The following is a 144,179-nucleotide window of genomic DNA, read 5'->3' as shown; positions in this document are numbered from 1 at the left end:
GCATAATGCTATTCTCTAATATTATAATATGAAAATGTGTCAACTTATTGTTGTGTATTAATGTAGTTTTACAAGCTAATGTTGAAGTAAATCAATAAATTAGGCTAGATATTGCTTTTATATTAGTTTTACAAGCTAATGTTGAAGTAAATTAATAAAACAGGCTAGACATAGTTTTTTACATTAGTTTTACAAGCTAATGTTGAAGTAAATCAATAAATTCGGCTAGATATTAGTTTTAACTTAGTTTTACAAGCTAATGTTGAGTTATATTAAATGAGAAAACCAAAAAGTCTTCTTGTATAAATTTATTCATACTTCTCTATAATAATTTGATGTTTAAAAAGTCATACAGATAACTATATCATTCTCCATGTTTAAAGGCAACACAATATTTTTAATTAATTTCTTTCTTATGTTCCTGGCCTCCCCCAGGCCATTCAGCGTGTCCCCAGGTGGCGATAGGGGAACGCCCTACAGATATGAAGGGTACCTCCATAGGAGGCACGGACCAAGGGGGAACCTTGTCCCTTGGGGTCCATAATAGAAACTGGGCTACCCTCGCCCGGGTCATAAATACAGGCGGAGGAGGATAAAGGCCCCTCAAATGTAAACTCAAAAGGGCCCACTGGTTTGCCCACAAGTCCCATGAGTTACAAACCTTCTCCGAGCAATGGGTGAAATTGCATGGTGATGCAGAACACCATCGCGGGAGGATCCTCTATAGGAGGACAACTGCGGCAGGGTGTAAGATCCAGATCTATGGACAACGGCCTCTGCAAATGGCTGCCTCTACCCTTTCGGGGTACCTGCAAGACTGGGGACCTTGCGATCAACTCTATTCCCACTTGAGGAGTGACGTCCCTCAAGGAAAGTATAGCCCAGTAAACGACAAAGCATTCGCATGGGATTCTGACTAATGGACAATTCTTCTGGGCTTGGTATGTTTTGAAGGGCGTCTTCGGGCTGAAAAACCTCTTCCTAGCTAATTTATCTATTATGGGCTGCCTCCCCGTAGTAGCAAAATATTTGTAGGCATGAATATATAATGAGTCGGATGATAATCTTGAGATTGTCTGTGCAGGATTTCGACTCTTGTTGATAGAAGAGCATCGCCAAGTAATGAAAACCATGTTGTGACCAAGAAGGGCCCAGGATTGCACAAAGCCTCCACTCATGGAGGTCCCAGGGACTTCTTGCTTTTCGGTTCTAAGCCGGCTTAAGCACTTCGATGTATACTTGAGAAGACATGTGATCCGCGTCCCGCACTGGTATCCGGGATCGTTGCTTTTCTTGAGGCGAAAATAATTTCAATGATTTAAAGAACATGAAAATTGGAAATTGGAATGTTAAAACGTTAAAAAATGACTATCGTATCGACATTTTGACTGACGAATTCAGATGATTCAAACTGGACTAATTAGGAGTTTCAGAAACTCATATCCCAGGGGTAGGAAGCAAGACATTAGGTGATATAGAATTTGTTTACTCAGGCAGGAAGGCTGGGGTACATAGACAAGGAGTAGGGGTCATGATGAATAAGGAAGCTGCTAAGTCTTGTTTGGGCTGGGAAGGTATTAATAATAGAATACTAATTGCTCATTTTGTGACTAAAAAATTCAGGATATCAGTTATAGTAGTATACGCCCCTGTAGTACCGATTGACGGAGATACTAGTGACTCAGATGAATTTTACTTACAGTTACAGAAGCAATTAGACAGGGTCCCAGGTAGAAATATGATGTTTTTACTTGGAGATTTTAACGCCCAGGTTGGTAGAAATAGGGATAGATGGTATCCTAGCCTTGGTAAATTTGGTGTAGGAAAAGAAAACAGTAACTGATACAGACTTTTGCAATTTTGTAGTTATAACAGTCTAGTTATGACCACTACGGTGTTTGGTTATAAAATGGCTCATAAGTTAACATGGTATTCACGTGATGGTAAGACAGCAAACCTTATTGATTATGTTATAGAAAACCCAAGACTAGCAGGATCAGTGCAAGATACTAGGGTATATAGGAGTGCCGTTATTGATGTTAAAAGTAAAGATCACCATCTAGTAGTGTCAAAGGTCAATATAAAGCTGAAATATCGGAAGGGTAACTGCCTCCTGGGAAGTTATGATGTTGGTAGACTCCAGGATGAGAGAAACTTTGCAGGAACAGTTGGATACCGAACTTGAGAGTTTAAAATTTGATAGTATGGAAGATGGATGAAATAATTTTAGAAAAATTATTTGTGAAGTTGCTGAAGGTGTCTTAGGGAAGAAAGCTAGAACTGCACCTAATAATAACAGTGAAAAAGATTTATGTTGAATAGAGAGGAGAAAGGACTTGTACAATAATTATCTGAGTGATAGATCATATGAAAATAAAAGGAATGTTAAGAAAGTGGAGAAAGCATTAAAATATGAACTAAGGAGATGTAAAGTGGAGACCATGGATAAAATTGCCGAGGATCTGGAAGATGCAGCTAGACAGCATAATAGTAAAATATTGTACTGGCATGTTAACAAATTAAGAGGGAGTAGTCAATCTGGACTTGGCCCAGTTAAAGATAGGAATGGGGCCGCAATTAGCGATAAGGAAAAAACTAAGGAGTTTGAGAATTTGCTGAACTGAGAGAGTTGCAGGGAAAGATATAGAAGAAAATGAAAAAGTTTGTGATACCTTGTATGTGAAGAAGATTATTTTGTAAGGAGGAATTAGCGACAGTACTAAAAGGTTTAAAAAATAATAAGGCTCCAGGAGCTGATAGGGTGGTAAATGAGTTTCTTAAATATGGTGGCTCTGAGGTTAGAAGTAAGTTACTGAAGATTATGAATATGATTTTTGAAAGAAGGGAAGTACCTAACGATTTTAGGAAAACGTTAATTAAGCCAATTTATAAGAAAGGTGATAAAAGTGAGTGTAGTAATTATCGAGGCATTAGTCTGGTCCCTATAGGTTTAAATTACTTAGTAATATGATACTTTTTAGACTGAGGGATGCCGTAGACAATGTTTAATAGAAGAACAGTGCGGTTTCAGAAAAGGTAGAGGATGTGTCAACCAAATTTTCAATCTTAGGCTAATAATTGAGAAGTGCCTGAGTTTTCAAACACCTTTGGTCCTCAGTTTTATAGATTATGAGCAAGCGTTCGATTCTGTTGATAGAAGAGCTTTAGTAAAGGTTTCATCCTTGTATGGTATACCAGACAAATACATTAAAGTGAATAGTGCTATGTACGAGAACAACACTGCTGCGGTTAAGGTAGGAAATGAGGTTAGCAGCTGGTTTTGTATTAAATCAGGAGTTAAGCAGGGTTGTGTTCTATTCCCCTTTATATGGTTATTTTGATGGACTGTGTTTTAAGGAGCACAAGAAAGGCAATGGGAGGCCATCGAATCAAATGGGGATGAAAAAGTCTTCTGGACTTACATTATGCTGATGATTTAAGCATCCTAGATGAAAGTGTGAGCAAAATGAATGAAGTTTTTGAAGTTTTGCGAGTTCAGGGTGCTAGAATAGGTTTGAAAATTAATGTTACGAAGATCAAGTCACGAAGGCTAGGAATAAATAAAGGTGTAAAGATGACATTGGGTAACGAAAACATTTATAGGTGGGCAGCTTCACTTACCTTGGTAGTATTATTAGTAAAGATGGTGGGAGCAGTGAAGATGTTAACAGTAGAATAGCCAAGGCTCAGGATGTTTTTTCAAGTTAAAAAAAAAGTTTGGAAGAATAGGAAGATAAATCTGCAAACCAAGAGTAGAATATTAGAAGCTACAGTGATGACAGTGGTCATATATGGTTCTGAAGCATGGACGCACCGAAAAGCGGATGAAGATTTGCTAGATGTTTTCCAGAGAAATTGCATAAGGATTGTTCTGGGTATCCGGCTGACTGACCGTATTTCAAAGAATAGGCTATACGAAAAATAAGGTTCAATACCGCTCTCTGGGGCTATAAAGAAAAAAAGAAAGGTTAAGGTGGCTAAGGGAGGTTGTGCGGATGAAGGATGACAGAATGCCGAAGATTGTTCTTTTCTGCCAACCGTCTAGGGTTAAGCGAAAAGCGGGTCGTTCTCGTCTGGGATGGCAGGACGTCATAAAGAAAAATTTAAAGGAAATGAGAACTTCGTGGGCGGGTGTAAATAGGGAGGCTTTGAATAGATGGAGGAAGAGCGTGCGTAGCTGTGTTGGCCTCAGGTGGCTTGGTGCTGCAGTGAGTCGTTAGTAGTAGTAGTAGCAATGCAGTTAAATATGGGAAGCCTTGGCACTTCAACCCACTTTATTTTGGTTAGTTGTACATGTCAAGAAGAAGATGAAAAGCGAAAAAATACTCTTAATCGAAAAAAAGTATTATATGGACTACAGGTGCTGATTTTCAGAGGAAGAAGAAATTCTTTTTTCATAAACATAACAGTAGGCTATTGAACCAGTTGAACATTGTAAAATTTAACTATTAAGACTGTTGCAAAAATTAGGTGTGATAAGTACTTAGGAGGCAATACTGTGGTAGTTAAAACAAAGTGATTAAATCTATTATCTGTCACTTGTAAAGGATCCCCTAGTCTCGGCCTAGCTGTGGTAATTATCTTTAAAAGATACATTATTTAGTTTTTTCTATTAAAAGGTGATGTTTGAAATAAGTAACGTTTTTTTTTAATAAACAATACACTGACATTTGTTATGAAAATACCCTCCATCCAAAGACTATGAAGACGTTATTAAAATTAGGTAGTTGAGATTATTTTTAAGGGACTTCAGTGTCTTCTTATAATCTAATAGTTTATACAGTTCTTCCACTACCCATACATTTCCAGAACGTCCTCTGCATTTCCCTGGTCTCCCTGAAATCACCTAAAGGTTGATTGGCCAGCTCTTGCCCAACATCTACAACTTCTTTTACAAATGTGTGTATGCACCTCGGTTGTGCCTAAAAGTTTTTTTGTGCGGAACAGTTACCTCAATTTTGAAAAGAGGAAAAATTGCTATTGAGCGTGCATCTTACAGGCTAATAACGGTTTCCTGCAATATAAGTAAAATTTCGAGTATCTTCCCCTCCCTTCAGTTAACTCTTCCACAAATTTTGGTGAAAACTAGATTGGTTTTTCAGCTGGGCTAGGCAGGGGCGCCAGTTGGGGGGGGGGGTCATTGTCCACCCTAATTTTTCAGGGGGGCCCAAGTTGTCTCCCAAAAAGGCCTTTTTTTTTACAAAATATACAGGAACAAAATTACAATTAGCAATTAGTCAAAATTTTGAAACTGCTACATGTATATGTAGATTAACTTAGATAATACGGATATTAATAGGACAACTGGGTCGTGCAAAGGGTTGCCAACTGGATATATTTTATTTCCAAAGGAGATATTTCTATGTGCCTGGACATAATGACATAATAGGGCAAAAATGGACACATTTTAGACATTTGGGACATAAAGTGGACACATTTTCCAAAATTATTACGTAAAACAGATTACTTTCATAAAAAAATGTCAATACGGCCACTATACGTCCCACGAATACCAGAACGACCTAATTTCAGTTATCGGATCTAGGCTTCGGTCTACAATAGTGCAAGAAGTTAAGCGTGCCAAATACTTTGCTGTTCTTGTCGACGAGACAAAAGATAATTCGAAGAAAGAGCAGCTCGCCATTCTTCTGAGGTACTTCGACGAGGAAAAGTACGAGAAAGACCAATAGAATGCTAACCATATGAAAAGCCTGGATGCTGAGAGTTTAGCCAACTTCATTCACGACACAGTGACGAAACTTGGTCTCGACTGGAACTATTGTGCTGCTCAGTGCTACGACGGAGCAAGTTTGATGAGTGGGCCTTTCTCTGGTGTTCAAATGCGACTGAGAGCAAAAGTGCCACAAATAATATAAATTCATTGCCATGTGTATAGACTTAATTTGGTCATTGCAAATTGCGTTCAAGGTCTTTGGACTGTTGGCTCATTTTTTTCGTTAGTTCAAAATCTGTACACGTTCATTTCCAACAACAACACCAGACATCAGCTTTTTGTCGAGTCCCAAAAGGCTACTCAAATTCCAGTCCTGGAATTAGAAAGGAGTCCTGTGACAAGATGGTCATACTGGTATCGATTAATATCGAAGATAAGACTCCGATATGAATGTGTTCTGGCTGTATTGTCTGCAGTCAGCAACGGAGCTGATAGTGAAGCTCAAGCAGAAGCAGCTGGGCTCCAGAGGAAAATGGATTCTTTCACAGTTATATTCCAGTTGCTCTATATGGAAGCAATTCTGAGGACGACAAACTCCCTTTCTGAGCAGCTTCAGGCAGTTGATCTGGTAATATCTAGGTCCCGCACCTTGATTCAAGCAACAAGGAAAGAAATAGCTGAACTGCGCTCTGACACTTCATTTGCATTGCTTTTGGAGAAGGCAAAAGAGTTTGCTGAAGGTCTTGAAATTGAAGTACCTGACGTGAATGGACCCGCGACCGGATCCTCCTCTGCGGGTCAGATGAGACGAACTAGAAGAACCCAAAAAATTATCAAACACCTGAATGAATTCATGACCACTTCGACATTAGGAAAACACTTTGTTGAATCCGACAATAGAGCTCCAAGTCTAGCGGAAGAACTGAATAGAGAATACCTGGAGACTGTAGATCGTCTGATTGGGGAATTCGACAGACGGTTTAGAGATAACCTTACAGTGCTCAGTACACTCGAAGCTCTGGACCCCAGCTCTAACAAGTTCATGGATGCAGGGCTCCTCAAGCAATTCTCTGAACTTTATTCTAAAATGAACATTGACCAGATTCTTCTTGAGGCTCAAGCTGGTATTGCAAAGCGGTTTTTGCTCGAGGAGGAGGCAAAGCCGAAGAACTTCATGGACGTCATCGATAATATCGAGACACTTCCAGTGGCCTATTCAGAAATTATCAAAGTTCTTCATATTGCTGCCACACTTCCTGTCACGGTAGCCAACAATGAACGCTTGTTTTCTGGGCTGGAAATAGTGAAGAACTATCTGCGCTCGACAACAGGAGACGATCATCTTAGTCACCTGCTTTTGATCTTGGCAGAGAAGGATTTAGTTAAAAACTTGGATTTCGACCAGCTTGTTGAGGACTTTGCGAAGATGAAACCATGACGGTTCCCCTTGTTGCCTTGAGTGTTCACTGATGTGTTTCAAAATTTTGTTGTATTTTTTGATTTTGTAAATATATTTGATCGAGCAAAGTTTTGCATCGTCATAGTCGGAGCGTGACTCCGACTTGGACTAAAGTATTTACTGTAAGCAGCGAGCTGAAGAATTCGGCTACAGAATATACTTTAGTCAAAGCGTGAGTTTCTACAGAGGTTTGGCTTTCGTCAAGTTATAGGTTCGGAAAAGTGGAAGATTCCCAAACAGCTGTTTTTTTAACATCGCACATACCGTTCCCGCTTTCTTCAGATATCTGGCCTTTTCCGAACCTATGAAATATGAGCAAAAGAAGGAAAGGGAAAGCAATTGAGACAATATCCTTAATTTTTACGGTAACTCCCATGGAAGGCAGTTTTTTTTGGATAAAGCTAGAGGCAATTTTTTTTTTATACAAGCCTGCTTCGGGGCCCATGTCGATTGCTTGCCTACCCTAAGGTTTGGCTGAAATAGCGCCTCTGGGGCTAGGTTGCCAGCAAGCACATCGAGTTTTGGCGATTATTCTTACTGAGCCGACAAAAAATGGATTCGACTTACATTTATGCGCCTTGGATCTCTCCAAGGCCTTTGACACCGTTACCCATTCCCAAGCTATATTTTCCCTTTTAGTCACGGTATTAACATGTCGGTAATTTTCTTCTTAGATATTGGGATTCAAATTCTTTTTTGCAGATTAAAACGGACATGAGTGTTTCCAAAAGCAAAATTCCAGTGCGGCGTGGGGTCCGGCAGGGCGCCATCCTTTCTCCTTCTATTTTAAAATTACGTATATTATCTGTTCTTTCTTCTATCCCATCCACTTGCATTCTTAATTTCGTTAACATCTCTTATCTTGCTTATGCAGATGATATCCTTTTGATCAGCAGGACTAAAAAGGAGCTTTCCGTCTATTTCAACAATAGCATCTAAACTTCATACCATTGGACTTTCTCTTAATCTTTCAAAGTGTGAATATCTCTCATTTAATAGTAATAATACGACCCTTCTAGTTTGCAGATCTTTTTCTCTCCCGTCGGTTCCTTCTTTCCGGTGGCTAGGTATCAACATTAGTAAAACATTAAAATCTTTCCAAACACTCATCATCACTGATTGCAAGAAGAAAATTCAGTTAAGTTATTTTAAAATTGTTGCAAATCGAGGTAGATACAATAGAAAGTCTCTTGCTAAATTATATTCGGTTTTTACAGATCACTCGGTTTGTTTTTGTCTGGAATTTACCCTATTTTCCACAAAAAAGACATCAGATCAGTTCATTCACATTATTTCCGGTTCTCCCGCTTTCTATTGTATCTACCTCCATGGTATAGAAATCGGAATCTCATATCTCTTTACGGTCTTCTGGATATTGGGTCAAAACTTACGGAACTTGCCGGCAAACAACCCCAGTCTACATATAAGTATCTGCCAGCCCATGGTGGCCTTACTCGTTTGCTGTAGTTTCTTCTTTTTTTTCTCGTGTTTTGTATCTTGAATGTTTTTCTTTTCTTTGATTACTCTGCTCCTGTGAAGTTTTTAAGTTTTATGTACTCATATATGTAGTGTATTATCTACATTTTTTTTCGTTATACTCCACAATTATCATTTTTGTAAATGACGTGGGAAAAAATAAATTATTATTATTATTATTATAGCCTACCTGTGTTTGTCTGGTGCTAATTTTCTCATTTTTGAAATTAGATTTGAAATATTTGCCTGTACTTTGACAAAGTCCTATGAGAAAGGGCTCAATATTGTCAATAGCGTCATTTTAGCATAGATTGGAACAGTGCTTCTATTGGTTCGACAAATTTATGATTTATGGAACAAAACTTTTTTTTTCTGGAAACCAGCACCTGGGGTCCAGATCCGACTTCTTGCAGCTTCCAAGAAATTTTTGAAGTTATTTCTCTGCTTTTCATCTTCGTCTTGCCGGATACAATTAACACATTAAAGTGGGCCTTAGTATGGGGAATGGCCATCCTTAACTGTACTAATACATCCCATTAAGTTAATACTCTCAAAAGAACAATCTTCTGCCATTTTTTGCAGCTGGTGAAGCCCTTCGACAATTACCGAATTTTCACGAATGTCTGCAAATTACTCCACAGTTACCTGAAAGAAAATTAGTCTCCGAAAAACCCTGAAAATCTCCCCAAAGAACAAAAAAATCCAAAAAATCAAGAATTCACATGAAATTTCATCAACTTCTTTTGGGGTGGTAAAAAAAATTGTGTTCGTTTCGACAATTTTGACAAAAAGCTGCCCAATTCTGTAGTAAATATATGACAATAATACTACTACTACTACTAACAACTCACCGCAGCACCAAGCCGGCTGAGGCCAACACAGCTACGCACGCTCCTCCTCCATCCCAAACATCCCAAACAAAACATACCAATAATAGGGCTGGCTGTCTTTGTCTGATGTTCTTTTCCTTTTTGGGATTAAACTGAAAACCATTAATTCATCAGCACCTCCACCAAATTCTGCAGAAAAGGTTTGATGGGGTGTGTGGATCTGATAATATTCAAAATCCAGAAAAAAATAGGAATACTGTTTCTCTTGAATTTCTACTGCTTGATTTTCGAAAGAAAATATCTACTTCGTCATCTAAAACCAGCACCAGAAGCCCAAATCCAATTTCTTTGGATCCAAAGAATTTTTGAAGTAATTTCTTGCCTATCATCTTCATTTTGCCTGGCACAATTAAATAAATTGAGGTGAGTCTCAGCGTTAGGATTGATCATATAGAATTGTATTATTGAAACTTTATTCAACAACTACTAGCAACACTGATATTTGTATCAGGCATACTCTCAAAAAAAACTATTACTTTAAACAATATTCCTACCACAGTTAGTCCTAGTAAAACTATGAAATTTGAAAGCGGCTATAAAATAATTTGATGGTCGTTAGTTTATCACATGTTATGAAAGAAGGATAACTGTAGCATTCCAACTAGCCAAAATATTGAATACCACAGCTAACGAATGCTTCAAAAAGTCACTCTCACCATGAATACTTCAACATTAAACTATCCCTTTGTCAGAAAATCCATTAGTTAGTACACTTAAAGTTCATAATAAACGAATCTCTTTTTTGAAGAAAAATTTATATCAGGTATATAAATATGTGACCTCCAAACAGGGAAGATGGAAGAACTTTCTTCCCCACACTGGTCTGGAGGGTCATGAAATTTTCTTTCTAGAATAAGAAGCTTGGAGCTGGTTTAGAATATAATTAAAATTCAGAATATTTTTGAAAAAATAACTAGGGTAGGGTAGGAATAGGGTGGTAAGAAAAAGAGAGAAAGATTAGACAATGAAACTAATTTTATAGGTAGTTTAACGGAATCTAATTAATTTTCTTCTTAAATAGTGACTTATTTAGGGTACTTACGCACAAAGGTCATTCAGTAATTCTGCAGGAAGGCTTGGAGTAATCATTTTGTCTTCAAGGGATTATTTCTGCAAGAAGAACCTCAATGAGAAAGGTTAGTTAAATCCAGCATTTTAATATTAAATGGGCTACAGGATAAGTAAGATTACCATGCCCATAATAAAAATTGTTTATTTTTTATTAGTTACAATAACTATCATATTTTATTATATTTTAAACTTTTTATACTGTATTAATTATATTTTATTGTTTATTAGAATTTTATTTATTATTTTTTTCACTATATTTTTCCATATTATGTTTATTATAGTTTGCTATGTTTTTTATTATATTATATCATTATTATATATTATTACAATTGTTGATTTTATCAGATTTCATTATTTATAAACAATATTCCAATATACTATTATTATGTATTTGATTTTATTAGATTTCATGATTTATAAATACATTTCCACGAAATTAGTTTTACAAAGAAAAGTAAAGAGCTATATTAAAACAAAATAAGCAGAAATAAAGCCAAATAATTTTCCAAGTGTAAACTACCGAAAAATAACCCTCAATAAATAAATGAAAGCCAAAACGACCAGAAATCATAGGCAACGCACTAGCGCTGCCTAAGTAAAGAACGATGTGGGCACAATGTGTATTTTTTTTTCTTTTGGTTTTTCCTCCATACCTGGGCACTTCGTATCGAAGGAGTTGTCGTAGAAACTTCGAAAAGGACACATTCGATTGGAAACTGGAATGGCTACTGCTCTTTTTAATAGTCATAAATGATTGGAGGACAACTAGCCCACCCCTCCCACGCCCATCATTAACCCAAAAACATCCAATCAAAATTTTGAGATAGCCATTTTGTTCAGCGTAAATGATTTCCAGATAGAAAATATGTTTTTGAGGAGGAAACTCCCCCACAACCCTCAGGGCAAAGGTTTTAAGTTATTCCCTGGGGGTATATAAGGTTTTTATAGAAGACGTTGTCGTAAAAACTTCAAAACAGGCTCATTCTATTGGAAATTGAAAGGGCTAGTACTCTTTTTAATAGTCGAAAGTGATTGGAGGGCAACTAGCCCCCCCCCCCCACGACTATCATTCCCCCAAACACATCCAATCAAAATTTTGAGATAGCCGGTTTGTTCAGCGTAGTTGATTTCATGATAGAAAATATGTTTTTGAGGACGACACTCCCCCACAACCCTCAGAGCAAGGGATTTAAGTTATGCCCTGGATGCATATAAGGTTTTTATAAAAGGCGTTGTCGTAGAAAATTCAAAAAATGCTCATTCGATTGGAAATTCAAAGAGCTAGTGCCCTTTTTAATAGTCGAAAGCGATTTGAGGGCAACTAGCCGCCCCCCCCCCGCCCATCGTTTTCCCAAACACATCCAATCAAAATTTTGAGATAGCCATTTTGTTCAGCGTAGTTGATTTCCAGATAGAAAATATGTTTTTGAGGAGGACACTCCCCCACAGCCCTCAGGGCAAGGGTTTTAAGTTATGCCCTGGAGGCATATAAGGTTTTTAAAGAAGGTGTTGTCGTAGAAAGTTCAAATAAAGCTCATTCGATTGGAAATTCAAAGGGCTAGTGCCCTTTTTAATAGTCGAAAGTGATTGGAGGGCAACTAGCCCCCCCCACACCCATCATTTCCCCAAACACATCCAATACAAATATTGAGATATCCATTTTGTTCAGCGTAGTTGATTTCCAGGTATAAAACATATTTTTGAGAAGGACACACCTCCACAACCCTCAAGGCAAGATTATAAATTATGCCCTGGGGGCATATAAAGTTTTTATTGAAATCTTTTTGGTATAAACTTGAAAAAGGGCTCATTCGATTGGAAATTCAAAGGGCTATTACCCTTTTTAATAGTCGAAATTTATTTGAGGGAAACTAACCCCCCTGTCAAGCCCACCTTTTCCCCAAACACATCCAATCAAAGTTTTTAGATAGCCATTTTATTCAACAAAGTTCAAAGTTTTGGAAATTAGGTCTTTAAGGATGACAACCCCACAGCCGTCAGGGCAAGGGTTGTAAATTATGCCCTGGGGGCATATAAAGTTTTTATTGAAAGCGTTGTCGTAGAAACTTCAAAAGGGCTCATTCGATTGGATATTCAAAGAGCTAATGCCTTTTTTAATAGTCGAAAGTGATTGGATAGCGACTAACGCCCCTCTCACGCCCACCATTTTCCCAAACACATCTAATCAAAATTTTGAGATATCCATTTTGTTCAACGTAGTTGAAAGTTCTGGAAATTAGGTCTTTTAGGATGATAGCCCCCTCAGAGCCCTCAGTGCAAGGGTTGTAAGTTATGCCTAGGGTCATATAAAGTTGTTATTGAAAGCGCTGTCGTAGAAACTTCAAAAGGGCTCATTCAATTAGAAATTGAGACGATAGAGACGACAACCATACAGATAATACACATAGATACACATAGGGATAAAGTTTTTACTGAAATCTTTGTCGTAGAAACTTAAAAAAGGGCTCATTCGATTTGAAATTCAAAGGGATAGTACCCTTTATAATAGCCGAAGGTGATTTGAGGGCAACTAACCCCCATCTCTCGCCCACCTTTTCCCCAGGCATTCCCCCACAACCGTCAGTGCAAGGATTATAAGTTATGCCCTGGGGGTATATAAGGTTTTTTATTGAAATCTTTGTCGTAGAAACTTGAAAAAGGGCTCATTCGATTTGAAATTCAAAGGCCTAGTACCCTTCAAAATAGTCCAAAGTGATTTGAGGGCAACTCCCGTGGCCCCCCCCCGCTCAAGCCCACCTTTTCCCCAAACACATCCAATCACAATTTTTAGATAACCATTTTATTCAACGTAGTTGAAAGTTTTGGAAATTAGGTCTTTAAGGATGACAACCCCTCCCCCCACAGCCCTCAAAGCATGGGTCGTAAGTTATGCTCTGGGTGCATATAAAGTTTTATTGAAAGCGTTGTCATAGAAACTTCAAAAGGGCTCATTCAATTCGAAATTGAAAGGGCTAGCGTATTTTATAATAGTTGAAAGTGATTGGATAGTGACTAACGCCCCTCTCACGCCCACCATTTCCCCAAACACATCCAATCAAAATTTTGAGATATCCTTGCTGTTCAACGCCGTTGAAAGTTCTGGAAATTAGGTCTTTTAGGATGATAACCCCCTCAGAGCCCTCAGTCTAAGGGTTGTAAGTTATGCCCTGGGGGCATTAAAGTTTATATCGAAAGTTGTTATAGAAATTTCAAAAAGGGCTCATTTGATTGGAAATTGAAATTGCACTTTTTAATAAACGAAAGTGAGTGGAGAGTAATTAACCCCCTCTTACGCCCACCATTTCCCCAAAAACATTCAATCAAAGTTTAGAGATAGCCATTTTGTTCAACATAGTTGAAAGTTCTGGAAATTATGTATTTAAGAAAGACTAACCCCCGAGAGCCCCAAGGGCAAAGGCTGTAGTTTATGCCCTGGGGACATATAAGATTTTACAGATAGAGTTGTTGTAAAACTCAAAAGGGGCTCATTCAATTTGAAATTGAGAGGGCTAGTGCCCTTTGTAATAGTCGAAAGCGATTGGAGCGTAACTAACCTCCTCTCACGCCCACCATTCCTCCAAATACATCCAATCAAAATTTTCAGATAGTCATTTTGTTCAACGTAGTAGAAAGTTCTGGAGATTAGGTCTTTGAGAATGACCTTGAGGTAAGGGCTGTAATTTATGCCTTGGAGGCATATAAGGTGTTTATAGAAAGCGTTGTCGTTTCCAAAAGTGCTCATTCGATTGGAAATACAAAGGCCTAGTGCCCTTTTTAATAGTCGAAAGTGATTGGAAGGCTTGACATTTTTACAGTAAAGATCAAGTCCCCCGCATTTTTATAGTAACTCCCAGGGTGGGAGTGGTTGGGGGTAAAGTCCCCCTTCCACTCCCACCCTCTCATTTTCCCATTATGTTTAAAAACTAATGTTGCCTTAAGATTAAATCAAAATGCACTGTGATAATGCTAATTCCCAATAAGGCATATCAGCAGTATCCCAAGAATGACTGAGGGTATTATGTTGAAACTTTCGGGGCTACTTCTGCTCTTAAAATTTAACCATATCAAAATAGGCTTCTGCAGTGAGACGATACCCAAACTCTTGTTTGTAGTTACTTTTATTCGATTCAAACTTGATTTGCATATTCAATTTAAGTTTCACTCGTTTTAAGATTTATTTATTCATTTACATTAATATATATTGTATGTTTGTTCGCATTGATTGTTATTTAATTTCTGTTCGTTTTAAGTTTCATTTATACTTCAATAGCAAAATATTTTTTTTTTTCGTTTTAACCTTGATTTTGTTATTCAACCTAAGCATTACTCGCCTTAAGATCTATTTATTCATTTATATTATTACTTGTAGTATGTTTTTTTCCATGATTGTTTATTTAATTTCTACTCGTTTTGGGTTTCATTTATTCTTTAATAGTTTTTTCTGGTCGTTTTGAGTTTGAATTTTAACAGGTATTTTTTATCTCTTGGGCTTGAGTTTAGAATGGCCTTTACTTTTCTTCGAAAAACTTATTTATCGGAAAGTTTTTTTTTATTTAATTATAAAAAAAGAATCAAATGGCAATTGCGTACGAAAAGATTTATTAATTGTTAGGTTTATTAGAGTTGATGTAATAAATCAATACTACTACTACTACTAACAACTCACCGCAGCACCAAGCCGCCTGAGGCCAACATAGCTACGCACGCTCCTCCTCCACCCCAATCTATTCAAAGCCTGCCTTTTTACACCCACCCACGAAGTTCCCATTTCCTTTAAATTTTTCTTTATGACGTCCTCCCACCCCAGACGGGGACGACCTGCTATATTTGATGGATAATTCTATAGTGTGTTTTTAACCACTTATTTCAAGTCATTTCTAGTAAAAAAGTAAGGAATTAGGTATCTCTTTGGAGTCCATATAAGTGCTTCAAATTGCATTTGCAAGTGAAATGATTAATATACTTGAAAAGTGCATAAAAATATATTTAGTAGTGTGAACAGTTTGTCTCTAAGTAAGTTATGGAATTGTCTCAAAATTTACCACAATTTTATGCATAGTTCTATGTGAGGGACTCTTTAATAGCTTAAAAAGTTGTTGAGTTAAGTAGATAAAACTTCCAGGAATGAATCAAGGACCTAAAACACATCAGCGAAGGTTGTTATCAAGCTATTATCTCTGCCTTTTCTTATCATAGGCAGCGCAATGGCACAGCCTAAGTAAAGAACGATGTTGGCAAAATGTATTATTTTTTTTCCATACCCGGGCACTTCGTATCGAAGAACTTGTTATAGGAACTTCGAAAAGGGCTCATTCGATTGGAAATTGGAGTGGCTAGTGCCCTTTTTAATAGTCAAAAGTGATTGGAGGGAAACTAGCCCCCCCCCCCCACGCCCATCAGTCCCCCAAACACATCTAATCACAATTTTTAGATAGCCATTTTGTTCAGCATAGCTGATTTCCAGATAGAAAATATGTTTTTGAGGAGGACACTCCCCCACAACCCTCCGGGCAAGGGTTTTAAGTTATGCCCTGGGGGCATATAAGAACGATGTTGGCACAATGTATTATTTTTTTTTTTTTCTTTAGAGAAGTTCACTCTGTATCAAAGAAGTTGTCGTAGAAACTTCAAAAAGGGCTCATTCAATTGGAAATTGGAGTGGCTTGTGCCCTTTTTAAAAGTTGGAAGTGATTGGAAGGCAACTAACACTCCTTCCACGACCACCATTTCCTGAAAACACATCCAATCAAAATTTTGAGATAGCCATTTTGTTCAGCATAGTTCATTTCCAGATAGGAATTATGTTTTTGAGGAGGAAACTCCCCCACAGCCTTCAGGGCAAGGGTTGTAAGTGATGCCCTGGGGGCATATAAGGTTTTTATAGAAGGCAGTGTTGTAAAAACTTCAAAAAAGGCTCAGTCAATTGGAACTTCAAAGGGCTAGTGCACTTTTTAATAGTCGAAAGTGACTGGAGGGCAACTAACCCCCCTCTCACGCTCACCTTTTCCCCAAACACATCCAATGAAAATTTTGAGATAGACATTGTATTCAACGTACTTTAAAGTTCTGGAAATAATTCCTTTGAGAATGAAACCCCCAACAACACTCGGGGCAGGGATTGTAACTTATGTCATAGAGGCCTTTTAGGTTTTTATTGAAAACATTGTCGTAGAAACTTCAAAAATGACCCATTTAATTTAAAATTGAAAAGGTTAGTTACTTACTTACTTTTGGCGGGAACCAGACAATGAACTGTCCTGCCTCGCACCAAAGGATCTTGGAATGACTTCCGACGACCACTTGGACCTGTCGGCTGCAGCTTCTCCGATGATCTTCAGCCCGTCTTTGTCTCATATCCGACCGTGTCTCCTGAATCCTCCCCACGGTTCCAGGTCCTCCTTTAATTTTTGCCACAGGTTCTTCTTTTGTCCTCCTGGTTTACGTTTCCAGGAGGGGGCTGGTTCGTAGACAAGGACGTCTCGACATATCGTGCCTTCGGGGTGGCGCAATGTGTGGCCGAGGAGCTTCAGGCGACGTCTTTTAATGATAAGCGATAGCTCTTCTGATTGGCCACAGCGGCTCCTTACTTCACTATTGGGAATCCTGTCCCATCTCTTAATGCGGAGGAGGTAACGAAGGCAGCGGTGGTCGAACACATCCAAAGTTCTCGCATCTTCAGTCTTGATCAGCCATGTCTCGCAAGCATACAGTAGTACTGCTCGAACAGTTGCACAATAGATTCTGACTTTTGTTTTGGTTGAGATCTTTCGTCTGGTCCATAATGCTTTTTTCAGACTAGTAAACACTCCCCAGGCTTTTGCTATGCAGGCAGAGATATCCCTTTCGGCTCCGCCATCTGGTGTTATGATAGAGCCAAGATACTTGAATTCCTCAACGCTTTCTATTGGCTCACCGTCGAGGGTAACTTGGCAAGGAGCAGGTTGGTTGAGAGCCAATACTTTAGTCTTTGCGCTGCAGATGGCCAGTCCGATGCGCTTTGAGACCTCATAGGTATCGTCGATCATGCCTTGTAAGCTGTAGGCGGTAGTTTCCAGCTCAGCAACGTCGTCTGCGAAGTCCAGATCTGTCTGGGGCTGGAGGAAACCAGCTATTTGTCCGAAGACTATTCCGCTGTGGTTTCTCATTGCATTATACATGATCCAGTCTATCGCGTAGTTGAATAATATAGGTGAAAGGGGGCATCCCTGCTTTACCCCAAACTCCACTGGAAACTTAGGGGTGTCATTGCCGGAAACACGGACGCAAGTCTCAGTGTCCTTATACGCACTTCGGAGTATCTCAATGATTTCCTGTGGCGCCCCGTCTTCAGCCATAATTCTCCATAGCTCCTCTCTGATGAGAGAGTCGAAGGCAGCTGCAAAGTCAATAAAGGTGATGAGAAGGGGTAGATGAAACCTGCTGTACTGCTGAAGGATGAGGCGAATCTTCAATATCTGTTCTGGACAGCCTCTGCCTGGTCTGAAGCCTGCTTGTTCAGGACGGGTTAACTTGTCCTTGTTAACGGGTTAACTTGACGGGTTAAATTGAAATGGCTAGTGCCCTTTATAATAGTCAAAAGTGATTGGAAGGCAACTAAAACCCCTTCCACGTCCACCATTTCCAAAACACATCCAATCAAAATTTTGACATAGCCATATTGTTCCACGCAGTTTAAAGTTCAGGAAATTATACCTTTGAGCAGAACACCCCCCCCGTCTTCAGGGCAAGGGTTATAAGTTATGCCTTGGGGGTAAATAAGTTTTTATTGCAATCTTTGTTGTAGAAACTTGTAAAAGGGCTCATTTGATTGGAAATTGAAAGGTATAGTGCCCTTTTTAATAGTCGACAGTGGTTTGAAGGCAACTAACGCCCCTCTCATGCCCACCTTTTCCCCAAACACATCCAACCAGAATTTTTAGATAGCCATTTTGTTCAGCATAGTTGCTTTCCACATAAAAATTACGTTTTTGAGGAGGATACTCCCCCACAGCCCTCAGGGCAAGGGTTGTAAGTTATGGCCTGGGGGCATATACGATTTTTATAGAACGCATTGTTGTAGAAACTTCAAAAAGGGCTCATTCGATTGGAAATTGAAATGGCTAGTGCCCTTTTTAATAGTCGACAGTGATTGGAAGGCAACTAACACCCCTTCCATGCCCAACATTTCCCCTAATACATCCAATCAAAATATTTAGATAGCCATTTTGTTCCACGCAGTTCAAAGTTCAGGAAATTAGATCTTTGACCAGGACACTTCCCCCACAGCCTTCAGGGAACGGGTTATAAGTTATGCCCTGGGGGCATATAAGGTTTTTGTTGAAATCTTTGTCGTAGAAACTTGAAAAAGAGCTCATTACATTAGAAATTCAAAGGGCTAGTGCCCTTTTTAATAGTCGGAAGTGATTCGAGGGAAACTAACCCCCCTCTCACTCCCACCTTTTCCCCAAACACATCCAATCAAAATTTTGAGATAGCCATTTTCTTTCACGCAGTTTAAAGTTCAGGAAATTATACCTTTGAGCAGAACACTCCCCCAACAGTCTTCAGGGCAGGGGTCATAAGTTATGCCCTGGGGGCATACAACTTTTTGCTGATATCTTTGTTGCAGAAACTTGAAAAAGAGCTCTTTTGATTGGAAATTCAAAGGAATAGTGCCTTTTTTAATAGTCAAAAGTGATTTGAGGGAAACTAACCCCCCTCTCACACCCACCTTTTCCCCAAACACATCCAATCAAAGTTTTTAGATAGCCATTTTATTCAACGTATTTGAAAATTTTGGAAATTAGGTCTTTAAGGATGACAACCCCCCCCCTCCCCAAAGCCCCCAGAGCAAGGGTTTTAAGTTATGCCCTGAAGACATATAAGGTTTTTATAGAAAGCAATGTTGTAAAAACATCAAAAAAGGCTCATTCATGTGGAAATTGAAATGGCTTGTGCCCTTTTTAATCGTCAAACGCGACTGGAAGGCAACTAACACCCCTTCCACGCCCACCATTTCCCCAAAAGGGGCTCATTCAATTGGAAATTGAGAGGGCTAGTGCCCTTTTTAATAGTCGAAAGTGATTGGAGGGTAACTAGCCACCCTCTCACGCACACCATTCCCCCAAACACATCCAATCAAAATTTTCAGATAGCCATTTTTTTTAACGTAGTTGAAAGTTCTGGAAATTAGGTCTTAGAGTATGACATTTTTTCAGACATCCATTTTGTTCAACATAGTCAAAAGTTCTGGAAATTAGGTCTTTTAGTGCAAGGTTTGTAAGTTATGCCTTGGGAGCCTATAAGGTTTATATAGAAAGTTGTTGTAGAAATTTCAAAAAGGACTCATTTGTTTGGAAATGGAAATTGCCCTTTTTAATAGTCAAAAGTGAGTGGAGGATAATTGACCCCCCTCTCACGCCCACCATTTCCCAAAAGATATTCAATCAAAGTTTAGAGATAGCCATTTTGTTCAACGTAGTTGAAAGTTCTGGAAATTATTCATTTAAGGATGACAAATCCCCCAGAGCCCCCAGGGCAAAGGTTGTAGGTTGTGCCCTGGGGGCATATAAGGTTTTTGTATATAGCGCCATCATATAATCTTCAATAGAGTCTCACTCAATTGGACATTGAGAGGGTTAATGCCATTTTTAAAGGTCAAAAGGGATTGGAATGTAACTAACCCCCCTCTCACGCACACCATTCCCCCAGACACATCCAATCAATATTTTGAGATAGCCATTTTGTTTAACGTAATTGAAAGTTCTGGAAATGAGGCCTTAGAGGATTACAACCACCCTCACAGCCCTTATGGTAAGGGTTGTAATTTATGCCCTGGGGGTATATAAGGTGTTTTTAGGAAGTATTGTCGTAGAAACTCAAAAAGGCTCATTTGATTGGAAATTGAAAGGCCTAGTGCCCTTTTTAATAGTGCAATCAGAATTTTCAGATAGCCATTTTTTTCAACATTTTTTTTCAGTTTAATATACATATACTGATATTTAGTAATCAAAATGTTAACATTATTTGATTTATTAAAGTTATAAAAGTAAGAAAAGTTTTTTTTAATTAATTTCTGTTCGTCTTTTAGGATGAAAACCCCCTCAGAACCCTCAGTGCAAGGGTTGTAAGTTATGCCCTGGGAGCATATAAGGTTTATACAGAAAGTTGTTGTAGAAATTTCAAAAAGGGCTCATTTGTTTGGAAATTGAAATTGCCCTTTTTAATAGGCGAAAGTGAGTGGAGAGTAATTGACCCCCCTCTCACGCCCACCATTTCTCCAAAGATATTCAATCAAAGTTTAGAGATAGTCGTTTTGTTCAACGTAGTTGAAAGTTCTTGAAGTTAAGTATTAAAGGATGACAAATCCCCCAGAGCCCCCAGGGCAAAGGTTGTAATTTATGCCCTGAGTGCATATAAGGTTTTTATAGATAGTTGTTGTAAAAACTTCAAAAGGGGCTCGGAAATTAAGAGGGCTAGTGCACTTTTTAATAGTCAAAAGTGATTGGAGGGTAACTAACCACCCTCTCACACACACCATTCCCCCAAACACATCCAATCAGAATTTTCAGATAGCCATTTTTTTCAACATAGTAGAAAGTTCTGGAAATTAGGTCTTGAGTATGACATCCCCCCCCAGCCGTCAGGGCAAGGGTTATAAGTTATGCCTTGGGGCATATAAAGTTTTTTATTGAAAGTGTTGGTGTAGAAACTTCTGATACCAAGTCAAAGAAATAACTGAGTCAAACTGCTCATTTTTTGTTTAATGGAGTTCTTTACTTTTCTTTGAAAAACTTATTTTGTGCAAAAAGTATTTTTAATTAATTACAATAAATGACCAAGTCAAACTCAAAATGAGCAAAAATTAACATAAGTTGGGTGCAAAACCCCTATGCCTTCCCAAGACCAGAACATAATTTGCACTTTACTGAAAAAAACACAAATGAATGTGCATTGTCAGTTTAATATTCATATACTGATATTTAGTAATCAAAATGCTAACATTATTTGATTTATTAAAGTTATAAAAGTAAGAACATTTGTTTTTTTTCAGTAAAGTGCAAATTATCTCCTGGCCTTGGGAAGACATAGGGGTTTTGAGACCAACTTATGTTAATTTCTGCTCGTTTTGAGTTTGAATTGGTTATTTATTGTAATTTCTGTTTGTTTTGGGTTTCATTTAATTATCAATGCTGATTTGTGGTAGTTTCATGCTTGGTAGATTATTTGATTTTATTTTTGCTCATTTTTTGTTTAATAGAGTTCTTAACTTTTCTTTGAAAAACTTATTTTGTGGAAAAATTTTTTTAAATTAATTTCTACAAAAGCCAGTGTCCTTTGGACATTGAAGGAGAAAATGTAGGTAATTCTACATAACTTCCCAGGTGATCATTAAGGCTTTAAATCCATTTCTATGGATTTCTTTCACTTAAACTGATACTCCAAGATCTGAAAAAACCACTGATCTAGAAATTTGCCAAATCTTAAAGGTATAGATAGTGTAATAAAATAGGCAATGGTACCATAAGAAAAAAATGGGAAAACCAGAGTTAAAAATTACATAAGAAATCAAGCTCAAATTTGAATAAAATAATGGATTTTTGTAAAGAAATCAGGTCAGCATTTCTTCAAGAAATATGATAGACATCTTCCTATCAAACTAAGTAATGCTTCTTGGCAAAGAAACTAGGACAGAATTTACCTTTGTCAGTAAACATAGCCTACATTTTAGGCTAACTGTTGGTATATGTTTAACATATGATGAGACTAGGCAAAATATAATATGTAGGCTATCATTGGCATTCATAGAATACTGTACCATTTGTCCATTGGAACCTTTGTAACATGCAAGTAACCATAATAAACTTACCTTTTCTATAATCTCATATCTTACTTGTTTATATTGACATCCAAAAAGGTACATTGGCCCAAGCCTCCATTTTTCAAAAGGCAGCTTCCATAGGGAATCAGGCTACAACCTGCACTTAAAATAAACATAGCCTGCTTTTAGGCTAACTGTTGGTACATAATTAACATGTAACAAGACTGGGCCAAACATAATATGTGGCACAGATGTAACATATGAACAGTTAACAGTGGAATCTAATCTTAAACAGACTCTCATTTTGAGCCTAAATTTGGATAACACTTCCAAAGAGAATAAAGCATCTTAATCCTAGACCTAGACAGGCTCTAACATGGATAGATTCAATAGGGCAAGTGCTGTGAAGCAGAATGAATGCATTTTAAAATGCTAGAATGTAAGAATAACTTCTATTAAATTTTTATATTGAAACAAATCCTTCTTAGATTGTAGTCAGCCAATCTTAACTAACCTAGTCCTAACCATCAGCCAATCCCCACTATCTAGAACTGTCTAGACTATGCCATATTAAAATCTAGACAGGATGAGAAACTTACAGCCCATAATTATGAAAGACATATTTTAGTCAAAATATGTCTAATAGGCTATTAGATGTTGTCTGAGTAGGCTGGCCAACTAGGGTATTACCTTAGCCTGACCAAACAAACAACAAAAGTACAAAGAACAATAGGGAAATCTTTTTGCAAGACAGTGAAGATAATTTGAATGAATATTTCAGCCCTATGCCAAAAGGGCCATCCTCAGCAAGACAAAACTATATAAAAGAAAAAAGACTCATAACAGCATTCAACCAATAAAACCATTTTTTTTTCAAAGGAGTCCCAGCATCCTTACTTCAACAAAGTTCAATCAGGACTGATAAAAAGTGGTAAAACAAGGCAATTCAATGAGATGAAAAAAAAATAATTTAAAAACATGTTCTTATTGCTAATCCAGCCTTTTTGGCAGCTAACCTCAAAGGTTTTTTTTTGTGACTGGTTCTATGTTAATGTCTATTGGTTTTTTAAAACATTTTGTAAGACCATTTTTAATCAAATTTGTGTATATAGCATTTAGTGAATATTACCCCAAGTTCCTATTTAAGGAAATATTATTATTAATCCTAAGTATGATTTCAATTGCTTCTCGGACAATCTGTTTTATGCCTAGGTCATTGCTAATAAGGTCAGATTCATCAAAAAGTATATTGTGGCTAGGATTCTCAAATACATTGCTGCCTAAAGCAAAATCAAATGAAACAGATGAAATATTAGAATTCAGAGCTTTGACAATATCCTCTTTATGCTGTTGTATGCATTTTTCTAAATTCTGGTGTGTTTACCAGGGACATACAAATTGGAAATGGGTATCCTATTTAATAAATTATTTTTGTAATTAACGTAGACTGAAAAGATATTCTTGTAAAATTAATGATAGTTTACCATGTAAGATTTCTGACAAGCCCTCAAACATAATATACCTCCCCTATATCCCAAAAATCACTACAAATCTTAAAAAAGTTTGCACACAAAATAATATGTATGTAGTATTCACAAATAATTTCAAAATCATAAATTTTCTAAATTCTGGTAAAGATAAAACCCCAGTTACTTGCCAAAGAGGGGTGGGTCTATCTAATACCATTTGACTGTGGCAAATACTATGTAGGTAGAACACACCAGAATTTAGAAAAACACATACAAAAGCAAAAAAAAAGGATATTGTCAAAGCTCTGAATTCTAATATTTCTTCTGTTTCATTTGATTCTGCTTCAGGCAGCCATGTATTTGAAAATACTAGCCACAATATACTTTTTGATGAACCCATTCTTATTAGCAATGACCTTGGCATAAAACAGGTAGTCCAAGAATCAATTGAAATCAGACTTAAGATTAATAGTAATGTTTCCTTAAATAGGGACTTGGGGGAACATACATTAAATGCTCAATACACAAATTTAATTAGAAATGATCTTACAAAATATTTAAAAAAAACCAATAGACATTAACACAGAACCAGTCACAAAAAGACTCTTGAGGTTAGCTGCCAAAAAGGTTGGATTAGAATAAGAACATGTTTTCAAATTATTTTTCTTTCATCTCATTGAATTGCCTTGTTTTATCTCACTTTTTATCAGTCCCGGTTGAACTTTGATGAAGTAAGGATGCTGGGACTCCTTTGAAAAAAAAAATTGGTTTTATTGGTTGTATGTTGTTATGAGTCTTTTTTCTTTTATATAGTTTTGTCCTGCTGAGGATGGCCCTTGGGCATAGGGCTGAAATATTCATTCAAATTATCTTCACTGTCTTGTAAAAAGATTTCCCTATTGTTCTTCATACTTTTGTTGTTTGTTATGGAAAGGCAGTGTAGTCTTTGTTGCTATTTAAGGCTGGCCAAAACTCTTAGCCTAACTTCTTTAAAAACTTCACTATGGAAGGCCTGGCTCCTCTTATAGCTTAAACATACAAACAAATATGTTGGTAGGCCTGAAAAATGAGGATAGGTTGATATATTAGGTGAATATGTAGGCCTATAAATAAAGTACAAAATCTTACTTTGAATAGGCTAGGCTGGATTCAGGTGCAAATTTGGAATTAGGGTGGTTATTTACATATTATTCCAACCATGGTCAAGAAATGAAGTTAATCATAATGAAATAGCCTATAACAAAATATGATGAAAATATAAGATTTTAGTAGCCTAACAAAATTATGGAAACTACAACAGACATTTGTGGAAAGCTGGATGCCCAAAAATAAGGCTATTTATTAAATAAATAGCCTAACCTTACCAGCTCAAAGCCTATAGGCTAGCCTACATTGAATATTTAGTTAAAATGAACCTAAGGCCATGAGGCCATCTCCTTGATTTGCAACTAAATACGCTAGGGCTTAATTAGGCTCGAAATTTTCTCGTCTATACAAACCTGGAAAATTTCCACCTGAACTTCCAATCCAAGTGTGTATAGGCTTATAATTTTTCGTGTAATTGGTTAACAGTTTTAACTCATGTTAACTTCTCAAATTTGCTGCCGTGATCAGGGTTGCCACCCTGACCTGGAAGAATTTATGAAATCAGAGAGAAAAAAATTACTAGATCGCATCTGTTTTTACTAAATGCTCAAAAAAATTATCAAGCATCCCTCGAAATTATATTAAAAGCACTTTATATAATAAAAAATTTCAATGTTTATTAACTGGACAGGTAAATTGTAAAACAAATAATATTATCTATTTACTAGAATGTAAAAATTGTCAATTACAATATGTGGGGGAAACAATTAACAATATATATAAGATTTTCGGGACATAAAACTACAATTACCAAGAAAAAAACTAATATTTATCTAGTTCAACATTGTAATAATGGTACTTGCTCGGTATCTGATCTTACTATTACAATTTTAGAAAATCTGGACCTAGAAAACTTTACTAAAGAGGAAAAAAATAATAAATTACGCAGACAAGAAGAGTATTGGATCCATGCTCTGGGTACTGCGTATCCTTCTGGGCTAAATGATCGAGTTGCGAAACACGGAGACATGTCGAATGTAGTGGCTAATTGTATCAATGGGCTAACTGAGCACCCTTCTTTTAATTGCCCCACTAAACGTAAAAACCGATCAAGAGGACATAGGAAAAATAATAAAAAGAATTATTTAGATTTAAACGCATTTTTAATCGATTTAGGTCACATATTTGAGAATAATGGAATGACTAGTTTAATACAATCTTTAAATAAGTTATTAAAGAATAATTTAATAAAAGTTTTCTGGATTGAAAAAAATAGTACAACATGTAACTCAAAAGATAAATTAATTTATGATGCAGTTTGTATTTTAGCTAAATCAAAATTTATCTCAAAATACATTAAATCTGAAAAAATTGTAAATAAGGATAATAGATTATATTTGTCTATTAATTTTTTTTATAAACAAATAGAAGATATTAATTTGCCAACAATCTTAAACCAGCGGAGAGTAAAGAATGCCCTTCCATTTAATTTGGTGTATAATGGTAGTCAAATTTTAACATATAAATTTTCAAAAACAATTGGTCAAATGATTTTTAACTATAATTCAATACTTAAAAAACTGGACAGGGGGAGTAATTGGAAACCGGTTTGTAATTGTGAGCAATTTCTACCGTATGTGGATCAAACTTATAAGCATATTGTAACGGGGGATTTGTCCATTATAAAGCATCGTGATCTTCAAAAGATAATGAAAATGGGGTCTAAGTTCCGTCTTTCTTACCACATAATGCCAGAAGATATTCTGCTGGCCTTAGGGGATTAAAGAATGATTTAAACGTATTTATTGATAATTGGTGCAAGAAGGAGAAAATTACTAAAGATAGATTTCAGAATTGGATAAATTTGATTTTGACTAGTGTAAGAAATAACATGTATAGAATTAATCCTACAGATTCTTTGAAAAAATCAATATTTTTTAATGCCAATATGAAACAAGCAATTGCTAATTTACAGAATGAATTTATAATTGTACCAGTTGATAAAGCTAGCAATAATTTTGCTATAATTTGTCAGAAACTATTAGGTATATTTTATCGATATATGTTCAAGAAAAAAATGAATACGCCCATGACACGAGTGATGAGACTAGTTAATTGAAAATATAGAGGACGTACTATTTAAAAAACTTAATATTATAATAAATTATTATGATAAAAAGTTTCCTTTCTTATATTGTACGATAAAATTTCACAAAAATCAACAAAAACCACGTTTTATTGCTGGGGCAGCAAGGTGTCCAACCAGAATTGCGGCTACTGATCTATCTTTAAGTTTAGGAGAAATTAGAAATAAATTTAAAGCATATTGCTCTGGAATTAAAAAATTTTCTAACTTTAACCCATATTGGAGTGTTAATAACTCGTTACAAGTGATAGATTCTTTGGTGAATGATTTCAGCTAAAAGAGTCGAGTAATTTGATTTTACTAATTTGTATACAAATTTGTCACTAAATTTAGTATTCGAAAAATTGAAAAAGGTTATAAAGAAATCTTTTCTTTTGTCTAAAATCGGATTTTTGAAAATTGATACTTTTAATAAAAAAGACCGATGAACGAATTTCTTTAGAGGCACTATTAATTCAAGATGTTATAGCTTGGATATGATATGCGATTTATTGGAATTTGTTATATTTAATACATTTATAAGATTTAGTGGGAATTTATATAAACAAACTGTAGGTATTCCTCTGGGTGGGAATGCAAGTCCATTCATAGCAGACCTGTTTTTAAGTCAATTAGAATATGAATATATGATAAATAAAAATAGCCCAAACAACGTAAAATATAACCTTTCAAATAATAAAAGATATCTGGACGATCTCTTGGTAATAAATTGTGCAGAGTTTATTGAGATTTCAAAAAATATTTATCCACAAGAGTTAATTCTTGAGCCTAGCTATGGGATGGGATACTCCGACCATTTCTTAGATTTAAATATTAATATTTCAAATAATAATAAATTAGTTTTTAAATTATATAATAAAACGGATGATTTTAATTTTGAAGTAATTAATTTTCCATATCTTGAAAGTAATATACATTCAAATATTACTTATTCGGCTTATTATTCCCAATTATTTAGGTATGCAAAAATATGCAGTAATTACGCAGATTTTAAAATTAGATGTAAAAAGCTGAGCGAAAAACTTATCTTAAGAGGTTTTTCTGCCAAAAAAATTAGTTGGCAATTCAAAAAATTTAGTTTCATGTATCATGAACTCTTAAGTAAATATACAAAAAATTATAAAGAAATACTGAATGATATTTTAATATAATATCTCGCAGGTTGAGTTTCTAGGGGTTTCAAACAAGCTTGAGGATCTTTAAATTGGTAATTGGTTCCAGATACCAATAGAAGATACATCTGGAAGTGTCTTCGTTTGTTCCGGAATGGTTTCTCAGTGACCTCTGGGATTTGATTGTGGAAGTATTGAAAAACTTTTTGTATGTAATTTTTATTAGCTTCACTAGTATGCAGGTATTTCACAGGTTTGACCTGACATAAGGTTACCATATAGATCTTATGATAGAGGCGCCACCGTTCTGGGTAAAGAATGTAAAGCCTCGAAACTCGTTAAGGCCAGTGGTATTCTTCTGATGAGCCCTAAATGGAAGGTTTTACTTGGAAATATTTTGCTAGATTTAAGGTGCTTTTGCTGGTAATTTTACATCGACTTACATTTATTGATGACAACTGTGCATGGATTTGGACTTTTCTATTTGGTTGATGGTTTGGGTATACTGTTTGGTCCTAGGTAGTTGGATGGATGTGTAAGGTGAGAGCCTCGTTCAAGTGCACATTTGTCTCAATTGCTGGATTAGGACTACAGTTTTTTTTTTTTTTTTTTTTTTTTTTTTTTTTTTTTGCCAAGTAATTACCTCTTAAACATAATATATATATATATATATATATATATATATATATATATATATATTTGGATATATATATATATATATATATATATATATATATATATATATATATATATATATAAAAAAGGATTTTTGAACTTGTAGGTTTCCGGAATTTTCAATCATACTATGAAAACAAAAGAAAAAGGAAAAGAGAAAAAAAGAAGAAAAAAGGAAAAAAGATTGTTAAAATCGTATTGATTATCCTGCTATAGTAAAAATCGATGCTTGGTGGCTCAAAAATTTTTTTTGAGCATTTAGTAAAAACAGATGCGATCTAGTAAATTTTTCCTCTCTGATTTAGTAAAGGCAGCCATGTATTTGAAAATACTAGCCACAATATACTTTTTGATGAACCCATTCTTATTAGCAATGACCTTGGAATAAAACAGGTAGTCCAAGAATCAATTGAAATCCGACTTAAGATTAATAGTAATGTTTCCTTAAATAGGGACTTAAATAGGATCATGACTTGTAAGCTGTCGGCGGTAGTTTCCAGCTCAGCAACGTCGTCTACGAAGTCCAGATCTATCAGGGACTGGAGGAAACCAGTTATTTTTCCGAAGACTATTCCGTTGTGGTTTCTCATTGCAATATTCTTGATCCAGTCTATCGCGCAGTTGAATAATATAGGTGAAAGGGGGCATCCTTGCTTCACCCCAAACTCCACTGAAAACTTAGGGGTGTCATTGCCGGAAACACGGACGCAAGTCTCAGTGTCCTTATACGCACTTCGGAGTATCTCAATGATTTCCTGTGGCGCCCCGTCTTAAGCCATAATTCTCCATAGCTCCTCTCTGATGAGAGAGTCGAAGGCAGCTGCAAAGTCAATAAAGGTGATGAGAAGGGGTAGATGAAACCTGCTGTACTGCTGAAGGATGAGGCGAATCGTCAATATCTGTTCTGGACAGCCTCTGCCTGGTCTGAAGCCTGCTTGTTCAGGACGGGTTAACTTGTCCTTGTTAACGGGTTAACTTGACGGGTTAAATTGAAATGGCTAGTGCCCTTTATAATAGTCAAAAGTGATTGGAAGGCAACTAAAACCCCTTCCACGTCCACCATTTCCAAAACACATCCAATCAAAATTTTGACATAGCCATATTGTTCCACGCAGTTTAAAGTTCAGGAAATTATACCTTTGAGCAGAACACCCCCCCCCCCGTCTTCAGGGCAAGGGTTATAAGTTATGCCCTAGGGGCAAATAAGTTTTTATTGAAATCTTTGTTGTAGAAACTTGAAAAAGGGCTCATTTGATTGGAAATTCAAAGGTATAGTGCCCTTTTTAATAGTCGACAGTGGTTTGAAGGCAACTAACGCCCCTCTCATGCCCACCTTTTCCCCAAACACATCCAACCAGAATTTTTAGATAGCCATTTTGTTCAGCATAGTTGCTTTCCACATAAAAATTACGTTTTTGAGGAGGATACTCCCCCACAGCCCTCAGGGCAAGGGTTGTAAGTTATGGCCTGGGGGCATATAAGATTTTTATAGAACGCGTTGTCGTAGAAACTTCAAAAAGGGCTCATTCGATTGGAAATTGAAATGGCTAGTGCCCTTTTTAATAGTCGACAGTGATTGGAAGGCAACTAACACCCCTTCCATGCCCAACATTTCCCCTAATACATCCAATAAAAATTTTGAGATAGCCATTTTGTTCCACGCAGTTTAAAGTTCAAGAAATTATACCTTTGACCAGGACGCTTCCCCCAAAGTCTTCAGGGCAAGGGTTATAAGTTATGCCTTGGGGGCATATAAGGTTTTTATTGAAATCTTTGTCGTAGAAACTTGAAAAAGGGCTTATTACATTGGAAATTCAAAGGGCTAGTGCCCTTTTTAATAGTCGGAAGTGATTCGAGGGAAACTAACCCCCCTCTCACTCCCACCTTTTCCCCAAACACATCCAATCAAAATTTTGAGATAGCCATTTTCTTTCACGCAGTTTAAAGTTCAGGAAATTATACCTTTGAGCAGAACACTCCCCCAACAGTCTTCAGGGCAAGGGTCATAAGTTATGCCCTGGGGGTATACAACTTTTTGCTGATATCTTTGTTGTAGAAACTTGAAAAAGAGCTCATTTGATTAGAAATTCAAAGGAATAGTGCCTTTTTTAATAGTCAAAAGTGATTTGAGGGCAACTAACCCCCCTCTCACACCCACCTTTTCCCCAAGCACATCCAATAAAAATTTTTAGATAGCCATTTTATTCAAAGTATTTGAAAATTTTGGAAATTAGGTCTTTAAGGATGACAACCCCCCTCCCCAAAGCCCCCAGGGCAAGGGTTGTAAGTTATGCCCTGAAGATATATAAGGTTTTTATAGAAAGCAATGTTGTAAAAACATCAAAAAAGGCTCATTCAAGTGGAAATTGAAATGGCTAGTGCCCTTTTTAATAGTCAAAAGCGACTGGAAGGCAACTAACACCCCTTCCACGCCCACCATTTCCCCAAAAGGGGCTCATTCAATTGGAAATTGAGAGGGCTAGTGCACTTTTTAATAGTCAAAAGTGATTGGAGGGTAACTAACCACCCTCTCACGCACACCATTCCCCCAAACACATCCAATCAAAATGTTGAGATAGCCATTTTGTTTAACGTAGTTGAAAGTTCTGGAAATTAGGTCTTAGAGTATGACATTTTTTCAGACATCCATTTTGTTCAACATAGTCAAAAGTTCTGGAAATTAGGTCTTTTAGTGCAAGGTTTGTAAGTTATGCCTTGGGAGCCTATAAGGTTTATATAGAAAGTTGTTGTAGAAATTTCAAAAAGGACTCATTTGTTTGGAAATGGAAATTGCCCTTTTTAATAGTCAAAAGTGAGTGGAGGGTAATTGACCCCCCTCTCACGCCCACCATTTCCCAAAAGATATTCAATCAAAGTTTAGAGATAGCCATTTTGTTCAACGTAGTTGAACGTTCTGGAAATTATTCATTCAAGGATGACAAACCCCCCAGAGCCCCAAGGGCAAAGGTTGTAAGTTATGTCCTTGGGGTATATAAGGTTTTTATAGATAGAGTTGTTGTAAAAACTTCAATAGGGTCTCATTCAATTCGACATTGAGAGGGCTAGTGCCCTTTTTAATAGTCAAAAGTGATTGGAGGGTAACTAACCACCCTCTCACGCACACCATTCCCCCAAACACATCCAATCAAAATGTTGAGATAGCCATTTTGTTTAACGTAGTTGAAAGTTCTGGAAATTAGGTCTTAGAGGATTACAACCACCCTAACAGCCCTTATGGTAAGGGTTGTAATTTATGCCCTGGGGGTATATAAGGTGTTTATAGGAAGTGTTGTCGTAGAAACTCAAAATGGCTCATTTGATTGGAAATTGAAAGGCCTAGTGCCCTTTTTAATAGTGTAATCAGAATTTTCAGATAGCCATTTTTTCAACATTTTTTTTCAGTTTAATATACATATACTGATATTTAGTAATCAAAATGTTAACATTATTTGATTTATTAAAGTTATAAAAGTAAGAAAAGTTTTTTTTAATTAATTTCTGTTCGTCTTTTAGGATGAAAACCCCCTCAGAGCCCTCAGTGCAAGGGTTGTAAGTTATGCCTTGGGAGCATATAAGGTTTATATAGAAAGTTGTTGTAGAAATTTCAAAAAGGGCTCATTTGTTTGGAAATTGAAATTGCCCTTTTTTATAGTCGAAAGTGAGTGGAGAGTAATTGACCCCCCTCTCACGCCCACCATTTCTCCAAAGATATTCAATCAAAGTTTAGAGATAGTCGTTTTGTTCAACGTAGTTGAAAGTTCTTGAAGTTAAGTATTAAAGGATGACAAATCCCCCAGAGCCCCCAGGGCAAAGGTTGTAATTTATGCCCTGAGTGCATATAAGGTTTTTATAGATAGTTGTTGTAAAAACTTCAAAAGGGGCTCGGAAATTAAGAGGGCTAGTGCACTTTTTAATAGTCAAAAGTGATTGGAGGGTAACTAACCACCCTCTCACACACACCATTCCCCCAAACACATCCAATCAGAATTTTCAGATAGCCATTTTTTTCAACATAGTAGAAAGTTCTGGAAATTAGGTCTTGAGTATGACATCCCCCCCCAGCCGTCAGGGCAAGGGTTATAAGTTATGCCTTGGGGCATATAAAGTTTTTTATTGAAAGTGTTGGTGTAGAAACTTCTGATACCAAGTCAAAGAAATAACTGAGTCAAACTGCTCATTTTTTGTTTAATGGAGTTCTTTACTTTTCTTTGAAAAACTTATTTTGTGGAAAAAGTATTTTTAATTAATTATAATAAATAACCAAGTAAAACTCAAAACGAGCAAAAATTAACATAAGTTGGGTGCAAAACCCCTATGCCTTCCCAAGACCAGAACATAATTTGCACTTTACTGAAAAAAACACAAATGAATGTGCATTGTCAGTTTAATATTCATATACTGATATTTATTAATAAAAATGCTAACATTATTTGATTTATTAAAGTTATAAAAGTAAGAACATTTGTTTTTTTTCAGTAAAGTGCAAATTATCTCCTGGCCTTGGGAAGACATAGGGGTTTTGAGCCCAACTTATGTTAATTTCTGCTTGTTTTGAGTTTGAATTGGTTATTTATTGTAATTTCTGTTTGTTTTTGGTTTCATTTATTTATCAATGCTGATTTGTGGTAGTTTCATGCTTGCTAGATTATTTGATTTTATTTTTGCTCATTTTTTGTTCAATAGAGTTCTTAACTTTTCTTTGAAAAACTTATTTTGTGGAAAAATTTTTTTTAATTAATTTCTACAAAAGCCAGTGTCCTTTGGACATTGAAGGAGAAAATGTAGGTAATTCTAAATAACTTCCCAGGTGATCATTAAGGCTTTAAATCCATTTCTATGGATTTCTTTCACTTAAACTGATACTCCAAGATCTGAAAAAACCACTGATCTAGAAATTTGCCAAATCTTAAAGGTATAGATAGTGTAATAAAATAGGCAATGGTACCATAAGAAAAAAAATGGGAAAACCAGAGTTAAAAATTACATAAGAAATCAAGCTCAAATTTGAATAAAATAATGGATTTTTGTAAAGAAATCAGGTCAGCATTTCTTCAAGAAATATGATAGACATCTTCCTATCAAACTAAGTAATGCTTCTTGGCAAAGAAACTAGGACAGAATTTACCTTTGTCAGTAAACATAGCCTACATTTTAGGCTAACTGTTGGTATATGTTTAACATATGATGAGACTAGGCAAAATATAATATGTAGGCTATCATTGGCATTCATAGAATACTGTACCATTTGTCCATTGGAACCTTTGTAACATGCAAGTAACCATAATAAACTTACCTTTTCTATAATCTCATATCTTACTTGTTTATATTGACATCCAAAAAGGTACATTGGCCCAAGCCTCCATTTTTCAAAAGGCAGCTTCCATAGGGAATCAGGCTACAACCTGCACTTAAAATAAACATAGCCTGCTTTTAGGCTAACTGTTGGTACATAATTAACATGTAACAAGACTGGGCCAAACATAATATGTGGCACAGATGTAACATATGAACAGTTAACAGTGGAATCTAATCTTAAACAGACTCTCATTTTGAGCCTAAATTTGGATAACACTGCCAAAGAGAATAAAGCATCTTAATCCTAGACCTAGACAGGCTCTAACATGGATAGATTCAATAGGGCAAGTGCTGTGAAGCAGAATGAATGCATTTTAAAATGCTAGAATGTAAGAATAACTTCTATTAAATTTTTATATTGAAAAAAATCCTTCTTAGATTGTAGTCAGCCAATCTTAACTAACCTAGTCCTAACCATCAGCCAATCCCCACTATCTAGAACTGTCTAGACTATGCCATATTAAAATCTAGACAGGATGAGAAACTTACAGCCCATAATTATGAAAGACATATTTTAGTCAAAATATGTCTAATAGGCTATTAGATGTTGTCTGAGTAGGCTGGCCAACTAGGGTATTACCTTAGCCTGACCAAACAAACAACAAAAGTACAAAGAACAATAGGGAAATCTTTTTGCAAGACAGTGAAGATAATTTGAATGAATATTTCAGCCCTATGCCAAAAGGGCCATCCTCAGCAAGACAAAACTATATAAAAGAAAAAAGACTCATAACAACATGCAACCAATAAAACCATTTTTTTTTTTTTTTTCAAAGGAGTCCCAGCATCCTTACTTCAACAAAGTTCAATCAGGACTGATAAAAAGTGGTAAAACAAGGCAATTCAATGAGATGAAAAAAAAATAATTTAAAAACATGTTCTTATTGTTAATCCAGCCTTTTTGGCAGCTAACCTCAAAGGTCTTTTTGTGACCGGTTCTGTATTAATGTCTATTGGTCTTTTAAAATATTTTGTAAGATCATTTTTAATTAAATTTGTGTATATAGCATTTAGTGTATATTCCCCCAAGTCCCTATTTAAGGAAATATTATTATTAATCTTAAGTATGATTTCAATTGCTTCTTGGACAACCTGTTTTATGCCTAGGTCATTGCTAATAAGGGCAGATTCATCAAAAGTATATTATGGCTAGGATTTTCAAATACATGGCTGCCTGAAGCAGAATCAAATGAAACAGATGAAATATTAGAATTCAGAGCTTTGACAATATCCTCTTTATGCTGTTGTATGCATTTTTCTAAATTCTGGTGTGTTTACCAGGGACATACAAATTGGAAATGGGTATCCTATTTAATAAATTATTTTTGTAATTAACGTAGACTGAAAAGATATTCTTGTAAAATTAATGATAGTTCACCATGTAAGATTTCTGACAAGCCCACAAACATAATTTACCTCCCCTATATCCCAAAAATCACTACAAATCTTAAAAAGGTTTGAACACAAAATAATCTGTATGTAGTATCCACAAATAATTTCAAAATCATAAATTTTTTCTGGTAAAGATAAAACCCAGTTACTTGCCAAAGAGGGGTGGGTCTATCTAATACCATTTGACTGTGGCAAATACTATGTAGGTAGAACACACCAGAATTTAGAAAAACACATACAAAAGCAAAAAAAGGATATTGTCAAAGCTCTGAATTCTAATATTTCTTCTGTTTCATTTGATTCTGCTTCAGGCAGCCATGTATTTGAAAATACTAGCCACAATATACTTTTTGATGAACCCATTCTTATTAGCAATGACCTTGGCATAAAACAGGTAGTCCAAGAATCAATTGAAATCAGACTTAAGATTAATAGTAATGTTTCCTTAAATAGGGACTTGGGGGAACATACATTAAATGCTCAATACACAAATTTAATTAGAAATGATCTTACAAAATATTTAAAAAAAAACAATAGACATTAACACAGAACCAGTCACAAAAAGACTCTTGAGGTTAGCTGCCAAAAAGGCTGGATTAGAATAAGAACATGTTTTCAAATTATTTTTCTTTCATCTCATTGAATTGCCTTGTTTTATCTCACTTTTTATCAGTCCCGGTTGAACTTTGATGAAGTAAGGATGCTGGGACTCCTTTGAAAAAAAAAATTGGTTTTATTGGTTGTATGTTGTTATGAGTCTTTTTTCTTTTATATAGTTTTGTCCTGCTGAGGATGGCCCTTGGGCATAGGGCTGAAATATTCATTCAAATTATCTTCACTGTCTTGTAAAAAGATTTCCCTATTGTTCTTCATACTTTTGTTGTTTGTTATGGAAAGGCAGTGTGGTCTTTGTTGCTATTTAAGGCTGGCCAAAACTCTTAGCCTAACTTCTTTAACAACTTCACTATGGAAGGCCTGGCTCCTCTTATAGCTTAAACATACAAACAAATATGTTGGTAGGCCTGAAAAATGAGGATAGGTTGATATATTAGGTGAATATGTAGGCCTATAAATTAAGTACAAAATCTTACTTTGAATAGGCTAGGCTGGATTCAGGTGCAAATTTGGAATTAGGGTGGTTATTTACATATTATTCCAACCATGGTCAAGAAATGAAGTTAATCATAATGAAATAGCCTATAACAAAATATGATGAAAATATAAGATTTTAGTAGCCTAACAAAATTATGGAAACTACAACAGACATTTGTGAAAAGCTGGATGCCCAAATATAAGGCTATTTATTAAATAAATAGCCCAACCTTACCAGCTCTAAGCCTATAGGCTAGCCTATATTGAATATTTAGTTAAAATGAACCTAAGGCCATCTCCTTGATTTGCAACTAAATACGCTAGGGCTTAATTAGGCTCGAAATTTTCTCGTCTATACAAACCTGGAAAATTTCCACCTGAACTTCCAATCCAAGTGTGTATAGGCTTATAATTTTTCGTGTAATTGGTTAACAGTTTTAACGCATGTTAACTTCTCAAATTTGCTGCCGTGATCAGGGTTGCCGCCCTGACCTTGAAGAATTTACTAAATCGGAGAGAAAAAAATTACTAGATCGCATCTGTTTTTACTAAATGCTCAAAAAAATTATTAAGCATCGATTTTTACTATAGGAGGATAATCAACACGATTTTCCCAATCTTTTTTCCTGTTTTCTTCTTTTTTTTCTCTTTTCCTTTTTCTTTCGTTTTCATAGTATGATTGAAAATTCCGGAAACCTACAAGTTCAAAAATCCTTTTTTTTGGATATATATATATATATATATATATATATATATATAATGTTACATTTCTACTAATTTTTAATTTCTCTCAGCAGGCTCCTTTTTACTCAATAAAAATTTTCAAACTGAGGAGATTCACCTAATCACCTTGGGTGGTTGGATTTTGTTTTCATTCTAATAAGATTCCCAATCATCACAAATCCAAGTGTCATTATAGCTTCATTTTTAGCTGGTAAGATTTGATACACAGAAAGCTGATTTTGTCAATTTTTAGACGGCGGAAGTGGAGTTTCTGTTTACGAAAATAGGTGACTGCTTATCCGTCTCTGAGACGGACAAGGGAAAATGTAAATTGTTAAACAGACAACCAAAAATTGTAAATTTTCATATGTTTATGTTAATTGTGTTCCCTGAAATTATGGCATATAAAAAAAATGTTTTGTTTACTATAAATCATGACTTTTTACTAGTTTTTACTAGATTTCGGGAAATTTACTAGATCCTCTAATTTACTAGATTTTTTTTTACTAGATCTAGTAAAATCCTACTGACGGTGGCAACCCTAGCCGTGATTGAAGAAAGCAGGACTATCGGTGACGCGAAAGGCAATGGGAGACCACGGAATTAAATGGGGAGGAAAAAGTCTCCTGGACTTAGATTATGCTGATGATATAAGCATCCTAGATGTGAGCAAAATGAATTAAGTTTTAGAGGTTTTGCCAGTACAGGGTGCTAGAATAGTTTGAAAATTAATGTTAAGAAGACTAAGTCACTAAGGCTAGGAATAAGTGAAGATGAAAAGGTGAAGTTGGGTAATTAAAAGATTGATGAAGTGGACAGCTTCACTTACCTTGGTAGTATTATTTGAAAAAAACTACGTTTTCTAAAGAGTTAAAGAGGCTGAGTTACAAGGTCGAACCATAAAACGTACAGGGATTAGGAGGCACAGTTGGGGGGCTGCCGCCCCCAAACCCCGCTTTCGCAGCCTTTAAATAAATTTTTTATTTTTTTTAAATTGAAAGTAAGGAGCGACATTAAAGCTTAGAACGAACAGAAATTATTCCGTATATGAAAGAGGCTGTGCCCTCCTCAACGCCTCGCTCTTTACGCTAAAGTTTTTATTGTTTAAAAAAAGAGTTGTGAGAAAGTCAAACTTTAGGGTAAAGAGCGAGGCGTTGAGGAGGGCACAGCCTCTTTCATATACGGAATAATTTCTGTTCGTTCTAAGATTTAATGTCGCTCCTTACTTTCAGTTTAAAATTTTTTTATTTATTTAAAGGCTGCGAAAGCGGGGGGTTTGGGGGCGGCAGCCCCCCAACTGTGCGTCCTAATCCCTGTACGTTTTAAGGTTCGACCTTGTAACTCAGCCTCTTTAACTCTTTAGAAAACGTAGTTTTTTTCAAATAATTTCTGCACGTCTTTGTCACGTTTTTACAAAGTCGAACCTTAAAACGTACAAACTTTAAATTCAATATAAACTCAACGCCTCGCTCTTTACGCTAAAGTTTTTATTGTTTAAAAAAAAGAGTTGTGAGAAAGTAAAACTTTAGTGCAAAGAGAGCGGCGTTGAGGCGGACACAGTCCCTCCCATGTCCCAACGGGGGGTGTTGGGGGGTGGCAGCCCCCAAACTGCACTTCCTAATGACTATAGGTTTTAAGGTTCGAACGTGTGACTCCGCCTCTTTAATAGCCCCCCAACTTTGCCTCCTAATCCCTGTACGTTTTAAGGGTCGACCTTGTAACTCAGCCTCTTTAACTCTTTAGAAAACGTAATTTTTTTCCAATAATTTAAAAAAGAAACTGATTTTCCTTTTTAAAGTTTAAATTCAGTATTTAAAAAATTTACTCTATTAGTGATTCCAATCCGGGTTTTCTTCCTGACAGTCTGAAGTATCAACCGCTGGGCTAAATAGACACACTCATAACTATTTTTTAATAAATGGAAGCTCTTTTCGACGCAAGCAAATTCCAATGAAACTGGATATTTGGTTTTTGGAAAACAGGGAAGGAGTAATCAGATTGAGCTGAAATTTCGAGGATAAGCTCCCAGGCCCCAGGAAAGCTTATACTCTAAATTTCAGCCCGATCAGACAACGTTAAAGGGGGGTTGTGGTGGGAAAAATTAACATGGGCTATTATAGGAAATCGAGGTTTTTCGTAAATGTAAATTCGGGGGATAATTTTTTCGGTCTGAAAATATCAAAAGGCCCTAACAGGTCGAATTCTGCTTCGAATGAGTCCTCATTCACCCGGATCCGTTGCCAACTGTGGCCTGTAGGCGTGGCTAAGAAAAAAAAAAGAAATGAATTTTAAATGGCTAAATTTGGTTTTTTGAAAACAGGGAAGGAGTGATCGGATTGAGCTGAAATTTCGAGAATAATCTCCCGGGCCCTATGAAAGCTTAACCTAAATTGCAGCCCAATTGGACCACGTTAACGGGGGGCTACGTTGGGAGGGTCGAAACTTCCGGCCCAGTTTACCCCATGAAGATAAAGTCGGAGGAGGATGAAATTTTGCATGTTTCTTAGTTTGAGCTTGGGCTACAAAATGCGATCACCGCCGTCTCTCTGCGACCTCTAGGACCTGAAATCGCTTAACATTGTGGTGGGTCGCCTCTTTATAGAGGCACAAGTGTGCCTCCTTGATTATCAGTAATGATGGTGGGAGCAGCGAAGATGTTAAAAGTAGAATAGCTAATGCTCAGTGTGTTTTTTCACAGTTGAAAAAAGTTTGGAACAATAGGAAGATAAGTCTGCAAACCAAGATTAGAATATTGGAAGCTACAGTGATGACAGAGATCAAATATGGCTCTGAAGCATGGGCGCTCCGAAAAGCGGATGATGATTTGCTAGATACTTTCCAGAGTAATTGCTTAAGGATTGTTCTGGGTACCCGACTGACAGACAGTATTTCAAACAATGGGCTATACGAAAACTGTGGTTCAATACCGCTCTCTAGGGCTATAATGAAAGAAAGGTTGAGGTGACTTAGGTACGTTGTTTGAATGAAGTATGATAGATTGTTGAAGGTTGTACTTTTCGGCCAACCGTTTAGAGCTAAACGGAAAGTAGGTCGTTCTCGTCTGGGGTGGGAGAACGTCATAAAGAAAGATTTAAAGGAAATGGGAACTTCGTGGGCGGGTGTAAAAAGGGAGGCTTTGAATAGATTGGGGTCAGGGTTGCCAAAACTTTTAGGGACGAAAGTGTCCAAATCAGTCAAAAAAGGACACTTTTAGTGTCCCTATAGGAAATTAGCCAATATACAGGGTTGTCACTATGAATTTTCAAAACATGCGAAAAAAGTGCCAAAAAACCTGTGAAATTTGTCCTTGTTTGTTCTGCTACCTAGCGGTCTGTTACCTGCACGAGTTCTGCAGGTATTTCCAGCTTTGACATTAACGCTACCAATAAATTAAGTTTAGTGCTAGTTCAATTTGAAGAGATGGCAGAAAAAAAAATCGTCATGAGAATGTCAACAGAGCAAAAATTTGTATCGATTATCGATACCGCTACCTATCTTAGTCGAAAAGTAAAGAACCAATCATAGAGATTCATTTTCACTTCGGCATTTTCATTAGTTATGCGAAAAAGACGCGAGTCGTCGATCTTTGGTAGCTATTAAGGATCTTTGGGTGCGACAAGGTCCGAACGGCTGCAGCAACAAAATGTCTGTTTTGACCTAAATGGTTTTAATGTTAAACAAAAGACGTTGATCTCCTTAACCACTCCGTCAACTGGTTCGTCAAGTGGTTAAAATCGTTTAACAACTCCGTTTCTGAACAAGCCGTTTTCTGAACATTTAGAAGTAGCCTTGTGCAAAAATTACGTTTTCGAGAACTAAAAAAGTGAGAAGACAAGGCCGATTGAAATAAATTCACTTGAGTTATATTCGATAGAAACTGGCGACCAGCGTTTGACAAAAAAACACAGCTGAAAGTATGGAATATAAACAGAAACATTCGCTAGCGGTTATAAATGAAATTGAGCCGCAACACAGCTTTTCTGTGAAACTCCTTTCTTTCTATGGCAGCAGAGTAATAATAGCCATATGCACACGGCTACACGCCACAGAGATTAACGCGGAACGTTCCAGCAGGGACTGGCCGTTCACTTCTTCTTTCCAGCCTTCTCAGCGGCCTTGGTGACTTTGTCACCAGCAGTAGGTGGGTCCTTGAATTTGACCGACTTGATGAAAAACATCAACCGAAGAAAAAGATGGATTCGATAGTTCTAGCATACCACATTGGTGAAGACTTTAGGTCCTATTCCTATTCGGTTGATAAATGATGTTCGCGCAGGGCGCAAAAATATCTAAGTAAAATCCCCAAGCCGTTACCAAAGCTTAAAAGTAGAGTACAAATTAAAAGCAGTCGTATTTATAAAAAAAAAGAAGAAAATAAAGACATATTGATTTGATTTGGAAAAATGTCCAACAAGTGTTCTTTTCTTCAAAAAGCTGCCTTTCTTGATCCAATAGTGTCCAGGTGTCCCTGAGAGTGAAAAAGTGTCCAAAAGCCACTAAAAGTGTCCATTTGGCATCCCAGATTGGGGTGGAGGAAAAGCGTGAGTAGCTGTGCTGGCCTCAAGCGGCTTGGTGCTGCGGTGAGTTGTTAGTATTAGTAGTAGCAGAAAATATCACAACTTTTTAAGAAAAACAACAAAACATGGATTAACAGTGAAAAACTTTGGTTTATCAAATATGTCCCTATTTATATATTAAAGCAATTAGGATAGTGGTATTAACGTCTGTAAATTAGTATCGAATTGTAAATTATCATACACTAACGCTATTTCTTTCATTACCTAAGCCTCGTGTAGCAAGGTTCACTGGAATGGGATGAGCATTTTCACTTGAAAATGCAAAATATAGGATTGGAATAAGATAGAACTTGCCTGCTGTCATTCGTGTACTAATATGTATAGTATTGCAACATCAAACTAGTCATTTCACCATTCCGACACAAGTCAGCCTTTTATGTTAGGCCAGGAAAAATGAGTGGCCTGCTAAGAACCCCAATAGAAGGCTCAAATAGCATCAACTCAACTGCTGCTGCCTTTCATTTTCTTCTATATTGTGTTTTCTTCTCTATACCTGCATTCCCCGCCATAGAGCCACGCAGAAGGGGGCAACAGGGGTGAACCCAGGGATAATTTTCTTAGGGTGGGATGAATAAACTGACTGAGGGATGGTAGTACTGGTTAATAAGGATAAATAAAGTTTCTAGAGTTTAAGGTACATTCTTTATTGGAATGGTTGGGTTATATGAGCATTTACCGTTGATCTTCTTCCGCTTCTTGAACTTCCACTTTCTTGCCTTTGAGAGAAGTACATATGGTAGGCCCCATGATGCATCAGCCACAAACCTCTGCACATGCATGGGAGAAAAAAGGGTACAAGGGTTGAACTTGATTCTTAAGGGACTCTTAATGAGCTTGAGCAGAGAAAAATGTCTCTCTGCTGAGGCTATGAGACTATTTGGCTTTAAGAATAAACTGTTGATGGGATATAAGCATAAAACAATAATACAAACCAACAAAATCAGCAGAGTCTTGTATATATCCTAAGGTCTATTTCTGGTACTATTAGGGAAGAGGGGTTGAGTGCAATTACAAGTGTTGTAATTAGCATATTTAGAATCAAGGTTAAAAGATACATCGAGTGGTATATTTATGTTTGATTTAGCAAAGTAATAAAAAAAACAAAAATTATATTTAACAACAATAGAAGTTTCCAATACTTTTTGTAGTTTCTGAAATTTAATTGCTGATGGGAATGATTATTGTATTGCAAAAAAAGTACTGCAACCTGAATTGGACGTCCTAGAATCTGAAAAGCATGTTAGTTGTTGAATCTATTTTTATTTCAAGATAGTCAAGAAACCAACCAGCATCTCTACAGCTTTACCACCCAATTGACTAATTAATACAGGATAAGAAATAAAGTATTTTTGTCAAAAATCCCTCCTAATCTGCATTTTACCGCAAAAGAAAGCTAAAGCTGCAACTGAGAGCAGAAAATATAGTTTATGGGCTAGGTTGGCAGCTTTAGCCCCCCCCCCCACTTACACGCAAATATATATCCTGAAATGTATAAATGCAATGAATTTTCCATTATTTTGAATAACTGTAAAATCAATTGGAAGAAAACAGTGAAAACACGTATAGAGAAAACAGTGCATATAGGCAACCCAGGATATATACTTGCACATTTTAGGGATAGGGCGAAGTTCATTTGCAATGCAAATGAATGTTACAATTGGAATCAGGATGAAATTTGGACTAAAAAGGTATTTTTATTTCCTAGCAATCTCACTAGTTAGTTAATCGGAAAATTAAACGGAAGGTCTTTTGAAGCATCTATCCCACCCCTCTTCGCCCTCAAAGGGAAACAGATCTTTTATGAACTTGTACAAACTTTATTTTATAATTATAAAATTTTCAGAAATATATCTACAGCATACAAGGCCCAATGGAAGGGTTCTAAGTCTTTTCTTCAGGGTTGCCACCGTCAGTAGGATTTTACTAGATTTAGTAAAAAAAAAAAATCTAGTAAATTTAGAGGATCTAGTAAATTTCCCGAAATCAAGTAAAAACTAGTAAAAAGTCTTGATTTAAATTGAACGAAACTTTTTTTTATTTTCCATGAATTCAGGGAAAGAAATTATCGTAAACATATGATAATTTACAATTTTTCCTTGTCTGTCTCAGAGACAGTCAAGCAGTCACCTATTTTCATAAACAGACACTTCACTTCCTGTGTCTAAAGGTCGACAAAATCATCTTTCTATGTATCAAATCTTACCAACTAAAAATGAAGCTGTAATGACACTTGCATTTGTGATGATTGGGAATCTATTGGAAAAGCCACCCAAAACAAAAACCACCCAAGGTGATTTGGTAAATCTCCTCATTCTGAATAAGTTATCTTTTTTTTCAGAATTGCATAAAATGATTCATTTTACTTGTAGATAGAAAGTTTATCATTCTTTCATCCTGGGCTAGAACTAACGTAAATAGCAATATTTGTGGGTTGGGGCAATTGCGGGTGGGGCACTCGTAATTGAGTTAAGGTCTAAATCTATGATATAGGTTTGATACATTAATAAACATTTATTGTTGTCAGATATTAAATAATCGTCCCATTGTTTATATTTGAGTCTCTTACTAAAATGGCTGTTGACCACTGTGTTAGATGAATGCCCTGAACTTGAGTGCTTCTTCTCTTCTGAATGAGATGACGTATGGTTTCAGTCTGCACAGGGGCGGATCCAGGTCTTTCTTAGGGGGGGGGGAAATAGGTTGATCCGAAAAAAAAATTAGGGGGGGGGGGCAAAATAGGTGGATCTGATAAACTTGCGTTATGAGCAAGTTTAACTAACGCAAACTTGAGTTTGCGTCAACTAAACGGCGTAGCCGCACGTGCAAAAATTTTTTTGGAGCATTTAGTAAAAACATCTGCAATCTAGTAAATTTTTCCCCTCCGATTTAGTAAATTCTTCGAGCTCAGGCGGGCAACCCTGCTTTTCTTTTTCAAACTGTCCTAAATCCTGCTTTACAAGTTTTTAAATAATTTAAGAAAATGTGTTTTAACTTTGAAAATTCAATCCTAAATTAGCTTAAAATCCAACTCAAGTCATTAGCATTACGCTTTAAAAAATTATGGTTGAATAGCAAGGAAACACCTTCCCGGGGCATAATATAGGGTCTGAGTTCACTCCTGAGAGTTTCATTCTGCCAATGCAACTATTTTTCAAGACAGTAAAAAGCTCCTTAGCTGGAATATTACCTCATTTAAAGTATAGCACATCTCTACGTATTATCGTAGTTGAAGACTGACTAAAAATATGTATACATAACCCTACCTATTTAGTGAAGTTTCAAAACCTTAGAAAAAGTATCTAAAATACAGATAAAAAATATTCACGTTCAAAAGTATGTAGATAAGTATTTCAAATACATGGCCTAAAATGTAGTTTGAATTTAAATACTTAAATACGCATTTTAAGTACTAAAATACATGACTTGCGGAGTCCAAAAATAGAAGATCAAACGTAACTAAGATTGGTTAAGTGTTTATCATAGGCAGTGCAATAGCGCTGCCTATGTAAAGAACGATATTGGAACAATGTATTATTTTTGGTTTCTTTCTTTCTTTCTATCTTTTAGACCAGGGCCTTTCGTATCGAAGGAATTGACGTAGAAACTTCGAAAACGGCTCATTTGACTGGAAATTGGAAGGGCTTGTGCCCTTTTCAATAAACGAGTGATTGGAAGGCAACTAACACCCCTTCCACGCCCCCCATTTCCCAAACACATCCAATCAAAATTTTGAGATAGCCATTTTGTTCAACGTAGTTGAAAGTTCTGGAAATTATGTCTTTGAAGATGACAAACCCTCCTCACCCCTCAGGGCAAGGGTGTTAAGTTATACCCTAGGGGCATATAAAGTTTGTATAGAGAGTGTTTAGGTAGAAACTTCAAAAAGGGGCTTACTCGATTGTGATTTGAGAGTGATAGTGCCCTTTTTGATAGTTAAAAGTGATTGAAGGGCAGAAAGCCCCCGTCCCAGTCGAAACATTTCCCAAAACACATCCAATCCGCATTTTGAGATTGCCATTTTTTTCAACGTAGTTGAAAATTCTGCAAATTAGGTGTTTGAGGATGACAGCCCCACCCCCTCCCCCCCCACAACCCTCAATGTAAGGGTTGTAAGTTATGCCCTGGGGCATATAACGTTTTCATAGAAAGTGTTGTCGTAGAAACTTCAAAAAAGGCTCATTCAATCGGAAATAGAAAGGACTAGTGCTCTTTTTAATAGTCGAAAGTGATTAGACGGCAACTAGCCCCCCTCTCACGCCCACCATTTCCTCGAACACATTCAATCAGAATTTTGTTATAGCCTTTTTGTTCAACGTAGTTGAAAGGTCCAGAAATCATGTCTTTCAGGTTGACAGCCCCCCCCCCCACACACACAGCCTCCTTGGCATAGGTTGTAAGTTATGACCTGGGGGCATATAAGGTTTTTTATAGAAAGAGTTGTCATAGAAACTTCAAACGGGGCTCATTCAATTAGGAATTGAGAGGGCTAGGACCCTTATTAACAGTCAAAAGTGATCGGAGGGCGAATGCCCCCACCACTTCCGATCAACGTTTTGATATAGACATTTTGTTTAACGTAGTCGAAGGGTCTGCAAATTATGTCTTTGGGTATGACAAACCCCCACAGTCCTTAGAGCTAAGGTTTTAAGTTATGCCCTGGGGGCATATAAGGTTTTGATAAAAAGCATTGTCGTAAAAACTTCGAAAAGGGCCCATTCGATTGGAAATTGATAGTACTATTGCCCTTTTTAACAGGCGAAAGCAATCGGAGGGAGAATCACCCCCCCCCCCCCTACGCCCATCATATCCCCAAACACTTCCGTTCAACATTTTGATATGACCTGTTCAACGTAGTTAAAAGGTTTGGAAATTATGTCTTTGAGGATGAAATATATACCTCAGGGTAAGGGTTCTAAGTTATGCCCTGGGGTCATATAAGGTTCTTATAGAAAGTTTTGTCGTAAAAGCTTTAAAAAGGGCTCATTCAACTGGAAATTGAGAGGATTAGTCAAAGGTGATCAGAGGGCAAATACCCCCCCACGCCCATTATTTCCCAAAAACTTCCAATCAAAATTTTGAGATAGCAATTTTGTTCAATGTGTTTGAAAGGTCTGGAAATTATGTCTTTGAGGATAATAAATACACTCCGGCCCTCAGGGCAAGGGTTGGAAGTTATGCCCTCGGGGCATATAAGGTTTTTATAGAAAACATGGTCATATAAACTTCTGAGGGGGCTCATTGGATCGGTAATCCGACGCCCGAGTGCTCTTTTTAAGAGTCAAACTGATCGGAGGGCAGCTAAAGCTCCCCCCCCCCCACACACACACACAAATGTCGTATTGTCCCGAAGCATACAAATACCACAAATCAGTATCAATAAATAAATGAAACCCAAAACAAACAGAAATTAAAATAAATAGTAGAATCAAACTCAAACTGAGCAGAAATTATTATGAGTAGGTTTCAAACCCCTATGCTATCTAAAAGCCAGAATATAATTTTACTTTACTGAAAAAAATCTTTTAAATGTTTTCATTTTTATAACTTCAAGAAATCAAAAATTAATTAAGATTTTATGTAATAAATATCAGCATATATATATTAAACTGACAATGCAGATTTTGTTCAGTAAATTCATTTGATTTTTTTTCGGTAAAGTACAAATTGTATTCTGGCTTTTAGAAAGCATAGGGGTTTAGAACCCTACTCATAATAATTTCTGCTCAGTTTGAGTTTGACTTTAATTTCTGTTTGTTTTGGGTTTCATTTATTTATTGATGCTGATTTGTGGTAGTTGTATGCTTGCTAGATTATTTGAAGTTATTTTTGTACATTTTTGGTTTAATGGAGTTCCTTACCTTTTTTTTGAAAAACTTATTTTGTGGAAAGTTTTTTTTTAATTAATTCATGAAAAATAAACAGATTGTCCTCGTCAAATCATGGCAAAAGCAGAGTAGTATCCACAAAGTAGAAATAAGATTACAAAGGGAGATTAGTAAACACTTTTATTGGCCATTAGTAGAAGCATATTTTCCAATATTTTGTTTTCCACATTATTCTTTTTTACAAGTGAGGATCGAACCGCCGACTTAGAAGAGACGCTCAACTGGTACAGATGACCCAATATATGCGTTATACTTTCTAAAAACCTTTAGCACTGTTGGTTCTGTAGTATAGGCACTTAGTCTTTGCGCCTATCACCAATGAATCAAAACAAATCTACTTTTAAAAACGAGTTACTCAGCTCGTCCGGTTCCAAGTTCTGGATCGTGACTCCAGTAAACAAGAAAAGGTCATCATTGTTTGAATATTTTCAGTAGCTAAAGGCCGGTTTTTCTAGGCAGTTCTTTCTTGAACTATAACAAGCATTCTCATCTCCACCAGTATTTCCTCCATTAGCCGACTTTTCCTATCCTCAGAAACCCATCATGCTTTGAAAGCTAGATGAGTGCCTCTGGCAATAGCAAACTCTCTTAAGGTGTCAATACTAAAATCTAGCGAGAAAAGGCTTCAAAATTATTTTAAGGTTGACAAGCTAGTCAGGATGGAATGACAGCCTACTGACATCAGAAGGCACAAAAGATGATAAGCAGGAAGCTTATTTGGCTAGTATATTGTATTAACATCCCTTTTTCTTCATTGAAGACGGAGAAATCCAAAAGCTAGACGGTCACATAAATTTATTTAAGCAAATGCTGAGTGTAACTGTACAAACCAGGAGCCATAAGGTCGCAAACAAAAGCTTTTCTGGATGAAAAACTGACCTTTTTGGCTAATACTTCTAATTTGTAAAGCAAGGACGACCAAAGATGAATATCATTTGGTATAAATCAAAAATGACTTTCAGTCGAGTAGAAACTTACTATTAATAATATTCAGGTTGACTGAGCTCAGAAAAATATTTGAGCTTAGAATTTGGCTTAGCTGAACTCAAAAGTTTCTGAATAAATTTCTTCTAAGAAAATATTAACTGATATTACCGATGTATATTCCTTATCTGTATGCGCCTCACCTGAGTCCAAAACAATTTCCATACTAATTTTTCGCCCATTTAATCGTCGTAACAAAGAACAAAATTAACATTAATAACAACAACAAACTAACAAAATTAAGAAGAAAATAGAGTAATAGTAGATTTTGGCTATTCTGGCCGCAAACGAGAGTATGGGTGGACTCGTAATTAAAAATATTATCCGAAAAACTAGCATCAAAGTTCACACTTCAAAACTAGTCAAATACCACAGATACATAAAGCCCGGAAAGTCCAACACAGTCCCCCTTTTACCCTAATTGGCATCCTTAACGATAAATAGTATTACAAATTAGATTTTGAAGTGTTGCTCTCGTCAACAACTCCCTCTAAAATCATGTTATCGGCTTCCTTTTGAGTATATCCGATCTCTAATAATATTTCCTTACTATGCTTCCCGACGGGAGTTTCACGAAAATCAGCATTTTTGACAGGCGAATGGTTTGACATCCGCGGTGCAGGAGTTGGCTCCCAATGGCCATCTAAGTTCTTGAAGAAATTCTCTCGGTATTTATTGTGTGGATTAGATGGGGCCTCGTCAAGTGAAAGGATTGGCAACACACAAGCGTCTAGGCCTGAAAAAAAAATAAGAAAAAGTATTATACTGTATATAAGAAATAATGACCTTTTTTTACTCATGCTGATGACTAGCTACAGATTTTTGCCTCGGAAAAGGTTGTGAGAATTACTTCTTATCTTTGAGAAATTAGCTTTATACTAATTTTGGGATTTTTATAGGGGGCATTGGATTTAATCGTGGAAAAAGGCACCATTCAACTTTACCCCCTAGTTCGTGGTTGTCTAGTGTTGGTTTAATGAGCAAAAATTAATGAATGTTTTTACCCAACAAATTTAGAATATTCCACAATTTAAAAGGGAAATAGCAAGCAAGATCATCATGTAAGATAGCGTGCTGCTAGGACAGGCGAATTTCAACGAATAATTAAATACGGTCGCATTTTCAAGATTGTTCGGCAATCCTCAGAATCAGGAATTTTTCTCTTCAAAGCATCTGCGTATAAACTCAAATATAATATTTTTGTATTTGTTTTTTTCTTTTAACAAAACAGAAAAAATATTCTTCTTATACATTAAAAAGTTGGCGTTGTTGCATGGCACAAGTTGATTGGGATACAATTTCACTTTTACAAGAGCGGATTTTTCTCCTTAATTTCCTTAAAATAGACAGGATTCAACCAAGTTGTTGTAATATCCACAAAAAAAAATGAATTCTCAACTGTTCTGCTGTTTAGTAATAAAAGATCTGAAGCCAAACTGGCCTACAATGACAAAACAAAGAAGATAATCTTTAGAGAAAAAACGTGTCTATGGTCAGTCGGAAGAAAATGAGAATAATTGTTCGAATATTTCACATTTCTGTGAAAAGGCGCCCTCAGCGTGGGGAAAGAAAGAATTAAAAAATGTAAAAAAGAAAAATTTTAAATTAATGAAGAACAAAAAGAAAACAATCAAACTGAATATGAAAAAGGACGTCACAGATCAAGACAACCAGATTTGTTTCTTCAATGTTTTTTGTCTTATTTGAGGCTCGCTTGGTCCTGAAAGTATATTTGACGGAAATAATTTTTTTTTCTCTTAGGTTTGCAAGGCCCAGCATACAGGCACGCTAAGCTCCTAATCAACAAAAACCCGAGCGTTACGAATCTATAGAACAATTTTTTCCAATGGTCTTTATCTTAATTGTGTTTAGGTAATATTTGTTTTAGTTTTATAAGGTTCATTTGTCTTTGTCTATATGTCTGTAAATCTAGGCCAACCAAAAAAAAAAAAAAAAAAAAAAAAAAAAAAAAAAAAAAAAAAACTTGTCGGCTAGTTTCATGTGTGGATACAACCAAACTTAAAAATTTTTTTTTTCATGCAGGTCTAATTCGCCTGTAGATTACAAACCCACGAGTGATAATGCAAACCACTGCAGCCAAAATTAGGTTCAAATTTGTTTTCTGTACAGGCCAAGAAACTTATGAACATTCTTTTAAAGCTTATTGGAGAGACGAAATACAGGCCCCGTTTTTGCACATTTCAAATCTTTCTGTCTTGTGATCTGGAATGATCAAAACATTCAGTAGCGGGCTCAACAAAATTATTACGATTCTTAGGTGAAACTGCATTCTCGGAAACCGCGTAGAAAATGGAGTAAAAATGACATAAAAGGCGCATTAAACTTAATATAACTCGGACAGATATCAGGAATATATCAGTAAATCCTGAAGGAATTATATCTGTCAAAATCTAAGTGTTTCCCAAGGGCAGTAGAGATCCTGTCAAAGTTTAAAAAAAACCTCGACTTGATTTTCTAAAATGAAATTCTTCCGTATGATGTCCAGGGCATTTTAGCGGCAACACTAGAATTAGAAAAGACATTAGATAATACTACCAATGTAAAATTAAGAAAATACAGCACTTATCTTTCAAAAACATTTTGAATCGAAGATGAAAGAATTAGCACAGAATAAACAAAAATATTTAGCACAACTAATCAACCAGTTTGTGGTAAAGAACTGTAAGTAATGAGTGACTCGGCCCAATAGTAACCAACGTCTAAAATAAGGGAATTTTGATAAAAAGTTAGTACATCATAACTGATGGTCACGATTCATATGAGCAATAATACCCCTTGCGTCCAACCAAAATTCTGTAGTAAAAATATTATTAAGGGCTTATTCAACCAAACTACTGTTCATCGTGGGTTTTGACTAAACGTTCAAAATTTGGTACAAAAGTTTAATTATAATCCAACATTTTAGTTATTAGGCAGAAAAACAGAAAGAGCGGGACTGAAAAGGGGCCAATCAATTTATAGTCATTGATATATAACTGCAACAAATCAGGGTTTTATGGGACCAGTAGACCACGTCATATCTTGCTTAGGCCTGGGCCTGATTTGAAAAACGATCAGAAAAAAAAATTCAACCAGAAGTAAGGAGCAACATCATGAACAGAAATTATTCCGTATATAAGGGTGGCGGGGCTGCCCCTCCTCAATACCTCACTCTTTACGCGAAGTTTGACTTTTGCCCCGATTCTTTGAGAACAACTCCTTAAACACAAGGGTCATTGAGCTAAAATAAAAATCCATTTTTAAAAGCTAAAAAACTTTAGCATAACGAGCAACTGATTGAAGAGGGGGAAGCTTTCCTCATATACAGAATAATTTCTGTTCGTTGAAGTTTTAACGTTGCTCCTTATTTTCAGCTGAATTTCTTTTATTATTTAATATGGAAAACGAAAGGGCATCAAGATTGGGTAATGCACTAGCACTAGTCTAGAAGAGAATTATGTAGTCAAGATACAAATAATGGTTAAGAAACTATCAACTTGGAAGAACAACTAGTTTTTTCCAAGAAAAAAAAGCGATGCTGTTCTGACTTTAGAAATTCTTAGCGATTCTGGCACACGCATCTGTTCAGATGACAGTCATACGATTAGAAAAAAGGCGATACCAATTGAATACGAATGTGCAGCTAAATATTTAGAAGCAACTAGCTGGAATGTAGGCACTGGATATGCTTTGAATAAAACCCAAACTGAAGGATTTGACTATCCCGAAAACATACATAGTAGTTGAGGTATTCACCCTGCTAGTAGCAAATACAATATGCCAAACGAGCATCATATAACTATCCTGAATGCAGACAACTACCATAATAGCAAGTTAAAACAGTCTGAAATATTCATGTCCTTGAGCAATTAGAACTTTCTGACTTTTAGCCTCTAATCCAATGACTTCAACAAAGTACTGACATACTTTGTTGAAGCTTGAATCCTCTAATGATGACGGTGTTGACGCCAATAGCATTTTGTTGAACGTCCTGTCGTTGAACAGAGAATATGACATAAACAAAAACATTGCGATGGATTTTCATATCCATGACTATGTCATTAAAATAGATAGTAATCTACTGAGTCTTGACAGGTTCTTTTAATATATCGCATGGGTTCCAGCTAATTGACAAGTACCAAAGAAACTAGTCAAGTAGGTTATTTTAACGGAGAATTGATATGATGAGCATTACAAACAGTTGTTTCTCACTCCGTTTACAATATTTAAACTTTAGTTTTTTGGTTCTTTGGCTCTCCATTTGTGATGAACTCGTGAATCTATCCTTTTTTCTCATCTTCTGATGTAGTTGATGACAGACTGATATACCAAATGTTCATCATGGAATTTTCTCAGTTTTGATTAAATGGCAAGAAAAATCATTTGGAAGGGCAATTTATAGTGAAAAATAGAGGTTGTACTCCAATCTCAACCGTGGTTCAAGAATAGATCTCAGAAGGAAATCCATTCTTTTTCTACAAAGCTTCTAGCTGAAAACAAGGGAAAGATGTAATTCTACTGGTCTAGTGAATAATTTTGTTTTTTAGCAGTTGCACACCTGACGAATATATATATATATTTTTTCACGATGCATGATGTGCTTCCTGGAAACTGCTAGAGATAAAAAGTTTGAAACCTATCGAGATTCCGTAAAAGTTTCTTTAGTTTTCTACAAGAAAGTTATTTCCTTGTATACTAAGTAATAAGAATAAGAAACAAAGTGAAACCGTTCTAATAAACTTCCCGTGAATTACACAAAGTGGGACCTCTAAAGAAAATGGAACTATGATAGCCGCAGTAGTAGCAGTGACCTAATGATGAACCACAGCCCATATTAACCAAAGTTTAAAAATTGGCTTTAAGAAATACCTTTGTGACGAATATTTCCCATGAATATAATTTTGAAAATAGTAGTTTATACAATAGTATAAACTAATAAAAAAAAAAGTATTTTAAGTAACAGTAGTAGCAGCGACCTAGTGATGAGCGAACCACAGCCCATATTAACCAAAGTTTAAAAACCGGCTTTAAGAAATACTCTTGTGACGAATATTTCCCACGAACATAATTTTGAAAATTGTAGTTTATGTAGTTTATACACTAGTATAACTAAAAAGTAGCTTTTTAAATAGAATTTCATTTAGACTGAGCTGAACAGTGATGTGTATATAGGAGAAGAAAATTGAAGCATATTCAAAATGACGTGCAACTGAAATAAAAAGAATACCAAGAAAATTACCAACGTCAATAACTATTAAAAGAAAATGAAAATAAATTGCTACCTTTTCTGTAAGAAAAAAGATTGGGCTACAGAAAAGCACTGTTTGCTGCTATTTTGTGGCAGAAAACACTAAATTTGGCTAAAATTAGGCTAGAGTCCCGATAAATGTATATCCTGAGATAGCCAATTGATTTGTAATGGTCTTAAACCTTTCACTGAATGCTTACAGCTATCCATTTTGAAAACAAAGGAAAATCACATTTTACCATTATATAGGTAGCATCAATGAAAATAACTATTTTCATCTAACTATAATCATTTATGCAACATAAATGAAAATAAATGAGTATTAATTCTGATATATCCTTAAAAATAGACACTATCCCAAAAATAGGGAGAAAATATAAAAACTGTATAGTTTATTTATAAGAATTACCGATAAATTAACTTTCTTTGCTACGAAATCATATCAAGAAAAAGCTATACTTAAATTTATATTATCATGAATTTGAACTAATTATCCTTAGTTCTTACTGTTTGTCGGGTAAGTACGGCCATAGAAATCGCTGATCATGGTTTACTCTTGAAAGGGTTACAACTGAAAAAAAAACACTTTTTCTATTTGCACCGTGTATTACAATTAAGTAGATGCCTTATGTATGATATCATTCAGCTGCCTGAATAGCCAGATTTAACATCATCAATTGATATATACAACTATGTACATGTAAAGACACTCTGCTTTAAGGAATGGAGTGTCTGAGATCATAAACTGATCTGTGCTAACAGGTGAGATTCAGCTGCTTTTATGAGAAATAAAAACTGCCAAATTTAAACCAAAAGATATTTTTATCCGATACATTCAAATGTTTGAATTTATTCTATTTTCCAAAAACGAAAACCTTGAAAATAATCTTTATTCATCACTTTCATCAAAAAGCCAAATACTGACATTTCTAGTATTTTAATGCGTAATTCATTGCTTGTAGTGATGTTAGCAAAGAGAAAGTAAGATAAATGAAAATAATTTCGTACAGGGATCCTGGCAAATTCCCTCAGTGCAAAATTTTCTCTGGAAATTTCACCCCCAGAGAATCCCTCCCAACGAAAAAATCTCTCCCTGTGGAAAAACCCTTCCCCAAAAATGTCTGTATACTTCCCAATAACAAATGCTATAAGTAAGCAACGGGCAAATTTCATCACGGACAGACCTAAGATAACGGACAGAACAGAAGTAAGATAAATGAAAATAATTTCGTACAGGGATCCTGGCAAATTCCCTCAGTGCAAAATTTTCTCTGGAAATTTCACCCCCAGAGAATCCCTCCCAACGAAAAAATCTCTCCCTGTGGAAAAACCCTTCCCCAAAAATGTCTGTATACTTCCCAATAACAAATACTATAAGTAAGCAACGGGCAAATTTCATCAAGGACAGACCTTTCTCCAGGGGCATGGGGAATATGTTACCGCCAAAAGCATAGTTATTGTGCTTTTCAACTATACTGAACAAAATGGCTATCTCAAAGTTTTGATTGTACGACTTTGGGAAAAAAGGGGAAGTGGGAAGGTGCCTAATTGCCCTCCAATCTTTTTGGTCACTTAAAAAGGGCACTAGACCTTTTAATTTCGGTTCGAATGAGCCGTCTCCCACTAGGACCCATGGATCGATACAATCACCTCCGAGGAAAAAAAACATAACACGCATCTGTGACCTTTCTTCTGGCAGAAATACAAAATTTGACATTTTGCAGACGGGATCTTGAGACAGGAGGTGGAAGTATTTTTGCAGATGGGAACTTCAACAGCAAGGTTTTCTGATACGCTGAATCTAATGGTTCTATTTTCGCTAAGTTCCCTAAGATTGTTTTTTTTTGGGGGGGGGGGGGCTGTTTCCCTTTTTTGAAAATCAGCTTAATTTTCTCAGATTCGCAGATTTTGATAGGTAGCACTAAATTTAATGAATCTTACATACGTTTTTCGAACCAGTATAAAAAGCGTATTCTTTTGTTGTATCTACTGATATCAAATTTCCGTTCTTTAGAGTTTCGGTTACTATTGGGCCGAATCACTCCTGATTTACAGTTCGTTGCCAAGAACAGTATAATGTGTATCTGCTATGTAGACTCACAGATATTCAGCTTAGCCTGAATGATTATGTCGATTATTGGATAAAAATCACAATTTTAAATGAGTTAAAACTGCGAATAATAATGGAAGGAAACATGATAATCTGATAAATATAAATATAATGCAAGTCCATTATAAATTAAGAATTTCATTGTATGGGACTATCAGGGGAGGCGGGAATTGTCACTAACCTGACTTTGACCATAAAAAAGACCATAGAATTAGCAATTATACTCCTTCTGGAGTATGGCTCCTTCTGGAAAGCCGCTATTCTGCACCTTTACCGGTATTTTTAATCTTATATTGCAATGTAGTTCCTGGGGAATTGTCACCAGTCGTACTGGTCCGTTCTCCCGTACATTTGGCACACATCTAATCACTAAGATTACAAGGATAAGATAAAAACACTGATGGCAGGGAGAATCTTGCTATAAAAGAGTTGAGGAAATACTTTTTCAATTTGTTATCTACACCCAGTGTCCGTAAAAATTCTAGTTGCGGGGAGAATTAGAAAAGTATTCCAAGTTAAAAGCTGTCTCATAGTCCAGTAAAAATACAGTTTTGACCCAGCATTTAAGCAACAGAGATGTTTATAGCACCAAATTGTTCAGAAAAATTTGTTTAATAGCATATCCGAAATCGCTCGAAATCGCCCGTGCAGAAACACCCCACATCCGGGAAAAGAGGGAGAAAAAGGGGGAAAATCTTGAATTCTATTTCTACAATATTTTCTCAATTGAAAGATCGTTTCCTATTAATTCAATAACATCCAAAGTGGAACATTCCATCATTTACCACCTCATTTCCACCCTAAGCCAGGTCAGAGGAATGAAAGCACCCTTTTTTACTAATGGCCTACTTTTGATTTTAACGGTGCTTCATGGTAATTTCACGCCGCTGAAGTCAAATGTGGACCGATATTGGGCCCATTAACTAGTTTCAACCTGACTTCAGAGGTGGGGGGAGGGGTATTACTTACAACGATATTTTTTGGCTGGAAGTTTCTGCCTTTTTTTCAGGGCTAAAGAGTACAAATCTGAACAGAAGATTTTCTTCCAATCCTGTCTAAGGTCTGTCTTGACTCTTACAATTTTACTTTCGAACCCACCCTCACCCTTTAGCACTGGGAGATGTGATAAGAACATCAGAAGATTGCTTGACAAAACAATTTGGATTTCACAGATTCAGTTATTATTGTAAAAAAAAAAAAAACATGAAAGGTAGAAAATACCGGAAAAATGAGTAAACAGAAACACTTCACAATCACAACTTCGTTTTCGATTACCATGAATCTGAAACAATCACAACTTCGTTCTGATTAAAAAGCTACTGAGTATAACACAGAATTTGGCTTAGTCATTGTGGTCATCAAGACTATAATAGTTCAAAAAAATGTTGAGGCAGCTTGTTCCATGCCACTGGCAACAAGTAACAGTGCAGAAAATGTTACTCCTTTTGGAAGTGCATCAAAGGCTATCGCTGTCACCTTTACAGTTGCAGTAAATCAGTTTGAGAAGGCTTTCAGGAGTAGGCAATATATAAGTCATAATGTGTATATAACCGTTTAACGAAAGTTTCAAGTCCCAGTCTTCAGGTACTAGAGCTGCCTTTGAGCGTAACCATGCCATCATTTGAAAATTAAGACGCCCGTAGTGCCACTTTGCAGCGACAGGCGTACGCGGTAAGTGTTCAGGGTGGACAAGACTAGCCGCACTGGCTACTTTTTATATGAGCAGACAGAGTCGGAGTTCAGGTAAAGAAAAGTAAGCCTTTCTTTTAGAAACACTCCTCAAATACTCCTCAAACACAAGGGCCGTCTTGAACGAAAAGTATTTTGGGAGTTAAGACTTTAGCGTAAAGAACTAGGGTTGAGGATTGGGAAGCCATCCTCACATACGAAACAATTTTTGTTTGTTTTAAGTTTTAATGTGCTCCTTTTTAATTGCTCCTTGCTTTCAGTGAAAAAACTTCTTTTTTTATTTAATCATTGACAAGATTGACAACTCGATGACTCTGCTTTTATAAAATGAAACAGAATCGCCTTTATCATCTCCTCGAAAATTGGCTTTTATCTGAATCTGTCTTCCCACATCACTTACACGCATCCTATTCGGGATGGAATACGTATAACTATTCTCGAGGTTGACTTTTAGCAGCAAGTATATTAATCTTAGTCCATTGTCTACGTTTCAGATGACGCTAGATGGCGCAGTCTATATTTGTACGGAGTTTGAAGTTAAGGTAGCGGTCACTAAGCGCTGAATATAAATAGGGGAAGTAGGAATGTCTGTGACGGGGGGGGGGGGCTCTTGACGAAATCGGATTCAGAATAAAAGAGAAGAAAAATCAACTCAGATTTGGTTTCGTGAGGATAAAATTTTAATCAAATGCGGGCCGGATTAAAACATACCTCAAATACTATTTCTACACCTTCAGATTTCGCTTAGGGTGCAAATGAGGTACTAGATAAGGACATTTTTCAATTCTGTCCCCCTGGATTGTAATTAAAAGAAAACGACCAGTCAATCCAGAATAGCACAGAAATTTAAATTCCGAGATTTCCCCCCTTTTCCCTATAGAATAGGTATTTCTGTAGGGGCGATTTAAAACAATTTTGGGCATATTATATTAAGCAAATTTCATGAACATTTTGGTATCACAAACATTTTGTTCCTCAAATGCCGAGGTTTAGCCTTTTTTCGTAGATTTACCGGACTATAAAGTAAATGAACAAATACTGATCAAAAATGAAAAAAAAGTATACAGCAATAATATTTTACATCTATGCTTTAAAATGTTGCACGCAATATACGTGCAAATGATTCGTTCAAAAACTAAATCGATTAGGCCCATGAAAAATAAAAAGAAAATTAAAAGACTTTTTATTATTTGATGTTGTGTTTGAGTACAACAAATGCCTTAAGGAGCTTTAATGGCCTATAAACGTCGTAGCATCTAAAAAAATGATTAGCCGTTCCACAACCAGGCATTTTGACCACAACTTTGTGATTAATCCTTGCTTTCAGAGAATGTCCTTATGAATGAGCAGCGTGAAGAATTGATCGATTGAAATACTACTAATACTACTACTACTAACTCACTGCAGCACCAAACCACCTGAGTTCAATACGGCTACCACCGCTCCTCCTCCATCCCAATCCATTCAAAGCCCCCTAAAAACAAGAAAAGTGGATTTAACCGATATAGCATCTAAGACTACCCAAAGCAAAAATATTTTTATGGAGGCTTGAAGTTTAAGAACCAAATGCTCTGACACTTTGAGGCTCATTTAATAGCCTCTAAGCTGAAACAAATGTATTACCATTAAACAATTGTGTCCACTCATCCTGATTTTTTGTTTTAAATATGTTTGCAAGTTCTCTTCGCTGGTCTTCAGGAGACTCTGAAAATTGAGGCCAGTAATTTGGATTCAAATCAAGTTTCTCAAGAAACAATTTATAAAACTGCCCTTCAATAGCACCAACAGACATGAACTTGTTGTCTTTCGTTTCATATACTCCGTAGAAATGAGTTCCCCCGTCAAACCTGTAAATGTAAAGGATATTTTAAAGACAAAACAGAATTTCTTTTTTAACAGAATTAATATAAGTTCAGTAAGACTAATAAAAGATCTAAAGCCAAACTGGCCAGCCATGACAAAACAAAAAGAGAAAACATCTCAAGAAGAAGAATAAAACAAACTGGACTACAACAAGTAGAAGGAAAACACAAACTAAACGACAGATATTTCGCCTGTAGAAAACAAGGCGTCTTCACCGCTAAATATGGAAGAAGCTAAAAAAACTAAAGAAAAAATTAAAAATTAAAATAAACAAAATCTAATACTAAATTGAGTAAAAAAAGAAACAAACCAATATATATATATATATATATATATATATATATATATATATATATATATATATATATATATATATATATATATATATATATATATATATATATATATATATGATATATATATATATATATATATATATATATATATATATATATATATATATATATATATATATATATATATATATATATATATATATATATACTACAGAGTAATTATATAAACATTTACGATAAACATTAGTAAATGAATATGAAATTAATTATTTGTTGTGAAATAATCTTTTTGTTGGCATCCAATGCCGCAATTCTTCTTGGTCTCGTATTTACTTTAATCCCCTGGTGATTTTACAAGACCTTATTGCCATTATTAACTACAAGTTCATTTACAAGAATATTGTCAAAAAATTGAGACAATATTTAAATTTCCCGTGGCTCTATTTATAGAAAGAATAGCAAAAATATGTTTTTTTACTTCATTGGCTTCTCAAGCCAATTGTGTTGAGGTTCTATCGTTAGAAATGGCTGTGGCCTTTTCAAATTGTACGTAATGATCAGGGTGGTGGAAAATGCCTTCTGCCAAAGCTGAAACGAAAGTTTCAAAATGTTTTCTAAATTTTAGAGCCTTATTGATTGAATTACAATGATTAATAGACCGTTCCACAAACAATTGGTAGGTTCGGGCAATGCAAAATTTCCCAAAAGAACAAGGAAAGCTAAGATTGTAGTACTGGATTTGCTATCCAGTATTTTATTTATCTATTCATATTTTTAATTCAGTTATTTATTTATTTTTCTATATTTTTTTATTAGTTTTTTTATATATAGGTTATAGTTTATCTATTTTTGGTTTATTTATAATAGTTCTAGTTAAATAGTTAAAATTTATGTAAATAGTTGAGTTAATAGGTGAGTAGTTACGTGGACTTTCGCGCGATCGCAAACCTTCATAGGTTTTCTCCAGCGTGAAAGTGTTGCTTAATTTATTGATTTGTTTATGAATGTGGATTAATAAACTTATGAACTTATATAAGCACCACTCCCTAAATTGCCACGAGTCCTATTCAATCCAGAATTAAGAAAGTTAGTCAATGGCATAACTATTTTTAATTTTCGATTCGGAAGATTGTAGTACTTCGTTTATTTTGTTATTATGTCTATTGTGTCTATTTTCTCTTATTTCATTTACGAATTTAATTGGATAACCACAATAAAATAAGATGTCTCTTAAATACAATCATTCTGAATCAAAACATCCCACAGAACAAATTTAAAAAACCCTGTCAACTAATTAAACAACAACTCTTCTTTTCACTAAAACCAGGAGGCATGAGTGAAAATTTATATATCAATCCCTATGTGTAGGTTTTCTACATATGGAGAAAACCTGAATAATGGTTATATTTTTTGATTGGCAAAATATCAAAATATGGTAGCCTATTATTTTCTTTAAATTCAACTGTAATATTTGATTTTTTTTTTCTTGTTTTTTCAAAGCTATTTAAATGATCCAGAAAAACATTTAAGGCTTTAAATCTGTGCTTCTAAATGCAAACGACGTCCTTCATTAACTTACCCCAAAAAGAAAGAAAAAGTCTGAAACTCTGAATAGCTGACGTTTCAACACTATCCATAAAAAGGTCTGCCGACAGAGGACTGAGAGGAAGTTCCATCGGTAAACCAAACACCTGTTAATGAAATTCTCCATTAAAACAAAATATAAAGAATATTCTTTAACCATCATCAGAAATTTCATTAACATCCATGCTAGCTAAGGTTACATCCTGTGACAAATCAAAATGCTTTCGTACTTTATTTTCCAATATATATATTCACATTTTAATATCACAATTGGAATACAAAGATGTGACATCAAAACTGCAGTCTGCAGTTTTGCCAGTTACCAGCGACTTGCAGTTGCCACCGACTTAGGACTGGAGATGACTCGTCCAAGGACAAGAGGTGGCCGGAGTATGCATGCAGACGATCCAGACCTTCTCAACCACTATAGAACCTTCTCAACCACTCTTTATTCCTTTCCTGGACTACTTTACTCCCGAGCTGAAACAACGATTTGAGCTTCACCAGAAACTGCTGTCAAATCTCAGCGTCGTTTCTCCTGCCAAAATTGTTTCTGTCGATCTGAAGGCATTAAACTTGGGGTCATTGGTTGAATTGTACGGCGATATTCTTCCGGAACCAGACTGTCTGAAGCAAGAGATTGAGCTATGGCGTAGCAAGTGGGAGAATGTTCCGGTATCAGAGAGGTCTACTTGTGCTGTGTCTTCACTTCAGGCAGGCGACGCCACCTTTTTTCCAGATGTTTGTCTTCTTCTGGCTGTTCTTGCGACGTTACCTGTTAGCACTGCTACTCCGGAAAGAAGTTTCTCAACGCTCAGAAGGCTCAAAACCTGGCTGAGAAATTCAACAGGAAATGAACGACTGAGTGGCTTAGCCTTCTCGCAGTCCATAGGGACGTTGACATCTGCCCTGATAAGGTCATCGAGAGTTTTGCAGGGAAGAAAAATCGTCGCCTGGAATTCGTTTTATAGATATTGGCGATACTATTGGTTCGCTTCGCCCTTACTTCTAGTTAAAAAAAAAAAAACTACAAAAAAACAAAAAAAAATATATAGACTACTTCTACAATTTGGCTTGTCTTTGCGTTAACTGTTTTTGCTGTCTCCAAAAAAAAACAAAACAAAATTAGTTTGTACTTTTAACTGTATGTAGATACTTGTCTTGTTTTTGCGTTACTAGAAAAGAAAGAAAGAAAAAAAAAAAGAATGCCCCTTAAAGATACGAAGTATGCCTAGTGGACGCGGACTCGTTCGCAAGGGGCGGACTAATGGTCTCGAGCTAACATAATATTGCTCGAGCCTGTTAGACAAAGTCCACGGGAAAAAATTGGTTACCCCCCCCCCCCCCCCGAACAAAAATCCTGGATACGGCCCTGACTGCAGAGAATTTAGTTCTTCTGTAATGCAAGGTTATTTAATTTCTTAGTAATGTCAGTTCAATTTTTCAAATAAGAATTTTGAGTCCCTAAAAATGGAGGGAACGCCATTGACAACCATTTGCATAATTTAAAAACAGGCGACTGAAAACTTGATTAAACGGGGCCCATAATTTTGCAAGAATTTTTACCCAAGAGTTTGCTCCGCACCAAAAATCTATGGTTTACCCAAGATTCATAAGAATGGTGCCCCCCTTATTTACATTGTATCAACTTTTCAGTCACCTGTTTCTATATTAGGAAAATAGTTGTGGCAATTTAGGGAAATGCCTTTACAGAATTCTTTGTTCTTGTGGATAATTTTTACATTGGCCGAACCCACGAACAGTCTGTGGAACGGTTTATTGAGCATCGTAGTTCAATCAATAAGGCTCAAAAATTTAGATAACCTTCTGAAATTTTCGTTTCAGCTTTGGCAGAGCAAATGTTCTACAATCCTGATCATTACGTACAATTTAAGGAGGCTAAAATTAATTCTAAAGATAGAGACTTAACATAATGGGCTAGAAAAGCCATTGAAATTAAAAGAGAGAGAGAAATCTGCGTGTTCATTGAATTCACTCGTAGGCTAACTCTTTATATAAATAATTTCTTATTTTTTTGTGTTTTTTCTTTTAGATTTTATTTATTTTAGTTTTATAGATTATTTTAGATTTTATTTTTAGTTCCTTTACTTAGTTTCTTCTATATTTAGCACTTAAGACGCCTTGTTTAATATAGGCGAACTATCCGTTGTTTAGTTTGTCGTTTCCATCTACTGGCCGTTGTCCCGGTTGTTTTCTTCTTAATCTTGAGATTTTTTTCTCTAAAAATACACTAATAATTTATATTATAACCAATATAAACAAAAATATAACATGAAGTATCAGCAATGAGTAGAGGGATCGAGCAGGCGAGAGAGAGAGAGAGAGAGAGAGAGAGAGAGAGAGAGAGAGAGAGAGAGAGAGAGAGAGAGAGAGAGAGAGAGAGAGAGAGAGAGAGAGACAGAGACACAGACAGAGAGACAGACAGACAGACAGACACACAGAGAGACGGACAGACGGACAGAGAGAGAAGATAAGGAAGGAAGGGGGGGGGGATTTAATTGTTAAGATTACTAGGACAAGATCAAGTACTTATGTGGCACGCGGATTCTTGCCAAAAACGTTGCAGAAACACTTTTTTCAATTTTTTATCTATACTAAGTGTCCTTAAAAATTTTTAAGTGCAGGAAGAATCAAAAAGGCCTTTGGAAGTTTAAACTAAAGTAGCTAAGAAAAAACACACACATAAAAGCGTATACGATTGTCCAGCAACAAGGAAAACAGCCACTAAATCAATACAGCAGCCACGGAACAGTCAAGGGTGGGCGAAGTCACGATTGATAAGCACCAATTTAGAACAAAGAAACGTAAAGCAAACAAAGAAATACATAGCATCTACAAAAAAAAATGCTAGGTTGAAAAAAAAATAATTACAACACACAATCAATGACGACTCATCAGAAATAAACTACCAAGTAACATGGGTTTCTACCTTTGAGACAATTGTGGGATATGAAGTCGGTGGTGATTTTTTTCTTTTTTTTAAATTTAAGACAAGCAAAACAAGGACCATGATATCAAATACTTTTCAAAGGAGTCACACTCGTTAATATTGTACAAGTACCAACACCCAGATAAAGTCAACGTCAAAGATGTTTTACAAATTGTGAATTATTTTTAAATAGTGTTCATTATTATATATAAATTGGTTTGTGTATCCTGATATACACCCAACCACATTTCGCTTCGAATTGCCCAACTGATAATTTTCAGTTGAAGACAAAAGACTTGTCTAATGCTTTTCTCCGTTATAGTAACTGTAGCTGTCCATTAGAACTGAACATGGTCATTAATATACTTCAGTATATTTGTTGACCTTCTTACATACAAATATGGATCTCTTCAGGCAAAGAGCCAAAGAACCTCCTATGAATCTGCCGGAAGCTGGTTGCATTTTCTTTTCTTATTTTTTCTATACCCCCCCCCCTTTCACCCCAAGGACATAAAATACATTTATTCCAGGATGATGAGCCCGAATAAGGTACGTCAGCCATCGTACTGTCCACCCAGTTCATTTGTCTCCTACCCTTAGGTTGGATGTCTTCACTAAAGCTAAAAGTTTCAGCAGTGAAATAAACGTTTTGTGCTAACAAGTCCTTTACCTTGAAGGACTGAGGGACAAATAAAATTGTCTTAAAAGAAGGCTCAACAATATGCTTGTTTGAAATGATAATTGTCCAAAACAAAATCTTATTGAGATACTTGTTCTACATAGCATAGCATAGCAGCATTGAGCAGAACCAGAAACAGATGGGCAGTTTCAAAGCCGAGCTAAACATCACTACAAGGTTATCTGTAGACCATCTTGAATTTATAATGACATAACATTCTTAGAGTAAAGTGGTTGAAGCTGGTATCCTGAAAGTAGAGCATTTGCAACAAATGGCGTATTTTCTTAAATAACAAAATTTATTATGCCTCAAACTGGCTTACCAAGTCTTCCCTCTGTTTTCACCCCAAACGGGCAAATCACGGGACTTGTAAAGCCAAGACCCAACATAAGCTGCTCCTTCTGACATACTTGCGTCTATAATTTGACCCAATCCAGTTTTCGTTCTTTCAAATAGTGCCATTAAAACACCCAAGCTACAAAGAAGACCACCACCAGCAAAGTCAGCCAGAAGATTTAAAGGTGGCTCAGGGGCAGATGAAGAGCCACCCAGCATAGAAAGGATGCCTGCAGAAAAGAAACTGAATTCAGTACAAGTTAAAGTGTACGAAAAATTTTTGTTTTTTGTGAGCTCAGCAAAAGTGAAAAAATTACATTCCGCCAGAAAACAAAATTAAAAAAAAATACACCGAAAGCATATACTTTTTATGACGATTCCTAATATATAAAAGCCATTAAGTTTAAAGTTTCCAGTCAACAATGACTATCATGAGAAGCACAGCATAATTTTAGAAAAGGGTCAAGCGCCCCATAATGGAATAAATTCAACATGTCTGGGGGACAAAGTGGATAATATAGATAAAAATTTGTAAATTAAAAGCATTTTTATGCTGATTCCAAATGCACAAATTCGTTATGTTTAAAGTTACTAGCCAACAATAATTAGCAGAAGAAGCACCGTATAGTTTTACAAAGACATTTGCGCTCCATAAACTAAGCAAGATCGACATGCAACGGGGGTAGATTGGAAATCTCAAGCTACTGTTAAAAAAGAAACAGAAACACACAAAAAACACAAATAAAGCAAATTCCGATATTCCCCAAAGAACGATAGTCGCGCTGCATATCTTTATCTTAGGTGATCGCGTGGAGACAATGATCACATGATATCAGGGGAGAGCTAATTTAATAGGAAATTTACTACTCTAGTTCCCTTAGCAAGTGACAAAAGAAAATTGCCTAACAAGAAAATGGCATATTTAACTATGTTGTGCCCCTAATATATCATCGAAAAAAATATTTGTTAGGCGATTGTGTTATACCGCAAAGTTATTAATAGAATCACAGTCTCAGAGGCCATAATTCAGCTCTACAGCGCATTCAACGGTAAACTTACAAGCAATCTGTATGAAATTGACATGTTACCGTAAATTAGTTATATAGTTATATAGCAATGCTAAAAATTATGCGGTTTTTCAAAGCAGCACAAAAGGTATCGTGGGAGATTCGATACTTTTCATGAAAGGAGAGGGTCTTGAATTCTCACATAGTGGATGTCTTAAGTCCATCCCAAGGTAGCACTATTGGACAGGATTGGGGATACAGTGAGTTCGTGAAAGGTACCATAGAAAAGTTTATTATTTTTTGGAAAAAGTTTGTTAGAATAGAAAGAAGTATTGTTAGAGCTAAGATTAGGATGCTAAAAATATAATCATAGTTGTCAAACATGTGCATGTGACAGGGGCGTCCTAAAAAGTTGAGAGAGATATACCAGTTTCCCACAGGCCAAACGAAAAGTGAGATTCCCGGGAAGGGATATAGAAGAGCTTTAAAGGAAACACAAAATTCACAGGAGGGATTTAAGAGTAGAGCTCAAAATTGGTGGGTGAAGGAAGAGCATGCGTAACTATGTTGGCCTCAAATGGTTTGTACTGCAAAAAGTGACTATAAAAGCAATGAAATAGTAGCAGAAACATTGTGAAAATCGTAACATTTAGCATTTTTTTTCAATATTGAGAAACATTGCTCATTTTTTTGTGCAAATCAAATGCACCTAAACGTGCCCTTCCATTCTCGAAGTATTTTTATACAACAATTAAACATAAGCGTGGGGAGCTCTGACTATACGATTAAGGGAATAGGCAGACTCATTTCGGATAGTCCTGAATAAACTACTACTACTAACAGCTCATTGCAGGACCAAGCTGCCTAAGGTCAACACAGCCATGTATGCTCCTCCTCCATCCCAGTCTTTTAAAAGCTTTCCTCTTTACACGCTCCCTAGAAGTTCCTATTTGCTTTAAATCTTTCCTTACAACATCTTCCAACCCCATTCGGGAATGACCTGCTTTTCATTCAGCCTTAGAGAGTTAGCCGACAAGGACGATCTTTGGCAATCTGTCATCCTTAATCTGCATAATGTCACCTAGCCATCTCAACCTTTCTCTCACTATAGGCCAAGAAAGCTTATTGTTTAAAATTCAGTCAGTCAGTCGGGTACCCAAAACAATCTGTAGGCAATTTCTCAGGGAAATTATCTAGCAAATCCTCCCCCGTTTTTAGAGCGCCCATGCTTCACAATCATACTTGACCACCATCAGTCTAGCTTCCAATATTCTAATCTAGGTTTGTAGAATTATCTTGCTATTTTTCTAAAGTTTTTTCAATTGGTAAAAAACATCCTGGGCCTTGGCTGTTTTACTTTTGACATCTTCACTGCACTCACCATCATTACTAATAATACTACCTAGGTAAGAGAAGCTGATCACTTGATCGATCTTCTTGTTACCCAACATCAACTTTTTACCTTCACTTATGCCTAGTCCTAGCGACTTAGTCTTCTTAATATAACTTCTTCACCGAAACTCTCAAAATCTCTAAAAATTCATTCATTTTGCTAACATTTTCAATCTAGGATGCTTCAATCATCAGCATAGTCTAAGTCAAGGAATGTTCTATTTCCCAAATTTATTCCGTGCTCTCCGATTACCTTTCTGTGCTCCTTAAGACAAAGTTCATCCAAATGATCCATATAGATTGGAATAGTACGCAACCCTGCTTAACTCCTAAATTAATACGAAACCAACTTCTAATCTTAATTCCTCTCTTAACCACGGCAGTGTTATTCTCGTACACATCACTAATCACCTTAATGTATGTATCTGCTATACCATACAAGGATAGGACCTTGGCTGAAGCCCTTCAATCAACTGGATCAAAAGCTAGCTCATAATCAATAAAACTAAGGACTTGAAGGGGTTTGATGACTCAGAAACTTGTCAATTATCTGTATAAGAGTGAAAATTTGGTCGACACAACCTCTCCCCTTCCTAAAACTATACTCTACTTCTCTTAAAACTTTATCTAAACCACCTGTAAGTCTAAAAAGTATTATCGTACTACGTAATTTGCTTCCAATAGAACCCAAGCTAATGCCTCTATAATTACCACACTTGATCTTACCATCTTTCTTATAGAGGGGCTTAATTAGAGCTTCCAAAAACTTGGAATTTAATTAGGAACTTCCTCTTTTTGAAAAATCCTATTCATAATCTTAAGTTATTTATGTCTAGCTTCCCAACCATCATATTTAAAAAAAAAAACTCATTTACCACACTATCAGCAACTATGGCCTTATTATTGTTTAATCCTTTTAGTGCTGTAACTAATTTTTCCTCAAATATTCCGTCATATCCAAAGTTTCACCGCTTTTTCATTCTTTTCTATGTCTTTTCCTGTAATTCTCAAAATGTTCGGCCCCTCTCTCCCTAAATCTTTTCTTATCACTAATTGTTACCTGGTTCCTATTTTTAAATGGGACATTTATATTGACCATTTCCTCTTGATTAATTAAAAAAAAACTTTCCGAAAAATAAGTTTTTCAAAGAAAAGTAAAGGTCGTTTTAAACTTAAGCCCAGGAGATACAAATACATTTTAAAATTCAAACTCAAAACGACCAGAAATTACTATTAAAGAATAAATGAAACCCAAAACGAAAAGAAATTAAACAAACAACCATATCAAAAAACATACAACAAGTAATAATATAAATGAATAAATAGATCTTAAAGCGAGTAATGCTTAGATTGAATATGAAAATCAAGCTTAAAACAAAAAAAAACATTTTGCTATTAAAGTATCAATAAAACTTAAAACGAGCAGAAATTAAATAAACAATCAATGCGAACAAACATACAATATACATTAATTTAAATGAATAAATAAATCTTAAAACGAGTGAAACTTTAATTGAATATGCAAATCAAGTTTGAATCGAATAAAAATAACTACAAACAGGAGTTTGGGTATCGCCTCACTGCAGAAGCCTAAAATATACTGCGTCATTGGCGCCTTACTGAAAACTATATGAGTCTTGAACAGTCTTGGAAAGTATAAACAAAATCAAATTGAATATTAGATATATAATGATATTTAATTGTTGAAAGATCCACCAGTTAAAGATTTTTTTTTTTTTTACTGTAATTTTGTTTTCATTTTCAATGCTGTAAGAACTGGAAAAGAATAAATTTGTAATATACGAGTAATTCGTTTTCAGTGAAACACCAATGGCGCAGAAGGCTTTAGGTTTTTACAGTTAAAGAAGGGGGCAGCATCCAAATTTTGTTTGTAGTGAACCTATATTTGTCTTAACCACTCTTGGAAAGAACTAATAAATTCAACTGAATATTTGATGTATAATGATATTAATTGCTGAAAGCTCACCAGTTCAAAATTTTACTGTAATTTTAATATTTATTTTCAATATTAAGTACAAAAGAAACATTTGTAATATAATTCGTTTTCAGTAAAGCGCCAATGACGCAGTAGGTTTTAGGCTTCTGAAGTGAGGCGAAGAATGTTGGACCGTTTGAGTTGTGGAAGACGTTAAAATATTCAAAAATACCTTGTATTTTTAGTTATTGCAGGACTGATTTCATAGATTGTGGAATGGTGAGCCCCCTAGGCCATCATTTGGGTGAGCCCCAATTCCTAATATGCAATTTTGATTAATTGTTCCGTGTTATGTGCATATATTATTCTATATATGTTATTTTGAGTTATACCTTTATCGCATTGCGTTCATTTTTAAGCCTTGAGATAGAAACTGAAACCTTAGCGTAGACAGTGGCGGGGGGGGGGGGGAAAGTATCCCCCCACACATGCATAATAGTAGAGGTCTAATTTATACTTTGGTTGGCCCAATAGCAATTCCCATGCTATGATTACCAGACTGGTTATTTGGCGGTGTATAATGTGGTCAAACATGTTTTGAGAGTATGGTCGTAATAATATAATGTGGTCAAACAGTTTTTTTTCTGTTATTAATAAGAATTTCATAAGAATGTAGGTCGGGACACTACAATCAGAATTGTTTGATTGATAGTTAAAAAGGGGTAATGAGATTTGCGAATTGGAGTGTAGGTTTTGCGAATTTTATCCCATTAAGGATTGACTTGAAATAAAAAATTTTAACAAGAAATGTCTGAAAAGTATTTTGGAGGAGATGTGGTGATTGTTTACTGTATAATACACAAGTGATGTTTTGGAAAGTGTTGTCAATTTAAAATAGTTTAGAAATAAAAAAATTTAACAAGAAACGGCTGAAAAGTGTTTTGAGGGAGATGGGTTGATTGTGTACTGTATAATAGACAGGTGACATTTGGACAGTGTTGTCAGTTTAAAGGTCTTAGTTTTTAATGGTGCTCCTTATTTCTAGTTGAAGATGCTTATTTTTTTTAATTTAATCGGGATGAAAAGTCAAAGTCTAACACTAGGGAGTTGAGTTGCACGGGAGTTGAGTTGCATGGAGGGTTGCGTTGCACAAGGGTTCAGTTAAAGGGGGTACAGTTACACGGGGGTTTAGTTAAATGGGGTCGAGTTGCACGAGGGTTCAGTAGCACGAGGGTTCAGTAGCACGAGGGTTCAGTAGCACGGGGGTTCAGTTGTACGGGGTTTCAGTTATACAGGGGTTCAGTTACATGGGGGGTTCAGTTGCACGGGGGTTTAGTTAAATGGGGTTGAGTTGCACGGGAGTTGTTGCACGGGGGTTCAGTTACATGCGGATTCAGTTACATGGGTTTAGTTAAATGTGGTTGAGTTGCACAGGGGGGGGGGGGGTTGAGTTGCACGAGGGTTCAGTTAAAGGGGGTTCAGTTGCACGGGGGGGTTTGAGTCATTTTTACGGGGTTTGAGAGACTCTGTTGCCTGATTCCGTGTGGTTTTTCTTTACTTGGTGCCCATTAAAAAAAACGATAGAAATAGTTATTTCCTTCAAAAATCTTTTCCAATGTAACTAAAAGGCATTTGTCTTTGTAATTAGAGAAATGCTCCCTTTTGGAAAAACGGGCATTGCAAGCTTGTTTTATCGTAGAGATTAATGCGTAACTCGAGACATCTTGGCAAAGTTTTTAATAGAGGCTGTTTCCAAAAGATTTAGGATTCATTAACTTTAGTGTTGCCAGTCAAAAGCTATGAGTTTGAGAAAATTGCCTTGATTATCGAAAAATGAAGAAACACCTTCCAAAAGTCGAAAGGAATGGGATTGTCTTGAGGGGGGGGGATTTACCATGGAAGAGGTGGAGGGTATTTTTACGTGAAAACAACTTCAACCGTGCCCAGCCCCCCTCGATCAGAAATTAAATTATAAAAAAAGTTTCTTCAACTGAAAGTAAGGAGCAACATCAAAACTTAAAAACGGACAGAAAATAGAAGCTGTTTCGAAAAGATTTATAATTCATTAGCTTTAGTGTTGCCAGTCAAAAGCTATGAGTTTGAGAAAAGTGCCTGATTATCGAAAAATGAAGAAACACCCTCCAAAAGTCGACAAGAATGGGATTGTCTTGAGGGGGGAATTTTCCATGTAAGAGGTGGAGAGTATTTTTACGTGAAAACAACTTCAACCGAGCCCAGTCCCCCGCGATCAGAAATTAAATTATAAAAAAAGTTTCCTCAACTGAAAGTAAGAAGCAACATCAAAACTTAAAAACGGACATAAAATAGAGGCTGTTTCCAAAAGATTTAGGATTCATTAACTTTAGTGTAGCCAGTCAAAAGCTATGAGTCTTAGAAAATTGCCTGATTATCGAAAAATGAAGAAACACCTTCCAAAAGTCGACAGGAATGGGATTGTCCTGAGGGGGGGAATTTTCCATGGAAGAGGTGGAGGGTATTTTTACGTGAAAACAACTTCAACCGTGCCCAACCCCCCTCGATCAGAAATTAAATTATAAAAAAAAAGTTTCTTCAACTGAAAGTAAGGAGCAACATCAAAACTTAAAAACGGACAGAAAATAGAGGCTGTTTCCAAAAGATTTAGGATTCAATAACTTTAGTGTTGCCAGTCAAAAGCTATGAGCTTGAGAAAATTGCCTGATTATCGAAAAATGAAGAAACACCTTCCAAAAGTCGACAGGAATGGGATTTTCTTGAGGGGGGAATTTTCCATGGAAGAGGTGGAGGGTATTTTTACGTGAAAACAACTTCAACCATGCCCAGCCCCCCGCGATATGAGTCTTTTTAGTCTGTGTTGGTCTCTTTGGGCTGTTTGTGTTTCTTTGGGCTATGTGTGTCTCTTTGGGCAGTTTTGAGTCATTTTGGTCTGTGTGAGTTTCTTTTGGCTGTTTATGTCTCTTTAGGCTGTGTGTCTCTTTAGGGCAGTTTGAATCTTTTTGATCTGTGTGTGTCTCTTTTGGCTGTTTGTGTCGTTTTGGGCTTTGTGTGTCTCTGTTGGATGTGTAGGTCTCTCTTTGGGCCGTGGGTTTACCTTGTCACAGTTACATTCTCTTGATTTTTCAGGGCATTAGCCACTCCAATTTCAAATCGAATGATTCCTTTTCGAAGTTAATCGACACTGGACATCAAAATCAACGACACTGGACAAAACGGCTATCTAAAAGTTTTGATTGGATGTGTTTGGGGAAAAGGTGGGCGTGAGAGGGGGTTAGTTGCCCTCAAATCACTTTCGAATATTGAAAAGGGTGCTAGACCTTAGAATTTCCAATCAAATGAGCCCATTTTCAGGTTTCTAGGACAAAGATTTCAACAAAAACTTATATGCCCCCAGGGCATAACTTATAAACCTTGCCCTGAAGACTGTGGAGGGAGTGTCCTGCTCAAAGGTATAATTTCCTGAACTTTAAACTGCGTGGAACAAAAAGACTATCTCAAAATTTTCATTGGATGAGTTTGGGGAAATGGTGGGCGTGGAAGGGGTGTCAGTTGCTTCCAATCACTTTCGACTATTAAAAAGGGCACTAGCCATTTCAATTTCCAATCGAATGAGCTCTTTTTGAAGTTTCTACAACAACGCGTTCTATATAAACCTTATATTCCCCCAGGGCATAATTTACAACCCTTGCCCCGAGGGCTGTGGGGGGGGGGGGTGGGGTGTCATCCTCAAAAACATAATTTCTATATGGAAATCAACTACGCTGAACAAAATGGCTATCTCAAAATATTGATTGGATGTGTTTCGGGAAATGGTGGGCGTGGAAGGGGTGTTAGTTGCCTTCCAATCACTTTCGACTATTATAAAGGGCACAAGCCACTCCAATTTCCAATTGAATGAGCCCTTTGCGAATATTTCTACGACAACATCTTCGATACGAAGTGCCCTGGTCAAAAGGAAAAAAATAGTAAATAATACATTGTGCCAACATCGTTCTTATATGCCCCAAGGGCATAACTTACAACCCTTGCCCTGAGGGTTGTGGGGGTGTGTCCTCCTCAAAAACGTTTTTCTATCTGGAAATCAACTACGCTGAACAAAATGGCTATCTTAAAATTGTGATTGGATGTGTTTTGGGAAATGGTGGGTGTGGAAGGGGTCTTAGTTTCCTTTCAATCCCTTTCGACTGTTAAAAAGGGCACAAAACACTACAATTTCCAATTGAATAAGCCCTATCCGAAGTTTCGACGGCGATTTATTCGACAGGAACTTCCATGGTCTAAATTAAAATAAACTAATAAACAAAACATTGTGCCAACATCGTTCTTATATGCCCTCAGGGTATAACTTAAAACCCTTGCCCTGAGGGTTGTGGGGGAGTGACCTCCTCAAACATTTTTCTATCTGGAAATCAACTACGCTGAACTAAATGGCTATCTCAAAATTTTGACTGGATGTGTTTCGGGAAATGGTGGGCCTGGAAGGGGTGTTAGTTTCCTTCCAATCACTTTAGACTATTAAAGAGGGCACAAGCCACTCCGATTTTCAATTGAATAAGCCCTTTTCAAAGTTTCTACGACAACTTCTTCGATATGAAGTGCCCTGGTCTAAAGGAAAAAAAATAATAAATAATACATTGTGCCGACATCGTTCTTATACACCCCCAGGGCATAACTTAAAACCCTTGCCCTGAGCGTTGTGGGGGAGTGACCTCCTTAAATATATATATTCTATCTGGAAGTCAACTACGCTGAACAAAATAGCTATCTCAAAATTTGGGTTGGATGTGTTTGGGGGAATGATGGGCCTGGGGGGGGGGGGCTAGTTGCCCTCCAATCACTTTCGACTATTAAAAAGGGCACTAGCCACTCCAATTTCCAATCGAATGAGCCCTTTTCGAAGTTTCTACGACAACTCCTTCGATACGAAGTGCCCTGGTCTAAGACCAAGAAATAAACATTACATTGTGCCCACATCGTTTTTTACTTAGGCAATGCTATTGCGCTGCCTATGATGACGGTATTTATATTATATAGTCTGCCAGTTCTTAGATTCTTGTTATGTGGGAGGAGAGGAGGTCTCCTTTCTTCACTAGACTGGCCCTGGAGGTATCTTCTGGGAAAAGACAGAGAGAGAGAAAGAGAGAAAGGAGGGTCATCATACAAATTTGCCCCTGCTTTTTCCTTGACTAGAGCAGTCTTACAAGCTATATCGATTATTTAATCTCCAATCCTGATAAGTTTTGAGATTTAGTTCTCAGCTGAGGACTTCCTCACGAAGTTTCCCCCCCTATTTAGATTGACCTTCGATACTGTGTAGTACAAGGATGAATTTGAGAACGATTCAAAGTTGCATCAAAAACTCCTTTATTCCAATCTTCTATCTGTGTCGTCACCATGCCATCACAGAAGAAAAATATTGCCATCAAGCATTAATAATTCTTCTAGAGCCCATTTACGTATAAATGATCAGAGCCCTATGCAAAGCAAACAAATTATGACATCAGTTAAAAGTTACTTAGGATCCAGTCTGAGATTTTCCACAATTGACCACTTTCTTTTTCTAAAACTATTTTATTTTTATCAGAAAATAGTTAGAACTAATTTAATATGCAGAACTGTCACCAACCGTAAAAATCCCTCCATTTGAAATCTAAATGGCACCACCGCATCTTTAGATATACCTACCGCTATCAAGCTGCTAAGAAAGAACAAATCACCTGACAAAGATGGTCTCCATGCTGAGGTTTAGAAATTCTTGCAATATGTTGAAGTGAAAAAAATAAAACTTTGAGAAAAAGACCTTACCGTCTGATTGGAAGGTGTCCATGACAATCCCAGCGTTAAAAAGAGGACACATGTGGATGCCACAGCTACTAAGGAACATCATTCATGGATATGCATGGATCTGCGTAAAAGGTTCAATGAAGCAAGGGATGAGCAAACACGCGAAAACCAGTGCATATTATGAAAAGGAAGAGGACAACTGACCAGATTTTCATTCTTCGTCTTATTAAAAAAAAAACTATAAGCACTATGGTCTCCCCACAATTAGTTTTATTGATATTAATATAATTTTATTATTATTATATTATTTATTACATTATTTTATATTTATTATATTATCATTATAAACTCCTTATAATAATACTATAATCAATTTTGTGCTGGGTTTTATTGCTGCTTTCGATTGTAGCCCACAGGAACTGCAACTGGCAGAAACATTTTGTGAGTCAAGATAGAAGACGATATGCCTATTGGATTCGTAGATCTGCTGAAGACTGACTAATTGCATTACAAATTGACTGTACAGGAAATTGCCAGGTGACGGAAATACACCTTTTGATGCGTAAAACAGAAGGCCATCTGGTACATCAAAGAGCTGGGACGAGTTCGCAACTGATGAGAGTTGGTTATACATAGTATTTTGGATAAGATGGCTAGGAAATGTTCTGCGGATGAAGGCTGACAGATTGGTAAATATTGTCCTTGTCGGCCAACCGTCTAGGCACAAACGAAAAGCAGATCTTCACCGAATGGGGTTGTAGTACGTCGTAAAGAAAAATTTAAGGGAAATAAGACCTTCTTAGGAGGGCCTACAGAGGGAGGCTTTGAATAGATTGGGATGGAGAAGGGGATTTCGTAGCTAAGTTGGTCTCAGTCGGCTTGGTGCTGCAGTGAGTTGTTAGTAGTAGTAGTTATATTCTTCTGGATGCCAAGTGGGGTATTCGTATTTGGCGCCACAAAAAGTATAAGTAGGTACTACAGACAATTCAAAATGAAACAGTGACATGACCAGAATTTTTTTTTACATCAACCATTAGCACTTAAAAATGCACCAGACACAATTTTTTTTTTTTTAATCAGTTTTTTAGACGAAAAACGCAAAGGAGGTGTGAGTAAGTTATTGTAAAAAGGCATTTAACATACAAGACCCAAGTAACCAATTCTGCGAGACATCTCTGTTGATTCGGCCTCTTTCTTCGGTTCTTAAGCATTCTAGAACGCATTGACTTCCTTCTGTTAGTCCAAAAGGATCTAGGTCGTCAAGCAGATAAATATCGTAATTCTCAAATAAATCTAGACTGAGAAATAAAACCTAGAATGAGTCATTTGGACATAATCATTATAGCCTACTCTGAAAACGAAAACGATAAGGGTTATTTCCTCTAGCTTTGATGATGGAGCAGAAGCACATTTCGCTTATTTTAAATGTTTTTATTTATTTGCTCATGTCAAGGTTACCTTCCATGCACTGCCTGGTCAGCGTTTCATTTTCCTGTTCAATCTTTCCTAGCATAAATTTGTGTTTTTTTTCTTTTTTTATTTATACTGTTTTCTTCATGCTGACGAATTAATCCTTATATTCGTTAAAAACAGATTTCAAAATGAAATTCGATAAACAAAACAAAACTGGATCGCAACTATCGAATAGCATAAAAATTGTTGCCTTACATTCAAATATTAAGACCAATGGACGGAAAAATAACAAACACGACTTGGAGGAGGAACAGGAACCTTAACTGATTTGGTGAATTTGTTGTTTCATTAATTTAGGCACTTCATCTGTGCATATCTATGCAACACCATACTTTCATTCTATCTGAAACCTGACACCCATTAAAACAATTAAATTAATTAAAGAGAAAAGTCATACAAAATACACTTTTCACCTTACATGTGAATGTGCTTCTTTATTCTCGGTCGTTATTACCAGATAAATGGCAAAATTTATTGTTAAAATAAGCCAATATAGTCAAAATGACCCAAAATGTATTTATATAATAAAACAAGCAGTTAAAATAGAATATAAATACAATAGATGATACTTCAGACATTTTCTCTTTTATAATTATAACATTAAAAACTTAAAATTGTTAAAATGTGTTTTTATTGAGCTTAAAAATAGACTAAAAACACAATGAAATCAGCTCTGTTAGAAATGAATTATTTGGTTGCATTGTTTTCTTGTATTGAGTAAACAAATTCTCTCGTTCATCTTTGGTCCACTTGAGGGAAACGGTATATTAAAGATTAAATACAGCTAATATTTCGCTTGGGGTATCACGATTAATTTTATAATTTTCCCAGGTAATATTATTTGGCGTGAGTAGTTTTTCTCAGAGACAAACTTGGATTCCATACAGATTTCAAACGCTTTTTGAATGATGTTACAGGCAATTAAGCCATTGCACAAGACAACACGTAATACTGGCAATATTTTGGTCTAGATCTGAATATACAAAATCTCATTTGAGGGATAGTTATTCAATGAGGGTGTACAATAAAGGAGAAAACCAACACCGGATGTTTGTCTGATCAGCAACCAACTGTTTTTTGTTCAAACCAATTCTTATCAAGAGACTAAAGGATTTTTTATCAAACAATATGTGTAAAAATACTTCAATATTAAACTCCTATGATAAATATTATTGACCATGCCAGTAATAAAATAAACTATTGGCAATCATAGGCAGCGCAATGGCGCTGCCTAAGTAAAGAACGGCACAATGTATTATTTTTTATTTCCTTTAGACCAGGGCACTTCGTATCGAAGGATTTGTCGTAGAAATTTCAAAAGGGCTCATTCGATTGGAAATTGAATCAATTCAATCAATTCTGAATTCTCAATCAATTCTCTCACGCCCACTATTTCCCCAAACACATCCAATCAAAATTTTGAGATAGCCAGTTTGCTCAACGTAGTTGAAAGTTCTGGAAATTAGGTCTTTGAGGATGACAACCCTCTCACAGCCCTCAGGGCAAGGGTTGTAATTTATACCCTGGGGGCATATAAGGTGTTTATAGGAAGCGTTGTCGTAGAAACTAAAAAAAAATCATTCGATTAGAAATTGAAAAGGCTAGTGCCCTTTTTAATAGTCGAAAGTGATTGAAAGGCTTGACATTTTTATAGTAAAGGTCGAAGTGGGTATAATGTATTATTTTTTTTTGTTGTTGTTGTTTAGACCAGGGAACTTTGTATCGAAGGAGTTGTCGTGGGAACTTCGAAAAGGGCTCATTCGACTGAAAATATAAAGGGCAAATCCCCTTTATAATAGTCGAACGTGATTGGAGGGCAACTAATCCCCCTCCCACACCCACCCACCCAATTGCCCATTATGTTTAAAAACTAAATTTTGCTTTAAGATTAAATTAATATGCACTCTGTTAATGCTAATACCCAATATAGCATCTCAGCAGTATCCCAAGAAAGACTCAGGGTATTATGTTCAAATTTTCGGGGCTACTTCTGCTCTGAAAATTTAACCAAATCAAAATAGCGAAAGTGTATTCAAGCTATCAAAGAAAGTAAACAGATTTTTTTGCGAAGGGTATCAAGTTTTCGATTTCAGGTCAACAAGAGGAGGTATGAAATTAAATTAAACACTACCATTTGTGTCCAGATTTTTAAAAGGGTGAATGTTGTTAAAAATTGCTGAAAATTTTTCTCCAGCATAACAATAGCAGGCCAAACTATAAAGTCTTAAAAAACGAAAAGATTTAAAGAATTATTTTCTTTTCCCCTGACAAGACTATGTCAATATAAAACGAAAATAAATTAATTAAAAAAACTTTTCCAAAAAATAAGTTTTTAAAAGAAAAGTAAAGAACTCCATTAAACCAAAAATGAGCAAAGATAAAATCAAATAATCTACCAAAAGCGAAACTACCACAAAATAGCATCGATAAATAAAACCCAAAACGAACAGAAATCATAGGCAGCGCAATAGCGCTGCCTAAGTAAAGAACGATGTTGGCACAATCTATTTTTATTGTTTGGTTTTTTGATTTCTTGGTCTTAGACCAGGGCACTTCGTATCGAAGGAGTTGTCGCAGAAACTTCGAAAAGGGCTCGTTCGATTGGAAATTGGAGTGGCTTTTGCCCTTTTTAATAGTCAAAAGTGATTGGAAGGCAACTTACACCCCTTCCACGCCCGCCATTTCCCGAAACACATCCAATCAAAATTTTGATATAGCCATTTTGTTCAGCGTAGTTGATTTTTACATAGAAATTATATTTTTGAGGAGGACACTCCCTCACAGCCCTCAGGGTAAGGGCTATAATTTGTGCCATGGGAGCTTATAAGGTTTTTATATAAAGCGTTCTAGCAGAGACAAAAAATCCTCATTTGATTGGAAATTAAAAGGGCTAGTGGAATTTTAATAGTCGAAAGTGATTGGAGGGCAACTAACCCCCCTTTCAAGCCCACCTTTTCCCCAAACACAGCCGATCTAAATTTTGAGATAGCCATTTTGTTCAACGTAGTTGAACCTGGAAATTAGGTCATTGGGGATGACATCCCCCACAGCCCTCAGGGCAAGGGTTGTAAGTTATGCCCTGGGGGCATATAAGGTTTTTTTTTATAGAAAGCGTTGTCTCATTTGATTGGAAATTGAAATGTCTAGTGCCCTTATTAATAGTCAAAAGTGATTGGAAGGCAACTAACACCCCTTCCACGCTTACCATTATCCAAACGCATCCAATCAAAATTTTGAGATAGCCATTTCGTTCAAAGTAGTTGAAAGGTCTGGAAATTATATCTAAGTGGATGACACTCCAACCACAGCCCTCAGGGTAAGGGGTGTAATTTATGCCCTGGGGGCATATATGGTCTTTATTGAAAGCTTTGTTTTAGAAACTTAAAAAAGGGCTCATTCGATTGAAAATTCAAAGGGCTAGTTCCCTTTTTAATAGTTGAAAGTGATTAGAGGGCAACTAACCACCCTCTCACACCCACGTTTTCCCCAAATACATCCAATAAAAAATTTTAGATAGCCATTTTGTTCAGCGTAGTTAAAGTTTTAGAAATTAGGTCTTTGAGGATGATAACCCCCTCAGAGCCAACGGAGCAAGGGTTGTAAGTTATGCCCTGGGGGCATATAAGGTTGTTATAGATAGTGCTGTTGTAGAAACTTCAAAAAGGGCTCATTCGATTGGATATTAGAAGAGCTTGTGCCCTTTTTTAAAGTCCAAAATGATTGGAGCATAACTAACACCCCTCTCGCCCCCACCATTTCCCCAAACACATCCAATCAAAAGTTTGTGATAGTAATTTTATTCAATGTAGTTAAAAAGTTTGGATATTATGTTTTTGAGGATAATACCCCCCCCCCCCCCACAGCCCTCAGGGCAAGGGTTGTAAGTCATGCCCTGGGGGCATATAAGGTTTTTTTTTATATAGAAAGCATTGTAGGAGAAACTTCAAAAAGGAAACATTCGATTGGAAATTGAAACGGTTGATTGGATGGCAAGTAACCCCCCTCTCACGCCCAACATTTCCCCAAAGACATCCAATCAAAATTTTGAGATAGCCATTTTGTTCAACGTAGTTGAAAGGTATGGAAAATATGTCTTTGAGGATGACAACCCCCTCACAGCCCTCAGGGCAAGGGTTGTAAGTTATGCCCTGGGGGCATATAAGGTTTTTATTGAACGCTTTGTCGTAGAAACTTCAAAAATGGCTCATTCAATTGGAAATTTAAAGGGCTAGTGCCCTTTTTAATAGTCAAAAGTGATTGGAGGGCAACTAACCCCCTCTCACGCCCACCATTTCCCCAAACACATCCAATCAAAATTGTGAGATAGCAATTTTCTTCAACGTAGTTGAAAGTTCTGGAAATTAGGTCTTTGAGAATAACAATCCCCCCCCAGCACTCAGGACAAGGGCTATAATTTATTCCCTGGGGGCATATAAGGTTTTTATTGAAAGCGTTGTTGTAGAAACTTCAAAAGGGCTCATTCGATTGGAAATTGAAACGGCTAGAGCATTTTTAATAGCTGAAAGTGATTGGAGAGCAACTAACGCCCCTCTTACGCCCACCATTTCCCCAAGCACATCCAATCAACATTTTGAGATAGCAATTTTCTTTAACGTAGTTGAAAGTTCTGGAAATTAGGTCTTTGAGGATGACAACCCCCTCATAGCCCTCATGGCAGGGGTTATAATTTATGCCCTGGGGGCATATGAGGTTTTATAGAAAGCGTAGTCATAGAAACTCAAAGTGGGCACATTCGATTGGAAATTAAAAGGGCTAGTGCCCTTTTTATTAGTCAAAACTGATTGTAAGGCTTGACATTTTTATAGTAAAGATCGATGTGGGTACAATTTATTATAATTTTTTCCTTTTTTTTTAGACCAGGGCACTTCGCATCGAAGGAGTTCTCTTATGAACTTTGAAATGGGCTCATTCGATTGAAAACAGAAATGGCTAATGCCCTTTTTAATGGTCGAAAGTGTTAGGAGGGCAACTAGTCCCTTTCCACTCCCACCGTCCCATTTGCCCATTATGTTTAAAAACTAAATGTTGCCTTGAGATTAAATCAAAATGCACTCTGTTAATGCTAATTGCCAATAAGGCATCTCAGCAGTATCCCAAGAATGACTGAGGATGTTTAGTAATCACAATATCACTATTATTTGATTTATTTAAATTATAAAAGTAAAAACATTTATATTTTTTCAGCAAAGTGCAAATTATGTTCTGGCCTTGGGAAGGCACAGGGGTTTTGAGCCCTACTCATGTTAATTTCTGCTAGTTTTGAGTTTGACTCGGTTATTTTTTGTAATTTGTGTTCGTTATGATTTCATTTATTTTTGCTCATTTCTTGTTTAATGGAGTTCTTTACTTTTCTTTAAAAAACTTATTTTATGGAAAAAGTTTTTCTAATTAACAATATTAATAGAAGAGGGGCTGATTTATACTTGTGCTCTATTTCAAATAAACTCAAATCAATTCAATCGGGATAATTCAGTAATACGTTAAAATAGGCGTCAGTTTAGATTAAGCAAGATTTATAGGTTGTCAATCAGTAATGATCAGTAGCACAAGGTGCGAATGTTAAAAAGTAAATAATACGTGTACTGGGTGTCTTTGGAAGCACTCTAGTCTAATGAAACGCAATAAACGACTAACTGCCCCCCCCCCCATTGGATTGGATTATGAAAATAGTACAATATCAATATTTTATTGTCCATAAAACCAATAAATTTGCTAGTCATGTTGTGCTAAAAATTTTACTCTTGAACATATATGAAAAATTTATGAGTTACGGAGTACAAAAAATTAAAAAAGCTGGTCCTACACAGTACTAGTGAAGAGATTTCTTGCATTGAAGTTACCTGAGAGAGCAACGTAGTTGATATCATGACCAGCCATTTGTGCATACGGTCCATCTTGACCAAACCCAGTTAGTCTCGCATAAATAAGACGAGGATTTGATTTCATTAAAACTTTGGGACCTAGACCAAGCTTCTCCATAACACCTGAAAAAAATCAACTAAAAACAGAAATGCCGAAAACTGTTACAAGATCAACGCAGAAAACGTGAATTTGTGAGGAATCAATAAAGATCTCCATAATGCAAAAGATATCCGAAAATATAAATATATCCATTGATAAATTAAAATCATGCACAACATCGTGAGTACTAATAAATATACTGTACATGGGCTCATCTTAACCTTAGAGAACAGGGTTTTGGCGAAGCAAATTGACTCTCGCGTTTTACCTCTTAAACCGGAAGTGAATTACCCATTCTGAAGAACAGGAAGCAAAAACAAAATAGTCTGTTTACGACAGTAAGGTATGGAAATCCATGGACAAAACCTGATGAATCTACAGAAGCTTCAGAGTTTGATGATCATCCAAAGAACTGCCTAAAAACGTTAGAGCTTGATTGGGATACTTTGCGCTTGACTGATCGTTAGAGCTTGATTGGACAGTATGAAGTCACTGCATACAGATGACGGTCACTGCATATGTGACCGAAATATCTGGTATTTTTGTGAATTTATATCATTGTTTGTGAAACACTGTCTATTAAAAGGATTTTATCCCTATTTGAACTTTTAGTTATCAGCATTTACTTAGTAAAGAGCAAAGCCAATCCCGTGTATTATCCTTTTGGCCTGGTTACTTTATATCAAAAAGTGGGTTTTATAAACTCAGGAGAAGGTTCGTTCGATTAAAAACTGAGAATTCTAGTGCTTATTCCAGGTCTGAAAGTAACTGAAGGCCCATTATCCTGAGAGAAAACCGTAGGTCATCACGAAAAAAAAATTGCAACGGCCATATTGCTGAAAATAATCATGTCAGATAAATATGACTCTAACAATAATGTGACCCACCCAGTCCCACAGTGAAGGGCCATAGTTTATTCAAATTGCCCAATGTTCATAAACATGGTTTTAGAAAAAAGGGGAAGCTATAATTTTGTAGAATCAACACAATCATAGCACCCTATTTAGTTTTAATCAAACAGTTCGTGGGAACGAACTGTAAGTAAGGAGCGACCCGGCTCAATAGTAACCGAAACTCTAAAAAACGGGATTTTGATACCAATAGATACACCAAAAGAATCAGATTTTAATGCTGATTGAAATATATAAGTTTCATCAAGTTTAAACCTACCCATCAAAAGTTACGCGCCTGAGAAAAGTTGGCTGATTTTCGAAAAAAGGGGGAAAGGCCCCGTAAAAGCTATAGAACCTTAATGAAAATTCCACAATCAGATTCAGCGTGTCAGAGAATCCTACTGTGGAGGTTTCAAGCTCCTATCAGCAAAAATGTGGAATTTTGTATTTTTTGCCAGAAGAAAGATCACGGATGCGTGTTTATTTGGGTTTTTTTCCCAGTGGTGATCGTATCTACCCAGTTGTCCAAAATATCATAGGAGGGCTCATTGGAATGGAAATTAAAAGTTCTAGTGCCCTTTTTAAGTGACCAAAAAAATAGAGGGCACCTAGGCCCCATCCCACGCTCTTTTTTTCCCAAAGTCACGCGATAAAAATTTTGTGATAGCCATTTTGTTCAGCATGGTCGATAATATGAGAAATATGTCTTTTAGGATGACTTAATCCCCCAAAGTTCCCGGAGGGAGGGCTGAAAGTTATAGACTTTACCCAATGTTAACATATAATATTGGTTATTGGGGAGTATACAGACGTTTTCAGGGGGGATTTTTTCTGGTAGGGGGGGGGATGTGTCGGGGGTTATATGGGAGGATCTTCACACGAAGGAAGTTTTCATGCGGGAAGGGACATTGCTATGAAAGGGGGCGCCGGATTTCCCAGCATTATTAAAAAAAAAGATCAGAAATTAAATATAAAAAAAACAAGTTTGTCAACTGAAAGTAAGGAGCAACATCAAAACTTAAAACAAACAGAAAATATTACGTATATGATTGGGTTCGCCACCTAGTCAGTACCTCGCTCTTTAAGCCAAAGATGTTTTAGTACTTTCATAAAAGCTATTTATTCTAATTGACGGCCTTTGTGATTAAGGGGTCATTTTTAAAGAATTGGAACAAAATTCGAACTTTAGGGTAAAGAGCGAGGTATTGACTAGGGGGCTGTACCGTGAGTAAAATGTGATATATTTAAAATACAAAAAATAAAATTCCTTTTTTCTAAAGATAATTCCGACATAAATTAAACGTCATTTTGGATAAATTAATTGGAACAAAATTCGAACTTTAGGGTAAAGAGCGAGGTATTGACTAGGGGGCTGTACCGTGAGTAAAATGTGATATATTTAAAATACAAAAAATAAAATTCCTTTTTTCTAAAGATAATTCCGACATAAATTAAACGTCCCCTAATTGAGTTCAAATACCGTTCCAAGAGTCTAAATTCTTAATCAGCAAAAAGAACAATTGCATTTTAGCTTCAGTTAAAGAACGACTCTATTCAGTTTTGAATGTCGCTAAGATAGTGGGTAATAAAAAAGATGCTAGACACAATGTTTCGCAGGAAGTCTAAGTCATAAGAGTGTGAACGTTGAAATCATCGAAATATTTAAAACAAAATTATTGGATAAATAGTCTGCATAATGTAATGAGTTTGCTAACATAATTACATAGTAACGGCCCCCACCACAGGACTTGGGCCAATTATGAAAAAGGCTAGCAATTCACAGGAGTTTTATTTGTGTGATATAGTGAAAAAACTATTTTTCAATTCAATTATGGATAGTCTCTGTTGCAATAAACATTACCTTTGAGACCCAATTTCTCCTTGTCTTTGTCGTTTTCTTTTGGAGTGAACCACTTCTGTACACCTAATATGTAATTCACAATAAAACTATTGCTTTTCTACTTGTGTTTATTTTATATGTCTGTATCTAGTCGCACGACAGATAATTAGTCCGTATGTCTCCAAGGTACGTTCCCAGGGATCTGATTTCTACATAACATTAGAGGTAATTGATTTCCAGATAACTCAAGGAAAAGAGGTTAAATTTATATAGCTACATATTTTATTTTCTCGCTTTCAGCGGGTGGTGCGGTCAACCATTAACATTACTCCCCATTGCTGCTGTACAGGCCTCGATGGCACAATATTTAGCGCTATAAGCGGCGCTATCGAAGAACTTATAAGGTGTAAGTTCACAGCTTTAAGGTACAATATTACCTTCAACGCGGTCAATCTTTATGACCACAATTAAGCACAATCCATAAATTTTTATCGCTACATATGGCACAGTCGGAAATTGGAGAAAATCATGCAAACTAATTAGGCTATAAACTTTGTAATTTAAATTTAATTATTGGAGAGGTACAGACATATAAAAAAAGTGATTTGGCCTATAACCGCTAAGCTATTACAGGAAAACCCTTTAAAATATATCAAAGGAGACAATATCCTTCTTCAAAATAGGTTAAGGGAAAAAAAAAAATAATTTTGAGTTAATCAAACGCAAAAAAAATGTCAGAAGAATTAATCGAACTATTAATGGTGCAAAAGTTGGTAGCGAGGAACGTAGAGATGGCAAAATCTATTCCGCAGTACAATGGACAATCAGATATCGACGAATTTAATATCCAATTGGCCCAGTTTGTAGAATTAACAAAAACAGAGCTAGACACGTTAGTTGGCATGCTTCTTCCGAACAAATGGTTGCCATAATTTTGCGTACTACCGACAGCAATTCTTGGTGTGCGATTGGGGACATAACGGAACTCTCTTGCGAGATGCCCAGCGCGATTGCAAATACAGCGTCTTATTATTGTAGGGTTATTTTCATAACTAATTTGTTTGACAGGCTGAAAACTTAATGTTTTCTGCCTAGCAGGTTCTTGCGTTTTATTTCTTTGTGGCACTGGGGAGTTATCCCTTGAAAAGAAATTGGGAGACGCCTGATCGCCTATGAAGGTCAGGCTTGCGTTCGACTCGCCTAGTTTATTTATTTTTGCTTTACTGTGATTAGCCACCATCGTATCAACTTCGATCAATCGCTCTGCCTCCTGAACTGCAAGATCCAACGTCTAAATATTTTTGGATATTACCATTCTATATAGTTTTGGGGGTAGTCCTTGCAAAAAGGTATTTAGTATGACTTTTTCATACAGTTCTCCTGAACCTTTTCCGTATTTTACCTCTACTGAAATGCGTATATTATCAAGATATTCTCTTATGTTTTGTGAATGGTCAAAGCATACCATTGCTTGTTTTAATTTATTTGTGGAGCTAGTTTCGATAAATCTACCTTTAAATGCCGTTAACAATTTGTCCACCGTATTTATTGGCAAGCTGGCGTCATCACCTATAGTATGTTCAATTTGCTTTAGAAAGGTTAAGGCCTGGTCTTTTTCGTTGAACTGTATGAAAAATTCATACTAAATACCTTTTTGCAAGGTCTACCCCCAAAACTATACAGAATGGTAATGTTACCTTTAAGGTACAATATTACCTTCGACGCGGTCAATCTTTATTACCACAATTAGTATAGCCATAAAAGTTTATCGCTACATATGGCACGATCGGAAAATAGAGAAAATCTTGCAAACTAATTAGGCTATAAACTTTGTAATTTAAGTTTAATTATTGGAGAGATAGAGACATATATATAAAAAAAGTGATTAGGCCTATAACCGCTAATCTATTACAGGAAAACCCTTTAAAATATCTCATGGGAGATAGTAACCTCTCCCAAAATAGGTTAAGTGAAAAAATAAATTTATTTTGAGTTATTCAAACGCAAAAAAATGTCAGAAGAATTAAGCGAACTATTAATGGCGCAAAAGTTGGTCGCGAAAAATGAAATAACAAGTTACCTATATTTAATGATTTTTGTGTAGCAAATGTTTACTTTAAAGCTTTGATTGACTCTGGTGCTACTGCGAACATCATAAACTCATGCGTATTTAATATGTTGCCTCCGCATATTAGGCAACAAAGAAATTTTAATAATCCCAATTTAACTAGCGTGACAGGGCATAAATTGGATGCAATAGGTTCAATTCGCCTGGACATAAAAAGATATAATAGAATTTTTCCGACGAATTTTATAATATGCGATAACTTTCCGTATGAAGCCATTATCGGCGCAAATTTTTTAAGGTCAAATAGAGTACTATTAGACGTGGCAAACGAAAGGCTTGTCTACCCGCCTAAGGTAGGGGAAGGAGTTTCTACCTTAAGAAATCGTAACAGAAGTTACGAAGACAACGTAACAGTAAGTAAAATTTCTAGCGGTATAATGTCACAATCTTTTGAACCTCATGTCTCACAAGGAGGACATGGCATAACCAGAAATTTGTTCAATTATTCTGAGACATTGCAGAAATAAAGTTAATTTAAATAATAAGCGTATTGAATCTGCAAAAATAAAAATAGGAGATATGCGACAGTACAGGTCAAACGAAATCAAGAAAATAGTGGAATTATGGAAAAAAGTAGTGAACCCCAATGCAGTTCAGGCACAGCTAATGCTATCGACGAATAGTGCCAGCCTAAATTTAATAGACAATGAAAATAAAGAAAAAAATTATGGATTCGCAATACGGAAAACAAAAGTCCCTCCCAAAACGATGCAAAGAATTCAAATATCACAGATGATTGAACCAGTGGATAGCAAATCTGAAATATGGTTTGCGACCCCGTCAAATGAAATTCCTGAAAATCTGCTATGCGAAGAACGGATTATATCTTACGACAAAGGAGAAAGTTTTATTTGGGTAACTAATAACCACGAAAATGATAAAATTACAATAAAAAAGGGGACGTGTTTAGTTCAAATTCAAGTTATATCGGAGAATGATTTAAATAGATGGGAGAATTCCAAAAGAAACCTAGTAAATGGCATTAAAACCTCAATTAACAAAGACCCTCTAACTAAATCGCAATTCTTAAACAAATTTAATATGGATCATATTACGGACTTAGATCTTAAGAAAAAATTATGCGAATTATTATGGAATTTTAAAGATGTATTTTCCGCATCTGAAGATGACATCGGACTGATACATTTTTATGAACATCCAAATTTAACGACTGGTGGTCCTGTCGCAAAACAGCCATATCGTGTGCCGTATAAGCACAAAGAATGGTTAAAAAATAAAATTCATGAATTAGAAAAAAATTAAATTAAACGTCCCAGTATAAGTCCGTATAGTACACCAGTGATCATTGCAAAAAAAGAATGGCGACTTTAGACTTATAATAGATTATAAAGCACTCAACAAACAAGTAGTTAGCGATAAATTTCCTCTACCAAGAATAGATGAAATTCTTGACTCAATTTCGAGCAAAAACAAAATTTTTACTTCTTTGGACCTTACCCAAGGCTACCACCAAATAAAAATAGCCTAAAAAGATGTACATAAAACTGCATTTTCTACGGCTGAATGCTGTTCATACGAATATTTAAGAGTACCTTTTGGATTTAAAACAAGTTCAAGCGCGCTATGTAGACCATTATTGCATCTATTAAGAGGATTAAAAAATATCATTCCTTTTGTTGATGATGTCATATGCGCGGGAGAAAACGCTGAACAACACTTAGCAACATTAGCTAATGTGTTCGAGAAATTCAGACAGGGCAACTTAAAATGCCGGCCCGAAATAGTAAATTTATTTAAAACTAAAATTAAATTTGTAGGAGTAGTGGTGACGCAAGGAGAGATATCTCTAGGCCCAGACAAAATAAAATGTTAAAAACCTCAAACCCCGTCGAACTATGACAGAATTAAGAGGAGTTTTAGGTCTTACTGGCTACTTTCTAAAATTTGTGCACAATTACGCCCAAACTGCGAAATTCCTTACGGAATTAACTAAAGGGAACTCCTAAAATATTACCTGGTCCCAGGAAGCTCAAACTTCCCTAGACCATCTCAAAAAGGCTCTCACTTCTGAACCAATATTATCGGTGCCTGATTTCGATAATGGACAATTTGTGGTCACAACCGATGCTAGTTCAAAGGGCATTGGCGCTATTCTTTTGCAAATAATCCCGGTAGAAAACCCTTATCCTCTAGAGGGAACACCTAAACAAAAAAAATAGAAAAGTTATATGCTATTTGAGTAGAACCTTGTCAAAAGGCGAAAGTAGTTATTCCGCCACAAACTTAGAATTATTATCTATAATCCACCACTTGGACAGATTTAGACACTATTTAATTGGTGGAAAATTTTTACGACGATCAGACCATAAAAGCTTGCAGTACCTTCGCACATTTAAAAACCCCACGGGAATTCTAGCTAGATGGGTTATGAAAATCCAAGACCTAGATTACGAATTTGAACATTTAAAACGTAAATAAAATGCAGCTTGTGACTTTTTGAGTAGATACCCAGAAAATATTCCGTTGGAAGCTGAGGAAAATGAAGTTAACGCTATCAATACTAAGAGCAAAAATAAATGTAAGAAAAACAAAACCAAAAACACAGTAAAAGATAATAAGGTTAACTATTGTCCCTTGTCCTTAGAAAATATAAAAAGAAATCAAAAAAGGACGAAATATGTGTAGCACTTATTATTTATTTTGTGAATGACGAGGGGTTACCTGATAAATTCAAAATCTAAGAAAAGAAGATAGGTAATTTTTATAATGACCTTGTTGAAGAAATACTATGTAGAATCGTGACCGCTGAGGCAAATAGAAACCAAACCTCATTAATACCTGTAATACCCCAGAACTTAATAACACCTGCATTTGAATATTTTCATTCGGATATAGGTGGACACTTAGGAGTAACGAAAAATTTCCGTAGATTAAAAAAATATTTTCATGTGCCTTCGGCAGTAACAACCCTTAACGAATTTGTAAGTACATGCGGAGCGTGTAACTTAAGAAAAAACCCTCAAGCTTATTCTAATCCTCCTATGGGAAGAGTCCCGGTTGCGAGATTCCCCTTCAATATTGTCTCATTTGACTTATATGGAACCAGCGGAGGCTTCCCTGTTTCCAACAGAGGCCATACTTGTATTCTTTCAGTTATAGATCACTTTTCTGGATTTACCTTTGCAAAAGCATTAAAAAGTCAAGGCGCTTACGCCACAAGTAAAGAGTTAGCAAAATTATTTTTAAAATTTGGCATTCCAAATAAGGTTTTAAGTGACAACGGAAGCAATTTTGTTTCAAAAGTAACAAAAGACTTAATGATTTTTCTTAATATAGAGAAATTGGTGACATCTCCGTATCACCCACAAGCTATTGGTAAAATAGAAAATAGGCATAAAATATTTTCGAACGTATTAAGCATTTATGCAAAAGACAATAGGAACAATTGGGATCAATTCTTACCTTATTTAACTAACGTAATCAATACTACTTATTCAGAAACAACCAAAGACAATCCATTTTATTTACTTTTTGGTCGTGATTTTAGAATCCCTTATGATGAGATTATTGAATCTCGGCAGTATTACAATAACTCGGAGGATTACAAACAAGAATTCATAAATAGGATGAGGAAAACTTATAAGATAGTTAGGCAAGAGTTGGACAAATTTAAAATAAACCAAGAGCTAAGAAACCAATCCAAAGTCAAGGGGACCATAGACTTCAAGATAGGAGATTGCGTCTACCTAAAGAACGAGGCAAAGACGGAAGGCAAATAACTTTCCAACAAATATTGTGGACCGTCCAGAATAGTCAAAAGTACGATAACGATTATACTTTAAAAATGGAGAGCCCCGATAGTGTAAGAACTTACAAGGCGCATGTTAGCCGAATAAAAAGAGCCAAATTGCCAGAGAGATGGGTATCACGTCCCTCGTCTACCAATTCGTCAGATGCAGAAAATGAGCCCCCTAAATCAAGATTGGCAGAGCTAAAACCCTTTAATTTCAAGCAAGACTATTTCGATGATGAGAGTGATGAGGAAAACTTTGAAGAATTTTTAGCTATGAAAAATCTAGTTATTCCCAAGAGAAAATCGCTAATACCAGAGAGAGTAAAAACGCCAAAAGACCCAAAAAGTTCATCATCAGAGAGCGCGGAAGAATTAGATTATACAATATCTCCAAAAACCCAATTTTCCCTGATAGAATTTCAACCCCTTGTCCCCCCAAAAGATTTCCAGACGATAAGGTTTCCCCTGCAACACCAATAGAGAGGCCCCTGTCATTGCAGGAAGAGTTGAACAGAGCTGTAGAGACTCCGGGTATTACTGTAAAGAAAACTCCCGAAGATTCAACTAAAACAAATCTGCGAGAAGCTATGGATTTCATAAATTTCCCAATAAAAACGAGTCAAAGTACATTGTCTAAGAATAAAACTCCCAAGGATGACCAGCAAGGACAATATCATGATATAACTGTGTCCAAGGTCAAACCTAAACAATGGGCTTCATGGAGGGAAACCCTAGTTCAAAGAATGCCCCATCCCCCTGAAGACATAGCATTTAAACAGTGGAGGAATCCCGCGAAAACTCTTGATTCCTCACAAAGCTCTCAAGAATCTTTCAAATCTCCCGAGTTGAAAACTCTAAGCGAAAACTTGGAGAATAAACCTTCTACTTCCAGAGGAGTAGAAAATTACGAAGGAAGGGCAGGTGATACCTCAAAAAGTGCCATCTCTAAAAGTTCTAATGTGGATTCGTCGGAAACCAGTTCCGAAGAGTCCAGCGGAGAATCAGACCATAGGGTAATTAAAGGAATAGGAAAATCAAAACCGACTTCAGCAGCTGCGCACGCGAAGGAAAGAAAATTAAAAGGGCAAGAATTTTTGAAAGAACAATACAAAAAGTTTGATCGTATTTCGCTAGAAAAAACTAAAAAGAAAAAAACGCAAGAAGTCGAGGAGAAAATAACGACACAGTCGGAAGGAACGGTTAAAACACCCGATAGATGGAATTACACTTAATCAGTATAGGATTAAAAGATTTTAATGGATAGGCATCATAAAGGAATAATAATTTAAAAACTTTTAACTCACAAGTAAAAATCATACAACTATAAAAATGCAGTAGAAAAATTTTGTTAAACATATATCAAAGCTTCTTATGAGTCAAAACCGTGTGATACTTTCTGTTCAACATATATCAGTTCCTAAAAACAGATTCTAATTAAAAAGTAACACTACATATGATTAATTCGAATAATTTCCTTTAATATATAAAAAGTCTACCCGTAACATTCCAGTACGATGTACCCAGTCCAACTGAAAGAAGTCGTGATCGGAAGTACTAAGCGAGAAATATTAATACACCTTAGAAATGATCTTTGGTTATTTTCCGTTCCAAGAGAAACTGTTGGAACTTTGTCTTGCTATAATAATACAGAAAGAATAAATCCAAGTTATAGGACAGAATTACTGTTACAAGATGTGGGTAAGATAACCATAAAACGAGGATGTCGACTTGTAACTAAAGAGTCAACTGTTCGAACGCCGTTAATTACCACGAGCACAAAGATAATAAGTCCAAAAATAACCAACTTCAAGGCAATTAACCTGTCGTACACTATTCCCAATATAGAAAATAAGGAAATCAAAACCTCGATTTGGTCCAAAATAGAAAAGAATAAAGGGACATTAAGGCTTACAAAAATAAGAGAAGCATCAGATTCCCAGATCCCCCTATTTACAGATGAAGACCAGAGATTAACGTATGTGGATAATAGCTACGGATTGTTCCCAACCAGTTTCTGGTGGAACATACTACTGACCGTATGTTCCGTATTCGCGACTTCCCTGGCCATAAAAACCTTATTGACTTTTAAAAATGGAAAAATCCTGAGACTAAGAAGGCGAAAACCAAGAGAAGAACACGGGGAAACGGCTGAAATAAAAAGTTAAACCCGGAACCCCATGAGAACGCCTAAGCCAAGAGAAAGGGAAGACATTAGATAACGAGTGGGTGTAGAGGTCTCCACTCGTCCTTGCTATATCTTGTTCCCTCATTGTAAGTATCGTTTACGTAAAACCGTGTGGCTATGACGCTGCAACATGTGTTTCTTAAACAGCACGGACGTGCGTGAACAATGCAGGCATGAAATGTGTTGTAAAATTAGACCTCAAACTTAATAATGTAGCGTAATTTATATTTAAATGGTTATTTTAAATCTAATACAGAATTAAATGAGTGCTGAGAAAGATTAAGTTAAATTGTGTGAAATAAAGTATACCGAGGAAAATAATAAGGGACATTACTTAAAGTTAAGAGAAGTAATCTCTTATATCAGAGAAATAACAATGCCAGTTTGTTAAAAACAAGATATGCATATTAACATTGGCATATTCTTGATATTACTTTGTAGTATAACGTTAACCATTTATTGTAACCAATCATATTGCTTATTATGTATTATGACTATTTGTTTTAAAGAACGTGTGATTCTGCCTCGTTATTTTTATTACAGGAAGTGGATTGACATATTGGAAATCAATCATTTCAATGCGTTGTCCAGTGCAGGTACAACCTAGTAGCATCTATTTTCATCATACCTCAACCAACGAAGAGTACCCACCATACACTCCACGCAATTTTCATCCCAGCTTCGTCTACGACAATTATAGTTACCTTTGATCGTTGTTTCCTAGACCACGAACCATATTACGTATCAGGTAACATTATATTTGAATCTCAGTATCCAGTGTATTATCGAACTATATAATCACATAAATCCTGAGAACCCCATCGACCAGTACAAGATATAAGTACCTAAATATCACCCATGATAATCCTTATGGACCCATGAACCATTTGACTGTATAGTTGTGATATTTGATGACCCCAAAAAATTATTTATGGGTCACAGATTCACGCATCGAATCCCTTTCGACCATCTCTCGGAATCCATCCTATCACCTCTATCAAATGCGAAAGGTTAATATCTCTGTTATCCCATAAATGTTACGAGATAATTTCTGAAAAATGGACCTGGAAATCAACCATTGAATTACAGAAACTAAAATTAACCCCAGTGACTAACATCTCAGTGACAATGCACCCCTCCGACAAGTTAAAAGACAATAAGTTGAAGGAGTCACTATAGTTTGATATAGTTAGACCTGTTCCTAATCCAAACATCAATTCCCCTGTGATTAACAAGGAATCACTGCAAAAGTTAATAGACGCAAGCCATGCACTAACAATTTTATAATGGAACTGTGATCCCTAAGAGCACGAATGAACAATTTTATACGAGAATTAAATTCTCTATGTGCTTTAAAATATCCCAAAAATAATATGCTGAGAAGAAAATGAACGCAATCCCAGTGTTCAACCCCTTAATAATAAGGTACCCTATGAACTATCAAAAAACAGGTGAGAATGAACTCTGATAGCATATTCCCACACCTGTAGTTGGAAGCATCATTTTCCATTTGACAATTAAAGAAAGCTTGTCGTGTGAACATAATCATGTTCGAACTGTTCCATGAAGAAACTATATCGTAAGTGCTTTAACAATTTTTGCCAAGACGAAAGGAGTAAAGGACCATAATTTACAACGGAAAGATTGAGTACACTAAAGAGACACGAAGGTGATGAAATAGGTGTGAATTTACATATGGTACTTCTTAATAACTTTGATAACTCAAAAATTCCAACATCCTATCATTAACGTTGCGTAGCAAACATCCCCAGTGAAAGTGTTCTAATGATTACCACTGAACATGGTAAACCCAATATTGTGTGTTTTAAATCGTTCTTATATGTAGTGTTAGATGTTCAGATAGAGTTAGGTGTAGCGTTGGCGTACTTTTCATTTAATGTAGCGTAGATAGGAAGCAGTGTGCCCTATAGTCAGCAAAATCAAAAAAAAAACTTGCAAAAGGTGAATTCTCAAAAAATCTTATGTAAAGGTAGAATAGCCTCAAACTTGTTGGAAATGTAAAAGTCATCAGTGTTAGATGTAGAAAAAAAAATCTTTCGTAGAGTACCTAGGCTAGAACCATGAATAATCTTAGTCCAGTAGATGAATTTTAGATAGGGATGTATAATAAAATAAGAAAAGTAATAGAGACAATTTTTAGCACTCCTGATTAAGCTTATATAAAAGTATAAAATAATACAATGTCAATTAAAATTACATTAGGACGTCCCGTCCTAATGACGGGACGTCATTAAATATTGGGAAGGGTAATATGTACCGTGAGTAAAATGTGATATATTTAAAATACAAAAAATTAAATTCCTTTTTTCTAAAGATAATTCTGACATAAATTAGACGTCCCCTAATTGAGTTCAAATACCGTTCTCAAGAGTCTAAATTCTTAATCAGCAAAAAGAGCAATTGCATTTTAGCTTCAGTTAAAGAACGACGCTATTCAGTTTTGAATGTCGCTAAGATAGTGGGTAATAAAAAAGATGCTAGACACAATGTTTCGCAGGAAGTCTAAGTCATAAGAGAGTGTGAACGTTGAAATCATCGAAATATTTAAAACTAAATTATTGGATAAATAGTCCGCATAATTTAATGATTTTGCTAACATAATTACAAAATAACGGCCCCCTCCACAGGACTTGGGCCAATCGTGAAAAAAGCTAGTAATGCGCAGGAGTTTTATTTGTGTCATATAGTGAAAAAACTGTTTTTCGTTTCAATTATGGATTGTCTCTATTGCCATCAACATTATCTTTGAGAGCCAATTTATCCTTGCCTTTGTCGTTGTCATTTGAAGTGAACCACTTCTGTACACCTAATATGTAAGTCACAATAAAACTATTGCTTTTCTACTTGTGTTTATTTTATATTTCTGTATCCAGTCGCACGACAGGTAATTAGTTCGTATGTCTCCAAGGTACGGTCCCAGGGATCTGATTTCTACATAACATTAGAGGTAATTGATTTCCAGATAACTCAAGGAAAAGAGGTTAAATTTATATAGCTACATATTTTATTTTCTCGCTTTCAGCGGGTGGTGTAGTCAACCATTAACATTACTCCCCATTGCTGTGGCGCAGGCCGCGGTGGCACAATCTTTAGCGCTATAAGCGGCGCTATCGAAGAACTTATAAGGTGTAAGTTCACAGCTTTAAGGTACAATATTACCTTCAACGCGGTCAATCTTTATGACCACAATTAAACACAATCCATAAATTTTTATCGCTACAGGGCGAACCCCCTAATATACGTATTAAAAATATATGAATATAGAAGTTCGTTACGTAAGTTAATTCGTAAGTTACGTACATTAATTACTAATAAAAAGTTCGTAAATAAAATTAAACAACGTTCGAGAAAGCCATTTAACCAAATAAAAGTAAAATTAATATGCAAATTTGGTGTTGATTATTCATGTACGGTGTGCCAAAATCAAAACCGGCATTAATTCAAAAACGTTCAAAAATTAAATAAAAAAAACAAGTTTTTTAACTGAAAGTAAGGAGCGACGTTAAAACGAACAGAAATTATTCCGTATATGAAAGGGGCTGTCCCCTCGTCAACGCCTCGCTCTTTATGCTAAAGTTTGACTTTCCCACAACTCTATTTTTTTAAACAATAAAAAACTTTAGCGTAAAGAGCGAGGCATTGAGGAGGGGACAGCCCTTTCATATACGGAATAATTTCTGTTCGTTTTAAGTTTTAATGTCGCTCCTTACTTTCAGTTAAAAAAAACTTGTTTTTTTTATTTAATGTTTCTAAAGGACAATTTTATGTCAAAACTATTCTTTTAATTCCATTTCGTTCAAAAACACAAAAAAATGATACACAAATGGCACCTTTGAAATAAAAATTAGTCAGTTTTTAATTCATCTCTTTATTTTTCTGAAGCAGTACTTTAACGTACTGGATCAATAAACGATTCCTTACTTGATTTTTTACTTTGAAATGACTCTTTTTGAAAGAGAAAAAAATAAATAAAATTTACTGCATGTCTGGCTAATGAAACTGGATTACTTGTTTGAAATGAAATGACATACATGAAAAAAGAGTTCCCGCAGAGCGTTTCACTGAACGAATTTGTTTTGATCCGCTAAAATACAAAAGATATGAATTTTTGGGCTTCAATAGAGAATTACAAGTTTCCCTTTTTCTAGGAACCAAAACCTTCTCCCCAGCCCCTGTATAAATCCTGTTCGAGAATCCTGACCATGTGAAAAAGTATTGGCAGAACTCAGTAAACCAGTTTGGATGCATATAAAATTATTCATGGACATAGTAGGGTCCTTCAGTGTTTCACAGAAATAAAATTACAGCAAAATGCACAACAATACAAATAATTTAAGCTGGAACCCACTTTTTTCTGAGATTATTAACCACCCACGACTCTAAGAACAATCTAATCTCTAAATCTTTGAAGATTTTATAGCTATTCATAGATTGTTCAATGATAGAGCTATTATAGTAAATACTCTAAAGTATACAAGTTTTTAAAGACATAAAATATTCACGCTTAGCAGCATAGGGATCCAACCAGATATAAAGGGGACATTTTAGGCTATAATTGTCTTACATCCTGAAAGGATTTTGGTAGAAAATTCCCTAATTCCTTCATGATATTTATGGAAGAAAACATTGGTGAAACAGAGCAACAGAATTGTGACCCTGAAATAACTTTTCCAGGAAAGGGGACACTTTTTGCTGGGTAACGTATGATGGACCAAATTATTGCCCCCCCCCCTTCTATGAATGTCCAGAAAACCAGATAAAAAAAATTACCAGGTCGGTAAGGTTCAATCAGTATATCAGCCTGATTAGTTAATTTTTCAATTACAGCAACAGCTTCTGGGTTCTTCAAGTTCAAGGCTATTGACCGTTTACCTCGACTAAGACGATCCAGAGGTACAGCGTTGGTCTTAAAAGAAAGAAAAAGACTATTTAATATTTTTTCAACTAGTTGTTAAAGGAAAAAAATCGTTATTATGAGTACGTAAATTTACTGCCGAGCTGAGTAGCTCAAGAATCAAACTAATTCATAATATTTAATCCCCTGTACTTCCTGCTTAGTGGCTTGACTGCAATTTTGAGCAAACTATCTCTCCTCCAGGGATGGTCTTAAAGCTAATCATAGCCAAGCAACAAATTTTAATTCTTAGCTAACAGGCAGAGCAATTTCTGCTAGACATAATAGCAACAAAAAGCATATGGGAGCTCTAAGACCCAATCTTGGACATGAAAAACGTTTACAACTGATGAGAGATTCATACCTCACATCTTGAATCTGGTTTGAATTCGTTTGAATGACCATATATTAATGAACAAGATGCAAGAAAAATATGGTTTGCTTCACTGACAAGGGCTATAATGAAAGGAAGGTCAACATTTAATAATGATTCAATAATCAACCTTTTTATTCATCCTAAAAAGGTAATCTATTTTTACAAGCAAGAATTGCATACTTTTCAATAAAGCTTGGCTTGTTGGGGACCTCGCGACATAATAATAATAAAACACCTTAAATGCTATAAAATGAAACTAAATGACGCAATAACGGGAAACACACAAAATAAAACAGAGAATATTCACTAGAATTCAGCAACAAAAAACATTAATAAAAGAAAAACAAGGGGGAAAATGAGAAATAAATAAAGTAGGAAAAACAGTGAAGAACTGGTCGACATTTAGTGTAAAATTCGACATAAATAGCTAGAAGAGTAAAATTTAAAAAGATCTAGACCATTAGGTTGGGTTTCTGGATGAATGATGACAGGTTTGAGAAATCTTAATTTTTCAACTTCTCTGGAGAACAGGGTAACAAAAAAGCAGGATATCTTTGAATGAAGTGACAAAGGGTCAGAAGAAAATATTGAAAGAAAGTAGGAAATTCAGAGGAGACGGTAAATAGTCAAGTCAAAGTAGACAAGGTGAATCCCATTGTTATATGCAATACTAAGCAAAGATATATGTGTAGAATATTAAAATATTACTTTCTAAAATAACGATTTCTTTTGGTATAGAGTATGTATAGGCTGAGTGAGAGGGTGAGAGAGAGAGAGAGAGAGAGAGAGAGAGAGAGAGAGAGAGAGAGAGAGAGAGAGAGAGAGAGAGAGAGAGAGAGAGAGAGAGAGAGAAAGAAAGAAAGAAAGAGAGAGAGAGAGAGAGAGAGGTACCTTGTCAACTCGAATGACTGAAGCTCCAAAATCGGCTAAAATCATCCCACAAAAAGGGCCAGGAGCTAGACCAGCCATTTCTATTACTTTTATTCCTCTTAATGCCATCTAAAATAAAAGACCGCTAAAAGTTGATGTGATGCTTTAATAAACCTTGACATTTCTTTAAGAACGGCTTTCTTATGAAAAGCTTTTTAACCAACATTGACATTTCAAGCCTATTGTTGTTGGTCTTCAGAAACTGTCTATTGTACAAAAGCGGAAAGGGCTGGTTATACAGATTGACAACAGGGATCATGCAACTTTTCCAGGGTTGTCAATGTCATTTAGGACCCAAATATTAAAAAGTAATTAGCATGAGCTACACAAAATGAAAAACTAACTCAACATCAAGCTTAGAAAGTATAAGGCACAAAAAAGTACAGAGACTGGTTTGTTCAGCTAAGTTTTTTACCTCAAATAAGACCTTACTCCTATATTTACATATTGCTACAAAACCAATTTTAAAAATATGAACTTGTGAAAGTTAAAAACAATTCAAAGAGTCACTGGTCAAATAGTGCTGAGAACCTTGCATTCAAACAACAAAATAAAATCATGTGTGGTCACTGGGTGAGAAATATAAAATTTACAACTATCAAAGCATACTCAAGGTTCATCAAGTACTTTCCAAAGTATATGATGCTTATCATCTTGCCATGCTTACATGATTGGTATATTGATTTCTCTGCTAGCAGGAAACAGGATTTTCTAACACAAAAAGGACATTAAAACTGCAAAAATTAAAATTGGAGAAAATAAATGACAATGTAAATCCAATAATAAACTTTCTCAATCTTCCTAGGGTAGAAGCATCTACAAATAGTATAGTATCTTCTGTTAATATTTTAGATTGTAAAAAGATAAGCATTGGTGATTATCATGATAATATGATTTAATGAGTTCTGAATATGAAAGTTGAATGTCAATCATTTTTTTTTTTTTAAATGAAGACATAAAAAGGTATTTTTCAAAATCTAGGGGAGTTTTTTTTTCTCCTGATGACAACACCAAAATAACACAGTATTTTCTTACTATAACACTAGGAGAAATATAAGCATGTACCCACTTTAACAGGTACAAACTAGGGATTTATGTCCATGCTAAATTTTTCTTGCACTTTGTAGATAAAAAGAAACATCAGACGTTCTGAAAGAAAAGCTCTAAAACTGGTACTTTAAAGCATCTAACATTACAGAACTGAAATAAAGTCTAATATCTTTATTCATTCACGAAAGGAACATAAAATTTGTAAAAAAAAAGAATAAAAATGCATTTCAGTGTCTGATATAAAAAGATCCCTGAGAAAAAGATCTAGATCAGGAACTGGCTGGTCAAAGTCATGTTGAAGTAAGGAATCGGAGGCAACGGTATAGCGTTGCCTATAGTAAAGGCCATACGGCTCCAAAGTTTTATTATTTATTAATTAAAAAAAAACTTTCCAAAAAATAAGTTTTTCAAAGAAAAGTAAAGGCCATTTTAAACTTAAGCTCATCAGATACAAAAACCTGTTAAAATTCAAACTCAAAAACACCGGAAATTACTATTAAAGAATAAATGAAACCCAAAATAAAAACACCTTATATGCCCCCAGGGCATAAATTACAACTCTTACCCTAAGGGCTGTGAGGGTGGTTGTCATCTTCTAAGACCTAACTTCCACAACTTTGAACTATGTTAAACAATATGGCTATCTCAAAATTTTGATTGGATAAGTCTGGGAAAATGGTGGGCATGAGAGGGGCGTTAGTCTTTCTCCAATCACTTTCAACTATTAAAAAACGCACTATCCCTTTCAATTTCCAATCAAATGAGCCCTTTTGAAGTTTCTATGACAACGCTTTCAATAAAACCCTTATATGCCCCCAAGGGATAACTTACAACCCTCGCCCTGAGGGCTGGGGGGGGGGGTTGTTAAAATCAAAGACCTGATTTACAGAACTTTCTAATATGTTTAACAAAATGGCTATCTGAAAATATTGATTGAAAGTGTTTGGGGAAATGGTGGGCGTAAAAGGGGGGTTAGTTATTTTCCCCTTACCTTTCATTACTAAAATGGGCAGATTAAACTTTCTAAAAAATTAGCCCTTTATGAAAATTTTTCAATAGTTACCAGTATAAACCTCACATTCTTTCATGGTATTACAAACAACCCCCGCACTAAGTGCTCTGAGAGGGCTATCATCCTAAAAGACCTAATTTCCAGAAATTTCGACTACGTTGAACAAAATTGATAACTTAAATTTTGATTGGATGTGTTTGAGGAAATGGTGGGCGTGAGAGAGGGGTTAGTTGCCCTTCATTCACTTTCGATTATTAAAAGGGCATTAGCCCTTTTAATTTTCAACTGAATGAGCCCTTTTTGATGTTTTTACAACATCGCTTTCTATAAAAACCTTACATGTTCCCTGGGGATACCTTACAACCCTTGCCCTGAGGGTTGTGGGGGGGGGATGGGTTGTCATCCTCAAAGACCTAATTTACAAAACTTTCAACTGCGTTGAATAAAACGGCTATCTAAAAATTTTGATTGGATGTGTATGGGGAAAAGGTGGGTGTGAGAGGGGGGTTAGTTGCCCTCAAATCACTTTCGACTATTAAAAAGGGCACGCGACCTTTGAATTTTCAATCGAATGAGCCCTTTTTCAAGTTTCTACAACAAAGATTTCAATAAAAACTTATATGCCCCCAGGGCATAACTTATAACCCTTGCCCTGAGGGCTGTGGGGGAGTATCCTCCTCAAAAACATAATTTCTATCTGGAAATCCACAGCACTGAACAAAATGGCAATCTAAAAAATTGATTGGATGTGTTTGGGGAAAAGGTGGGCGAGAGAGGGGGCTAGTTGCCCTCAAATCACTTTTGACTATTAAAAAGGGCACTAGACCTTTGAATTTCCAATCGAATGAGCCCTTTTTCAAGTTTCTACGACAAAGATTTCAATAAAAACTTATATGCCCCCAGGGTATAACTTATAACCCTTGCCCTGAAGACTGTAGGGGGAGTGTCCTGCTCAAAGGTATAATTTCCTAAACTTTAACTGCGTGGAACAAAATAGGTATCTCAAAATTTTGATTGGATGTGTTTGGGGAATTGGTGGGCGTGGAAGGGGTGTTAGTTGCCTTCCAATTACTTTGACTATTAAAAAGGGCACTAGCCATTTCAATTTCAAATCAAATTAGCTCTTTTTGAAGTTTCTACAACAACGCTTTCTATAAAACTTTTTATGTCCCCAGGGCACAACTTACAACCCTATTTCTGAGGGCTGTGAGGGGGTTGTCATCCTCAAAGACCTAATTTACAGAACTTAAAGCTATGTAAAATAAAATGGCTATCTAAAAATTTTTATTGGATGTGTTTGGGGAAAAGGTGGGTGTGAGAGGGGGTTAGTTGCCCTCCAATCACTTTTGACTATTAAAAAGGGCACTAGCCATTTGAATTTCCAATAAAATGAGCCTTTTTTGAAGTTTCTACAACAACGCCTTCTAAAAAAACCTTATATGCCCCCAGGGCATAACTTACAACCCTTGCCCTCAAGGCTGTGGGGGATTGTCCTCCAAAAAATCTAGAAATTAACTATGCTGAACAAAATGGCTATCTCAAAATTTTGATTGGATGTGTTTGGGGGAATGATGGGCGTGGGGTGGGGGGTAGTTGCCCTCCAATCACTTTTGACTACTAAAAAGGGCACTAGCCCTTTGAATTTCCAATCGAATGAGCCTTTTTGAAGTTTCTATAACAACGCCTTCTGTAAAAACCTTACATGCCCCCAGGGCATAACTTACAACCCTTGCCCTAAAGGCTGTGGGGGAGTGTCCTCCTCAAAAACAAAATTTCTATCTGGAAATCAACTATGCTGAACAAAATGGCTATCTCAAAATTTTGATTGGATGTGTTTCAAGAAATGGTGGGCGTGGAAGGGGTGTTGGTTGCCTTCCAATCACTTTTGACTATCTCAGTCATATCACACAGTGATTGTGAAAGAGACTTGGGGATCTTTATAGACTCAGGGCTGAAATTCCACCAACACACAGATCTCATTGCAAATAAGGCAAGCAGGCTGGTTGGTCTAATCAGGCGATCTTTCAGGCATTTAGACACTAAAACCTTCACCAGACTCTACAAAGCCCTTGTGTGCTCAGCCATTGAGTATGAATACATAGTCTGGGGTCCCTCATACATTGGCAATGCTATCAAAATCAAAAAGGTGCAGAGACATGCCACCAAACAACTCCCTGGACTAAAAGAAATGACACATGAAGAGCACCTGAAACAAATGAACCTGCAAAGCATAAACTATAGAAGAAAAAGAGGGGACCTGATCCAGATTTTCAAATCGAGAAAGGATCTAGATAGAACCAAGTTTAACAAATTCTTCTGTAGTCAGACTAATGTCTATACTAGAAATCATTCTGGAAAAATCCAGAAACAAGCAGCATCAACTAGACAGAGATCTTCTTTCTGGTTAGTTAGAGCAGTTGAAGACTAGAAGTCATTGCCCAAAGAAGTACTGTCAGCACCAACTCTAAAAAGCTTCAAAAACCGTCTGGACAAGCATCTACAGAAAGATGTGTTTATTCATAATACATAGCATACAAAAGTGATATGACTTTGTGCATTAGGCGCACAATGTTGAACCAAGATTATAGAGTGCAACAACAGGATATGGTATCCTAGTAAGAGGCACTGTTCCTGTAAGATTGATTTTGTGATTTGACTGTAATCATTGAAGCAAGTTAATTGTTTGATTTGATTGTAAACCAAATGTGTTTTTACTTTGATTGTGAACAAAAGAGATTGATCCCGTGATTTGATTATAAGTATTGAAGCAAGTTGATTCTGTGATTTGATTTTTAACCAAACTTGATTATACTTTTATTGTAAACAAAAGAGATTGATCTGTGATCATTATAAATAAATGAGATTTGTTTGACATGGTTCTTTGAGGTTTTGTAAGGATTCAAGTTGGGTTAATTAACTGGGCTAGGATTCAACTGGATAACTGTTGTGGAACTATTCATTCCTTTCACGGTGAACCAGAAGCTCAAATAGACTCCAAAAGAAAAACATTTTTGGGCTGTTCCTAGAAGAAGAGTGCATCAGACAAAACAGTGAAGCTAGAGAATAACATAGATCCTTTATTGTTTGTGATATTTATAACTAACATCAGGCAAAATTGTGCATTTTTTTTTTATCAAATTGTAAAAGTGTAAACTGCACCTGAGTGTAAGGGGCTATTCAAATATGGTCTTGCATGCTAAGCTTGTATCTCAAAATCATGTTTTTTTTTCACAGGAAACGAAAAAAAAAACTCAATAACTTTTTTAATTTTGAAGCTGTAAGCACAGGACTTGGTATATACAGCACAATCATATATTAGTTGAATGTTTTTCCTAGTTTAATTAGTTTGCATGCTAAAACAAAAACAGGGTCCAAGATACAAGTTTAGTTCCAGGGATATACATGATCATTCTTATGCAGGAAGTGCAGCTAGCCATGTATCTTATAAGATTCTTTTGTTGATAACCAAAGTCTACAAAAACAAAATTAAATAGCTTCAATTGAAATAAAGCAGACCCAGGTTAAGTATTTCTTTTCTTGTAGAAGACAATCAGAAAAAGGATGACAACCAGTGCAGAATTCTTCCTTGCTTCCATAATTGTTCAAGTGTAGTTTTGGGGGACCTAAATTTCCATTCCATTGATTTTCACTTGTATGGTTGCTTGTACAGAATTACATTCCATCTGCATATGCCCCTTCTCTAAAATATTTCTGCTTAATGACAATCTTCTTCACAGAAGCCAGTTTTAGGACAATTTCCTGGGAATAAATTCAATCACCCTTTCTTTTGTTAAGAAAATCTACAAAAATTATTAAAAAAGTAAAAAAATTGTGGAATGACTGAGAGGCAAACCCATTTGTATGGTCTTTGCTGACAGAAGTTGGAGATCTTAACCAAGCAGCCAAGGTTGATATGTTAGGAGAGCATTAGTTAAGACAAATTAAGCAAGTAAAAGTTGCAGAGAAAGTTGTGATTTGAGGCTAGCTGCAAAATAGTTCTTGCTGTAAAATGCAAGAAAAATAGAAGCGCACTTCATTAATCGAGGCCTATATCCTGGTAGATTTGATGGCTAAAATATTGCACTTGAGCTAAACCTTGGTTTACACAGATCTTGTTTTTTTGTTTTTTTTTCTCATGCAAAACAACTCACACAGAATGACTGCAGCAAAAATTCAAAATTGTTCACACCAATCTGGTCCAGTACATCTGTCAAAACGCCATCTACCACCTCTAAGAGCTTAAATGGATGTGTTTCAACAGATGAGTTGAATATTTCAATGTATGCATTAAGCCATTGTAATGCAGAAATGGGCATTGGGCAATGGATGGAACTTGGTGGATTGCACAAAAACTCACATTTTTGTATGAAATTGCATCTCTGTGAACCTGGGGTAAGAATATCTTGCACAGTGTTGCCTAAGATTGGAAAGCACACTTTCAGTTCTGTGGCTTCCCAGAAGTTTACTCCTGAATTCAGTTTGTTTGATTTACCTTGGCTTTAGTTTTTTTTTTTTAAAGCACATACTGCCTATTTTTGTTTGACTGATGGACCAGGAATGAAATGTTTTCTGCTTTCTTTTCATGTAGTTGGCTGAGAATTTATTCTGAGGAAAAGTTATTTCACAACTAGATGGCCAACAAAAGTGTTTATATGGTAAGTTTGTTTCCAGCTAGTTGGAAAAAGAAAGTATTGCTGGGGAGAAGTTGCTAGTCAACTACTTGGAATATAAACTGTTTTCTGGGGCTATGTTTATTTCTAGCTAGTTGGCAAAATGAAGTGTTGCTGGGGAGAAGTTATAAGGCTAGTCAACAGGTTAGAAAATGAAAGTTTTGCTAGGAGAAATTACTAGTCAAGTAGTTGGAAAATGAATGGACACAATAAGTAACTTTCTAATCAGTGGAAGCAAATAAAATACCAAGTTTGAGATAAGTCAAATTTATATGGAAATAGTTTGATTCTTTAACCTAGGTTGTGCTCGATTTGGATTCTGTGATCCCAGGAACAGTAAGAAAACATAGTTTTCAATTCTTCTCATATAATTTGTGCTGAAGAATGGATTTGTTTAACTGGAGTTGCCTTATAACATTATTACTAATTTATGCTCTTTGTTTGGAAGTAAAACAGCGTCATCTATAATAATTCTCAATAGCGGATTCTAGAGTGCATTCATATTATGATATATATATAATATATATATATATATATATATATATATATATATATATATATATATATATATATATATATATATATATATATATATATATATATATATATATATATATATATATATATATATATATATATATATATATACAGAGTCTTTGAATAGTGAAATTTACCTACAATTAAAGTGAAGATCTGATGCTAGAGTAAAGAAACATCTTCAGGCCACTGTTCTCTATTGTTTAATATTAAATTCCCCACCATTAACCAAAATTTCCAGTATTTCTACAACGCCAAACAATAACAACTTTAAGCACTTTTCCTCCCCATCAATATAACTCCTGTTTCATTCACCTATAGTGTATTACGGTAATCACCTGGCAAAAAAAAAAAAAAAAAAAAAAAAAAAAAAAAAAAAAAAAAAAAAAAAACTGTCTTCCTACTTTAGTAACTGAAATAAATGAGCACTTGAACAAGGTCTAGACCCTACTCATCCATCCAGTTCCCCAGGACAAAACAGTATAGCCAATCCGACAGTCCGAAAATCAAGTCCAAAATAGAGCAAAATCAGCATCAATAAGCATACGTCTATGTTCCAAAACCAAGCTATAGCACCTTAAATCTACAAAAACATTATATTCCCAAGGTGATCACCATATATTGGGGCTCGTCAGATGAAAACTCATTGCCTAAATGGGTTTCGGCGCTTAAATTTCATTACCCAGGCAATTGAGCGCGCCATGCCATAATCTGGCATACCCCTATATAGTGCCACCAATGGAATAAACATAAAGAAAATCCAAAACATCCAAAAAATAAAAAAATATATACCCCAGAAAATTTTTTTTCAAACATTCTTAACCAACCTTCAAATAACACTGAGAGCCGAACTTCAACCGATTTAAATACAAACAAATAGATAACACTAGTCCTTCACCCGGAACAGTTTCACTTTCACTCAAATTCTAAGAATTAAATTCCGAATATTCCACCATAATCTTTACCACAGGTGTCGCAATCCAACCCTCAACAACCGGGAAGATAAACCAATTCCGTCAACAAGTTACCGTAAAATATCATTCAAGATATCTTGATAACTTTTATTATACTAATGTAAAAGCTGATTATACTTAAAACAAAGCTTTTTAAATTGCCAAGCAAGTTTATTGGCGGAAAAACCTCTTACGATTAGCTTCTTGCTAAGTACCATACATCTTTTTCTAAAATCGATGTAATTAGTACAAATTCTTGCATATCTAAATACTTGGGGAAAATACGATGAATATGTTATACTTGAATGAATAGTACTTTTTTCAAATAGAAAATTAACTATTTTAAAATTAAAATCATCTGTTTTATTGTATATTTAAAAATTTATTGTATTATTAGGTATCACATTAATCTCTAAATCTAGAAAATGGTCATATTTGCCATTTCTATTACTGGATTCCAGCTTTAACTCTGGTGGATATATTTTACTTGCAATCTCTAAAAAATTTGAACAATTTATCACCAGAAGGTCATCTAAATATCTTTTATTATTTGAGAGCAAATACTTTATATTACTTGGATTCATTTTATCCGTCATATAATCGTTTTCTAAAAAATTTAGAAATAGGTCCGCTATAACTGGACTGGCATTACACCACATAGGAATTCCATTACATTGATAATATAGATTGCCATTAAATTTTATATAAGTATTAAATAGAACAAATTCTAGTAGATCAAAAATCATATCTAGGCTATAACATCTTGAGCTAGTTGTACTATTAAAATAATTAGTCCATCTCGCCTTCTTATTATACGCATCCATTTTTAAAAACGGCAAATTAGACAAAAGAAAAGCTTTCTTAATAATCTTTTTTAAATTTATAAATACTAAATTAATGGGTAAATTTGTATACAATGTAGTGAAATCAAACGAGTCCACTCTTTTGGCTGAAACTAAAGCAAGAGAGTCTATAAAATGTGAAAACTCTAAACGTTGCACTAGATGCAGCAAAGAAGGGCATGCATCAGAAAAGGAGCATCCTTGCGAACATCCTATTCGGTGCGCGCTTTGCAAATCCAATAAGCACCCCTGTTATAGCATCCCTTGTCCCGAAGTCCTGAAAGCAATGAAGAAACCGCAATGACAAGAGCCATCATTTCATCTCTTAAAGTAATATCTTGGAATATGAATGGAAATCTGCGTAATAAGGTGCCAATTATTAAACAATTTGCCAAGGATCATGACATAGTTTGCATACAAGAACACTTCTTAAGCAAGGACAGCTTGGATTGTATCAAGTTCTCTGACAAGCATCAGTTCTTTATTAGAGAAGCAAAATCAAGTGGTAGAGGAAGGCCATCTGGAGGCATCGCTATTGTAATTAAAGATCACATCTCCGCCAAACTTGTCGAGCAGCAAGACAGTTTTATCGCAGTGGACGTCTATGGTCTTGTTCTGATCTGTGTTTACCTTCCTACTAATTACAAGAATGATCGATCAGATAGAAAATTCAACCTATCCTGCAAGAAACTTGCTAAATGTGTGTTGAGAATAAAGCAGTTGGGTCATGACTATTTAATTATTGGCAACTTCAACTGCAACCTTACTGACACTGACAGTCCTAGAACACAAATAGCTTTAGGAGTCTTACCAGATGGCTTCAGGGTTGTGGATAAAGATAAAAACTTCAGTTATTGTCATAACAGTGGCTCTGTATCTAATCTCAACCATGTTGTTACATCATTCAATGTCCAGGACGAATCTGTGTCAGTACTAATGGGTGGTACACTTAGCGATCACTTACCTATATCCTTGAGTTTTGCTTGCCCGTTCTCTGAAGTAAAAAAAAGCGCAGCTCCAAAGCTCAAAGTTGTGCAAGATTGGAAGCTTGATGATGCTGTGATCCAACAGTATCAACAAGTGTGTAATAGCATTCTTGAAAAGATCCAAGTCCCTTTCCCGCTACTGATGTCCAACAGTGACATCCCAGCCAAAGAGCAGAAACTTCTGTTGAACATTTACTCTGCCTCAATATGCCATGCCCTTTGGTGTGCCAAATCAGCAGACGTACCCTCTTGAAAAGTTCGAGTAAACACTGAAATTAGAGGATGGTGCACTAACCTAAATTTAACAGAAGCATGCCAGACTGAAAAGTTCTGGTTTTGCCTATGGTGTGACAGTGGTAAGCCAAGATCTGGGCAAGTCTGGAAAGTGAAGAATCATACTAAACGTGCCTTTGCCAAAGCCTTGTCTAAGCACCATAAGAGACATAATTGACAAATACAGCAAGAAAAGCAAGTCCGATCCCAAACTCCTTTGGCGGAATTTAGTGAAGCCCAAAGAATCAACCTCTGAGGTCCCCCTTCTAACAAAAGAGGCCTGGAATACTTACTTCACTGATCAGTTCAAAAGTCCCAACCAAGCACTACAGAATTCTTACCGGAGTGAGCTAGATGAAATGCTAAAACTGCCAAAAGAGAACATGGTAATTAATAGAAGCGTAAAATGTGAATGCCTAAAAAGCTAAAAAAGAAATTTTCGAGAGGCTTCAATAAAATTTGTGGCCAGCATTTACTCTATGGTAGTGAACAACTTCTTGAACATGTATCATTATTATTCCAAATTATTGTTACCAGAGGTATTGTCCCGGATACCTTTTGCATTGGTGTAATAACACCCATCCTCAAACCAGGGAAGCCTCCCTCCCAGTGCTCTTCATATAGGCCCATTACTGTGTCGACTACACTATGTAAACTAATTGGGCTTCTTATTTGTGACGAAAATTAGAAGCAAGTGCTTGGTTCCCCCACACCAGTTTGGGTTCCAGCAATTGCTTGGATGTTATCATGCTCTTTACTTGCTGGTGTCTTTACTGACTGACGCTGAGAATGACAACAATTCTTTAGTTTTAGCAGCCCATGATCTTGCCCGTGCTTTTGATTCGTCTATCCACAAACATATTTTACTCTCTGCAGCAGAGAGAGGCGTAGAAAATTCGGTCATCAAACCCCTTGATTCAATGTATAGTAATCTTTGTGTTAGGATAAAGTGTCCTGGTTGGAATTGTGATATGCTTTTAGAAATTGATATACCAGTGAAAAAGGGTATTAGGCAAGGAGCAGTAAATTCACCAGATTGATTCAATAATTCCATAATTGAAGTGCAACATGAAGCACCAACAATGTGTATTTTATGCAGGATTGACATGTTGCTCATAGGTTATGCTGACAACATTTTAAACATTAGTACAACCCTGAATGGAATAAAGAGTTGTTTTAGTGCATTAAAGGTAGAATATGCTTGTGTCAGCCATACATTTAATCCATTGAAAACTGAATTGTTATTTTTCAATTATAAAGTGTTGACTGAGGACATATATGCTAGATGATACGGAAATCAAACCTGTTCCATCACTTACTTACCTTGGAGTCCCAATTGGTACGTCACTCAAGGCCACACGCGTACTTATTATCACTGATACCCTTAGAAAAGTTCATTCTTCCTGTGGAAAGCTTGTCCCAAGCAAGGCGAGATTTAGTTGTGATATTTTAGCCCAATTGTATAATGCATTTGCTTTACCAAATTTTCTCTACATCTCTCTGTTTTGGAGTTGCTTCACACAGACAGAGAAGAAAAAGTTGCACACGATTTATTTTAAATATGCCAAGTATCTGCTTGGACTACCACCATGGTCCAAAAACCGGTATTTGATCAGTAGATTTGGATTGATAGACCCTGCCTTGGCAGTTCCTGCCAGAGTAGCAAGTTTTCATAAAAAGTTCATGACTCTAGGTCATCCTTGGGTAACTCTTCAGGGACAGACTTGAGGTGAATGTTTTATTTGAATTTCAATGTTGAGGGCCCATTTCATTGTATATATTTGTGTTAAACTGTACTTTGTTGTTTGTCTTTTTTCACTTTTCTATACTCTGCCACCAATTGTATCTTTACAGTTTTGGCAGGTAATAAATCTATATTATATTATTAATTGTTTTCTGGGGCAATGTTTGTTTCCAGTTAGTTGGTAAGATTGAGTATTGCTGGGGAGAAGTTAGCAGTCAACTAGTTTGAAAAATACAGTTTTGTTGGGGAGAAGTTACTAGTCAATTAGTTGGAAAATGAATTATTTTCTGGGACAATGTTTGTTACCAGCTTGTTGGCAAAACTAAGTGTTGCTGGGTAGAAGTTATGGTAAATTTTTTGCAGTTCATATTATTGACTTACAAATAAAGTAAACATACCACTCAATGCCTTTTTTATGCTCTTTCCAAATATAATAATCATTTTTGTCAGAAATGAATTTTATTCCCACCCCTATATATACCAATTCTGGGTAACCTATATATTAGTTATTTGTCAACTAGTTGGAAAATGAAAGTTTTGCTGGGGCAATGTTTCTTGTCAACTAGTTGGCAAATAGCCTATAGATTTTCTTCATAGGGATGGGCCAAATTATCCAGCTAGATGAAGAAAATGTTTTTGATTAAAAAGAGATTGGAGAGTAACATTTTATATAAGCTTATAAAGTAATTGGCTAATTTGTTGTTTATATTATTGACTTATATATTATTATTGATAAATAAAGTAAACATACCACTCAATGCCTTTTTTTATGCTCTTTTCAAATATAATAATATTTTTTTTGGAAATGAATTTTACACTCATCCCTATATACACCAATTCAGGGTATATATTGGCACATTAGGGGGGGGGGGGGTAAATTTTATTTGTGATGTAAATGACAAGTAAGTTTAAACTTTCCCCCCATCCCCCCTAATGTACCCTGAATTGGTAGGTTATATATAGTGGTGGGGATAAAATTCATTTCTGACAAAAATGACTATTATATTTGGAAAAGGCATCAAGTGGTATGTCTGCTTTAGTCATAAGTCAATAATATGAACAGCAAAAAATTGACCAAGTAATTTTTTCTAACAATCACAGGATGGAGTCCCAAAATACCCAAATCCAGAATTTTATCCTTGATCTAACCAGTTTGCCACAGCTTTGAGAATTCACCAAAGATATTCTCCAGCCAAGATCCATTTTGAATACTTTGTCTACTAGAATTATTTCAAAAATTTGTTTTTAAATTAATTGCTAAACAGGGCACCTAGCCTATTAATAACACAAAATTGAAATGATATTTTTATTTATAACACATTAAAGCAAGTATTAAGAAAAGGAAGAACCAAAATCTTCCAGCCTGAAGTAGCTGCCATGAGTTCAGTTTTGCCATATCCTATCTAAATAGCCTTATGAATCCATAAAGCAGTGTTCATAAGCATGTCTAGCTAGAATCCTATGTCTAGACATGTGTCTATCCAGAATCCAATGTCTAGGCAATGACCATTCACAAGTAAAATTCAGCACTTAGCTAGACACGCTAGACAAGGTGCTTGGCTAGACATTGTGTTCTAGCCTCTAGAACTCATTGTCTAGGATTTTTGATTGCAGCCAATCAGAATGTTGTCAAGATCCACTATTTTCATCATTTTTGTTTACATTTGTAAACTTAAATTTAATTTTTGTGTTCTCATTAATTATTTTTTTCATTTTAGGCAAATATGGAACACCAGACATAATAATGAAGCACACTAAGGCAATTGTTTTGCTTATCTCATCCATTAGCTTGTGACAGTAAAAATAGGGATTATAATATTTGAAACTTTTGCTGGCATAAGCTCTATTGATTGGCTAGAAATGACAATTTGAAACTAAATTTGTAGTTTCAGCTAAGCACCGAATTTTCCATGTGAACGGTCGTTGCCTAGACATTGGATTCTGGCTAGACATGGGATTCCAGCTAGACACGCTTGTGAACGCCGCTTAAGAAAAACCTTACTTAGGATTTGACAATGTGCTTGTTTTTCAAATAGATTGGTAGACATACCAGTGTTGCCAACTTGCACACTTTTCGTGTGAAATGCACTCTTTTTTTTCATTGCACTCTTTCACACCACGGACCGGATTTGCACTCTTTTTTGCACACTTTTATGAAATGATGATAGATAAAGTATTAAGCGAAATTAAAATTAAACTATGTAAGTGCCAAAGACAGAACAACTAGCCGGTATGATCTCTGTTATCTTTGCCTGGGCCGACCCCCAGGCGTCTTTCTCGTTTTTTCAACTATTTACCAAGAAGTAGATCTAACACTACTAACTACTAACAAACCATCGCAGCACCAAGCCGCCTGAGGCCAACACAGCTACGCACGCTCCTCCTCCACCCCAATCTATTCAAAGCCTCCCTTCTTACACCCGCCCACGAAGTTCCCATTTTTTTAAATCTTTCTTTATGACGTCCTCCCACCCCAGACGGGGACGACCTGCTTTCCGTTTAGCCCTAGATGGTTGGCCGAAAAGAACAATCTTCGGCAATCTGTCATCCTTCATCCGCACAACATGCCCCAACCACCTCAACCCTTCTTTCATTATAGACCTAGAAAGCGGTATTGAACCACATCTTTCGTATAGCCTATTGTTTGAAATACGGTCAGTCAGCCGGGTGCCCAGAACAATCCTTAAGCAATTTCTCTGGAAAACATCTGGCAAATCTTCATCCGCTTTTCGGAGCGTCCATGCTTCAGAGCCATATTTGACCACTGTCATCACTGTAGCTTCTAAGATTCTAATCTTGGTTTGCAAAATTATCTTCATATTCTTCCAAACTTTTTTTAGTTATGAATAAACACCCTAAGCCTTGGCTGTTCTACTTTAAACATCTTCACTATTCCCACCGTCTTTACCAATAATGCTACCAAGGCAAGTGAAGCTGCTCACCGGATCAATGCTTCCATTTTACAAAATCAACTTTTCATCGTCACTTATTCCTAGTCTTAGTTACTTAGTCTTTCTAACATTAATTTTCAAACCAATTTTTGCACCCTGAACTCGAAAAACCTCTAAACCTTCATTCATTTTGCTCAAACTTTCATCTAGAATGCTTAAATCATCAGCATAATCCAAGTCCAGGAGACTTTTTCTTCCCAATTTGAGACCCTGGTATCCCATTGCCTTTCCTGTGATCCTTAAAATAAAGTCCATAAAAATAATCAATATAAAGGGGGATATAACACAACCCTGCTTAACTCCTGATTTAATACAAAACCAGCTGCTAACCTCATTGCCTACCTTAACCGCAGCAGTGTTATTCTCGTACATAGCACTAATCACTTTAATGTATTTGTCAGGTATACCATACAAGGATAAAACCTTTACTAAAGCTCCTCTATCAACAGAATCGAACGCTTGCTCATAATCTATAAAATTAAGGACCAAAGGTGTTTGAAAACTTAGGCACTTCTCAATTATTAACCTAAGAGTGAAAATTTGGTCAACACATTCTCTACCTTTTCTAAAACCGCACTGCTCTTCTCTTATAACTTTGTCTACGGCATCTCTCAGTCTTAAAAGTATCATATCACTAAGCAATTTGCTACTTACAGAGACCAGACTAATGCCTCGATAATTACCACACTCACTTTTATCACCTTTCTTATAAAGTGGCTTAATTAAGGTTTTCCTAAAATCGTTAGGTACTTCCCCTTTTTCAAAAATCATATTCATAATCTTCAATAACTTATTTCTAACCTAAGAGCCACCATATTTAAGAAACTCATTTACTACCCTATCAGCACCTGGAGCCTTATTATTCTTTAATCCTTTTAGTGCTGTTGCTAATTCCTCCTCACAAAACAAATCTTCCTTCACATCCAAGGTATGACAAACTTTTTCATTTTCCTCTATATTTTTTCCTGCAACTCTATCTTGGTTAAGCAAGTTCTCAAAATATTCGACCCATTTCGCTTTAGCTTTTTCCTTATCGCTAATTGCCACCCCATTCCTATCTTTAACTGGGACAAGTCCGGATTGACTACTACCTCTCAATCTGTTAACGTGCCAGTACAATATTTTACTATTATGCCGTCTAGCTGCATCTTCTAAATCCTCGGCAATTTTATCCATGGCCTCCACTTCACACCTCCTTAGTTCATATTTCAATGCTTTCTCCACTTTCTTTTTATTTCTTTTGTTTTCATACAATCTATCATTCAGATAGTTTTTGTACAAATCCTTTCTCCTTTCTATTAAACATAAAGCTTTTTCACTAATATTCTTAGCTGTAATTCTAGCTTTCCTCCTAAATAGACCTTCAGCAAATTCCAAAATTGTTTTCCGAAAATTATTCCAGCCATCTTCCACATTATCATATTTTAAACTGTCAAGTTTAGTATTCAACTGTTCCTGGAAAGTGTCTCTCAAATTCTCATCCTGGAGTCTACTAACATCATAACTTCCCGGGTGGTAATTACCATTCCGATATTTCAGCTTTAAATTAACCCTTGACACTACTAGATGGTGATCTTTACTTTTAACATCAATAACAGCACTCCTATATACCCTAGTATCTTGTATTGATCCTGCCAGTCTTCGTTTTACTATAACATAATCAAAAAGGTTTGCTGTCTTACGATCACGTGAATACCATGTTAGCTTATGAGCCATTTTATGACCAAACACCGTATTGGTTATAACTAGATTGTTATACCTACAAAATTGCAAAAGTCTGTATCCATTACTGTTTTCTTTTCCTACACCAAATTTACCTAAGCTGGGATACCATCTATCCTTATTTCTACCAACCTGGGCGTTAAAATCTCCCAGTAATAACATCATATTTCTACCTGGGACCTTGTCTATTTGCTCCTGTAACTGTAAGTAAAATTCGTCTGAGTCACTAGTATCTCCGTCAGTCCGTTCTATAGGGGCGTATACTACTATAACTGATACCCTGAACTTTCTAGTCATAACATGAGCAATTAGTAATCTATTACTTACATCTTCCAAATCTAAACAAGACTCTGTAGCGTTTTTATTCTTCAACAGCCATATTTTCTATCTATAAGCCCTATCCTTCCAGCCTGAATAAACAAATTTTGTATTACCTAATTCCAGACTGTCTACCCTTGTAATGTCAGTTCCCGAAACTACCAATAAGTCCAGTTTGAATTGTCTAAATTCGTCAGTCAAAATGTGGATACGATAGTCATTTTTTAATGTCGTAACACCCCAAGTTCCAATTTTCATGTTCTTTAAATCATTGAAATTTTTTTTCGCCTCAGGAAAAGCAATGATCCTGGATACCAGTGCAGGACGGGGATCACATATCTTCTCAAGTCTACACCGAAGTGCTTAAGCCGGCTTAGAACCGGACAGCAAGAAGGATAACCAGGGAGAACGTGGTAAATTCAAATCAAATTTCATAGAGGGAAGTTGAAAGCTGTTGGGCACAACTGTCCTTCATGGAAATTGAAAAGTGAGTATGAAACATGAAGTATGGCGATGTAGATGCAATGATCAAAATGAACCTACAAAAGCCTAATCTTAAACTTATAAAATTCTGCAAAGACTTTAGGCCTGTGCACCAATTTAAAAAAAAAGCGTGAATAACCCATATCTTCTTGTGATAGCAGCTTTTTTCTAAAATAGACATCTTACCAGCCAGGGGTCCAAGAATTTGCTTTGGATGGGGTCCATACTAGCGAAATGATATAAAAAATTGGCAAATATTGAGCAGTTCATATTTTTGGCCTATGAATAAAGTGAACATACCACTCGATGCTTTTTCTTATGCTCCTTCCGAATATAATAATCATTTTTGGCGCAAATTCACTTCACCCCACAGAAAATATTCCAATTAAGGGTATATATTTGCATTTGGGGGTGGGGGTAAAGTTTAAACTTACCGCTACAGTCAGAGTTGCATCCTGAATTCAAATTTAACATTCCTTTGCGTCGGAAATGATGTTTACAAGCCCCCCACCCCTAATGAGTAAATATATACGCTAGGGCTTGGGAGTAAAGTTAATTTACGCCAAAAGCAATTAGTATATTTGGAAAGAACATAAGAAAAGGCATCGAGTGGTATGTTTACTTTATTTATAGGTCAATAATATGAACTGCTTGATATTTACAAAAAAATGAGCAATATAATACCAAAAACACATGTACACTAAGGAAATGATCCTTTTCTAAGGATGCTGGAATTGTGCGAGCCTATCTTAGGTTTGATAAGATTTTTGAAGACTCAAATTACAGTTGGGGGAGGGGGAAAACTGTGGTGGCCAGGTATTAAAATCGTCCACATCCATTTCGCCTGCTGAATTTTAAGTAGAACTGAGTTTAAAACATCTTTGTCTTTGCCAAGTTTTGCTTATGGACAAAGCATGGTAGAAGTACTAAGTGCTTATATTCTCAATTCTAAGCAAAACTGTCTGTAGAATAGGCTAATCACCCCTTTTAACATTCCCGAGAGCTTATACAGTAAGCAAGTAAATTTTTACAAGAGACAAGGAGAAAAAAGGTGCCTAGTATTTCTGTCCAAGCATTTTTCCTTTTTTGCATAGCCTACTTATTTCAACCTTGGTTTTTTAACACTATTAAAAAAAACAAGATTTTTTTTTCAACTGAAAGTAAGGAGCAACACTAAACCTTAAAACGAACAGAACTTACTATGCATTTTAAGAGGGTTGCCCCCTCCCCAAGACCTCGCTCTTCACGCTAAAGTTTTTTAGTACTTTTAAAAACGCTTCTTATTGTTCTACTTAAACGACCCTTGTGTTTCAGGAGTATTTTTTTAAAAAATTGGGACAGAATTGAAACTGAAGCCTAAAGAGTGAGGTGTTGAGGAGCAGGCAACCCCCTTCATAAACGTTGTAATTTTTGTTCGGTTGAAGTTTTAGTTTTGCTCTTTACTTTCAGTTGAGAAAACTTGTTTTTTTTATTTAAATTCTGATCGTTATTTAAGTCATGCCAGGACTTAGCTTACTCTAAAGTGTGCTATAAAGACATAATCAGTTGTGTGGTAAACGTGAGGGGCCATCTTCGAACAAACTTCCACAAGAGCAGGGTTCAGAACAATCCGATTGCTGCAGCACGAAGACCTTACCAAAAAAAATTATATGGTGAGTCTATAATTGCAGCAAGCTTGAAGCTTACGTCGTGGGTTGTCTTGGAAGACATTCCCATTACAAAAATGGACACTTTAATCACAGTCCTGAAAAATGCTCTTGGAGACTCAGAACTTTGTAAAAGCTACAATCAGGGCAGAACCAAAACTAGTGGGATAATTAGACATGTTATTGCCCCAGCAGAAAGAGATGTGTTTTCTTGTGAAATAAAAAAGTTCATATATCTTTAATAGTTGGCAAATCTTCCGATAAATCTTGCCAGAAGGTCTTGATCCCTATAGTAAAGTACAAAGACTTCAAAGATACAGTGCGAGAAGACTTTCTATGGCTTTTGCCAGTGAGGGATGCCAGTTCAGAAGGGCAAAAACGTCTAATACTTGGACATTTGAAAAACCTAGGAATGCCTTTGCAAAATTTAATGGCGATTGGCTTTGACAATGCCAGTGTTAACACTGGACATCAAAAAGGTCTTGGTGTACTGTTAAAAGAATATGTGCCAGATTTGTTTGTGCTAGGCTGCACTAGCCATTCCCTTGCTCTCTGCTCTGCATATTCAGCTAAGAAGTTACCCGATGGAATTGACATTTTTATTCGTGATGTAGTTACATATGTGGCAAATAGCCCAAAAAGACAGGATGAAGTAAAGATCTACCAAAAATTCCTGTCATGTGGAAAACCATAAGGTTTTGCAGACATCAAGTACGCGATGGCTCACTCTTGAAGCTTCTGTTGAAGTAGATCCTTGAGCAGTGGAACCCGCTTCTTTTATTCTTTACTAACCATGGAGAAGATGACTCCGCTGGAGATAGAGGTGCCGAAGAAAAGGCCAATAAAATTCTTCCTTTTATGCGTGATTCATGTGTGAAAGTTAATTAGTATTTTCTTTTATTTGTCTTACAAAAGATCAATGCACTAAACAGAGAGTTTCTAGCTGAGGGAACACGGATTCATAGGTTTTTGGAAAGTTCGTGACAAACGTATTTGTTGCTCCTCAAGTGCTTTGTCAAAAAGGAAGAAATAGGGTGCGTACAAGATCCATTTAAAGTTCGGTTGAGCCCATCTCATTTTTTTGCACTTGATTGTATAAAGTTCAGACGAAATGCACTGTGCCTCATGAGAAGCCTGAAAAACACTGGCCTATTGAGTGTTCAGCAGGTTCACTGCATCCAGATGAGCTGTCTGAATTTTTTTCTGAATTGTGCTCACAAATGAGCAAACGACTTGACTATAATGACCTAACGTTGGAAAATCTTTAATGCTTAAGTCCAAATGTTGCGTTATCTGGAGATATGGACACTCTTGTGCCTCTTCCTCAACGGTTTCTGAATTGGCTGGGTGACACTGAGGCACAACGTGATAAAACGCAAATGAAAATTCAATAAACACACAATTTTGTGTGCTGTTTTGAAGGATGATAAATCCGTTTTGTTTCTACTTCCATTTTTTTACCCTTTGCTAGGGTACGGTACTTGACTTGACTATATTGAAGTCAGCTGCAATTCACGGATAGTTACTTGAAGCTCTTGTATTCATTCCAAAACGTTTGTAAAAACTCGAAACGAAAATCTAAACAAACATTGGATATAGTCAAATATAGCTCAGTAAAATATCTAATTACTCAAAATAAACATCTGCAAATTTCAAGCAGAGCATTACCTTTTAAGCTAAAAAAGAATGATAATCCTTATCTATCTTATTATTTAGAGGTTGATTTGCTAACTTTATTTTAAATACACTTGAAAAATTCAAAGATAATATATTTATCGATCGAAGAATAACTGATAATTATGTGTAAATGGCGTAAGAATGGTTAGAACACTGAAAGAGGATGTGCGCGTGGCGGCAGCCGCACGCGCGCAAATTTATTTGACTTGCACACGCTTTTAACAACTTGCACTCTTTTTTGGCCTTGATTTGCACTCTTTTTTGACGTCGGCAGTTGGCAACCCTAAGACAGGCAGTGTTGCTATAAAAGAATTAAGCAATCATAGATTTCCAGCACCAGCTAATCTACAGGAGAGTCTAACCAAAAACGTTTCTTTTAATTATGTTACAATTTGCAAAATTTCAAAACAATCTTATAGAAACTGCAGAAAAAGAGGGATAAGATAAGGTAATATTTATTTTCAAAAGACTATCACAAACTCTAGTAGAGCCAAATTCACTTTAGATGTCCAGTAAAAGGAAGAAAAACAATGAAACTCCCAAGATAGCATAACAAAAGTTAAAAAATCAATCAAGCATAAGAAATAGTCAATAAAAATTTAACAAAATTAATGAAATGTAACATAAAAATAAAAATCCATGTCCAAGAACTAAAGTGAACTTTATACGAATGATGGTAAAAACCGAAAAAGGGGGAAAATAAAGTACTACTTGATAAAACTTTGTAATATTGAACTATAACAGGCTTAAAAAAAGAAAAAAAATCCGAATCGCTACTCCAAGTCAAACGCCTTAAAAATCAAAACAATTAAAATCAAAATGTCAAAATCTGTAAAGAAACGAGAAGAATCAGAAATTTTGACTATTGAAGAATGCATTGTGCGAAAGACTAGCTTATAAAAAAAAATAGAGTTCAAATAAATATCACAAATGGGTAAAAAAAAGTGATAATAGATAAAAAAAAAGAGAAAAGTTGTTGTGACCGTACACCATTAGTTATGAAAAGAAACGAAGGAGTTGATTTTTGTTAAGGGCATATATTAGGAACTGTTAAAGGGCTTTAGATAAAGGGGATAAAGCTTTTTCGAAACTTCTCTGTAACAGCATGGATCGGACAGTACGTTGCGATTGTTAAGGAGACTAAGCTGGGGGTTTGGAGCCTAGCGGGGTTGTAAAATTAGGCGAAAATGTCCTCAGTAGGAGGATTAGATATGACGGATTTAGCGAGGCGCAAGAAAATTTGTATTTTGCTGAAAAAAATCAAATGAATTTACTGACAAAATGTGCATTGTCAGTTTAATATGCATATGCTGATATTTATTCCTTAAAATCTTAATTAATTTTTGTTTTCTCAAAGTTACAAGTGAAAATATTTAAAAGAATTTTTTCAGTAAAGTACAAATTATATTCTGGATTTCAAAAAGCATAAGGTTTAGAACCCTACTCATATTAATTTCTCCTCGTTTTGAGTTTGACTTATTTTAATTTCTGTTTGTTTTGGGTTTCATTTATTTATTGATACTGATTTGTGGTAGTTGTATGCTTGTTAGATTATTTGATTCTGTTTTTGTTTATTTTTGGTTTAATGGAGTTCTTTACTTTGTTTTGAAAACTTTTGCAAATTTTGTGCAAAAGGTTTTTTTATTAATTTCAATTCGTTTTATATTAACATAGTCGTTTTTAGGGAAAAAGACTAAGCTTCTTCTGAAATTAAACAGCCATCCCTTCCATGAAAACCTTTAATAACCCCTGGGCATAATTTACAACCCTTCCCCTAATCTCTGGGGTTTTTGTCAACCCCGAAAGCCTTGTTATGTGATATTTAGACTCTTTTGTAAAGAATGGCTGTCTAAAAAATTCTATTAGACACATTTCGGGACGGTATGACGTGTGTATAAGGGTGAAAGGGTAGGTGGCCTTTTATCACTTGGACTCTTAAAAAGAGCCCTAGAGCGTCTGACCAATCCAATAAGCCCTCTTTGAAGTTTATATGACCACACTTTCTATAAAAACCCTATATGTCCCCAGGGCACAACTTACAACCCTTGCCCTGAGGGCCGGCGGGATTTGTTATCCTCAAAGACATAATTTCCTGACCTTTCTGATAGGCTTAAGAATATGGCTATATAAAAATTTCGATTGGAAGTGTTTGGGTAAATAATAGGCGTGGAGGGAAACATTTGCCCTCTGATCACTTTTGACTAATAAAAAACGCACTAGTCCTCTCAATTTCCAATCGAATGAGCACTTTTTGAAGTTCCTACAACAAAAATCTCTATAAAAACATTATATACCCCAAGGACATAACTTACGACCCTTCTCATGAGGGCTATGGGTGGAGGGTTGTCATCCTCAAAGACATAATTTCCTGACCTTTCAACTACGTTGAACAAAATGGCCACAACAAAATGTAAAGCGGAAATGTTCGGGGATATGATTGGTGTTGGTGGGGGGGGGGCGGGGCTATTCTCCCTCTGATTACCTAAGACTATTAAAAGGGCAATATCCCTCTCAATTACCAATCGAAAGTTGGATTATTGAAGTTTTTACGACATTACTATCTATATGACATTATATACCCCAGGGCATAAACTTACAACCCTTGCCCCGAGGGCTGTTGGGGGTTGTCATCCTCAAAAACATAATTTTTGGACCCTTCAACTACGTTCAACAAAATTGCTATATCAAAATGTTGATAGGAAGTGTTTGGGGAAATGATGGGTATGGGGGGGGGGGCATTCACCCTTCGATCGCTTTTGACTATTAACAAGGGCACTATCCCTCTCAATTACAACTTGAATCAGTCCTTTTTGAAGTTTCTACGACAACGCTTGCAAAGGCCTAATTTCCAGAACTTCAAACTATGTTGAATAAAATGTCTATCTCAAAATTTTGATTGGATATGTTTGGGGAAATGGTAGGCTTGAGAGGGGCGTTAGTTGCCCCCTCAATCACTTTTGACTATTAAATAGGGCACAGGCGCTTTCAATTTCTAATCGATTGAACCTTTTTGAAGTTTCTACGACAACGCTTTCTATAAAACCTTATATGCCCCCAGGGAATAACTTACAACACTTGCGCTGAGGGCTGTGGGGGAGTGTCATCCTCAAAGACATAATTTACGGACTTTTCAACTATGTTGAACAAAATGGTAATCTCAAATTTTTTTTGGATGTTTTTTGGGGAAATGGAGGGCGTGAGAGGGGTGTTAGTTATCCTCCAATCACTTTTGACTATTTTTAAGGGCACTAGCCCTTTAAGTTTTCGAAGTTTTTCTTACAACAATCTATAAAAACCTTATATGTCCCCAGGACATAAATTACAACCCTTGCCCCGAGGAGTGTGGGGCTATCTCAAACAAAATGGCTATCTCAAAATTTTGATTGGATGTGTTTTGGGAAATGGTAGATGTGAGAAGTAGGCTAGAAAAACGGCAGTAGCCCTTTCAATTTCCAATCGAATGAGCCCTTTTTGAAAATTTTACGACAACATTTTCTATAAAAAACATTATATGCCCCCAGGGTAAAACTTACAACCCTCGCCCCGAGGGCTATGGGGAGAGTGTCATCCTCAAAGATCTAATTTCGAGAACTTTCATCTACGTTGAACAAAATGGCTATCTCAAAATTTTGAATGTATGTGTTTGGGTAAATGGTGAGCTTGAGAGAGGGGTTAGTTGCCCTCCAATCACTTTCTTCTATTAAAAAGGGCACTAGCTTTTTCAATTTCCAATTGAATGAGCCCTTTTTGAAGTCTCTACTAAATTGCTTTCTATAAAACCCTTATTTGCCCCCAGGGCATAACTTACAACCCTTGCCCTGTGGGGTTTGGGAGGTCATCCTCAAAATCATAATTTCCAGAACTTTCAACTACGTTGAACAAAATGGTTATCCTAATATTTTAATTGAATTTGTTTGGGGAAATGTGGGGCGTGAGAAGGGTTGGGGCGTGTGACGCTTTTTATAAAAACCTCATATGCCCCCAGGGTATAACACAACCCTTGCCCTGAGGGCTCTGAAGTGGTTGCTCTCTATTCACTTTCGCCTATTAAAAAGGGCACTAGCCTTTTCAATTTTCAATTGAATGGGCCCCTCTTGAAGTTTCTACAACAACACTTTCTTCAAAAACCTTATTCGCACCCAGGGTATAACTCACAACCCTTGTCCTAAGGGCTATGAGGGGGTTGTCATTCTAAAAGACCTAATTTCCAAAATTTTTAACTACGTTGAACAAAATGAATATCTCAAAATTTTGATTGGATGTTCTTGGGGAAATGGGGGGCGTGAGCGGGGGGCTTGTTGCCCCCCAATTACTTTAAATTGTTACAAAGGGCACTAGCCCTTTGAATTTTCAATAGAATGAGCCTTTTTGGATGTTTTACGACAACGCTTTCTATAAAAACCTAATATGCCCCCAGGGCACAATACAACCCTTGCCCTGAGGGATCTGAAGTGGATGTCATCCTCAAAGAAATGATTTCCAGAACTTTGAACTACGTTGACCGAAATGGCTATTAGTACAGGAAAATGAGTTCCGAAAAGAGGTCGACCCGATACAAATTGCAACATAAATGATTTTTACACCATCTTGTAGAAAAAAAAATGAACAACATATCCATTTTCGCATATTCTGAGTCGACGCAAAATAACAGTTTTTTGGCTTTTAATGCTATTTTTTTCCGTTATTCGAATAAAAATCGCAATTTTCGTGGACATCCGTTTTTCTTGAACTGAAGTAGGATTCTAACCCAAAATAATATGGCGAGACCGAAAACGAAGTCGGATTTAGCGTAAGAAGCACCACACAAAAAGTAGCAGTATTTTTTCGACTTTTTTCGCCTAAAAAATACAATTTTCGTAGTAGCCCGATTTTCTTGAATGAAAGTGTGGTTCTGACGTAGAATCACGAGCTGAGACCGAAAATAGAATCAAATAGGTTGTTCACTGAACCAGAAAAAAAAATCGTAATCATTAACGAATGATCTACATTTTCTTAGAAAATAATTAGGGAAAGTGAATTACAAACCGAACTGGTTTTCAGTGGTCAGTAACGTAAATCACACTTAAAACACTTTTCGTATACTATTTAGGGTCAACCCATAATTTCTAATCTTCACAGTCTATTAAATAGAATAAATCTTATAAAAAATACAAAATAGAGACTCAGATTCCGACTAGTTTCACGACTTCTTCCTTTGGAATGGATTAACGACTTGGGTTCTAGGTCCTCTTCATCATTGTTGCTGTCGATTTTTGGAGAGTTGGGACACATTGTTCCCTTGCAGGTTCTGCATTCCGAAGTACAAACTAAGCCGTTTTTAAAGCAGCTACACCTCGCTGAACTACACTGTACACGACAGGATCACTTCACGATCTTTAGGAGCATACGCGGGGCTGTTGGGAGGTGAGTTGTTAATGGGTACAAGAAGTAATCTTTATTCTTTCATCCCCATTCCTCGGCTCTCAGTTCCGGATCAGGCTCCCCGGTCCATACCATGAACTTGATAAAAAAAAACCTATAGCTATGAAACTTGCCTGCATCAGATGTTGGTGGCAGCTGTTCTGGGTGAACAAAAGAGTTTGCCGTTGTCACTTTCTTTTCAAAAACTTCTCTGCGGAGTTTGTTGAAGTTCCCTCCTTTCGACGAACCGTATATGATCAGCAGGGCGTCTTCACCAGCGGTCTTGATTTCCTCCTTCGAAGCGGACTTCTGCATGAACACTGCAGCTGATGTTCGGAAATCATTGTCTTCTATCAGCCTCTTCAGTGCAAGACCTTTTCCCACACCTTGGATTCGCGAAGTAGAGTCACAGCCTAACAGGGCGTGAGCAAAAAGGATCAGATGACAAGTATCTTGTCCCAGCTTCTCTTTCAGGGTGTGTATGTCCCATATTCGGGGAGCTTTATACGACTTTGGCTCAGGTGCCAAGAATAGTTTCTTGCTTGACAAGTCTCAGTGGTAGCATAAGAGAACCAATATATCGGTGTCGTCCCCAACTACAGCAGCGTCGTGATACCGTGAAGGGGCAACAGCAGCTTCCACAATCGGGATATCTGCGTCACCTGATGCCTGGGAGACAGAGACACCCTTTGCACGGAGATGATCAGCCAAAGCGCAGATAAACCTGGCTTTGTTTTTCTTGCAAGATAAGAACTCTTCTTTCTTCACCTTGAGCTGTATATATGCTGTGAAGAAGATTTCGGGGCCAACTGTACGACTCCTCTGCGAGTGAGCCATATCTTTTATGGAAGCCCCACCATCGTAGCCATCGAAACGATAGTGGCAGAAGGGTCTTTCCTGTCAGGTAAGTTTCATAATTGTCTAGAATCTTCAGGTATCTTTCATTTTCTGTCCATGGTATCCTGTGCAGAAGAGCTCCTCCATCTAGGATATATCGAGTACCTTCAGGGAGGGGAAATGGATGCTTCTCAAGGTTGCACGCCTGGGCTATGGCCTTTGTAAGTTCTGGTTTGTTCGCAGTCCGGAGCATGCAGGAGCTGTCAAAAAGTGACGCTGGGTAGGAACACAGTTCGTGTTGAAAGTACTCAGTTTCCGTAAGATTGATCCTTTTCACGATCATGATAAACCTCTGAAAAAGAAGAGTTGGGTCTAGTCGTTTGCAGTCTCCGCTTGGACTTTGCTTGGTGGTCATCTGGATTGCCTGTTGTTTTCGTCGAAACACAAAGTCAGAGACCAGCTGTCCAGACATGGCGTCAATGACTTATAGGCCAACATCTTTGGCAGAATCAACGTTGGTAGACGGATAGGCAGTTAGACCATTTGCTATGCTTCTTAACTGAACATCTCCCTCAAATGGTGAACCCCTTTCCAGAAACTCGATAATCGTTAGCGTATCTTTGTAGTCTCTCATATGCATCGGCTCTGACATCTCCTTGTGCTGATCGCTTGTAACGTACAAAATTTGTGAGATACGTTCCATCAGAAGCTTTACTGTAGAGAAGACTGGTCGCGACAAAACCCATAAGGACCTCTGAGCCTCTGTCATGCCGCTGCCGTAGGTAAGGCCACAAGAGGTTTTAAGAGAGCGCATAAGCTCGAGTTCAATGACAAGATCTGTGGAAAGTCCAGCCCAGAATCTATCAGAACGTCTTACTACATGCATGCCACTCTGGAAAGCCTGGTAGACCGTAGGATGGGTATCTTGGAGCTTGTCCATTCTCTGGAGGTAAAGACGGCATGATTTCGTATAGTGGTTGTGTCCTGGAGCCGCCAGGTAAGATAACATGTCTGAGGTAGACTTCAAATGGAGCTCCCATTACCCAGTTCGTTCTCCTTTTACAAAGTTTGGTAGAATCGCAACGATGTCAAAATACTGGAACCAAAGCTTTGATGTTCGACACTGGAGCAGTTCTTTTCTCTTGCTGCTGATGAATTCCTGTAGTTTTTGTAAGGAAGGATTGCCTTCTGCAACCTCAGCAACTATCTCCTTATTTATCAGTTTCTCGTATAGGTTTTTGAGTTCCACAATTTCTTCGGATTGTAGTCTTGGCTCATAAACACTAGCTTGGTTGTCGGGAAAAACCTCAGAAAGCAGAATGGCGTGTAGCGCAGTGTCAATAAGTAAATGTCCAAGTACTGCTCTAGTGATCGCTTTTCCGCTGAGAAGGTGGGGAACAGTATTGGGCGCATACACGTGTTCAAGAACCTCTCTGAGTCCTGACCCACTGCTCCAAGAAAACTCATCATGGTATGGAATCCGCCAAGTTTCAGGATGACTTTTGAAAGTGCACTTCCTGGTGAAGCCGCTTCGACCATTTTCATGGCTTTCTACCACAAGGGTTGGTCAAGGGTTACGACGGGAGTAAATCCATGTCGCATTGCCTGGTCTACAGTAAAAAGCAAAGTGGAGTAAATACAGGTGTCGTCACTAGCTGAGAGATCGATCGTTGGGAGGAAAATAATAGACGATTCCCCTGGGTGATTCCTTACCATAAGTGCTTGCTGTGTGCCATTCCAACCCGGTCTTGGAGTTTTCAGGTACCAGGAGGAATCCCAGAGGATTTCAAGGGTAGAGTTAACAACTGGTTGGAAATCACTCAGAACTTCATATCTGATTCGCGAGAGCATGGAATCGTCTGATTTATGGTGCACAATGCGTATCTTTTGAGCATTTCTTATGTCATCGGCAGTGGAATTAGTCCTAGGAATGCGTATTCTAGCAGAAGTTGACGCTGGTGTCACAGAGGCAATGATACCCATACCGTGGAAAGTATTGTTGCCATCGAGAGTGCAGATATCATGATCCACGTTGTCGGCAACGTGGTGAATAAACCCGCCAGGGAGAATTTCATCCAGATCTTCAACTGCGCTGATGGCTGAACATCTTTCGAATCGCCGAACTTCATAGTACGACGAACAGAATCCCATTGCGTTCAGAGTATCGATGAGATATCACGACGCAAAGTGATGATGCATCTGTACACCCAGACCTATTTGCCGAGGTGCAATTACAGCTTGTGGTCTAGCTGCTTGTATGATCGCATGACCAACACTTGCAATCTTGATGTCTACGGTCTTCCCAACAAATATTTTCCGAAGATAAAGTCTGAGGCTGTCAGGTACAAAGTTCAGAGCTTCTGAAGTGGTTGACAGTTTTTCTAAAACGTCGTAGTCGTCTTTATTTGTCTGTAGGCCTTTTATGTCGTTTTTCAACAGTTTCGCTGCAGCGCAAAGCAACTGTGGTTTTCCCTTCTCGAGGACTGCAGATCTTGCTTCCACATGATACTTATTTAAGATTGATGACGCAGTATCCGTGAAAGTCACTATATTCGACTTTCCGTTGACAGTCGAGATGGGAATTCTAGTACCGAAGTGCTCGAAAATCTTTTTCTTCATATAAACATTGCTGTAAGGTTCAACATCCACTTCAAGAGCGTCACGCATCTTTTGAACTACATCACTGACTATTGTCTGTTCTTCGTCATTCCTTTCAAGAAACTGCATCGCTTTTATGAAAGCATCCGTTTTCACCTCGTGCTCTCGAAGGTCTGCCAGACCTTCTTCTCTTTTTCTCAGGCTCACAGTTCATGTTCTTGTATTTTAATGGAATCCCTCGGCTTGCCCTAAAGTTATTGCTGCAAAGCTGATGGTACACGCCATCAGCGGCATGAAGGTCTGGGACGGTGCATATCCTTCGGAAAACACTAACTGCCCAGTCATCATTTCTCAGTTCACATGTTTCTTTAATTATTGTCAAAGTCTATGGTCCGAACGCAAAAAACATCTGAGCCTTTACGGTGTGAAGCTGAAAGGTCAACAGGGCAGTCACAAAACAATCAACACTCGTTAAACCTGAACTGTGAAGTACTCGACCGCAACTCGCACTTGGTAGTGGAAATTTTAGCTAGCCACTCATCCTTTCGCTTTTGAGTGTCATTGTCAATGTTACGCCTGTGTGTATAACGTTTTCTGCATAACTCATGGACCTTTTGTCCGGCAGTGACCACAACGGTATCCCTTCGCATCTGACTAGATTCGTTAATTCCGGCAGCTCCTTTCTGTGTAATAATCGTGTAATGTGAGTCGTCATCGACATTGCTAAAAATAAAGAGTTCAATAGAGTATTGTACCCAGGGCTGCCACAGGTTCAAGTGGTAAGAAATAGGGACTTAGGGACCTCTTTTCAGTCAAAAAGGGACCTCTCTAGGGACCATTCTGGACGCAAAACTGATCTCAAAACTCAGTTTTCAGAAAGCTTTTGAAAGAAAAAGCAGTGACACAACAGCAAATGACACTTGACAAAGGAAAAAAAAATGGAAATGATCATTTGCAGACATCTCTCCATGATCAGAGGCCAAGTGATATTTAAGAAACAGACCACGTGAGAATCAACATGTCATGGGAGGAGCTTTTATTTTTTTTTTTCTGAACGCTTTACTTTCGAATACAAAAAATCAGATACAAAAATATGATGAAAGAGATAAGGGTACGGTAACTAGAACACACAAACTATTTTGTTTCCATTTTTTCGCACTACCTACTGCTGGAACAGAGATGCAGTTTTCAGATGTATTTCTACCAGTTGTTTCATCTTTTCAGACCAGAATCGAATCCTCATTTGAAGCTCTTTCTTACTTTCTGAGTTTGTGGTTTCGTCAAACTCGATAATATAATAACTGTTGCCGACTTTATCAAGGTTCATCTTCCGGAAATGGGGTCCAAGAGCTTCTTCGGTTAAAAAATTAGCGAACTCAGTTCACCCGAAGGATAAGTTTTTGACCACTGTATCTCTGAACATTTTTCCAAATACATCTGCTATTCCGTCTGCGGGTTTCCCAGAATAGTCAGACTCAATCAAATATTTTACTCAATCAATAATAATTGAGCCGAGGAGTGAACGAAAAAAGAAAAATATAGGGAAGGGGGAAGAGATTCCCAACAGGAAGGATACTGAGCTTTAAACCAAAGCAAGAAAAGGGACTTTAGGGACCTTTATCAATTTAAGGGATCAGTAGGGACCGTCACTTTATTTTAGGGACTTTTAGGAACTTTAGAAACTAAGTGGCAGCCCTGTGTACCTAATCGGTCAACTATTTAGTACTTCACGATTCTGCACAATACCACAGGCTAACAATGCAGGGTAACCTGTTGTGATGATTAGGTCACCTTTCGGTAAAAGGTGTCTTTCAGGGGATGATTTTCTTCTCAATAGATGTGACTATAAAACAAAAAAAAACAACAAAAAACTTAAACTGACATGAAACATCAAAGAATTTGACGCAAAGCAATAAAGTACATTAATTTATCCTTTAAACTTTTAAAGTATTCAGTTCCGAACCACCATTATAAAAACCGACTTCTTACCTGCGCTAATCATTCATCAGAACACTAGCAGATTTACCGGAAAGTATTACTCGACTGTTAGATGGCGGAATTTCGAATAAAAATTTTTTTCGGGGTAAATGGCGAATTTAAATAAAGGTTATGACAGTCACTGACCGGAACTAGTTTTCTACTCGACTTTCTGGCATTACTTGAGGTCTTCGTCTAATTAATTTCTCAGTCAAATCTTGGGAATAAACTTTGAAATCTTTAAAACAATGAGTGATGAATGTGACGATTTTAATTTTTATTGCATTACGTAGCCTTGGAAGTGTCTTATACTAATGCCTAGTTCAGGTATTTTTACGAACAACCGATCATTTGTTGAATAACAAGTGCCGATTGATTGTCTTTACAAAAATTTCCGCAACGCATATTGATGATAGTGAAACTTTTTTGTTTGCACCAGACACCCAATCTGACTTCATTTTCTATCTCAGCTTGCCATTCTGCATCAGAATCATACTTCATTTCAAGAAAAACGGTCGGATACTAAAATTATATTTTTTTTCGGAAATCGTTAAAAAAATCGGATTAAAAGCCAAAAAACGGTTATTTTGCGTCGACTCAGAATATGCGAAACTGGATGTGTTGTTCAGTTTTTTTTTCTATACAAGATGGTGTAAGAATCATTTCTGTTGCAATTTGTTTCGGGTCAAACCTCCATTTGCCTGTACTATATCTTAAAATTTTGATTCGATGTGTTAGGATAAATGGTGGGTGTGGAAGGGGTGTTAGTTGCCTTCCAATCACTTTCGACTATTGAAATTGCACTAAGCATCTCAATTTCCAATCGAATATGCCCCTTTTGAAGATTCTACGAAAACGCTTTCTATGAAAACCTTATATGCCCCCAGGGCATAACTTATAACCCTTGCCCTGAGGGCTGCTAGGGGGAAGGGAGGGGGGGGGGTTGTCATTCTCAAAGATCTAATTCTCAGAACTTTCAACTACGTTGAACAAAATGACTATCTAAAAATTTTGATTGGATGTGTTTGTGGAAAAGGTGAGCGTGAGAGGGGGGTTAGTTGCCATTAGTGATTGGAGGGCAACTAGACCCCCTCTCAGGCCCACCATTTCTCCAAACACATTCAATCAAAATTTCGAGATAACCATTTTTTTCAACGTAGTTGAAAGATTCGGAAATTATGTCTTTGAAGATGACAAACCCCCCACAGTCCTCAGGGCAAGGGTTGTAAGTTATTTCCTGGGGGTGTGTAAGGTTTTTATAGAAAGTGTTGTAGTAGAAACTTCAAAAAGAGCTCATTCAATTGGGAATTGAGAGGGCTAGTGCCCTTATTAATAGTCAAAAGCCATCGGAGGGAAAATGCCCCCTCCCCCCTCCCTAACCTAATCTAACCTGCCCCCTCCCCCTACGACCATCATTTCCCCAACACTTCCGATCAACATTTTGATATAACCAGTTTGTTGAACTTGGTCGAAGGGTCCGGAAATTATGTCTTTGAGCATGACACCCTCCCCTCCCCCCGCAGCTATCAGGGCTAAGGTTGTAAGTTATGCCCTGGGGGCATATAAGGTTTTTATAGAAAGATTTGTCGTAAAAACTTCAAAAAAGGCTCATTCGATGGGAAATTTAGAGGAATATTGCCCTTTTTAATAGTCGAAAGTAATCGGAGGGAGAATAACCAGATTTTGAGATAGAAATTTTGTTCAATGTATTTGAAAGGTCTGGAAAATATGTCTTTGAGGATAACAAATCCCCCCAGCCCTCAGAGCAAGGGTTGTAAGTTGTGCCCAGGGGGCAAATAAGGTTTTTATAGTAAGCATGGTCATATAAACTTCGGAGGGGGCTTATTGGATTGGTAATCAGACGCTCTAGTGCTCTTTTTAAGAGTCAAAGTGATTGGATGGCAGCTATCCCCCCTCCACACAAACACGTGTCTTGAAATGCATATAATAGAAATTTTGAGATAGAAATTCTATGCAAAATCGTCTATATATCATATAACATGGCTTTGGTGTTGAAAAAAACCCAGAGATTACGGGCAAGGGTGATAAATTATGCCTAGGGGGTATTTAAGGTTCTTATGGAAGGGATGGTTGTTTAATTTTAGAAGTGGCTCAGTCTTTTCCCCTGAATTAATTTAAAAAAAAACTTTCCGAAAAATTAGTTTTTCAAAGAAAAGTAAAGGCCATTTTAAACTTAAGCTCAGCAGATACAAATACCTTTTAAAATTCAAACTCAAAACAACCAGAAATTACTATTAAAGGTTAAATAAAACCCAAAATGAACAGAAATTAAATAAACAATCATAGCAAAGAACTTACAGCAAATAATAATATAAATGAATAAAAAAATCATAAAGTGAGTTATGCTCTGATTGAATATGAAAATCAAGCTTAAAACGAAAAAAATATTTTGCTATTGAAGTATAAATGAAATTTAAAACGAAAAGAAATTAAATAAACAATCAATGCAAACAAACATACAATAGATATGAATGTAATGAATAAATAAATTTAAAAACAAGTGAAACTTAAACTTAGCATGCAAATCAAGCTTGAAACGAACAAAAATCCCTACAAACAAGATTTTTGGTATCGCCTCCCTCTCTCAGTGTGAAAGTTTAAAACCTACTGCGTCATTGGCGCTTTACTGAAAACCAATTTTATTACAAATATTTTCTATTGTACGTAAAATTTTGAACTGATGAGCTTTTAGAAATTAATAATATTATACATCAAATATTCAGTTTAATTTATTAGTTCTTTCTAAAATTGTTCAGGACGAATATAATTTACTCTAAACAAGAGTTTAGTTACTGCCCTTTTCCTTAACTGTAAAAAACAAAAGCCTACTGCGTCATTGGCGCTTCACTGAAAACGAATTGTGTCACAAATATTTTCTTTTCCAGTTCTTGTAGCATTGATAATAAAATAGAACTAGATTGAAATAAAATTTTGAACTGATGGATTTTAATGATGGAGAATCATTATAGCCTGTATATATCAAATATTCAATTTGATGTTGTTTATATCTTCCAAGACTGTTCAAGACGCATATAGTTTTCAGTAAAGCGCCAATGGCGCAGTAAGTTTTAGACTTTTACAGTGAGAGAAGGAGGCGATACCCAGACTCTTGTTTGTAGTGATTTGAGTTCGATTCAAGCTTGATTTGCATATTCAACTTAAGATTTATTAAGATTTAAGATTTATAAGATTGCATATACACTCGTTTTAAGATTTCATTTATTCGTTTACATTAATATCTATTATTTGTTTGTTTGTATTGATTGTTTATTTAACTTCTGTCCGTCTTAAGCTTGACTTTGATATTCAATCCAAGTATTACTTGCTTTAAGATCTATTTACTCATTTATAATATAATTTGTTGTATGTTCTTTGCAATGATTGTTTATTTAATTTCTGTTCGTTTTGAGTTTCATTTATTCTTTAATAGTAATTTCTGGTCGTTTTGAGTTTGAATTTTAAAACGTATTTGTATCTGCTGAGCTTAAGTTTAAAATGGCCCTTACTTTTTTTTTGAAAAAACAATTTTTTGGAGAGTTTTTTTTATTAATTGTTGTTCGTTTTTGATTGCAAAAAGTTTCAATTTTTTTTAAATTCCTTATTTCAAAATCAAACTTTCTTTAAAAAATCAAATGTTCATCAAAGTATCAAAATTGGTAGAAAGTAATAATATCAAAGTGAAAAAATGGGTTTGTGTCAACCTCGGAGTTTTTATTATCTGATGTTTGAACTGTTTTTAACAAAATGGCTATCTAAAATTTTTTATCTGATGGGTTTGGGGAAAAGAGGGCATGGGGGGACTATTTGCTCATCGGTCTCTTCTGACTCTTTAAAAGTGATTTAGAACTTTCTATTTTCCATCAAATGAACCCTCTTTGAAGTTAATAGGAGCATCCCTTCTACAAGAACCATATATACCCCCAGAGTATAACTTACAACGCCTGTCCCTGGGCCCCGAGGGGTTGTGTCAATCCCGGAGTATTAATTTCTGATTTTCGAACTATTTTTAACAAAATGATCACCTCAAATATTTATCAGATGGGTTTATCCTTCCGATAATCCTTCCGATTTAATTTCCATTCAAACGAGCCCTCTCTGAAGTTTATACGAGAATGTCTTTAATAAGAACCATATACGGCCCCAGGACAGAGCTTACAATGCCTGCCCCCCGGCCATTGGGGGTTGTGTCTTCACTGGAGTTTTGTTACCTAACCTTTGAACTATTTTAAAAAAATGGCTATCCCAAATTTGTATAGGATGGGTTTGGGGGGAAAAGGCGTGGAAGGGGGCTAGGTGCCCTCCGATCTCCTTTGACTTTCAAAAAATGAACTAGAACTTTGAATTTCTATTCAAATCAGCCCTCTCTGAAGTTTATACGAGCATCCCTTCCATAAGAACCATGTATGCCCCTAGGGCATAACTCGCAACGCCTGCCCCCGGGCCCTGGGTGGTTGTGTTACACATAATTTTTTTATCTGACCTTTGAACTATTTTTAACAAAATGGCTATCTCAAAATTTTTATCGGATGCATTTTGGGGGAAAAGAGGCGTGGGGGGATAGTTGGGCTCTTTTTTTACTCTCTTTTGACTCTTAAAAACCAAACTAGAACTTTCAATTTCCAATCAAATGAGCTCTCTGTGAAGTTTACACGAGCATCCCTTCCATAACAGCCACATACGCCCCCCAGGCATAACTTACAACGACTACCCTGGGCCATGAAGGATTGTGTCGACCCCACAGTTTTCGTTATAAGATCTTTGAACTTTTAAAAAAAAAATGGCTATCTCAAAGTTCTTATCGGATGGGCTTGAGGAAAATAGGCCATGGAGCGGGGGGGGGGGGCTAGTTGCCTTCCGATCTCTTTTGACTCTTAAAAAGTGAACGAGAACTTTAAGTTTCCAATCATATGAGTCCTCTCCGAAGTTTATACGACAATCCCTTCCATAAGAACTATATATGCCCCCAGAGAATTACTTACAGCGCCTGCCTCCAGGCCCTGGGGGTTGTGTCGACCCCGGAGTTTTCATTATATGATCTTTGAACTATCAGAGGCAACGCTGTAGCGTTGCCTATAGTAAAGGCCATACGGCTCCAATTTTTTATTGTTTTTTTTTTCCAGAGGCACTTAATATGGAAGGGGTCGTCGTAGAAACTTCATAGGGGGCTCATTCGATTGGAAATCGAGAGTTCTAGTGCCCTTTTTAATAGTAAAAAATGATTGGAGGGCAACTAGCCCCCCCCAAGCAGTTCTCACGCCCATAATTTCCCTCAACACCACCAATCACAAATGAGCGTAAGCCCTGTCTTTCAGTGCACCGGATGCCCAGCTAAAAAGTGTATTTTCGAAGTGAATACTCCCCCAAAACCCTCAGGGCAAGGGTTTTAGGCAATACTTTGAAAACGCATCCGGTTTTTATAAACGGCATTGTCGTAGAGAATTCAAAAAGTGCTCATTCGATTGGAAATTAAAGAGCTAGTGCCCTTTTTAATAGTCTAAAGTGATTGGAGTGTAACTAGCCCCCCCCTCACGCCCATCATTCCTCCAAATAAATCCAATCAAAATTTTGGAGATAGGCATTTTGTTCAGCGTAGTTGATTTCCAGATAGAAAATATATTTTTGAGGAGGACACTCCCCCACAACCCATAGGGCAAGGGTTTTAAGTTATGACCTGGGGGCATATAAGGTTTTTATAGAAGGCGTTGTCGTCGAAACTTCACAAAAGGCTCATTCGATTGGAAATTAAAGGGCTAGTGTCCTTTTTAATAGTCGAAAGTGATTGGAGGGCAACAGGCCCCCCCCACGCCCATCATTCCCCCAAACACATCCAATCAAAAATTTGAGATAGCGATTTTGTTCAGCGTAGTTGATTTCCAAATAGAAAATATATTTTTGGGGAGGATACTCCCCCACAACCCTCAGGGCAAGGGTTTTAAGTTATGCCCTGAGGGCATATAAGGTTTTTATATAAGGCGTTGTCGTAAAAACTTCAAAACATGCTCATTCGATTGGAAATATAAAGGTTAGTGCCCTTTTTAATAGTCGAAAGTGATTGGAGTATAACTAGCCCCCTTCCCTTCCCCCCCCCCCCACGCCCATCATTTCCCCAAACACATCCAATCAAAATTTTTAGATAGCCATTTTGTTCAGCGTAATTGAGTTCCAGATAGAAAATAGATTTTGTTAGGAGGACACTCCCCCCAACCCTCGTGGCAAGGGTTTTAAATTATGCCGTGGGGGCAGATAAGGTTTTTATAGAAGGCGTTGTCGTAGAAACTTCAAAACAGGCTCATTCGATTGGAAATTAAAGGGAAAGTGCCCTTTTTCAATAGTCGAAAATGATTGGAGGGCAACTCGCCCCCCCCCCCCACGCCCATCATTCCCCCAAACACATCCAATCAAAATTTTGAGATAGCGATTTTGTTCAGCGTAGTTGATTTCCGTATAGAAAATATATTTTGTGGGAGGATACTTCCCCACAACCCTCAAGGCAAGGGTTTTAAGTTATGCCCTGAGGGCATATAAGGTTTTTATAGAAGGCGTTGTCGTAAAAACTTCAAAACATGCTCATTCGATTGGAAATGTAAGGGCTAGTGCCCTTTTTAAAAGGCAAAAGTGATTGGAGGGCAACTAGCCCCCCCCCCGCGCCCATCATTTCCCCAAACACATCCCCTCAAAATTTTGAGATAGCCATTTTGTTAAGCGTAGTTTATTTCCAGATAGAAAATATGTTTTTGAGGAGGACACTCTCCCAGAACCTTCAGGGTAAGGGTTTTAAGATATGTTCTGGGGGGCATATAAGGTTTTTATAGAAGGCGTTGTCATAAAAACTTAAAAAAGGCCCATTCAATTGGAAATTCAAAGGGATATTGCCCTTTTTATTAGTCAAAAGTGATTGGAGGGCAACTAGCCCCCCCTTCCTCCACGCCCGTCATTCCCCCAAACAGATATTATCAAAATTTTTAGATAGCTTTTTTGTTCAGTGTAGTTGATTTTCACATAGAAAACATGTTTTTGAGGAGGATAATCCCCAACAACCCTCAGGGCAAGGGTTTTAAGTTATACCGTGGGGGCATATAAGGTTTTTATAGAAGGCGGTGTCGCAGAAACTTCAAAAAAGGTTCATTTGATTGGAAATCTCGAGGGCTAGTGCCTTTTGTAAGAGTCGAAAGTTATTTGAGGGCAATTAACCCCTCTCTTATGCCCATCTTTTCCCCAAACACAGCCAATGAAAATTTTAAGACAGCTAGTTTATTAAATGTAGTTTTAAGTTTTGGACATTTGGTCTTTGAGAATTACAGCTCCCCCAAATCCCTCAGGGCAAGGGTTGTAATTTAAGGATTCTCCGAATCCTTCATATTATTTCTTGTGGAAGGGATGCTCGTATAAACTTTAGAGAGGGCTCATTTGATTGAAAATTGAAAGTTCTTGTTCACTTTTTAAGAGCCAAAAGAGATTGAAGGGCAAATAGCCCCTCTCCCTCCTCCACGCCCTAAATTCATGAGATAAAAATTTTGAGATAGACATTTTGTTAAAATGGTTCAAAGTTCTGATAACAATAAACTCCGGTGTCGACACAGCCCACCAGGGCCCAGGGGTAGGCGTTGTAAGTTATTCCCTTGGGCATAACTTATTCAGGGGGGGGGGTTATAACTTATGGGAAGGGGTTTTATATGGGAAGAACACATAGGAAATCTATTATAATTATCCAATTATCCAAATATACGGTTAAAAAACATACTCAGTGATAGATGCAAAATTGCTTTGGCACACAAATTCCTATTAAGGTCAATTCCAAACAGTCGTGATCCCTTTTTGTCAGCAAGTGAAATGGTCTAAACCTCCCTCATTGGAGCTATTTTTTCAATTCATTCATTGTTGTCAATCGCTGTCCACAAGTTATACAAGCTGTCTATTGTTCATATATAAGGTTTTTATCAAAGAGGTAATCCTATAGATTTTGAAAAATGCCTCATTCGATTTAAATTGAAAGTTCTAGATCCGTTTTTTAAAGTCAAGAATAATCGGACAGTAAGTTTCCTCCCCCCCATGCCATAAAAACTTGAAACTTTTTGCAATCAAAAACGAACAAAAATTAATTAAAAAAAAATTCCGAATAATAAGTTTTTCAAAGAAAAGTAAAGGCCATTTTAAGCTTAAGCTCAGGAGATACAAATACTGTTAAAATTCAAACTCAAAACGACCAGAATTTACTATTAAAGAATAAATGAAACCCAAAACGAACAGAAATTAAACAAACGATCATAGCAAAAAACATACAACGAGTAATAATATAAATGAATAAATAGATCTCAAAGCGAGTAATGCTTAGATTGAATATGAAAATCAAGCTTAAAATGAAAACAAATATTTTGCTATTAAAGTATGAATGAAACTTAAAACGAACAGAAATTAAATAAACAATAAATGCGAACAAAAATTTAATATATATCAGTGTAAATGAATAAATAAATCTTAAAACGAGGAAAACAGAAATTGAATATGCAAATCAATTTTGAACCGAATAAAAAGAACTCCAAACAAGAGTTTGGGTATCGTCTCACTGCAGAAGCCTATAACCTACTGCGTCATTGGCGCTTTACTGAAAACAAATTATATTACAAATGTTATCTTTTATACTTAATATTGAAAATAAATATTAAAATTACAGAAAAATTTTGAACTGATGAGCTTTTAGCAATTAATATCATTATGCTTCAAATATTCAGTTTAATTTATTAGTTCTTTTCAAGATTGGTCAAGACAAATATAGTTTCACTACAAGCAAAATTTGGATACTGCCCCTTTCTTGAATGAATGACTTTATTACGTGACTGCACCAAACAGGTATTTTACACTACAATACTATATAACTACATTTATACACAAACACTAAAATACTTACAAAAAAAAATTCACTAAACACTCCTCAGAAAACTTTCACAATAACCTCAAACATCAAATCTATTTGTGTTATGCAGGAATTTCTTCACTATGTTCCTAACTTTTTTATCACCAATTATCAAACTTAAATCAAAAGGGAAGCTAACTTATGTTCTATAAATTAAAAATTCATATTAAACCTCTGACGAACATAAAAAGGACAATCATACAGGATATGCTCACAGTTTTCTATACATCCACATTCACACGTTGGGCTATCCGTCATGCCTATTTCTATGTAAAAAATAATTCAGTTTCGAATGGCCTGTTATAAACTGAGTTAAGATATAGCTTGGTTCAAGTTTTTGCACACAAATTAAATCTTCTTTACATTTGAAAAATCTAACAGGCCAACTACTTACATAATTTTCAAATAATACATACAGTTTATTATATAGAGCATTTTTTTAAACACTAAGGTTCTGCTGGAAAGGAGACAAAAAATTTTCCATCAGAAACTCAACTCCTAGCAACTCAGCAACTATTTCATCGGTAAAAACGCTATGATCAACGGAGTAGCTATTTAAAGGAAAACTAGGATGCGCAATATCTGGCCAAAAAGGGGGATGTCCCTTTTTGCAAACCTTATCACTGCAAGTTCTATTGCTCTTAGACCGATTGGAAGGACAACAGAAAGGGCTGTAATAACATTATTTTGAGCAGTTATAAACGACTTTGAAATACTAAGGGTTGAACATCTTTGTGCTGTAACATATTCTGTATATTTTTTTATTAAGGCCCCAATCCATACTGGAGCAGCATAAAAAATGGTACTTTCAATTACTGACTTATACAATTTTCTATGAGCGAAAGGCATTAAGCCCTAGGTCATCCTTACCACGCTTAAACGAGGACTCGAATGTTTATTAGCTTCATTAATTCTGCATCTTATATGTTCTGTCCAAATAAGTTCCCTATATAAAATTACACCCAAATATCGAACTTTATCCTTAACTTCGATAATGTCGCCTCTAAATACTAAATTAACGTTGGGCGTTTTATGTCTATTTGTGAATAAGACGGCCTTTGTTTTTAATGTGTCAAATGTTAATTTATTATTTACTGCCCATTTATCAAAACTCCCAAAAATCTTATTTGCTACTTTTTCCAGTGTACTTACATTCTTTGCTGTAATAATAGCACATATGTCATCAGCGTATGCTTGAATCAAACAATTTTCATTTATATTAATTTCAAGAATATCATTAATATTAACAAGCCAAAGGAAAGGAGATAGAATTCCACCTTGTGAACAAGACTTTTCTAGTAAATGTAAATTTCTATTTTCGTGTGCGACTTTTCGATCTGATAGATAACTATGAACTAATTTTTTTAAACCAGAAGGGCATTCTTTTTCCTTTAACTTTTTAGTAATTCCTGGATGCCAAGCATTGTCGAACGCCCCTTTTATATCAAAAAATATACACAATGTAAGTAACTTCTTCTTTTTATTTTTTTCAATCATAGTCACCAAATTATCAGCCGTATCTACCGTGCTTTTATTTTTCGAAAAACCAAACTGATAATCAGAAATCCAATTTTTATCGTTACTTAGATTATTCAGTCTACCCATTATTAACTTCTCAAAAATTTTTCCTAAATTAGAAAGCAGACTTATAGGGCGATACGATCGGGCGTTACCGTCATTTTTTTACCCTTTTTATTTATTACAATCACATTAGCCCTTTTCCATTCTTTAGGGAAATACGAAACTTTCAAACACGCGTTCAAAATTTTCAAAAGAGTTGGTGCAATTACATTCATATTTTTTTTCAAAATTAAATTTAAGATTCCATCTGGGCCTGGGGCTTTCATTGTTTTTAATATTTTGATAATTTCTAAAAGGTCTTGAAACTGAAAAGCCTCGCTGTTTTCTACATCTTCTTCTAATATCTGTTTTAATTCTTGTCGAATTGTATGATGATAGCTATTGTCATCTGATATCTCGTCTTTCGTGAACCACTTATTTAAAAGTACATTCCCAGCTTCAGTTATTGAATTCGTAAAATTACCATCACTTTTTTTAATATGGATAGTAAATAATTTTTTCATTTTTGGATAGATTTCCATTTATATACTGTGAGAAGGCGTGTTCCAATCAATATAAACATTAGTAGTAAGTATCTATTGAATTTGCGTAAAGCACTAGGACCATGTTATTTGCTTGCCTTATGTTCCTTCCTGTGTTATTTGCTTGCCTTATGTTCCTTGGTACCTTTCCAGAGCATGTACTTATGGATTTGGGTGGATTATGTTCCCTCCCATGCTATTCTAAGGGTTTATGTTCCTTCCTATGCTATTCCAAGAGCTTATGTTCCCTCCCATGCTATTTTAAGGGCTTATGTTCCCTTCCATGCTATTCTATGGTCCCTCCCATGTTATTCTGGGGGTTTATGTCCCCTTCCATGCTATTCTATGTTCCTTCCATTGTTATTCTATGGGACCTCTACACGTGATTAAACATGTTATAAAACTATGTGCTATTTGCTTATGTCCTGTTGGTACCATTCCAAACGAGTGGGGATTCCCCGCCTATTCCTAAACATTGCAAAAAAGATAACAGTATGAACGGGGGATTCCCCGCACAAATTTGTTTTAACTCCAAGTTTTTTTTCAACCAGAGTGGGTTTTTTTTTCGAGCTGACACCTGTTTTTTAGGTAGCCAATCAGAGAATTACTTAACGATTCGTCATTGAAACCCCGTATAAAATGTTCATGCTTTGGAATTTAATCTTCATTATGTATTAGCATATCGAGCATAGTACACTGGATTTTATTAACTCTGAAACAATGGATATTTCTATTTTAAATGTTAGTACACTTTCATTCTTTATTTCCAAAAAAAAAATCGTTTTACAATTAAATTCAAAATTAAGGGGGACTTAGCCCCCCTCCCCCTCCAACAACACCAAGCTTAAAATATGATGCGTGTACTCGATAGAAACGGCAAAGCACGCTTTTTTCGATTATGTAAAACAAAAAACTCCCTTTTCCATTGCTCTGTTAGGAGCATAATTCTGTAGTTTTAGTTCTTTTTCGTTCAAACATATCCTTTTCCAATCGTGCGTTTAAAATGTACTGTCTTTTTTCCGCTCTAAATAAAACCATCTGTGTTCAATCTGTTATCAAAGAGGGAATGATTTCAAAACAACATTTGGCATGCGTCTTATCGGGATTAAGAAAACAAAAAAAGACGGATATGTGCGATTCAAGACTCATTGACAAAAGAGTTTGTTTTTTGACCAAATTAGACAGATATTTTTCAATTGTATTTGATGAAAGCAAATGGATTTCACTGATGATTAAGAGGCTTTTATAAAAATATA

The 144,179-nt window shown here is 36.2% G+C and overlaps 2 protein-coding genes across 4 annotated transcripts in view; both read right to left on the bottom strand.

Moving 5' to 3' along the window:
• LOC148942468 (m7GpppN-mRNA hydrolase-like) overlaps positions 1 to 25,459 on the bottom strand; it is a 72,286-nt gene extending 46,827 nt beyond the window's left edge. Inside the window, exons 1-2 of the mRNA XM_089102718.1 lie at positions 25,339 to 25,459; positions 10,542 to 10,609 (exon numbers count right to left, since the gene is read on the bottom strand). Of these exons, the coding sequence (XP_088958844.1) occupies positions 10,542 to 10,588 (47 nt within the window). The 5' untranslated portion in view covers positions 10,589 to 10,609; positions 25,339 to 25,459. The remainder of the gene's footprint in view (positions 1 to 10,541; positions 10,610 to 25,338) is intronic.
• Positions 25,460 to 49,033: 23,574 nt separating this feature from the next.
• On the bottom strand, positions 49,034 to 114,311 carry LOC148942467 (alpha-methylacyl-CoA racemase-like). 3 transcript variants are annotated; one of them, XM_089102755.1, is made up of 7 exons: positions 114,283 to 114,311; positions 100,175 to 100,282; positions 98,784 to 98,919; positions 83,072 to 83,215; positions 65,608 to 65,851; positions 59,537 to 59,760; positions 49,034 to 49,602 (listed from the first exon to the last, which is right to left on the bottom strand). In XM_089102755.1, the coding sequence occupies exons 2-7, from the start codon at positions 100,280 to 100,282 to the stop codon at positions 49,313 to 49,315; spliced, it is 1,146 nt and encodes a 381-aa protein (XP_088958881.1). In that variant the 5' UTR covers positions 114,283 to 114,311; the 3' UTR covers positions 49,034 to 49,312. The 3 variants fall into 3 exon arrangements, with proteins under 3 accessions (XP_088958881.1, XP_088958880.1, XP_088958882.1); XM_089102754.1 differs by lacking the exon at positions 114,283 to 114,311 and adding an exon at positions 113,630 to 114,125; XM_089102756.1 differs by lacking the exon at positions 114,283 to 114,311 and adding an exon at positions 106,633 to 106,652.
• Between the last annotated feature and the right edge of the window lie 29,868 nt (positions 114,312 to 144,179).

Source organism: Artemia sp. Qi Xiang Cuo, chromosome 16, assembly GCF_049724085.1.
Source record: "Artemia sp. Qi Xiang Cuo chromosome 16, ASM4972408v1, whole genome shotgun sequence".
Lineage (NCBI taxonomy): Eukaryota > Metazoa > Arthropoda > Branchiopoda > Anostraca > Artemiidae > Artemia > Artemia sp. Qi Xiang Cuo.
The sequence above is the reverse complement of the archived record's forward strand: the minus strand, read 5'-3'. Positions and strand labels throughout refer to the sequence as shown.

What these genes read in the sequence shown, in the direction of transcription:
- LOC148942467 (XM_089102754.1), bottom strand. Translation starts at nt 113,659, where the DNA reads ATGGCAGCTACTTCAGGCTGGAAGATTTTG. An exon ending in CAACTACGTTGCTCTCTCAG is followed by an intron (nt 65,852 to 83,071) that starts GTAACTTCAATG and finishes TCTTTTCTGCAG; the next exon opens with GCATCCTTTCTATGCTGGGT. An exon ending in GAAAACAGAGGGAAGACTTG is followed by an intron (nt 59,761 to 65,607) that starts GTAAGCCAGTTT and finishes TTACATTTACAG; the next exon opens with GTTTGACGGGGGAACTCATT.